The following is a 144179-nucleotide window of genomic DNA, read 5'->3' as shown; positions in this document are numbered from 1 at the left end:
CCCCTGCACAGCCCTGGAACTTGTCTGCAGAAATCCTTGGAGGTGCTGGCACCTGAGACCAGCCTCCCGCGTGCGACCCCACGGGAGCAGTCAGCTGCTGGTGGGGACCCCAGAGCCTCCTGAGAGCCAGCGGCACGTGCAAGGTACTGCTGAAACCACCCAGTCTCTAGCAAGCAGACTCTGCCTGCTCCAGCATTTTTCAGCATAGCCTACTGCTAACCTGAAGAAATGTCTGAGACCGTGGAGAGATCGCCATTCAGATAAGCGCCAGGACCGAAATACTCACAAATAGTTGTCGAAGGCTGAGCCCAAGCAGTTGGCAGGTATTTTCCAGGAGCCCTGGCAGTTGTCATTTCTCAGCACAGCCATACTTTCAGGTATCAGGCAATTCAGATTTAGGTGATAAACAAAAGATTTAAAATCTTAAAGATTACTGGTGGAAGCAGAGGAGCCAAGGCAGGTTTCTGAAGGAATTTACACACTCAAAGCTGAAGATGTGAAAATGCTACCTGTTTGGAACATGCAATTTTGGGGAAAATCCAGACTTAGTTGCCTTTCTTCTACCAAGTCAGTAAATGTTATTCTGGCTACTCTTTTAGAAATAAGATCACATCTTGTGCAAAAGGGACTGTACAAATTTAAATTAGCTACATGCCTCATTTGTATTATTTATTTGCATTATGCTGTGAAAAATGGATTATACATTGAGCTCTCACAGCCACAGAGTGGCTGCAGAGTTTAATGAGGGCACAACTGAGATGCTGGCTGCAAATGCCACCTGCTTTCTACAATGCGATGAGCTGAAAATTAAAAATAGATTATCTGAGCTGGTCTCGATTTTCGAATGATTAATAAAAGGCAGCTCCAACACTGCATTAGGAAAGTGGACTGATGAGTACCAAATACACTTTCCTGTCCAGATTAATGCCTATTAATAATGCCTGGGCAATAAAAATGCAAAATATGTTATAACTTAAATAATATTTACACACAGAAAAATTATTTCAGGCTTGCAGATAGACACATGGTGAGGTAGGCTGTGTATGTAGATGTTACGATAGTAGGGAAGAAATGGCACGAGCTCAGCAGAGGCCTCTCGCGCCCGGGGCTGGGGCCCAAGGGTGGACATCTCTGTGCAGGTCTCAGTGCGGCTGGTGGGTGAGGTGGGACCAGACCCCCGGCTGCAGCCCACGACGCAGCAACACGACTGACCCATGGGTCCCCTGAGGGGAGGAAACTCAGTGCTGAGAAACTAGCCTAGGAGAAGGAAGGAAGGAAAGAGAAGGAAGGAAATAAAAGGAAGGAGAGACAGAAGGAAGAGAGAAGAAAGGAAAGAAGGAAGGAAGGAGAGAAGGCAGGAAGGAAGGCAGGAAAAGGTTTGCATCCTGTCCCTGGGCATTTTTCATCCTCCTGTAGGTCATTTCAGCCACAAAGGTCAAACTAATTAGAAGAAAACAAGCTCTGATGTGAATCCCCAGCCTAAGACCGCAGCCTCATCCAGTGTTTGGTGATTCTTTTGCTGTGGAGTAATTTGTGTTTTCTTTTCTTTTTGTTCCTCTGTCTTGTTTTAGCTGTCATCAGGAGGGAAAACAAGCCCGTTCTGAGGATATTACTGAGATACTACCTTTAATGGGCCAGAATTCAAGTTCGTTTGTTTGTTTATATTAAGAGGAGCCTGATCTTGTTAGAAAGGCTAATGTATGCTGCAGATAAAATCCTAACTAAACCTCTTAACTCTTTGGCTACTTATCTACCGTGGTGTTGAATTTAATGTGTAATGTTTGAGGTGTGCTGCCAAGGATTCAGGTTGTAATCTCTGGAAGAGAGGAAGCCGATCTGTATCCTGTATGCAAATCGCTGAGGATGTTAATGGCCATCAGCAAATAATAAATAGTTCTCTGAATAATGCCAGGACTGTTTTTTTGTCTGTACCAAATTCATTCTTATAAAAGAGCTGTAACTAAATGTTACTGAGTTTTTTTTTTCCCCCCCATTTATATAGAAAGATTCATTTTACAGACTTTGATCCGATCAAATGCTTCCCCCCCCCCCCCTTTGTTTGCCCAGGTATCACAAGAATAAGATATTCTACCCTGGAATGTGTGTACACTGTAAGAAATACACACTCACATCTGCTATTAGTCTTTGTTCTGAACCTAGTATTTTTCCAAAAAAATGTTTCTGAATAGGAATTTTAGGCAGCAGCAATGTAAGTTACCCATATAGCACAGCTGAATTCCAGAAATAATGGCTACAAGGCCAGAGAGGCAGTCTGACAGTTTCTTGTCTCACAAAATTGTACCTCCGCACTAGCTGTGAGTGGGTAAATCACTGCCCATCACAAGCCTTTCTGAGTTTGTGTCTCTAATCTCTTGTGATAGAAAGGGTCACTGTCTCCATCTGTGGTCCATCAGATTTGAAGGTGCCTTATTGATACTACTGAAAAAAATACTCCTGTTCAGTTACATGAGGTCATCCTCCGGGATGTCTGGAATTGCCATTGAGCTGGAGACTATAGGCACCAGGAGTATCCATCTAAATGAGTAATATCTGCGCTCATTAAGCTGATGATGTTTACAGCAGATAATGCTTTCTGATAGAAAATAAATTTTGTCATGGGTTTGCTATATTTTGCTGTATTTTTCTATGCAATGTTGGCAAAAGTTTGGCTGTTTTACAGAATTACTAATGATTCACTGAAATACAGATTGGAAATGAGCTTTATGACAATAGATTAAGTGGCAGTGGTCTGATTTGTTTGTACACATTTCAGTAGCGCCTCAGTAGCCAAAGGATATGCTGAATTCCTGGGTGACTGTTTTGGTACAAACAGTAACATAAGATTTATTCCTGTTGTCATTTGTTAAGCCACACATATTTGGATAATAACTACCCAAACACAATTAGCACTGTAGATTACGTAGAGTAATACAGTTAAAGTAGTTTTGAGATAGTTCTACAGTAAGTCAGTGTCACTGAGAAGACTATGAGGAAAATGGAACAAATATAGTGAAACATCACTTCACTGTCAAGAGTTCAAATACAGTGAAACATGGAGTGGAAATACTACAAGTAATAGCAGTAAACGCAGACACGGTGCTGGAAACCAGGACACCTAACACCATTTCAGATCTGGGCCCACTAGGTAATGTCAGATGTCGGTGTAGTTTCGTGTGGTGGGGTCCATTACATTTTAGCAAAATAACTTCTGTGAGACCGAAAGCACTATTTAGCCTCAGTGCTGGCAGCCCAGCCGGCCCCGCTGAGGGAAGAGACCCCTTACCTCTGCAGCGGGCTTCCTTCTCCCCAGCAGCTTTCCACCAAGATGTATGGGCGATATGGACCCTGTAGAAACACGTGAACTCCCACCCTGCAAGCTTTTCAGTAGAGTTTCTTTCAAAATATTTATATTGGCTATTTCTTAATATAAAGTAGATTAGGAATTTACAGCTGTACTGGGGTAAATATGAGGGGCTTGGCAAAACTCCCTGGGATTACACCAGAAGTTTCTGCTGTTAAACAGCAAATGCCACGGGTGGCAATGTCCCATCAAAGAGCAATGCTGGACACCCCTGAGCACGTTTGCGTTGCGCGCTGAGAGAGCCTGCCAGGCACCCTCTGGACCACACTCACCAACTCGCCATCTCACAGGCCTGTAAGTCTGGCCTTATGTATGTCCCAAAACACCCTAAATCTGCACATCCCCACACGTTCGCGACCTGCCATCCTCCCTGGCTCAGGGTGTTTTCTGAAACATTATTTTCCTACTCATAAAAATGAATTCTTTTCCTAGCACTATAAGTTACAAGATTTGATGCCCAAGCACTCTGCAGTGCTCCCTGTTCTGTTTCATTGGTGTTTCAGAGGTCAGCAGTGCTCATCTGCAGCAAGTCCCAGTTACAAATCCTTACTTACCACCACTGCTACAGCAGAAACTATTTATTTCCCCGTACTGTTTCTAGACCAGAGAGTAATCACAGTATCTAAAATTACTACAACGAGGTAACAGCTTTAACTGACTTAAGCAGAGCAATCACAGCACATTGCTTTCATCATGTCTGTGTGTAGAGAAGGACACTGGTTTGTTCATGAACTCATGCTTCTGGGTTTTGCACTTTTTTTTCCCCCCACGTCACCAGCTGCAAAAGCATAACAAACTGTACCAGGAATAGCTGTTGACCACAGGATAAGCGTGGCATAGCACAAAGGGATCTCATGCACATCGAAGAGGCATGACCAGGTTATAAACCGAACTCAGGACGTGTTTGATTCCCAGAAGGATGTGCTCTGCAACTGGGTGCGAGGCTTCAGGGACAGCAGCCTCTGTGACCAGAGTTTGGGCCAGCCTGGTGTCATCGCTGCTGGTCGGGGAGAGCCAAAATCCCACCGGGGGTGGTAAGGGAGAGTCCAAGCTCGAAAGGCATTGCCCAGGAGAGCCTTCAGCAGAAATAACTTGTGCAATATTTAGACTGCTTTTCACACCTCTGAAGAAAACAGACCAGGTCTGGTTACATCAAGCCAATATTTTTTATGTGCACCAATACCTTGCTATAAAAATAGAAAACTAAAATGCACTTGGGAAGAACACAGAGCTTCAGTTTGCTTGATTTGACTTGTATTTTTAATTATGCCCTCTGTTCCCAGCATTATGATCTAAAAATGATCGAAATCCCGGGGTACCATGCAGGTATTTTATTTAATCATTAAACAATATCACAAAAAAATGTAACACTGGCTATTCTTTGCAGCCACATCATTCAGTGCAGGATGGCATTATTATAAGACATAAAATTGCACAATCATATGCTTACTGTTGTGATTTATAGCATGCAGAATCATTATATTTTATCTTTAAAAAAAAAGGAGAGAAGGGTTCATGAATGACCCTGTCCAAACAGATAATGCATAGCAGGAAACTAAGTGAAGGGTTTATTTTAGGTACAGTAATGAAGGAAAAAGAATAATTCCCATGATCAGCCAAATGATATCAAAGATGAATGCACGTAAGTTCTGGCCAGGTACCAAGTAAACCAGGCACAGGTGTGAAAATGGTATTCCAAAGGAATTAATGTAATGTTTTATTCTCCCTTATTTCAAGCATACCTTACCTCTTGCCTTTCAGTTTGCTTCTGTTTTATTTTTATTTTCGTTTTGTCTTTGTACTCTTTCCATGTCTCAGTGGACTGCTGAAAGTGAGCAGAGTCCCCTGAACACCTTGAGGAATTGGCATTATTTCAGTGAGTTACGCACATTTCTCGTGCATCCAGTCTGGGGACTTTGAGCTTACCGTAAGTGACATTCATTGCTTTACTCATGCAAAGCTTTACTGTTCTTAGACTCATGACTGATTTTACTGTATAAGACCAGAACCACTAGTTGAGAAGCTGTTAGGAAAGAATCCTGTTAAATGACAAACCACACAGCGACATGCTGCCTTCCAGTGTTTAATGAGATCTTCGTGTTCTTACCTTGCCAGCTGTGGGATGCTCTCGAAATCGAATGTCAGTCCTGAGGCTTAAAAACTTTCATGTTGGGTCAGTGCCAGACCTAAGTGAATCAGAAGTTAAAATATTTATTGAATTGTAGAATTAACAGTAGAAATATAAAAATGCTTCCCAAAAAAGTCTTTCCAGAGAGGGTATCACACTATAGTAACCAGAGGGAGATTGCTGCCAGAGCGTATTTGAGCAAAATGCAGAAAAAGCTATAGAGGAAAAATCAAAGCTTTTCTTCATGAAGTCGGTGGGTGATGACAAGCACAGCGGGTTTCGCTGGCTTTAGTTTAATGTGGTGTTCAGATCTGTGAGGTTTCAATCTTACTCCTGCTTTTCCACTGCCTTGTGTTCACGGGGTCACTTGCACCTGGGAGAAGCATCTTCTGGGTGGCTGCAGCGTAGTCCCAGACTCGGGTGGTTTGTCTCACTTCACCTGCTCCATCCGCAAGCGCATCGTGTGCTCAGCGCCTGCGCGGTCCCCTCAGTGCTTGGCCGAGGAGGGCGAGACGTGGGCGTGTGCTGGAGACCGTCACAGCCTCCCCGCGCCTGCCCGGTTCCCAAACCCTCCTCCGCCGCGGGGCGAAGAGCAGCCGAGGAGGAAATATGAAGGTGGCCAGAAGCAGCCGGTGACACTCACCTTTCCTTCACGTCTTTTCCCTGTGCTGGGAACAAAAGTCAGACTCCCGCAGGGCAGAGCTGGCCCGCGAGGTCCAACAGCGTTGGTGTTTCCTGCAGCGAGGACCACCCCTCCGGAGCGGGGCAGCCCAGCCCGGGGAGAGCGCGCGCCCCGGCGCCTCGCAGCCCTGTCTGCACGCAGCCAGGCTACAAGCGCCCCCGCTCGCGGCCCCCTCCCCGGTTTGGGCGCGGGCAATAAGGCAGCCAGCACCTCCCTGCGGCCTGATCTACCCTCCGACTGAGCAGAGACATTTTGAGGCTTTGGTCTCAAAACTGAAATGGCTGAAAGGATTTTATGAGGTTTGGAGGTCTCCATGTAACTTTTATCTGCAAAATGGGTACAAACTTCCCCGACTCCGGCAACAACATAGTTTCTCCCCGTTGGTACCTGGAAGTAGTTAACCTGGGCACTAGAGGCACTGCTGCTGCTTTGCGGGGCCCGCAGCTCGATGCGCTCAGTACCAGCTTGCTCCCTGATGCGAGCCAACGTTTTAACGCCAAACCCTGGGTTCTCCTTGCAATGCAGTAATCTAGCGAGAAAAGACCCGTTATTGAGCACCACAGGAGTACGGTAGTTTTCTCTCTCTATTCTCACACTCCGCGTCTCCAGGGCTGTCCTGGCTCTGGAGCAACAGTTGTTGAAGACTAGTCTAAAGCAGCTGCAAAGCCTCAGCCCGCACACAAGTTGCCAGTGCTCTTTCCCCGTCTATTTAATTGCAGGATGCATAGTTGTTCGGTGAGGAATTGGGATGTTAATCCAGCTACTTTTGCAGAAGAATGGATACAGTTTTCAGACAAACACTCTAGCATCCAAATGTTAGCAACCACCACATAACTGCTTCTCGCTTCCCTCCAACGGCAAAGGCAAATCCGGTGTTCCCTTAAAGCGAATGTTGCAGGGGAATGTGTCTCAGAAATACTACTTTAGTATTAATGCTTTAAAAGAAATGCTGGTGGTCTTTTTGTCATAGAAACAGTGTTTTAACAGTTGCCTCAAAACTGCACCCAGCATTAAGAAACACGCAGCCCAGCCGCAGAGGAAGGCTCTGCCGCCCAGGCTGGGCCTGGAAGAGGCTCTGGGAAGGGACACATGGCGCAGCTGCTGCCATCAAATTCAGTTGTGTTAGCGTAATGCCCCAAAAAACCCAAAGGAGGTCAAGACCCAGCAGGTGAGGCACCAAACGGAGGGGAAGGGTATATGGCAAGGCAGAAATCTGTGAGAGCTGGGAGATACATCCCTAGCCCTCAAATCTCAGTCCAGGAACTGAATTAGCCTCAACCTCTCACCTTTGCAAGCCAGCGTGAGGGAAGGATGGCATCCACGGCTCAGAAACCACCCCTCTGTCCTGGAGCCTGACAGTCCGGGTGAGACTGCATGCGTCTGATACTCGTACTTCATCCCTTGGCAAAAACTAGCACAAAGCTAGCTACTGAACGGGGAGAAAGGATGATGTGCTCGGTGACACCTTCTGGAACCTGAATAATACTTCCTTCTTTCTTTTTCCCCTTTTTTTTAGCTACCCTGTCATTATTGCTCCCTGCAGACTTGCTACAAAATGTTCGTTAACTTCAATGGTCAAGACTTGATTCTTAAAACAGATGCAGATATCTCTCTTATTTATGCAAGACCTTGAACAACATTAGCCAAATTCCCTCTTTCTGATACAACTCAGCTGACTTAGAGGGAGTTGCTCACACTTTATAGCGACATAAATGAGAGGAGGTTCAGGTTCAATGCTTCATTTTCCATCTGCACCAGAAGTTAACTAACACAGCTTTATTCCCTGATCCTGCTGAAAGAATTGGTGATGGTGGTACACGAACAAAGACGCCTTCACATGCACAGAGTTGTGTATGTTGTAGTTGTTAAACAAACATGCCCATGTTAACTTCAGCCTCATTAAAAATACAAAAAAAACATTCATCCTGGGATCTCGGACAGGCAATTGATACAAAAGGATGTGTTCCAAGTATTAAAAAAATCACAAAAACACTCCAAAACAAACAAGAAAAAAAAAACCACTGTAAATCCAGGGAAGCTAAATACCCAAAATTATAAATCTTAAAAAAGAAAATATGCTTTCTGTGTCCTGCCTAGTACATCTTGAACCGTGGATAAAAGGATTTAACATTCTTTTTGCTCTATCCACTTTTAATAGGAGGATCCAGGTGCAGATGTGGGCTTGCTTCCAGTGCCAAGCTGCCTGCTCTGTTTAATAAAGAGTTTAATGCAGTTTAATCCAAAGAAGCAAAGAGCCCTAAGATATCAACACTAGAGATTCAGAATCCTAATTAATTTTCTGTTGGTCACACTTGTCACAGAGATTCCCCTGCTTGTGCTTCTGCTAATACGGTTAAAAAAAAAAAATCCAATAAATTCTGTGTTTGCATTCAATCACAACTCCTAGGGAAATGATTAATATTTATATAAGAAAATAGAATATTACCACACCAGAATTATTCAGTTATCCCCCCCTTCCCCTTGCTTTGTCCCTGCCCACAAGATTGCTCTGTCATTAATGAAGGGATAAGCATAAGTGCCTGGAAATGCCTCTGACTGATTCTGCCTCATCGTATGTTGATATGACAAGTCAGGAAAGGCAAGTAGAAACAGCTACTCTTACCTCTGCCAGCAAACCTGCAGGGGAGCAGGACACGAGGGATGATGCCAGCCTGCACACCACGAGCCCTTCCTCCCTGGAGATGGGACTACTGGCCTGGGAGGATGAGCAGCTCCCCGAAGCGCCTGGGGCTGGACACGGTTTTGCAGCAAGCCGGCGCTCTCCGTGCGCTTCCTGGGGGAGTGCGAGAGGCATTGATAGAAAAGACATGGATTATTGCACGTGCGGCAGCAACTGCCCCACCAGCAGCACGCAAACAGGGCGCGTGCTGAGGCCAGGCAGGGGCTCCGGCGAGGAACCCAAAACCTCAAAAGGTAAGTGAGCTGAGAAGGTAGCAAGGGACTAACAGCATTAGTGGGACATTCGGTGGTGGCATGAAGAAATCCAGCAAGTCAGCAGCCGCGATGAGGATAAGCTAAAAGACACATTAACCACTGCAGCTGAGTGGAGGCATATCTTACTGTAGGAAAACGTTAACCATAAAAAAAAGACAGTCCTTCCTGGGAGGCTGTGGAAGAGGCCTTTCCAAAATGTCTGTAGTTTCTGCAATGTCTGTAAAGTACCGAACTGTCTGCAATTTCTGCAGGCCGTGTTCCTCGCAGATCAGAAAGTGCACAGCAGCTACCGGCATTTACACCTCCCACGAAGCCGTCCCTCAGGGATGGCGTGGGACTGGCGCTGGTGTATTTTGGATTAGTAAACCAGCCTAGGAAACACCAACAGCTCACTCCCTTAAGCAGTTAGCAGATTGCTTCAACTTTAAGATGGGCAACTGATGACAGGTATTTCTTTGCTAATATCCTGTTTGTGGGTGAGGTTGGGAAGAGAGGGCTTAATAAAAACGCAAAACCAAAACCAATAAACCAGTAGAGTCCAAGCCTGAACACCAGAGGCTGTTCCTGGTTCGTATCCCTGGTGTCTTTCCATCCCGTACTCTGCCCTCAGACCTTCCCACTCAGCATTGTCCCAGCCTCGTGCCACCAGCGCCAGCCCCTGGACCTACCTTACAGAGCTTCTGCTGGCAGCTGCCCCATGCATCGCCCCGCCGGCACGTCGGACTCCAGCCTTCGCCTTTGCAGCCAGCCCAGATTTGGAGTGGCAGCTCCCTCTGGCTGGGACCGCTGGCCGGGACCGCTGGTGGGAAGGGGCTGGTGCCTCCACTGCTGAGAAGGATGGAGACACCGGCTCATGTAACCGTTGGTGTGTCAGCACCTCTGACCTTGATGCTTATCCGTGCCGCTGGTGGTGTGCAGGCAGCACAGCGCTGGTGGGAGATCCATAACATGGGACACTTCCCACCTGAACTTGTTACTAGTTTGAACACTAACTAAATGGAGAGCAAATCTTAAAATTACAATGGACATCATGGTTGCGGTACAGCAAGAGATGGCTTCCAGGAGAAAGATCGCCTTGTGTTCGCGGCCTTTGGATTGACGGTTCAGGTACTTGGCCTACATTAATGTGCGTGTAATCCCTATCACCTCGTGTTTTCTCTAGGAAAACGGTAGAAAGCATGGAGGCTGATATTTGTTCCAAAATGCTGAGGATATGAGCACTTGTAGACTTGCTGTGGTTTTGAAAGTTAATTGTATTAAAAGCTTAATCAAAATCAACTGCAGGTGCTGTTGAGAAGAATTATAAGAGAAATGGCCCTATTTCAACAAGACTGAAGTGTATGTCTAATCTTAAATACACTATCAGCTCCGGTTTGAAGTAAGTATTTCATTGAATCAGCACCCAGGTATCTAAATGAGATTAATCTAGTCCCTAGGCCATGTTTAGAGCCCCATCATCATCACCTGTGTTACTGAGGTGTGCACAAAAGGGCGTGAGGACTAGATAATCAGAAAACTCCACATTCCTTCATCGTTCAGACTTGAAAAGCTTTCCCTAACTTTCTTCTTCAAATGGAGGAGTAACTTCTCAGGAGAAACATGGCTAATATAAAATGGCAAGTTAACAGTGCATAGCACACCCAGAGCAGCTTGCAGTTATAGCACCCATGCATAGTTATATGGACATTTTAAGAAGTCATTTGTTTCTAGGCACATATAGCACACACAGGTTGCCATTGCCTGCACGGTTAGTTCTGAATTAGGGTGAAATTCTGACTGAGAAGCACACTGAGGGCCACTCAGATCATGTATCGCAAATTCAATATACGCAATACAAGTGAACAAACTCTAGAATTTGTGGTCTGCAACTGTAATGTCCCTGTTGTGATATGAGGACAACCTACCAAGTTATTTTATTTCCTCCTGATTCAAAGGCCACATGGCATTTGCAGAAAGCCAGTTCAGTTTTTCTGAACGTAGTAAAATATCCTTCTGCAATGAAAGATAAGGTTTTTTTCTGCAAGAAAAATATTCGTCTGATAATTTGAACAAACTGAACCCTGCTGAAACCCTTCCATGAAACCCTTGATTAACACGTAATAGAAGTACAGCATGTTATACAAGCGATTGCTATTAAGCAGACTGGGAAAAATACTAAATGGCCACTGTCTGCCTGTTCCCTGAAAACAGTTTCATTGCATTGATTGGTCTCACCTGTATCATTTTCACTCCTATTTAAAGACACCTAAAACAAAATGAATTCCAGTGGGAACACACGCACTGATAAAATGCATCTGTTTCTAATCTGTGGAAATGGATTTTGTGATATTCTAGGCAATTTTCTGATAGTCTAGACCACGCACAATGTAAGAGTAAGAGATTTTATATAAGGGACTGTTTAGGAGCTGGAGGTAATAGGACTTTGAAGTCCCTCTCCCCACTGGCTGCAGACGTTTTTCCTCACATTGTTTTGGGCTCTTGGCAAGTTGATCTTCACTTGAAAATTTTCAGCTCCTGGATTTGCTGTCTTCTGCTCTCTACCCTCCCCAGGCAGCTGAACAGAGTTACTGCAGTGACTGAGGTGCGTCCTGACCTAAAAAATCTGGCAAGAAAACTGAGACTATTTAAAGCTGTTTTTAAAACAGGCCTTTTATAGCTACAGAGCTGGTCATATACAGAAAATTGTATTATGCTTCATGTTATTTAAAGGACGGCGGCATTATTCGCCAGCTAAGGTGGCAGTAGATTGTCACCTGGGAACTATGAGTCCTTTCGGAGTCATAGTCGGAGTTCATGTTGTCCTGGAAATCCCTCGGGGCCGATTCGCAGCGGTGCGGATGGGCCCATGTGCGGATGCGGTGCTAGGAGGGATTGCCGTGGGCTGGACACCCTTGTCCACCACAGCCGGCATTGCCGAAAAAAGGCCGGTGCCCAAGCGGGAGAGCCAGGCTCTTCCTAGACAGCGTTCTGCAGTACTTCTGCCACTGCACTCGCAGGAAGGGGTGCGTTGGGGGATGAAGAGGGTTGGCCTGGAGAGGGGAGCTTAGATAAGGTGATCGGCTATTGCACCCTTCGGAGCCCAGCTCGCCCCACCAGGGTGCCGGTGGGAGAGCCTGGGAGCTGCGTCGCTCCCGGGCTTGCTGTGCCGTGAGACCGTCCGCGGCTGGTTGTCCAAAACACACAGAGGAGCAGCACGCAAAACAAACAGAAAGCGTGCTGCCTCACAACAGACTTGTTTTAACCAAGCTACCCTTAGACACTGAGCTGCCTTCTTAGTGACTACTGGAAACGGTGGCCACGGGGATCGGCGCGAGCGGGACCTGGCCCGTCTAGACACGGCCACTGAAACCCGAACCTCCTCCGCGGCCGCGCGCCTCCCCCAGCCCTGCTCTGCCGCCACTGGGGCGGGAGCCCTGGCCGCTCTCCCTCCCGCGGCCGCCCCCCTCCTCACCGAAAAGTAGCACAGCTCCTCCGCAGCCAGTCCCGGAGCGGTCTCAGGAGCCAGTCGACATGCCAGACGCAGATGCCGCTCCTGGAAAAATGCCTCGGAGGCTGGCAGCCGTGCAGCACGCGAGGCCGCTGTCGTTCCTGGCACCTGCGGGCCGGAGGCGGTGGAGGAGCGCCGAGAGCTGAAGGAGCCGCCGGGCTCCTCGCTGCCCAGCGCCCAGCCCTCACCATCCTCCTCCGCCGGCCGCGGCTGGCTGGGTCGTTTCCTTGCAGACCTATGTAAACCAGGGTTAGTTTTAGTTATGTGCCATTTTATTAGCAGACATTTTAAGTGCCACTTAGCCCATGAACTTAAAAACATAAACGGAAGAGCTGAAGGTCTTATCCTGAATTTCCTCATGATCTTCTCTTACAATTCCCATATGACTGACACTTGACCTGTGCTCAGGTTACCTTGGACTATGTATTTCACCAAGATTATTCATTTTACTGATCAAAGGTGATCTGTGAGTTTAGAAGCCTCATCTCTGAGGAACACAGACTCTTTGGCTCTCTGGGAAACGCTGCCTCCTGCGTGTGCACCCCGCAACGTACCACGAGGGCCTGTGCTGGGATCACTGCACACCTCCGCAGCAAAAACCATCAAGGTCTGATCTTGTTCACACTAATATCTACAGGCCTTCGCCAGCACTTTCAGTGAGAGTGATTTTTTTTTTTTTTAATGTCTAAAATTTTACTCCTCCCCTCACACTTACTTTCACTCATTCACACTCATACACTAGGTAGCTCAGTCGATCCTCAACCACAAAATTTTCCACCAAGACATGTACAGGTTTGGTGCAGGGAGCTAAAGGAAAGGAGAGGGGCATAGAGGTATCCCTCCTGTGCTACAGAGCCCGTGTTAGCGCTTCCTGCCAGGAGCCACTTCAGGCTTATCAAAACGGGATGGAGCAGGTTCACAGCATCAGGCTGGTCCTCACGCGTTCGCCAGAGTCCTGCTGCTGCTCTCGACACGGTCTGACCTTGGGCAAGTAATTTATCTAGTCTATGCATCAGTTTTCCCTTCTACAGAAAGAGGAATTAATTTTACCTTGTCGGGGCATGCTGTGAAGCAGCAGAGTTTTAAGACCTAATAAAGAGAGCAAGGCGCAACGCGTCCCTGGGTCAGGTGGCGCTCCGAGGTGCACGCCCCAGGACCTCACCTCTACGGTACGTTTTACAAAGGAGGTCAGAAGGCCTTCAGACCAAAAAGACAAGTCCCAGTGAAAAATAAACCTGAGATTTGCTAGCATTCAAATCTAAAAATTTAAAATTCAAAAATTCAAAAAATTATTTTAAACAGAAACTCCAGGCAATTAGCTGAAACAGAACAGAACTGAAATAAAAAAAGCATTTATTACCAACTCTTCTCCTGCCCGCCAGGTTTTTGCAGGCTGGGCTCGGCTTCCAGTCGGCAGTTGCAGTTCACTCGGTGGCTTGCGGAGGTGCTGCAAGCTCTGCTCCGCGACGGCTCCTCGCTCCAGGAGCTCCCAGCCACAGCACCCGCCGGCCCCTCTGGGACACGCCGGCCCGACATGGCCCCCAGCCCTGCTCCAGCCCAGGCACATCCCGTGGGAACAATAACCCGGAAAAAACCAGCACAGAGATAAACCACTGTCGTCCGTCACCCCGAGCTAGGTTTCTCATTGCTGGGCAAGAGCAAATCAATTTGTGGCCGGCAGGAAAGGAAAAGGATAATATGACCCGAGGGGAAATCCAGAGAGACCTTCCTTTCCTCACCTGGGATGCTGGTTCGTGCTCGCATCTCCGTCACATGCACGAGCACCTGCTACGGCCCCCCGCCACAACTGAGAGGACAAAAACGGTCTCTAGGACGGCTAGCTAAACCCTACCCTCCTATTTGGTTTTCTGGATTTTTTTACAATAAAGGGCTCAAATGGCTAAATATTACAATCCTTTTCTCCCGCCTCCTTTTTTTTTAAACACTAATTCTCAAAAAGAGTTATTCAAAAGGGGTGGGAACTTCTCAATTTGGGCTGAGGGAGTGTGGTGTGTTGCCTTGCCGGGGAGGAAGGGCCCTTCACCGTGCAACAGCCCGCGGAGAGCACGGAGCAGCGAACGGGACCACACCGGTCCCCTGCCCGCGTCGATGCAGCGAAGGAGCCCGCATGGCCCGCCGATAACGGCCGTTGTGCCTGTGCACAGTCATAAATCCCTGCTGTTTTCTGTCCTTCTGGTCCTCTAACTCCTCCTGGCTCTCTGGGCAACCAAGTGGTAGCTCTGGGAAGTCTTGTCTTGAAACACTCATTTGCGGACGTTTCTTCAGTAGCATTCCTTGCCAGATATCATTGCTGTTAGTTGGGCCTTTAAGCTGCTTGATATTCTGGAAAAATTCACATTTTTCTACTCTTTTTCTCCTGCTTTTGAGCTGTTGTGTTTATTCGAGATGAAAGCCAGATGTTATATTAATAAGAGAATGGCCTTTCCTAAAGGGAAACATTCATCAGCACAGAAGCAGACGTTGTAGCTTTGCTGCAAATTACTTAAATTCCTCCTTTTTTCTTCTGAGCAGGAAATCCAAGACGATGTATTTCAGAGCAATAGTTTTGTGACTGCAGAATAAAAGCTATTTACCCTAATCCCTTTAAAAGCTGGTAGCAGGGATTTAAATGCACCGAAGTTTGAAAATGTTTATATTTGAAGGGGACTTGCAGGTATAAACCTAAAATATTTTGAAATAAGAAGTGTTTGGATACTTTACATAGTAAATACATTTTGAATATGACACAGATGATTATTACCAAACCAGCTGTATTCTTTCCATGCCGTGCAGCTATTGACTTTCCTACAGAGCATCTTCTCAAAACGCCAAGGCCTCGTAATATTTTATACTGATTTAAAGTATAACACTTTATACTGAAATTTAAGAAGTGTGCAAAACACCTCCTCGGTTATTTTGGGGGGTAAGTGCTGTGGTTACTGCTGTAGGTTGGGCATGCTGCGGTGGGTGACCCCCGAGCGAGCTGTCCCCGCGGAGCCGAGCTCCCCGGGGCTGTTGCTGGGGGTTCTTTCTCTATTAGGGCTTTTTTTTTTTTTTTTTTTTTAACTGAAATGCCATGTCTCTGTAACTAAAAAAAATATATTTTTACAGTAAAATCTTGGACAACTTGCCTTTGGTTACTCCTCTCACTTCTTTCTGTTTTTTCTTTCTTTTCACAGTGGCAGGAACCACACTGGTTGGAGGGGCAGCACAGGAGGAAAATGCAGAATGTTTTCTCAATATGAAAATCCAACTGTGAAATAGAAAACATTTTCAATGGAAAAATGACTTTGAAATTCACTTAAGCCCACCATCATTTCCGTGAGCCTGGAGGCGAGAACAGCTTCCCTGGCCGCCTCTCCGCTCACCGCCCCCGGTAGCACGCTGCTCATGCCTGTGGTCCGCACCCTTTCCAATGCCAAAGATGGGTTAGAAATTTAACTTTAGGAATGCGACTTTTTAAAATAAATACCAGAATGCCCAAGCTTCTTACACAGCCAAATGAACACTTTGAAAATATTCTTCCCATGTATAATGTATAACCGCAATATTTGAATGAGTAAGGTATACATGAGAGATTTCTAATATCATGTGTTCATAAAAACAATCATAATCACAATACCTCACTTAGGTTTTGGAAAACTTGTTAAAGGTCTCATACAATTATCTGTTTCCATAGAATTTTTATAACCTTATTATTAAATACTTCCATTATGCCATTGCTGGAATATTTTAAAAATTAATATAATCTGCTGTAACATAAAGAAGAATATTAGCATAACTACTTTGCAAAATACGTTCCAGCTGAATGAGCTAATTAGCTTTTAATAATGAGATCTAGCCAATGCATTTACAAAGCAAGCTACTGGAGCTTAATGATTTCAAAAGCTATCACATTTACAAGTTAATGTAGTGTAAATTATTCATGAGCATCTTATAAATAAGTGTAATAAGTTATTTCCTGGGCTAGTGTTGCCTAAAAATGAGATTCTTCTGAAAAGTGACTTTAGAAATAGAGCTTTGTGTGAGCCCATATTTACTGTCTTTGTAGCTATTTCCAGATGAAATTTTATAAGTATGGCAGTAGAAGATGATTCACCAGCCCAGATTTCCTTCAGCCCATGTCTCTGCTAAGCTCTGAAATATCTCCCCAGTTTCGGAGTAAGCAGAAGCTTCAGAGACCCTCAGTTTAACATTTCTCTTGATGGCAAATATTTAGGGCTACCAAAACCAAAGAAGCCTCCTCTCTACAAGCAGCAATATTATCTTTGGCCTAGCCGTGGTTTATGGAGACGTGCAAAACTGGAACAAGAGCCATCTATGAAAGTACATTGCTATCTCCTGCTGGGAGAAGCACTTGCCCTTCTTCCTCCCCACCATTCCTTCAGTAAGAAAATAGCTCAAAAGGAACTTCCCAAATATGAACCAAAAAAAAAATAGTGTTCAAGCACAAACTTTTGTTTTTATTTTATATACAGGACTCAAATCTACAAGTTCTAATTCTAGCTTAAGAGCAGCAAATAAGCACACAGCACAACTCAGACTGGAACGCTTGCAAGTTTAATTGCCTGCGTGAGCAACATCTTGGCACGCTTCCTGATTATTTGCTTGTTTTCTTACGGATGATATCCTAGCTATTTTCTCCATTTTGTTATTTCTGTTACCAATATGACATCTTAGAGCATTATAAAACACTAGCCTTTTCCTGTAGAACTACAGCCTTTCCGAAAAAGAAAAAGAAGAAACCCTTTCCCTTCAGGTGTCATTATTTAGGATTGTTTTGATTTCATTAGGTTTCCTGGGGTTTTGAGGCCACAGCAAGATCTCTTCAAGCCTCACAAGGAACTATGTGGTCCTCCTCAAATTTCTGATTAGAATAATTAGATACAAATGGTATTTTTTAAAAAATAGAGGAAACAGTTGATTTCACAATTGCTGGTTGAGATCCAGGGAGTACTATATTTTCTCTTGAAAAAGGAGCTTGGCAAGATTTATTTATATGATCAGGAACTAGGACGGGAGGGAGCTTATTTAATGAACCATGTTCCTCTTACTCACTTGTTACACAGAGAAGCTGTTCAGTATAAATTTGAATGAGCAGAGATTTGTTAAAGGCATTAATCTCAATCTGAAAAATTACAACTGCTTCATTATCCAAGTTCATTTGCACAATAATAAAAATCAAGCTTGAATAAGTGCATTTCCACCAAAACATCTGCCACTTACAGTAGAGATTTTCTCCTCAGAGGTCAACTCAGGAATGTGGAAGGAATCCTCAAGAGACACTAATTATTGCCACCAGCCTCTCCTGTGGCTGGTAGCAGTTTAAGGTGCATTTAAGTGTTGCTTTCTCAACCAGAAACATGCAGCAGCCTGTGACTATTATTTGGGTGATATGTGGACATATGTATCCACATGTGTGCGATTTGCATGCACCCATGCACATGCACACGCTACACACACACACACAATCATAGAACAGCCCAAAATCTTACCCCGTAGAGAGAGGAAATTTAAAAAAAAAAAAAAAAATCATCCCACTATTAATTAGGAAATGAACATTATGTTTCTAAAGGGGATCAAAAAGGCATATAAATCTGTGAGGTGAAGCCTACCACTTTTGTGTTTGCCCTTACCTCAAGGCTTCTCAGCCATGCAGTTAAAATTCAGTTTTGCAGCAAGAGCAAGAGGAAGCGGGAAGGTCAGCTAGGCTGCAGGAGGCTGAGAGGGATGCCAACCCTCAAGATGCATCTGTATGGCTGTTTTACAGGTATGAAGAGACAGGCAATGCATACTTCTGCCCAGAACCTTTATGGATATTTAGTGTTTCATGAACATTGTTTCCCTTACCAGCAGGGCTTCAAAGGGCACCTCCATCTGCTGATCAGTGACGCTCAGGTTCCAAAAACACACTAGTATGGTTCACTTACGGGTTTCATAAAAACAGTATTTCCACAAGCAATACCAAGGTCCTTGAGGAAGAAACAAGGAGCATTGTCAGTATTTGAGTCTACCTATCAAAGTAGCTTCCATAACCATCCCCAAGGCAAATGAAAAGAGAAAAAAGTGTTAGTCAATTATGCATATGACATATTTAATGCACAAAATGGTGGAGAAAACCATCTGCAGACTTTTGCAAACTGTCTTTTTTTTCCCCTCCTTTGATTAGTAATTTTTTAAACATTTTTAAACTATTAAGGTTCACCATGCAGTTCACTTATCAAGCTCTGTCTACGCAGTCAGTCTATGAGGTTTCAGTCACATGAAGAATGAATGGGGAATGTCAATGCAGGGTTGAGCTAATAGCTACCGTATGGTGCTTGACACAATACTTTGACATCGTGGGTCACCATGTTGCAGCCTGGAGGAAGCCCTGGTGCAGATAGCTGGAAGCAGCGCCAACATCAAGTAAATTATTATTTACAATTAACCATGTTATGTGCATAGCACACACAGAAGTTTCTCTTGCTCTTGTTTTTTTTTAAACCAGTCTTTGTCTTCCCGTGTCTTTGACTGCAAGCTCTTTGGAACAAGGATTTTTTTTTTTCAGCGTTTGTAAGAAACCAGACTCGCCCCAGTCCAGCATTTCCCCCCTGCGCTCACCAGAACAAGTGACGGCTTCCCAGGACCTGTTAACTTTCTTCTCCACTGGGGCTGCTTTGTTCTTCTCGAAGTGTCACCCACCTTAAAGGTCCCTCCTTCACTCCTTCAGATGAGGTTTTCTTCTGATCTTTGCTGACTCCTTTAGCGATGTTCTTGGTGGCCCTCCCTGCCCTGTCAGCACCTCTCCTCCCCCCGGGCTCCTGTCTTGCCGATCTCCTCTGCAGATACAAACTCGGCTCCCACCCTTCGTGCCGCTGCTGCTGACCTCCTCCTCCCCGGCCCTGAACTGTCGCATTTCCACCCAGATCCAAACCTGGGCCTCTCTGGTGTTTCCCCGAGGCGGCTGGCACCTGAGCCCAGGCGCCACAGGGCTCACGTCCCGCCGAGCCTTTCCCTCACCCGGTCCCCGGCTGCCCCTACGCTCGCTCCCTCCGCTCGGCCCCGTTCCCAATCCCAGCGGATGTGGCACCGGTTTCATCACCTGCTTTTCAATTCACAAAAATCGCCATGCTTTTTCCCAGTCAGCCCCTCCAGGATGATCTAACTTCGTAGAACAGATACTTTAAAACATCTTTTGGGGCAGAAAGCCACCAGGGGTGTGTGGGGGGCAATCCCATCACTGTATCTGAGCATCCCACACCGCCAGCAGCCTGGTGAGACTCATTTTTCCTGTGGCCAGAGAAAAGATCTTTCCTGCAAGAAGAAGGATGATGAAAAACAACTGCTGAAAAACAATTTAAGGACCATACAGAATAAGGAAAGGCACCAAATGGATATGTTTGAGTATAATTTCTGTAATGCGTCTGCTTAAAGATGTGTTGCTGCTGTGCATTTTCTTTATAATAAGTGCTACTTGCAAAACATTTTTTTCTCCTTGTCCTTCTTCCTAAAAGTCTTCAAGAGTTTGCTGTTTTTCTCAGTCTTATAATTATTTTTTTATCTCCAGCATTTGTAATACATTAAATCTCTCGTTAGTTGCTTATCCGCTAGGAATTGGAGATGATTATCACTTTGCTGCTTTGATATTTTACTTTGATATGATAATTTACTTGATATGATAATTTACTTGATATGATAATTTACTTGATATGATAATTACTGTCTAGAAATTATCAATAACAGTGTTAAGCAGCAGCCTGAACACCCTGGCTGTAATTTGATGAAAGGTTTGTGGTTCTCCTTGTCAGTCCCTTGAACATCGATCTTCCCATGTAGCGGGGGGACCTGCCTAACCCCTTGGATGAATTATGTGGTCATACAGGGTGAGAAGTGATATTTTATTCCAAAACATTCCTGCTCAGTCAGGGTGCACGAACAGTATCTGCAGCCTTTATGGGATGGGATGGTAGTACAGGGCTTGTTTATAGTCCCGAATGCCCACTTCATTTGGAATTTATTAAGCAGATAAATAGCACAAGGGGTAGTCAGAGCTTGTGTTTTATGCCCTGTTGTCATAATTCAGCTCTAACTCCTTTAAAACTATTTCCAGCAAGCTTTGCTAGTTGATAGTGTATATCTAAGGGAGGAAAAAAAAGAGTCTGTTTTCACTGGAACTTTTCTTTTTTTTCTCTTTTCTTTTAATACAAAGCTGAAGATGGACAGGCCTTCCTGCTAACAATAAGTATTAGCACCATAACTGCAAAGAGGAGTAATACAAGACTTTTTTGCTCACCCAGTCTTTACTTTGAGAATATGGCCACACTTATTTTTACAGGCAATGCCAGCAAAATTCAGCCATTCTTCTTCACAAATGCTCATGTTAACACACACTCCCTGCTTTTGGCGAATGCCACTGCCTTGCCCCCGCATCTCCTTTTGGGTTAGGAACAGGTGAAATGTATGTATGTCACCTCTGTTCACATGTGACACCTGCAAGCCCCGGACTTGTGGCCGAACCTCAGGGGAACCTGCTCTCCCACCGGCATGGAGTCAGACCCCAGCTAGCACCACAGCTACAGGGGGGCTCTATTTGCTGGGTTTGTGCAAGCCTGGACCCAAATGATTAAAATCCCTTATGAGCTGCACGTACAGTATGTCACTGTCACCAAATCCAACAGCAAATTCCTGTCGTTTTATAGCCCCAGACAGGCTGCCAGCGTGCACCTGACCTGGGCCGGGGCAACACCTCTGTGATCCTTCACCAACGTCTGCTAAGTATATTCAGAAGCATGATGCTCACAGATATTAAAATGAGAAGCAACCATAAAATCCTGCCTGTTTGTATTTGCAAGACTTCCTATTTGTGAAAGTTTCCAGTTTCCAGATTCTCCAGCTCACCAGCTGGTTGCTTGGTTGCATAGCAACTTTCCCGTCCGCCTCTGCTTGCCAGCATCCAAAGGCCACGTGTTGCGTACAACAATTAAACTATTTCTTGGTTTGGAAGGACCCGAATTCATGCAGGCTGACTGGCTCACTATTCCCCGCACTGTTATCTGAGCCCAGGCTCCTACCTGGACAAAGAGTGATATTCATAGTACAGAAATCACAGCTTTATAATTTGCCTTTTTTGTCCCCCTTTAGACGCAGTATGGGCCTTCCTGTCACTGGGCATTTCCTGCTTTGCAAGCAAAGATGAAAGAGGCGCCTGGGGCTGCTCTGCCACGCGTGCTGCCGGAGCGTTTGAACAGGGCGGTGGAAAACCGGCAAGACGCTAGGGGAGCAGCCTCAGGCAGCAGAAATAACCCCACACCTAGATCCTCAGGTTGAGATTTCGTGCGGAGAGCCCGTCTCGCCCCCTCCTTCCCCCTTCCCTCTCCCTGCAGCCTCGGCCCCAGCCCGGATGCTCTTCAAGAGAAGTAGCTGCGGCTGCGCACGTGCTGCAGCTTGCTTTGCCGCACGCTGGGCTTTCGGGGCAGTTGTCGGTGCGTGGTGCAACGCAGGCTGGCCCAGGCGCAGGGCCGTGGTCAGGCACGAAGCTCCCCTGGCCCACAGTGCCCCGTGCCGTGCCCCAGCAGCAGCTTGCGGCCCCACGGCAGCCCCTCTGCCAGCACCGGCTCCCGTGTGCGAAGGGCACCAAGGTGACGATCCACTACCAGCAGGCGCAAGCAGCCTGTGGGAGAAACCTGTCTCCGGTGGCACCTTCATGAGAAGATTGAAAGCTCTCCTGGTCCTCCCTGGTGAGATACGTAACCGCCCTTCAGCACTCCATCGAGACATAAGATCTGGCTGCAAGGACAACATCCCCCCAGATGTCCACCAGGAAGATAAAGGCAGCTCATTTTGTGCCACACGAAGCAGAGCGTCAGCGCCGGTCGCGGCCCTGCTCTGCACGGCCAGAGCGCAGCGCGCAGCAGCTGGACGGCTTCCCCGGCCGTGAAAACACCTTCCGGAGACCACGTCTCTGCTGCCGCCACCGTCGGGGCAGGGCTTTCTGGCCTGAGCCAAGATCTTAACAGCACATTTCATACAATTTGAGATGCCAGACCCCAAATGTTTCACCCCTTTGCTTGGCACTGCCGGGAGCTGGGAAATTAAATATTACTTCCAGAATTAAAACTCTCTAAACTCGCCATTTTTCCAGTTTGCACAGTACACAGTGTTTCCCAACAGCTATGCAGTGGTAACTGTTCAGGGAAAGCTGAATACTGGATTAATTTTTATTATTTACCCACCACCAAGAGTGCCTGCAAGGAGAAGCGATCTGTCTTTTGGGGAGAAGCGACACAAGTGAGGGCACAGGAGCCCCTGCCAAAGCCCAGTAGCGCTGACACTGCTTGTAGCGGTTGTGTTGAGTTTAGGACTAAGCCGGGTGTTTTTCAGCGCTTGCCCAAAGTACCGTGAGCCTTCAGGACTCCCCGCTGGCTCGTAGCAGGGTTGTGCGCTGGGAGGGCAGCAAACCCCAGTTTGAACCTATCGCGTGTTTCTCACAAGCACTAGACGGCATCGCTCAGTGGCTCCGATGATAGAGCCACGCAGACGTACCCCCCCGAGCATCCCGCCCGGCCCTCCGGCAGCCCTGCCCATTCTGGGCACCTGCTCCGTGGATTTGACACCGTGATGCTCTCATTTAATTGGCCTCACAATTAAAACTCGCCCTCGTATGATCTGCAGCCCATAATTTCCAGGGCACAAAGTCACCAGCCAAGAGCCCCCAGGGACGTGGTGCCCAGCGCCCCAGTGGCACCACGGGCACGGGGTGATTGCCGCCAGCACAGCCGCAGCAGTCTAGGGCCCAGCCCCCTTCCCGGGGCTGCTGGAGAGGAAAAAAGCTGCTTACCTTGCTGAAGATACATTGAAATCCCAGGTTTAAAACACCGGGGAACTTCGCAAGATGAGCCCAGTGCTGGAGCTGAAATGTGCAATGCAGAAAAGATGGGGGGCAAAAGCTCAAATCTTTCTTCCTAGTTTCTATTTAGCTACACTAATAAAATATGCATTTTTGGCGATTCTGTTTGCATTAGTTTCATCCTAATTTTGCTGCTTTCTGACATGGAAGAGGTGTTAGAAAACTCATAAAACCATATAAAACCTGAAGACCTGCTGCTTACAAACAGCCTGCTTATTATCTTCCTTCACTGATGAGGGAACAGAAAGAGCAAGGAGAGCACCAGAGAATTGAGTTGTCAGTTGTAATTACCTCTGCTTAGGTTGGAAAAAGTTGTAAGGAACTCTGTCAGATTTTTCCTGTGGAGTTAAAGAAAAGAAATAGCTTTATCTCTTTCATGTCAAATTATAAAACAAATGTAAGAACATTTAATAAAAATATTTTATGATAATGAGCTCAGATATATACTGCTCAGAAATACAGCGCATCAGGATTTTGGTATACATTTGGCAGTAGAGAAACGGAGATGAACGTTATTCACAGGCTGGGGGCAAACGCCTGGCAGGCGGCCAAATAACCGCCGGCAGCCCCCATTCCCCCTTCTGCCAGACATGGAGCTTATCTCCTCGGTAAATGCCCTAAACGCGCGCCGTGACACGACTGCAGGAGGGGACGGAAGCAGGCAAGGAGAGGAGCAAACGTCTCGGCTGCAGCCCCGCGTTTGGGTGCCTGCGTTTTGCACGGCCGCCGCCACCCCAGGCTGCCTTTCCTGCAGCTCCCGGTTCACTGGGCTTTCAGTGGGCTTGGAGAAAGACCAGCTGCAAAACCCTGCCAGGCAGTGCTGGTGAGGAGTAGGCTTTTTGCCCCACCAGAGAAAGCAAAGAAAAAGAAAAAAAAAAGGCAAATGCATGTGTGTTTTTTGCTTGCTCAGCAAGCTGGGTTAAAATAGGTACGAATACCCAGCTAAGGACTGGTGTGTGCATGGCAGGGATTATGTCCTTCCACATCTTGCTGGACAACTGTTCTTTCCTAATTTTAGCTGCAACCAGCCGCCCTGCAAGGGGAAAGGGCCATTCCCTGTCTGCACCCAAAAAAGGGGGGGTTCAAGCTGTTTATTGCGGGGTGGGTTGCTGCCCGGCAGGCGCTCCCTCAGCCCGGCTCCCACGCACGCTGCGGGGGCCATCACCCACCCACGGGGCAGCGCCTGTGCCGTCGCCAGCACCGCGGAGCGGTCCCACCATCTCCTGCTCTCCTGCTTTGAAGGGAATTACACTTCTTGGCATTTTGCTCATGCTGCGTTTTTTTTCTTTTCCATTCTGTGCTGCTACGAGCAATCAACATCTGCTTTCAGGTTTCTTCTTCAATTTAGCATGTAATTCAAGGCTCTATGTGTTGATGTTTAACTGCACTCGGGGCACTACACTTCATCTGGGGAGAGGGAGGGCTTCATCCTCTGTTCTTCTCTAGATTATATTATTTTCTATATCAGAAAAGGGAGAAGTTGCATGACTTAGACTAATGGTCTCTTTCCTCAGACATTCCCAAGGGTGGGTGGAAACCCAGAAGGACGATTGCTGTCTTTGCCTTTTCTGCCACTGTTTTTCCTCTCCCACCTTAAATATCACCAAAAATATCAAGGGGGAAAAAAAATACTCCCCACCTCAAGCTCCCCCACTTTATAAACATATTCTCAACCCTATAAAGATTAAATCAGGCAAAGAAATGGCATCGACAGCTCACTCTCCCAACCCTACAGCTGCAGCAGAGCTCCACGTGGAAAATTCCAGCTACGCCTGGACCTAGAACAACAAGGACCCAAAAATAGTAGTTGATTTGCAGTTACATTTCGAACTCTTCTTACATATCTGTCCAATAAATGTCTTGAAGGCAGGGAATATATTTGTACAGGACACCAGTAATCTGCAATGTATAGGTATGTGTGTGAAGATGGATGGATTCACCAATTAGCAAGTATTGACTTTAGAGAGAATTAGGCGCCTAAACATTGCTTAAAATCTGGCTGCAGCTGCAGGGCGCAGCAATATTGTGCTCAGAATATTTAGCAATGCAAAAAATGGCTGGCTGCTGCTCACCCAGGGCGCACAGGGGCGATTAAAGATTATCTCAAAAACAGTTTGTTTTATTAAAAAGCCAGTATGCTCCAAAAAATTCATTCCACCCACATTTCTTCCTAACTGTCAAATACCCAGAGCGCATAAGTAAACATACGGAGTGGGCAGGAAGCTGCCTGCATTTCTTGGGAGATTCATTTGGATGAAGCAGTTGTAAAATTCTTCAGTCATCTTTCCAATTAAAAAAAAACCAAAGGTAATTATTTCGTTAGGCACCCCGGGCTGCCTGCCCGAAGGGGCTCAGCTCCCGGCACCTCGCGCTGCCCTACTTGTGCGAAGAGGTGTCCCTGCGGGTGCCGTGCGCTGCTCGGGGCTTTGGGTGCCCTCGGAGGGCCGCTTGTGCGGGGCCAGGATATCGCAGGCGTGTTGGGAACTTGCTTTGGGTCCTCTGTTACGGTCCGTAAGCACTGGCATGACCTTGTCCGAGAGATGTGCTGTGGTTTCTGCTGGCTGGGTCGGCTGTGCCCAAGGCAGAGAGAGGCAGCGGGACATTAAAACTGAAGAAGCGCGGAGAGAATGCCAAAATTTGGATCCAGCGCTGGTGTAAAAACTCTACCGCGGAGTAACTTGTATTGGCCCAGCGTTTGCAGGTGACCGACTCCTCCGTGCACCCGCTCCATCTAAGGGAGAAGAGAGAAAAAGCAATGTGTTTTCTGAGAAAAGGCGGCAGCGAGCTCGGCGGGGGCCAGCTGCGCCCGTGCGCCCGGCTCAGCGCCCCGGGGAGGGCAACTTCATTCTCGCGCAAAGAAGCGCTGCAGGAGCAATATAATTCCTTTTTTTAACGTGAGTCCAGCACTGCTGGCACAGTTATGATGAATGGTTCCCTCCGGCAAAAGGATCGTAAAATGGGAATATGATAAACCTTCTCTCTGCTCGGAGCCGCACACTTGGTTTTCCTGCTCAGGCGTTTTTATGTATTTAAAACTCCACTCCAAAGTACATAAACTTGGGCCAAAGACTATGGGACTCAGTTTATTGATCTTAAACAGTATTTGTTTATGTGAAACATTCATAACAGCTCCTCCTGCATTATATGTGTGTTTATGTGCCAAATAAGAGAGAGGCATGAAAATAGTCCCAGAAAAGCCATGGAAAGGTGAGGAGCCCTCATGCCATTTCCCCATCATCTACTCTGAGGCACGACCCAGCCCTCCTCACCTCCTTTGGGTTATTTTTCCACCCCAAGTAGAGCTGTTGGGCCTTCCGGTTTCTACTGAACAGCATCGCTGCGCTCCAGGACCACCCGGGAAGAGCAAAGTTTGGCAGTGTTTTGCTGTCCGAGACCTATCATCTGGGGGGACATCAATATAAGATAAAGAACTTGGGCTTAAATAGATTTTTAAAAATAAAGTCAAAGAAATAGCAGGGTACTGAGGTAAAAGTCTCCAGCACAAAACCTCCCTTGGGTGTTTTGTGCTCTGCAGCCCCATCCCGCGGCAGCCCCCACGGCAGCATCCCCGAGGGGCGCCGAGCCCTCCCACCCCACCACGGACGGGCTCCGCATCCCACTGTCATGCAGCACCGTTTGTGTTTGCGTGGGAATATTTAGCAACGCAGTCCCCGTTTCTCAGGAAAAAAAGATTAAAAATCAGCCTGCAGACCAAGGAGGAATTTCTCCTCTGGTTCTCCCAGGGAGCCAGCACCGCTCCTGCCTGTGGGGCTCGAAATGAGGAATCGCTGCCCTCAGCGAAGCAGCGTGATGGAGGGAGAATAGGAGCCTTTTGGGGCAGGAATTGCACAGGCTTTTCTATCATGTTCTCTGCACCTGATAACCTAAAGTATGAATGACAGCAATGGTCTAAATATAGCCCAGTAACCCACATTGCAGAATCCCTTCCATGCTCTTCCGCCTAAAATATCTCCCATGTTTAAATAGTGTGAAGTTTCCTTGAGGGTGTCATTTAGTTGTTACATCTCATCTATAGTTTCTGCATCCTATGCAGGGGAATGCTGTGTATAATGCTATTCTGAATATTTTAAGACAAAAAACAAACTTCAAAAACAATTCCCCAAAGAGTTCACTAGTCTCTTGCTTTTGCAGAACGCATGAAGCAGTCCCAAAACAAATGATGACACTGAAGGCTGCTTAATATAAGACTGTGTTTAGGAGAGTGAAATGAAAGTGCTCTGATTTTTAAGAGCACTGAAGAATACTGAAAAAAAATTAAAGCCATTGAAAGCTGTGGGAGATCGCTTCTGAAAAATGAACTGCTTTATAGCCATTTGGATTATTACATTAATATTCAGCCTTAAAGTCTACATTTTGTCAGCCCATAAATAAATCATATATGTTCTAAATTCTCCCACGCAAGGGAGGGATATTCTATGTTAGAAACCGATGTGTGGCTTGAGTTGCTGATAAGGCACCCGATGTGGTAGGCGAGGGGAAACGGCCTCATGCCAAACCGCACAGCAGCCTCGGATAATAACACAGGACAAGCTGAAGCACGCGCTGTTTTCAAATACCTGTCCACCAAAACCTGCTGCTCTTTGATCAGCTGCAGGGATCCTCATGGGGTTGGATGGTTGCAACGTCTTTAACACCAATCGCCCAGCGCTTGCGCAAGGGATAGGACGTATTAATGATGCTACGGCTCTGTTTTGTGGTTCAGACAACGGAGAGCGGCTCTGATAGCACTGCTGCTCCCCACCACCGTGTTTCTGAAAGTGGGATCAGGTACTAAGGGCCAAACCCGGTGGCCTTGGCTCACAGCAGCAGGTCGTGTCCCTGCAGCCTCACTACCAGGTCCCACTGCAGCTTTTGTCCCGCGGGAGGGGACCAGCCTCTGACTCCAGCAGCCACCACAGCACTTGTAAGCAGCATGAATGCATTACGAGATGTTCGTTAGTGAAGTATTTATCATAGGAAAGCAGTGAAATAGCAGAGCTTCAGAAATGCTCTCCTTGCCAGGGCTTGAAAACAAAAATGACAAAACAGAGCTATTAATTAATAACAATGAAGTCCCCCAGAGAACAGAAACCCAGCCTTTCTCTCTGAAATCTTATTTGTTCCCTGTCCTATAAACTCAGATTTAAAGAGGAATGTTTTTACAGCAAACTTAAAGTGAATTGTGGTTTACATTTACGAGGCATAAAAATTAATAGACTTTTTTATGAGTTTTTTTTCCATGCTCCATCACAAGAATTTTTATATCATCTTATTGTGGGGTTGGAACCAATTAAGCACAGAGGGCGGCAGCGGAGCACTTACCACCGCCAGCTGAGGATGGGGAAGTGGGGGTCTTTCCGTGGATCTGATCCTGCCCCAGGCAGCTGGGTAAGGCTTTTCCTGGGCCAAGCGAAGTGTTACCTGCCCAGGGCTGACCACCACTGGAGTAGGCCCATACGCCAGTACAAGATGCCAGCCAGGGAAAGAGCTTTGCTTTGCCGGGCTGGGACCAGGCTTTGCCGGGCTTTGCTAAGCCCATTGCCATGAGTTTTGATGAACTGTGTTTATTGAAATTAGAAACTAAAGTATCAATTTTTAGGACAACATTTTAGTATTCCATTGCAATAAGTGTTAATCAGTTTTTTATGGACATTTATGAAATAACAGTGCCTTTTGATTATCTAATCTTCTGCAATGAGAAATGTAGTCATTGTAATTTGTCAGAGTTGGCTAAGACAGACAGGGAGAACTAAGCAAAGATTGAATACCACAGGAAAGATCTGCACATTAATAACTGCCTCAGCACTGTGCAGTTTAGTGCTAGTCCCAGCAAAAATCCAATCAAAGATGGCTTTACAGAGGTAATGTTAAAACACTGGGTATACATGTAAAACAAGATCACCAAGTATTTTAATGGTAACAGGCCACAACATCTCCCGACATTGCTTCCAAGGATGGGATTTATGAATTGGCCACATCTCTTCCTCTTGGAAGAGGAGCAAGGGGAAGATTTGCTCTGATGTGGTTGTTAACTCTGCTAGCTTGGAGAAGGGGGAATGGAAAGAGAACAGCAGACACCGCAGTAATTTTGCTTCCCTTTTTCAAAGGAAAATAGCCTTTTCTGGCATTTCACCTCTGATTGCCTGAGCAATAGTTTTAAAAGCTCATAATTTTTCTGCTATGATTTAAACATTGCCTCTGCTGCACAGAAACAGTAGAAGTGTCCCACTCATCAGTCCCTGTTCACAGAAGTATTTCTGGCCCTTTCAGTGTATTTACTTTCTCCCCAATCAGAATATAATTCTGTTTTCATCATTAATTATCTAGATCTGCTTTTGTTTTCCTTTTTCTGCATTGTGTCAAGTATCTTCAGTTTTCCATATTTTTGCTATCTCTCTGGCACGCTTTCTAATCCCAGGAGAGGTTTCACATTAACTGTTTTCTGCGTACGGCTATTGATACCCCTCCTACAAACTCTTATTTGAATTAATCGTTCTTCTGTATCCTCTTGTTAAGTGATAGAAATCAAATGCATATCAATTATCTCAAGCATAACTCTTTCAGTTTTAGCTCTGATTGTAAATAAGCCTTTTGACACCTCTACAGAAGCAGCCCCAGCGTGGGAAGCCTTTGGCCATGTGATTCTGGGGATCCAGAGCCCAAAGAGCAGAACTGAAGACACACAGGATGAGTGTTACTGCACGGCTGGGGCCACTGGAGAAAGAAGGCTCCAATCACCGCCCTGTTTTTTCCAGTGCACTGTAATGACCCGACAGGAGCAGCTTTTGCTGAGTTCAGTTCGTTAGCCCAGAGCAATCCCAGCTGCGGCACTGGGACTTGGCGTACGTAACACACTCTGCCGAGCAGACGTGATTCTTGACATCTCGGGAGACCCAAGTGCCAAATTTTCAGATGAAAATTGGGCACTTATAACCATTCAGAACATGGACCTCAGAAAACACCTCTTACCCGTGATGATCCTGACTCTCTTCTCACAGGGGCACAGATCTGGAGTAACTTCCACACAATCACGAGTTATTCCAAGACTAGAAAAAAATGAGACCATCTCTTACATTTTCTTAATTCTCCACATATGAATCAGATACAAGTGACATTGCATTGCCTTGGGCGTCACCTACTTACTTAGCTTTTTGCATTTGTGGTGGTTATCATTAAAAAGTCAGGATACATCAACCATGGCTATCCATGGCTATCTTGTTTTTCCCAGTGCTGGGAACAGGAGATATGCCATTTGCCCATCTTACATCTGCAGTGTTACAAAGCAAGCCCTTGTAGCTGACAGCTAATTGTTTGTCTGAAAGTTTATTATAAGAGTTTCTTCAATCATATTGATTCCATTATATTAACACAGTATTAGGGCAGCATTAATAGGTGCACGGCTTTGTCAGGCATTGTCTTCTTAACATGCAGAGCATAAAAGTAATTCAAATTTAGACTGAGGACTAAAGCTGCAACTAAAACTGTGAGCCTTAAAATCCACCAAGTCATGGCACTCAACTGTAAACAATGTCCCTCTGCATTACTTGAATTGCAGTTTCCCAACAACAAGTAACACAGTCTTGCAAATGTAATTTAAGTTCATGTTCTAAATGCACCTAGAATTGCACAAACACCGATTATCTGCAGAGATCAGAGACGAAATCTTACTTTTCACAGTCTCGATGTTTCGAAATTTACTGAGTAGATGAAAGAAGATGTTACAATCTTCTGCCCAGCTGTACTGCACGCACACAATACGGCACTTGCTTTTCTTCTTTCCTAGTTAAATGTTTAGCTTAATAGGTCATAAAACAAATGGCATCAAACAAAGAGAAGTTTATGTTGTTGGAAACTTCATTTTTGTGTTTTTTAATTTTGGGTACATTAAACTGCCTAAATGCCTATTAGAATTATATAAGGCAGTAAATGCCCTAAATTGCATATTGGGCACTTCATGGAAAAAAAAGAAAGCAATTGCAGCCATCCTCCCCACAATCACTCCTAGTTCAAAACACAAACTGAAGCACAAAAACCTCCCTTGAGAATTTTCACAAATGTCATAACAGAAATTGTACTATGCCAGTTGTGAAAACTATTTCTAGGTGCTAACATTTGGGTACCTATCCTCTATAGTTGCAGAAATTTCACAAATTCTCACATCACATTTTTTGATGAGCTCTAATTCATAATTTGACTGCTCTAATTCATAGTGCATTCAGTGAATTTATTTACCTATATTCTAACTTTGCAGATTTAAAACAGCAGCCACTTCATCACCTGCTTTCAGTTAGTGAGAAATACCCTGGAAACCCCTTAGTCGTCTCGACTTCTGGCATTGCCGCACTGCTGCGAGGCCCCGGGCAGCTCCCGGCTCAACAGGCAGGACGGGCGGGAGGGAGGCACGCGGGATCCTGCGACAGATCAGTGACAGAGTCAGATCCCTTATTTCCTTCTCAGCCGCAATGCTGGGGCGGGGCAGAGGAGAAGGAAGCAGGACTCTGCCCCTCCTTTTGTCGCTTATACCCAGTGTATCGCACCCAGCGCGCGCTGCTCTCTGACATGGGCTTGCGTGCAGACCCCCACGTCAGCCGCTCAAGAAACCCATACTGCATCTCAACCTGGCCAGCGCTGGGGCCAAGTCACACTTCTGAGGTCTCTGGTCAAACTGGTAAGTGCAATCCCAGCTCCTGGTCCTGGGGAGGCTGTCCAGGACCAGTGGAGGGCAGGGGGTCACCAAAGGTGTGTTGTCAGCTAACCCCTTTTTGAGTCTCCTGTCCAGGAGCTCAGCATGACTCCTTTGCTCCGAGACCTGCGACTCACCAAGGCGACGAACTCCACGGGAAGAACGATTCACAGCAGCAGTACTGGCGGGAGGCTCTTCCGTACCTTTGCGAGCGGTGCAGGCGTGGGCAGACTCCTTCCCCTGGAACAGGGAGCGGGGACAACGGCAGGAGGCACTGAGGCCCCCCCGGAGCAGGTACTGGAGGTGACGCCCCGTGCGGACACGTCGCTGCTGTGGCCCACGGGCCAGGAGAAGTGCCCCCCTGCCCTCACACGGCTCCTCAGACCTGCCCAACTGGGCCTCCCCGACCACGTACGTGTCCCGCCGCTACCAGGATCTACTCAGGGGCTGCAAAAGGTACAAAGTTTTTCGGTAACAGTGATCTTGGCAAGTGAGAAAGGCAGCTCCAGCATGCTTTCATACATACATATTTTGGACTCCCATCAAGAGTTATTAAGCAGCAATCACATGAGGCCAGCTCTAGAGCACATTTCTTAGCCATATGATATCAATTAAGTCCGAGTCTTCTGACCGCAAGGAATTGACATTACCTCATATACAAGCAGAATTAAATTCCTGCTCTCCCTCTCCCCATCTTTGAAGTCAGTAATGCCAAATTTCTCCCACATTCCAGGGGGAAGGTTGCAGTTATGCTGGATATGTGGATGCCTTTAATTTGGATTTAGTAGAGCCACATAGCAAATGCTTTGGCTAGAATATGCAACAGCAGTAAAAGATTCACTTGGCCATGCAATGCTGAATAACATATTTATTAGTCCACTGAACAAAATGTGGGCTAGTCAGTCTGCCCATCGAGTCCAAGGAAGGAAGATTCCCTGGCGAAACATTATGCTTCTTTTTAACCACTACATGAACTGAGGATTTTCTTCACTCACAAATTATGCACTGCCATCCGTTATTGGGGTGTACTGGAACTAGGAAAGCCTTCCTTTCTCAATGCATTGCAAAGCCTGACACTGCCAGTGCTTGGGCTGAGCCAGCCAGTCTGCCGCCGTCAGCATTACATGGCAATGCTGACCAGCGAGGGGGACCAGGGACCATAAATTGGATGTTGAACAGGCAGAATGTGTCTGCAATTTGTACTATAATAAATAAATTTAATATCACCTACTAGCTCCTACAGAGCTGTGAACTGAGTTGAAAATTTCAAACCGCTCCCACTGCGGAGTTGTTCATATCTCAAACTCAAACATTTGGCACTAACTGGAAATCCTAACGGAAAGACTAAGACTTGTATTGACAATACAATGTTATTTTAACAGATTTCTAAATCTCCCAGATAAATCCCATTTAGATTTCAGTACAAATCTGTGTGTTTGCATAAGAGGTATGGCCTAGAAATGCTTCTTTGATACCACACATCAACACATTTCCTTCGGTTACATATATGTTTGTCAAACCACAGCAACCCAGTCCTGCAAAATGGTGCAGGAATCTGAACACAGGATTTTGTAAACAGAAGAACTGCTTAACTGAATGCCATATTTCCTTTTGAAGACAATTTTATCTCCTCCTGGCTTATATTTATCAGTCTTGTCCATTTTAATGCCAGTAGTGTAATTTAAGTCTGAAACATGAAGTGGGAAATTACTTTTGTCAGGTAAGTTGGCAGAGTTTTTGTTAGTACAGTGTTATGCAAAATACATAGACTGTTCTGACATAATGCAAAACCAGGAATAATTGCTAAATCAGCTGAAACTAATATATTCCAGATTAACAGTTCTCTTGCCAATTAATGAAAAAAAATGTCTATTATCAATTGCAATGGATGAACATATTTTGTTCATAGCTGTATCAAACATACTAACATTTTTATGAGGAAGAAGACTATTGCCTGATGTAAAACTTTCCAGCTCAAAACCACGCTCTGTATTGAAGACTTTTTAAAAAAAAAAAAAAGAAATAAATATTTGTTGGAATTATGTAGATGCTGCTTTACAGCTCAGTTACAGTATTTTATATTTCCATTGCTGTGTTCTGTTTCCATGAGTCAGGATGATTTATTGCTAAATATTACACCATCATGGAGTTCATATGAAATTTTGGACTGATTCACCACGCCATAGACAAAACTTATCAATACATCACATATTAATTATTTTGATCAATTGAGAGCAGAACTCAAGTAATGTATCTGGGATTAGTACTAGAAATGTTCCCATATTTGTTGTTGTTCAAAGGGTTTTCTTTCACAATCACAAAGAAAAGAACTATTGGTAAATCCTACAGATTAGAGGTTTATGGATGAAGGGATTTTTTTTTCCACTTCAGGTCTGTTTCAAGGGATGATGTGATATTTATGGCTTTGATAAGGTTTCATGCAATTGGATGAAAGCCAAAAATAAGACATTCACAGTTAAAAGGATCCAACTGTAAAGCGAAGCACCAGAGACAGGAATAATCAAGGGTCTGACTGTTCTTAACTTCTCTTGTAAGACCTTTCTCTTTAAAATGTCTTTTCCACCATAATCCATATGATAATGCTCACCTGCGCCTTCTCCACAGCATAGTCTTTGATGCAGGTCACGCCACCCTTAGATCTGGGCTCCCCCAAAGGCTCCATGGTTTCAGCTGCAGTCTTCAGTGCTTCGAAAGCTGCCCCCACCAAGGGAACACGGACAGGAAGGATGAAAGCATGGAGTCTCTCTGATGTCCTACTGTCATATAGACTTTAAGGAGAGATGTTCCCAGAGAAGAGGTGGTGTTCAAATAACCCTGAAGTCAAGTGCTACTCCCCAGAGGTGCCCAAGGAAACAGTGAAAAGTGCAGTCCTGCTACCGTGCGTGGCCAAACATGGAGCGCAAATGGTCTCTTGCCCAAGCTCTGGTAATCAAAATGGAAAGCACAGACTGCTTGAGGCACGAGTATAGTGTACGAGACGAGCAAGCAGCATGTGATAGAAAATGTGCTCTTTTAAGGTTGGCTTATTTGGCAGAGAGGTCAATTTAAGGGGTGAGGAAAAAGGTGGAACGGCGAGGGCACTGCAGCAGCAGAGCAAGGCTGCTGACCACCACAGTCCAGTAAGAAAACTGAAAAAGTCCCATAATCCCGGCTGCAGAAAGCTCAAATGAGAAAACTGTGGTGGAGTCAACAGGTTGAGCAATGGTATTAACATAAAGAGGACTTCGGCTAAGACATGTACATCATCCCCAGCTCAATTCATCGTTCAGTTCCAGTTTCAGGGTTTCCTGCCCCTGACATACACCCTCTTTTCCAGCCAAGTCTACTTTTATATTACTTTTTTGGCTGACATTCAATTGTCTCAACCATCGATCTGGTGTCTCTTTCCCAGCTGCACCTTGGCTCTCTCGTTGCACGCCCGCCTTTGGCTGCTGCAAGCAATGGCAGGGCTTACGGAGGCAGCGGGAGCCCTCGTACATGGCCCCCTGGCATGTCTGGAGTGCTCTAAATACCATGCACTAGCCAAAGCGGTGTGTGTAATCAATGGCCTTGCCACTCACAGGCAAAATAAAGCTGAATTAATGTTGTCCAAATAGCCTTAACTTTGCCATTTCTGAACTTTGGAGTGCTTGACTTTCTAATGTAATTTCTTTTCCATGTAAAAGAATTTGAAGACTAGGAAAAGAATACGAATACTTGTCAGTAATGGAAGGATTTTAGAAAGAATCTCCCTCCAGGAGTAATAACACTAATACAACTGAGCTTGAGTGACAGAAGGACTCCATTACCAGCGAAACAAATTCATTTCTCAGATGTATGTACTCCTATTGAGTCAGGATGTACATGGAAGCAATAAGGATATTCCCAAAGGGATTACAGAGGATGATGCACTGGATTCCTCTCCTCCAGACCCATGCATTGGGACTAGGAGACACTTCTTGCTTTTGTTGGCAGTTTTAAAACAAGCTTCTATCCTGCCTAAAGAAAGAGAGAAGGTGAAAATACTGAAACAGCAGCATCCCAAGGACAGTAGTGCAAGGCCTGAGGTCCCTCACCCTCCTCTGGCCTGAGAAGCTGCTAACGGACCACCAGTCTTGCAACTGTTCTGGCTAATTTAAAACATTTCCGCTGGTGCAGGTCTAGGAGTTTCGCTAGCACCAAGGCAAGGCTCCTGCCTGGAACGGAGCCACCAATCTATGAGAAATATCAGGAGTTTTATGGCAGCTGGTCCAAAGACCATGCCAGGAAAGATTTAGCTGTGGAACAGGAGCAAGTTTTCTCTATCTCACTAGGTCATGGTTTTTCGGTGCCCAATATCTGAGAGTTGCACTGGCTTGATGTTCAGCCCTATTTCTGAAAGGCAAATTGAGGTATTCCCAGGGAAAATGCATTACTTAGTCCCAGCAGCTGAGGGAGCTGGACTTTAAAAAAATGGATTTCTCTATATTAAAAACATATCGCTCTCAGTTCTGGAGGTTATTACAGCCATCCCAAAGCTACACATGCAGAATTCAGACTCCTGCTTTCACTGGCATTTCCAAAAATCACTTGCACTCAGTTGTGCACTCGTGTTGTATGGCATGTAAATAACCACAGGCTGTGTTAGAGCAAGGTTTGAACAGTAGCAGTGTGCTGTGCACATTTGTGGCTTTGCAACTTAAAATTCAGCTCTCCCAAACTCAAGCCAACAACAGCTTTAGGCCTTTCTATGCTCGTTCTGTAAATACGCTCGTACACCTGCACTCTTACACAGATACAGCATACGCTTAGATACATGTAAGCTTTCATTAGGTTCTATGTGGTCCGGCATTATTGCGCCTACACATCATCATAGCTAGCTCAACCAAGAGTGACCACTGACAAAAACAGTCCAGATGTACAAAGAATGGAGGAAAAAAATGAAGCTGAACATACTTTGATGCTATTAAGGAAATAACAGGGTTGCCTTACATAAAGCCTCACTCAGACTGAGTAATTTGTCCCTATTACAGAGAGCACAGAGCAGAACCTGGAGACCTATAGGCAAGAAATAGAAATCAGTAGTGATATGCTGAGTTTTTTCCCTTAAAAGATGCTGGCTTTCCAGTTTGGGGCAGAAACAAGCACAAGGGCACATATTCAGTCGCAAAAATGAGGCTAGAACAGGAATAAATGGGGTGATATGTACCCATTCTCACTGTATCAGAGCAAAGAGCCTGTGGGAGTCAACAGATTGAAAACATCTTTAAAGATTTACTACTGATAAAAAAAAGTTGCACAGCATGTGCTTAACCTATTAACTCATGGCCGTATTCTATCATTGAATTCAATACCTTAATAGGGTTCACATACAGACTAGGTATTTCTATGGAAAATGAGAACATCAGATGGTCCTGGATGAGGTAGGTACATTTAAAAAGATGTAAAGACTCACATTTCAGGGCACGCACATGAGCCGGGAGAGGCAGGTCCTCATGGGCAGGTTAGAGCATCACAGGGACGAGGCTCTGAATCCGTGAGCACCCACCGCTGCCCCGGACCCAGTGACCAACAAAGGGGCCTAACCACAGGGCTGCCCGGTACCATAATTCCTGCATTACTACAGGGATTCAGGTTACATTTTATTGTGTCTTCCTACATGTATATCTGAGAGAAAATAGTATTTGCCATGCTTAAAGTGCACACAAGAATTTTTGGCTGCTTACTCACGTAAACATAAAATTGCCCAATTTGCCACGGGTTTTGCCGTGGGCACTACCCTACCAGTGCCCGGCGTCCACAAGCTGGTTCAGGGTTGTCCTCACCGGGTGCTCGGGACTACGTTGACAGGGAGGCAAAGCCCCTGGCCTTAGCTCTGCCATTAGCCAATGCACAATTTAGCAAATCGCTACCGCTGTCTCGGCATTTTCTGAAGGCGTCAGTCTGCAGCCCATTACCATTGCTATCACATTATCGCTGGGAGCCGGCCAGCGGTGCAGGGTGGCCTTTGGTGGGTCAGACGCTGCCCCGACACTGAGTTCCCCCACGCTGGGAAGCACCAAACAGCTTCAGGTGGGAGGGAGGAGAAGCAATATCTATTTTTTGACATTAAAGAAAAAAAAATCAACTGATGTTGCCAAGGAAAAATATTGGATGTTGTAGTTTGCAAGATAGCAATTATATTTTAAAAGTTTGCATGAAGTTTGCCCTTAGCCCTATGGGTCCTAATTCAATGCCAACCTACAGTCAATACTTTACATAAAAACCCACAGTGCAAAATTTACTCAATACATCTATTTCTAACGAGTACTTTTCTATAAAATGTGGAGCAAATAAGCACGTATATTTTTAGGAGCATTTTAAATGTTTCACTATAAAATTTTATTGTGTATTAAACTTAATTACCTAAATTAAATTCTCAGCTCTTGTACCTGTGCATACTGCTTTATTTTTGCTTCACTAATGCCAGATGGTGCAGCTATTTATTTTTATTTTGAAATTTTGACTGAGTTTATTCAATTATTTTTTATCGGTGGTGAATTAACAATAGAACCTGCTTCAGCTTTGGTATTACTGACAGAGACTGCACAGGCTCTGTGCTGCCAGTCGCGGCTGGCAACATGCACTGGGATGCTTTTTGATGAGAGGCTACAGTAATCATAACAAATAGGACTGAAAAGTACTGTCTGCTAGGACCAAATGTTGAATCAAAAGCACATTTCCATTTTGGAGCCAAATCTTTCTTGAAGCCAGGTTTTCAGAGATGAAAACATTACATCACCTTGAGCGGAAAAAGAAAGGATACAGTAAGAAGTTTTAAGGCAAATAAGCCTTAAGTTTGCCAAATATATTACTCTTGACTATTATTATTAATTTTATCTACGCATTTATGGAACTCCCTTGCATTTGTATATCAAGCATATTAAACCCCCAGCTCCCCATGAGTCTTGACTGTTGCAATAGGAAACTACAGAGAAATAAGAAACAGGATTTCTCTGAGTGGTTTAAAAGTATGTCTTTTTTTATCATTCTTATTCTTTAGATCTGAAAATTGAGTTTCTTATTTATCTAAACATTGTAATAGCAATGTGTTTTCTAGTCAGCCTAATGAGCAGCTCTGTTAGCCATACAAATATAACTCAGTGCCAGGATTTGCCCCTTTCAGAGAAAATTCTATTTATTCTTTATAGGAGGAAGCAGCTGAAAAATCCAGGCATGAAATCATATTACCCAGCTATGCTTTTTTTTTTTTTTTTTTTTTTTTTTTTTTTTTTTTGTTATATTTATGGTCTCTTTGGTAAAATCAAAAGAATGCACTTCTGTGTAATGGGGCATAGTTTGAATGGCACAGTAACCATCATACCATAAAATGTGGAGTTGGGCTGCCTGATTACAAAAGCATGTCCTCCCTCGAATCTTTGCACAATGCAGCTGTTTAAATCACTGAAAGTTTAAAACTGGAGCCACTCGAGAACTAAAATTGCATGTGATGGCAAAATGGTAGAAAATATTAAGCCTGGGCTGCCAATTTCAGAGCGATTTCTAGAAGTCTGGGAGCTTACTGATAAAATTATGGGATGTAGAACATGCAGTATTCATTAAACTCATTCTCTCTTGCTTGCATCATAAGATTTTATATCTTGGCACTTCACCATGGGACTCCTTGAGTTTAGAAATAGGTACCAGCAAACAAGAGAGCGGACTAATGAGGTTTTGAGGTATGGAGCCTATTACCTCTGCTGGCTTCCTCCGCGGACACGCTGCCTGCTACTCTGTGTTCATTTAGTACCGGAGTGTACAAATGGGACAAAATCTTACATCACGCACTGCAAGTTCCCAGAGTTTTATTCTTATGAGAAATCACACAGGCCTTTTTATTTGCTTATTTGTCCTCCTCCACAGAAAGCACCCAGATCACGTAAGCCTTCAAAGATGTCCAAGATGATAGATGTTATGGCATTAACTCAATAAAAACAGTTTTTAATAGGATGCTTTTGATTCTTCCCTGACCTATCTATACCTAAATGTTTTTCCCAAGGTAATTCCCAGCTTCCCAAAAGAGGGCTAAGGCAAGACTCCTCCACCCAGATATTATACACTGAAAACACAAAGAGTATGCCCAGCTGACGCCTCCGGGAGAGCTGAAACAACCACACGCCTGCCCACACTGTGCCGCTCTGAGCAGCCGTGGTGAACCCGTGGGATTTGGGGCCGTGCACGAAGCAGGGCAGCAGCCCAGCACGGGGCCTGGGGCTGCACGCAAAGCCGGAGCCACTGGCCCTGGAGGAGCCTGGCTGAAGCAGCACGGAGCCCACCAAACCCAAAATAAAAAACCAAAATACTTCTATGAATTAAAGATGAAAAAAGAAAAAAATGAATGGGACTTATGTAAAAAAGAAAAAAGAAACAAAGACTGGAGCTTATATGGCCCTCTCGCCCTCTTAAATCTTCCAAGGCAACTCTGAAAAATTGTTCAGTAATACACCACATTTTAACAGAAATAGGTAAGAAAAATGCGGTGGTTATCACTGCAGAGCTAACGTCTGGCCATGATCTGCTCAGGGTGAGATCCTGGAAACCAGTTCTGCTTCCCGGGCCGGAGGGGCCACAGCGCTGCTGCGGGCGGCCCGGGGCGCTCAGAACCGCCCCCGTCGGGTCACCTGGCCTCACACGAGCTTCTGGCACCATTTAATTTTGTAATACGAGGTTTCAGTCCGGCATGGGGCCTTCGCAGCCCTTGCGTGTCAGGCTGACTTTCCGTCCCCATGAGCAGGTCCCCTGCGGTCGCGCTGCTTTGACCCACGCGGGTTCCAGCCCGCAGCCACCCAGCGATCAGGCCCCTGTTTGAACCTTCAAGCTGTGGTGATAAACACACACACGCACTGCGGCTTGGTATAAATTGCCTCGGATTAATGACTTAGAAGATTGTCAACAGTGAGTGAAACAAATGTTGTAATGTTCCGTCTCTAAGGTTTTACAATGGCGGTTTCAGTGCCAAAACCGGACAAAGCCTGTCAGATACGATTAGGTAATCTCAAAGCCATTTCCCCCACCGAAGGAGCGTCTTCGCTCGTCGGAGCGGCCCTGCTCCTCTCGGACACAGGGAAACATCGGCGCGGAGGGAGCAGCGCCTTTGCGGGGGTACTCGGCACCTGGCGCGAGTCACTACCGCATTTCGCTAGGACAGGATTTTTAAAGCAATCAGTTAACTCCAGTGAGGCTGCAGCGGCATTCGCCGGTGCAGAATTTGTCCCTCATCACTCTTCAAAGCAACGCACAGAGTTTGCATGGGACAGGTAGTTTAAGAAAGGAGTACCAGGCACCATTACAAGTCTGCTTCTTCTGTTTTTCCAGCATTATTTAACCCTCTTCCCTGTTGCCAGTAGCATTTCAGTAAATTCAGTCGCCTGTGATAACAGTGTGCCATTCGTAACTTTGCACAAGGATGAGGAACTTGGCTTGCAAGGTAGCCACCTTTCTGTACAACCTCAAAACTATTTAAATCGGAAACGCCAACATAGAGCTGAACATTATAGGCAAACAAGAGTACCACACTTCTGCCTCCTTAGCTGTTAAATAGTCTTTCGAGTTACAAAACTTTTTTCCGCAGTTACAGCTAGCTAGCTATTGTTTCCCTCATTTTTATTAAATCTGAGTGCATGTCAGCTCAGCCTGTTTTGATTGCCACCTGGACAAAAGTTACTAACATCTTGCGTAGTCTGACAACACTTAATCTACAGGATAAGAGTTAGTGTTCTGTTTTACTTAATTAACTTCACTGGACTGATCAAACTTATTTTTCTCTCTGGCTAAGATGCACTCAGCCGCTTGTCTAAAGCAAATTATCTCATAGCCTAGTTATGCTGCTGACACAGGGTCATGAAAAATGTGCCAGCAAAACAGAATCCCCAGCGCTCCAGCAGACAACAATGAACCTCATATTTCACTATAACTTGGCAATTAAGTCAGAAGAAATACCCAGGGAGAGGAGACATTCTCTAGGCTTTCAAGCAGAATAAACCACTGCTGATGAATTAGTTGAGACCCACTGCAGCGCTCAGGCAAAATACAGGCAATTGGAAAACTCTTCGTCCTTAACCTTTCTAATAGCATAAATGAGGATTTCTACAAGGCAGCATGGTAAAAGCAATAACATGCTGCTCAAGCGTATGCTGGTTTTGGAAAGCTTGGCACAATCCAGCACCACTTCACCCTCCAGACATATGAACTGTTGTCAGCCTTCACGGACCATCACAGCGTTGCAAGGTGAGGAGAGAGGCGCTGCTCAGCCAAATCACACGAGAAAAACTCAGAGGACCAGACCTGGCAGGCTTCCTCCAGCTGCTCCAACGCACCACAGCTTCCCAAACCCCTCTCTGGGCCACTTAAACTTCATCTCACCATCAACCCTCAGGCAGCCACCTCGCTTGGGTCCTGTTGCTGCCTGGCCCCAAAACCAGGGGGAAGGGAGGATCCCACAACCCCTTGTGCCCCGCAGAGGCCACGGGAGCCTGCACCAGCCTTGGCGGAAGAGCAGCGCGATGCCCCCCGTGGCCTTGTGGCGCCTTGGGCAGGGGTAGCCTTTGACGGGGCGGTCCCATTAGACCTGGCGGCAGCTGGTGCAGGCATCTCCTTGTGGGCCAGACCGCTGCGGGTCCACCCACCCCTACCTCCAGGCACTTCTCGGTCTTGGTACCTTGCCAGCTCGGTTTGGTTCAGACCTGTTACTAGTGATTGCTTTAACGACTTTGTGAGATGACCACTAAATACCTCTGCAACACAGCATCCCAGCCAGCCTGGACCATGAGGAGAGAGGACCCGCCAGCGAAGCACCGCCGGATGCTGCTGGCATTCAATCCTTGAATGACAAGGATTTTTACTACTTTTCACCCCCTGAAATGATCAGGCATGGGACTGGAACAACACTTTGTCAAAAGGAGAGTAGACCAACCTGCTACAGATGGAGGCAGCAGGGAACGTTAAAGCCATCTCCAGCCCAGGACATCGCCGAACCACTGCTCACCCAACCTGTAGGAGCACAGCAGGCAACCAGCAACGCCGCTGCTGTCCCATTTCCATGCCCCTTCCAAAGCATCCTCTGCTGGGCATGTCCCAGCAACGTGCGTGTGAGCTGGCCCTTGGTCTGAGCCCATACGGCCATCTGAACTCGAGACTTACAGCCACCTGGAGCAGTGCGGACTCGAATCCCCCACGGCCAAATACCTGCAATGGGTCAAGTAATAACAGCTGGGCAATTACGAACTGGTCGTTCCTATGTAAACAGAAAAAAGAAGGGTGGAAGAAGATTGTGGCCTTTTACACTGTGCTCTTAATAGTCTCGTACTTCATCATTTAAATACTCCCAGAACACGGTAGGAAGAGCTGTATTTTTCTGACAGGTCACACAAGTGTGAGCAGCACGTGCTACCAGCAGAAGACCCTGTGCTGGCTCGGTGACTGAGCCACGACGGCGACCCTCTGTGGGGACACCGGACCACATGGCAGGAGCGGGGCACCGCACCACACCTCTGTCTGGTGACGGCAGACTCGGTTCCAGGAGAGCGGGGACCTTTGCTGCTGAGCTGCAAAGACTACGAGGAACAGTGCAGGCAGACACACGGCCTTTTTCTGGTGTGCGCAGAGCTGACTCCAGGAAAGGCCAAGGGAAAGCTGGGAATCTGGGAGAGGACCAGGCCCCAACGTCGTGAGCTCCGTGTCTAGGGGAGGCTGTTGAGCACAGTGCGTTAGTCAAGGGCGCTGTCATGATGTATCGCAGTTTCAGATTTCACCTGTTTCTACATTCGGATGGGCCTGACATCTTTTATGGATATAAAAATATCCCACAGTTGACTAGGTCATCATTTAACCTCGTTTTTCCTTTCTAGAGGAGTTTCCTTTGAAGCTTCTCCACGTATTTTATTACTCTCTGGGGTTCTGCAGTATCTGCTGTTACTTGACACCACCAGATTTGGAATCCATCAAGGAAGAGACTGAACCAAGGAGCAGGGAAACAGCAGTAAGCGCTCAGAGTAAGGGCCACAAGGATTCAACCTGACTGTGTAAGCAAATTACAACCTCGATTAATTATATCCTCAGTAATTATGTCTAAAACCATTTCTCCTACCTCTAAAAGAGAGGTAAACTGATTTAAGATAGCAGTAACTCTCATTTTTCACATACATGTGACCCATACCAACCTTGAAAAATTACTTGTTTTCCAGGAATGAGACGCGTAAGGCTAGGCCAATCCAGTGGCGTCCGTAGTTCTCAGAAAAATTATACTGCTCACAGAAGAAAAAAAAATCTAATCCACATTTTGCATTATTCATAGGATTATAATGTTTCTCCTCTTTTTGACAGTAGTATGATTTACAGGAAAATAACAGAGAATGTACTGCTCAACTCAAATCAAAACATAATAGGTAACTTTTTTCCAGTAATATTTTCCTACGGCACTGATGGAGGAAACAGGGAAAGAAAAGACTTGCTCTTGTCTGCCTAGTCATATTCCCCCTGCCCTGCTGAAGGCATCCTTGGATTTTGTATCACACGACATTCACAATACCTAAAAGGCGCTTCTTTGCCATGAGAGCTGGGCTTCTTCTAGCGGCAGGTCTTCAGCAGCGTTCTCATTTGGCCAGTGTAAGCGCACAGCAAGGCGCTGCATTAACATATGAGCATTTTTCTCCTGAGGAGAAAACATTAGCAGCTCTTTTTTGCAGGTGCCTTCTGCCACAGACATAAAAAAAAAAAAAAAAGAAATCAAAATGAATCAACCCCCTGCCCCCAACTTTCTGGGAATAATTGGAAATCAGGTCTTTTGCCCACATGACCTACTGCTGAAGAAAGGTGCTGTGGCAGGCTTGGGCTTCGTCCGCTAGCACAGCCTTCTCGCACATCTTCTCGCAGGCTGCCAGGATCTGCTCACTGGGTAGGGATTGCTGCTCCAGATATTCTTAACGGCTTTCACAGCTGCACGATAGAAATCTCCTTTCTCCTTCCCACTTTTCCAGAAAAGCACACGTGACAATCCACGTCCCTCTGGCTGGGACATGCAGTTCGACGCCCCTTTTTCTTGCAGTGGGATAACTCAGACGGGGAACTATTTGAAATCAACCGAACGATGGAAAAGTGGAAGGGGCGGAGGTGAGGGCAGGATTCAGGGCAGCCCCGGGCCGTCGGAGCGACCTGCCGAGCAGCCCACCCCACTGGCATGTGGGATCATGCCGCTCTCCAGCCACCGCGGCAGCCATCTTCCCCACACAGAAGCCATTGCCACCAAGGCACCACCGCACGAGACCGTCACCCAGCAGGTTCTCTCGGCCCAGCGAAGGCCTGCCTCCCGTTGAGTGGTGCCGGGTGTCTCTGCTGAAGCGGTCACAGAAAGCTCTCCAGCGGCTCATCCTCATGCCCCAGCCTTCAGCGGACACTTCGGCTTGGGGAAGCCCTTCAGAGGAGACCGCACCACCTCGAGGTCCACGCGGCCATTTGTGCTGGCTTAGCAGCCTGGCCCTGGCTAGCAAGCCTGGGCAGACCCTCCGTTCCCGCGCGGATGTTGGCCTGCCGGCAGGGTCCCCTGTGCCCACCTGCCCCTCCGTGCAGCCCCACGAGCTCCCAGCTCAGGTCCTGCTTGCACCCTGGCCAGCCTGCACGTCACGTCCTTGCTCCAGGACATCTCAAGACCCTTTTCAGAGAAGGCACCACAAAAGACAGGATAAGATGTCTCTAAACAAACAACTCTTCTCAATAAACCATCATCAATGCTCGCAGCCCTGGCATGGGAGGTGCCTGGCTCACGCAAACCCGCAAGCCCACAGCAAGCCAGCGCAACTGCCGGCTCACACCATGGGAGATCTGATGGGGAAGCACCGGGTACCCACATGGCGCCATTCCCCGGCTGGCCCCAGCCCCGTGCACCCACCTCCCCCAGCCCTGGCACCGCTGCCGGCTTCTTCCCAGCTGGCAGAAGGGAAATGAGGGAAGTGGAGAAGCGGGGGAAGCCCGGCTACTTCAGGGGGGTCAGGAAGAGTTTCAAAATGCAAGGAAAGTTGCAGCCACTGATCTCTAGTTGTATGATGAAAGGAAGGAAATCTGTTAGTTAACTTTATCAAAGGAGGAACCTTTAAAAAACACCATATGTCTGTTAAAAATTACATTAGGAAAAAAGTATAAAAAATGTGCTGTTTTCATAAAAGGATATATTCTCTTACTATAAACTCTTGGCAGACTTACCACTAGTCAACAGGATAACAACCATACATTTAAGCTATCACCTCCCAATTACACACAAATTAACAAAGCAAGAAATCTTGGTTCAGAGCTCCCCCTGCCATTAAAGTCAATAGGGAAAAATGAGCACAATCATATATCATTCCTACAGCAGCTAATTGGGCATGGAACTGGCAGACTCCAGTGGCAAATGGCAAATAATGCATATTGTATACGAAATGTTGCATGTATATGAGAAGTTAATTTGCTTCCCACTAAAGGGAAAGGGCTTTTTTTTTAAAAAAATCCAGCCATTTATCTGAATACTAACACCTCTCCCATTACATGCACCCATCATGGGGAAAATACTTACTAAGAAGCATTAAATTTCAAAGTGGGCCAATTTAAAAGTGTATGTGTGTGTGTGCATGCATGTGTACATATATATATGCATACAGATACTTGTGTACACATGAGAATCTTATAATTTAAATAAAATTCACTCTGAATAAGCTGATATTGAAGTCTCAAAACTTGCAAGAATAACATATATATATAAAATATTCTGAAAGACAAACATCGAGTTGTCTCCACATCAAGGCTTCTCAGTCACTTACCATTTATTGATATGTTTTGAGAATGTTAAATATAGTCCTATGGCAATGCACAATTGCTTTTTCACATAAAAATGAAGACAGCCACTACTAGAAAATTAGGGAGGGGAACCAGCTGCAGAGGGTTTTTTGTTTGTTTTTTTTTAAGCATTAAAATGTTCTTCGCAGCCTTGGAGTTTAAAAGAGGAAAAAAATGACTCTCTGCTTTTCTCCTTCCCTACGAACGAAAAACCCAGACGCTACCGAGCTGACCTTTACAATTCCTGAGCAACAATCACCTACTTGAGCACCACAGAAAACTTGGTATTGAAGTACGGAAGAAGACAGCTAGACCTCAGACCCACAAAACTCAGCAAGCTTACTCTGCATATGATAACACTTACTTCCTTTTCCCTTAGTGTAGTTTAAAAAAGGAAAAAAAAACAAAAATTGCTGTGATAAAACATTGGTCCTGTTGCACATTAATGTTGGGGCCTAATGGCCTAAACACTCCCTACTTTTTTCCAGTCCTAACAGCGCACTTAGATATCTGACTTCTCTCCTGTCTCCCCTACAAGCACAACGGGGACAGGAGCCCCCCAGGCGCTCTCCTGGCTGACACGGGAGGAACCCGTCGACCCACACGGGGACGTGGCGAGCTCCAAAACAGTGCTCTTTGTAGCTGAAAGGCAAAGAAAAAAAGCTTTAGCCAATTGGAAGTGATTTCTGGTACAATTTTATGACCTTCTTTTCCAACAGATTAATTCAAGGAAAAGTTAACTCGCTGTTTCAAGCATGATGTTTCTTTCCTGAGAACAAGAATTTTCTCCTTTATATTGTTTTTATCATTGAAAATTCTCACGTAACGCACTGCCGCCGAAGGCAGAGGAATACCGCCGGGGCCGCAACGCCAAGCGCCGCAGGATGTGCCTGCGTGAGACCCCCGGCTCCCGCGGGCTGGTGCGACGCCCGCGGAGGCAGCGCACAGGAATGCCGTTTCCAATGGACGCAGGCAACTTGCAACCAGGCAAGCCCCGTGTTTCCCAAAGCATCGGTTCCTCCAAACCCTGCCCATGAAGTACAACGGCCCCAAACCACAGTCAAGTGCAGCAACCCCACGGTTCCCCGCTCACTGAGCACACGGCAACGCTCCTGGAGCCTTCCTCCCCTGACAGCAAGCCTCAACGCGGAAAATAATTTAAATTCAAGAGGGCTTCCTGAAATCACATTCCCGGGCTGTTCCTGTCCTGCGTGCCACCACGCAGCCCCTCCTTCCAGACTGAGGAGAACAACCCCGTGGGCACAGGGGTTGCACGAGCAGGCACCACTGGTCGCAGAAGGGACGAGGAAGAGGAGCAAGACATGACGTCAGGGCGCAGCGTGGAAAGCCACATCTGAATAGTTCTTTGCATTTCCACCCATGGCTTCTGTGTATCGTTCCCACTGCCCTGCTGGAAACGAAGCCAGCACCGTTTGCATAAATGTACAGTGTCCTTAAACAAGGTATTTGGGATGTGACCCACGCCTGCAGGTAACTTAGGGAGACAGGATGCATTCAGCAGATCCCAACATTTTGGGAGGAAATACCATGCTGAAAATAAAACGGTTATGACATTTCTGTCCAGTCCGGCTCCGTCTGGGTTTGTCTGCTGGAAGGGGCAGGCTGTGTCAGCCGCAGGGATCACATCGCCCCAGGCAGGACCACGGCCCTGACTTTCAAGGATCGGGCTCAAGAAACGGAAATCCCCAACCCGAATCAGCAGACTTCACCCCCTCCTCCCGCAGGCGCAGCCCAGCACGCGCCCACAGCGACCAGCCTGCGCGGGGAAAGGCACCCGCAGTCTCACCTCTCCCCCGGCTCGGGCTGCCGTCGGCCAAGGCTGGGGCTCACCGTCAACGCTCCCCTCGTCACGAGGAGCAGCTCGCCGAGGGGATGAAATACAGGATTTCAGACACTCACTCAGAGCAATTTCGGTGGCAGAACATCCAAACAAGTAAAGAAAGTAAAACATGATTATAGCTCTGCAAGAAAGAAAATCATTTGTTCAAAGTTGGAAGAAATTTTCAGAATTTTGCCTCTGGTTAGAAAGACAGATACTTGCATAACGGGATTCAGATCTTTATTTTAAGCAACATATAGCCTATACATGACCTCCAACTTCCAAACGGGCATTAGGGGGAGAAGAAAATTTCACCTTTACAGCTGTATTTGAAACCACTGGATCACCAAGAGATTCAGAGAGAAACAAATCTGGGAATATGCTGAGCTTAGTGTTTTATTCCCCATCCCACCATCTAATGCCAGACCTGAACCATTTGTGATTTATATAACCAAGGCAAGGTACTGTTCCAGTTCAGCAGGGCTCATTTAAACTCATCGCTCAGAGGAGGGAAAATAAATAAATCTCTGGCACCTCCCACAAAGCAGAAATTATAAATTGTGTCCACACACAGAAAAGTTTTTTAAAAAAATCTCTTAGCAATATCTCGCCTCAAATATTTAATAGAAAATCATTTAAAATTATTAAAAGTAATTCTCATGGAGACTGATGTAATACTAAATGGAAATAAATTTACATTTTCATTCCGCTAAGCCAACGGAACAGAGAACTCGCACACATTAACAAAACCACATAGGGATGCATTGGAAAGACAGCCTAAAACTCCCAAGCTTTAACTCAAACTTATTTTTTATTAAAGTATGAATGCATTTATGCTGAAGAATAGTTTACATACATTGTAAAGCAACAAGCATATTTTCAAGAGGTGTGGGCCCTCCTCAATATGTCTCCATGCTTATTCTACATGCTTTAACATTGGACTCACACATACACTCTCACACAAACATATATACCCACAAAACACAGACACAGAGCTATCTGCTTCAATTAGCTTTCTTTTAAGGCTTCTGTAAGGTGCCCTAGTGCCCCTAACATTACCATGATTAAGAACAAAATTGTATAAAGGAGCAGCATTACTTGCAAACTATTGATCTGCTCTTGGCCTTAAAAAATATCAAGTGAAACAAGTCTTATTTGAGTTTTATTAAACATCCGCATTTATGAAAGGCAGGACTCTCTGTATCTGCGAACAAGGGAAGGTACGGGGATCTTAACACGAGCTTCTCCACCAGAGCAAACTGTCAAACCTGACCCCAAAGGAGCACTTTTTTCCCAATCTTTACAGCAGTGCAGCTCCGGCACCCCGTGCCCGGGCCGAGGGGCCGGCGACGCGGGGCACTGCGGCGCTGAGGCTGCCACGCTCACACCGCTTCAAACCTGAGGTCGATGAGAAATCACAGTTCAAATACTGACAGAGCCGAGTGTCTGAACAACATCGCTCAGTTCTTACCAGCGGGCCCACTTCCTACGGAGCACAGCGGGGATGGAAAACGCACACGAAACGGTGCTGGTCCCCGGCCATCGCGAGTTTTTTCTCCCACCCCTTTTTGGTATCCTGCAGTACATAGCCTGAAACTGCAGCTACTGGCGCTGGGTGAAAGACGTGGCTGCAGGTATATTAAGGAAATAGGTACAATGAATAAAATAAAGGATAGCATATGATATAATGTGTAAATACAAGCATCTTTTTTTAGTTTTTTTTAATCTGTGAAATGTGAATTAACTGCAGAATGCCAGGCCATTAGTCTAAAAGGCTGCGTATGGCTGTTTTAGCCTACATAGGGTCAGAGGATTTTGCAATACATCGTGGAGAAAGGTTCTCCTGGACTCATTAGGGCTTTCCTGTCCTACGTGCTCTTCTGTATCAGCACCAGCCCCTAGCTATGAATGCCAGAGCAGCAACTAATAAAATTGCCTGACTGCTTTTATAAGACAAACAGGAATGAATCTACTTCATAGTATGCACCTGAACTACAGAGACGAGAAAAGGTCAGTGATGAGTGGGTGAGAGAGACTGGGGGAAAAAAAAGAAGCTTTTTTCTCACGTTTACAGCAGCAGCAGATTTCAAGGTAATGTAATTACTTTAATGATGCATATCTTTAGGTACTGAATTGCTCTTTTGATTTAGAAAGCTGGTCAGCCAAGTGTTTGGCAGTCTTTTCATTCCCCAATTTCAACTGTTGCGTATTCATCTATCAGCTCTCATTCCCTTGGCCATTTCCGCCTTTGCTGAACCGCGAACGCGTTCAGTCAGCCATCGTCAGGCTCGAATTCATGAGACACTTCCTCTGATGAACTATTCCTGTGGATCCGGCCGTCGCTTTTCATGCTGTGAAAAGTCTTCTTAAAGGCCTCCATCATGGCATGGGCCAGCTTCTTGGCCTCCAGCTTGCTCTCGCACTCTACCGCGTGGCAGTCCATCTGGTAGGACAAGTCATCGTTGATCTCCCTGTACACCCAAGCAAAGATGTTTGGGCTGACGTTGTGGTCAGCAGTGCAGTAGGCTATACGTGCGACCTGAAAGGTATCCATGTGGACCGTCGCCTCGCCTTTGAGGTCCAGGTGGTGCAGCCAGACTTGGAAAGGGCGAATTTCCAGCAGGGCGTTCGCCGGGTAAACATCCTCCCTGGCGAGCGTGTGCTTCTTCCATAGTTCGATGACTGGCTTCTCTGTGCAGCCTGACAAAAATTGCATCCCTGTTGTGGAAACCTTACCCAAATATGTCACCTGCAAAGAAGAGTAGAAAGAGGTGAACTACAGACAGTAGACACTGGTGATGCTTTTTGCCGTCTTGGGGGACTTTGTCCTTTACCTGGAAAATAAAAGCAACCTCCCTCCCAGGCTTCCCTGTTTCCCCATCACCTTCAGAAAAGCAGTTTTCAAACCGGTTTCCAGGTATTTATGTCTTCAAGCAGTGACAAACCCAGATGTTAAAAACGTTCGGTCTCTCTGAATTTCCCAGGATTTTACTCTCTTCAGCCCATCTGGAGATCCCACCTTTAAAGCCCACGACTGCCCCGCTGAGCGCGTGTGAGCAAGTCTAAGTGCCAATGCACTGATGAGTGCCAGCGGACCAGCCCCCAGGTGACTGCGCTGCTAACCACCACTTTTAATTTTCTACTATATCCTAATGGTTTATTTATATCATATTTCAAACGTTAACATTAGGGAGACTGAGACGTTCTCCATTTGACAATGTAAGGCTGCAGGGGGTCAGAAATGCATGATCACAGCAGAGAATTTTAAGCTATTTAAATGTGTTTTCCAAAATGATCCTGTTTTTCCACCACGTCTACTATTTCTGCTGAAGTATTAAGCCAGGAATAACTCAGAAATGTTCAAAACTCTCTCTTCCCTTCTGAGCTGCAGGATTGAGACATTTCTTAAATTGATTTAAGAAAATATCCTGTTAAAAAAATCTAGTATTAAATCCAGCTTAGTTTAACCACATCATCTCTTTGCTTTTATGTCTAGCTCTGTTGAGCAAATATCCTGTCAGCCAATCTGTACAGGAAAGCAATGAGTCTTGACTGCCATTGCCATATTTTGTTCACCAAAAATCAAATTCACTGAATAGCCCATATCGAAACGCCATATGAACCCTGTGGAGAAACATTCCCCTATGGTCACACGGCTTCTACAAAGACATCCTTCCTCTGCAGCTGAATGGAAGATTAGTTTACCTGGGAAAAGAAAGATTTTCTCTAAAAAAGACAGATCAACAACTAAGTAAATACAATTATGCAGATGATTCTATTTATCACTGTTGTCAGAACGCCACATTTAAGAGTAAATATATGAAAACAAAATTACTTCTAATTTGTCTCTTGCAGCAGTAACTGTGTGACACCGAATCCTAGGTCTCCTGCTCAGTCTCTCATTTTTACCAAGGCTTTGGAAAAAAGTAATTACATTTGCTTTTCAAAATAATTTCTTCAAAATGAAGTATTGAATACACGGTATCAGTTATTTTTATCTTTGATATGCATTAAAAACGTAAAGAAAAATATGAGATTTCCAGATGTTTAAACACTTCAGAAATCTTATCCACGAAGAATACACGATTTTCATTCCACACAAACAAAATATTCACCAGAAAAATATTTTGCTGCAAACTTCATAGGTTTTGTTAAACTCGGAGACACTTCATAGGTTTTGTTAAACTCGGAGACCTAAATTAAGCCATAATTAGGAATAAGCTTACAAAACATTATTTGGAGGTCCATGTGGCTTAACATGCCAGCCAAGAAAGCAATTTCATCGCGCCGACATTGCCAAATGGAAAGTCTTATTCTTTGCCTATAAATATTCACGCTTTGCACTGGGAATATTTTAAACCTTATACAGTTTTATATTCTTTCAGTAGTGTGAACCACAACAGCTAGAGCAGTTAGCAGCGCAAGACCTACCAGCATGCTGTTTTGTTTTATTTTATTTTATTAGCGACGAGAGCCGAAGTTCCCCGAAGTCCTGTAGAGCAACGCAAGGGGAAGCCGCAGCGCTCCTGACGGGACCTGAGCGCGCACGAGCGGCACGTGAAGGAGCAGGCAGCACCGGGCCTGGCTCGTCCGCAAGAGGAAAAAGCTTGCTGCGCGGGAGCTCCCCAGCTCCGCGGTGCGCGGAGGGGCGAGGGCGGAAAGCCCGGCGTGTCCCCGACGGCGCGTCACGCCTTGCCGAGCCGCGGCGGCACAGCCCACTCGAGAGGCGGCAGCACGGGTCCTTGCAGGCCGGCGGCACAGCCGAGCTCGATGCGGCCGTCCCCCCGGGGCCCAGCTTCTCCACGCGGACAACTACAGAGCGACGCGCCCGGCAGCTCTGGCAGCAGAGGCCCCGAGCCGGGTGTCGCACGGGAGTACAGATCAGTGTGATGTTCTCGCTGCTCCTTCCCCGCTGCTGACAGCAAATCCCTGTCTGCTGCTCTAACTCCCTACATGGGCTGCCTACATGTGGGGGGAAAAGGTATTCCTACAACTAAAGTTATTAAATGAAGCAGAGTGATGAATTACTCCAAAAAGCAGAAAGTGGCTGAGACAAAAATAACTAATACAAAGGATAGGATGATGGCTTGTTTACCAAAGCGGGATTAAATGGTCTGACTTACTGTCCCAATTGTGTCACAGTCTAACCGTGTGGAAATCTTGGGAAAGTCACTTCCCTGAGCAGCACTTTGGATCTCCGTTCAATACATTCATTTTCCTGAGGATACATTCATAAATATTTGTAAGGTGCTCAGACATTTCCCTGAGTCAACAGGAGACAGAATATATAAGGAAAACGTCTGTTTGAGAGTCTCTTCTGTACTGTGTGTGTCATATAGAAACATCAACATCTACTAAAGTTAATTTTTTTAACAGACAATCAGATATTTCCTACTTGAGATACAAGCATTTCAGAAGAGCAGCACTACCCAACCCTTAGCTAAGACGGCCATCTAACACGTCATTGCTTGGCGCTCTCCTGCAAGGTACAGGACGGGGATGCAGAGGGCTGGCAAGACTTCGTGAGTATCCGACACAAAAAAGCTGTCATTCCTTTCAGAACAAAGATTTCTTCATGATTAAGTATTATCTACGTGTTACACACCATACATTAATCCATCCAGAACGGGCTAATTTCGCAACCTAGTTAGCAACATGAATAATGGCAGGTACTTCACCAGTGTAAACTAAAAATGGCCAAAGGTGGATTTACCGGGTGGTTTTCCCTGGGGCGTCAGTCACAAGGTGAGCCCACACGTAACACGGCCAGCACTTTGGCCCCTACTCCCATGAAGTCCAACTCACACCCACTCTTAAAGGAAGTATTTTACTTAAATGCACAGAAATCACTGACCGCACACACCATTAGAGGAAAGCTACTGAAGTACAACCATTTTGCTTCCCAACTTCAAGTTCGCCAACCAAAGATGAAAAACCAAACTATTTCCTCCTTTGCCATCCTCCCCCGGCACGCCACTGCCACCGAACGTACATACGACACAAAATACAGCTGTGGTTTCAGCACTTCGGTGCTTGTGAAAACTTAAACCTTTAGCAAAAGCCAAGATGCTCTGAAAAGTTCCTTATTTTGCCCTAGAGACTTGCTAACACCGATGTCGGTATCTGACTAACGTGCCCTCGAGGGGAAACATGGTGCCTGTTGCCCTTTCCAAACCTAGCTGCAGCTTGTTGACATATGAAGATGCTTCGTGTCAAAGTACATGAAGATTAATCAATGTCATCTGTCATGTCCAGACCCAGACATACAAAAGCACTCTGCCATTTTAAACCACTTCTGTCCAGTAGAGTACACGGAAAATACATGTTTTAATAACTACGCTTGATAGCTTACACACTTTGAAAAGGCCAGTGTAGCAGCTGCCATGGGAATTCTCTTTTTTAGCACAGCCCAATTTGTCAGATGTAATAGGGGAGATTTATTTTCTGTACTCCAAATTCTTTTCTTCATAATTGACTTCACGTTGTTTGCTTTCAGCTCATTATAAGGCGCAGAAGAGCTCAGCTCCTGCAAGCATCCAGCACAAAACCCCAATGACGCAGCCACGCCGTGAGCACCCACAGCCCCAACTCCCCTCCGGAGGGGGACGGACCCCCAGGCAGCACCGCTCCGACTCGGGAGCCTCCATGCAGCACGCATCAGCTGGGTGGTACAACTTCTGCTCCCCATTCCCATCCCCACAGGTTATCACTGCTCAGGGAAACCAGACCCAAGCTGTAAAGAGGCGCAATTATTGCATGACCCCAGGGCAGATGCTCTCCTGGCACACCAACACGTACGCGCACAGGACTCTGCGCTCGCTCACTGCTCAGGAACATGATCAAAGGATCACGTGGAAAACAAACAGCTTAGTTATTTTATTAATATGTTTCCTTCTTCCACAACAGATACCAGAGGTCGTTGTCAAGAAAATCAACCAATAAACAGGGTTAATGAAGAAAAAGAAGACAATTAAAACCAACAGAGCACTAAACCTGAGCCATCAACAGCTTGCCCTGCACATTCACAGCCACCAACGTCTGGGCCCTGATGTAAACTTTCAGATATACTCTTTTCTGAAACAGCACAACCACAGAACGTGATGACGACAAAACCAAGCACTTTATGGCTGGTCCCAGAGAGCCATTATGGTACCGCGGCTTGCCCTGTAAGCTGGGAAAGGAAGCTGAAAGCCATCCGAGATGCTAAAACTACCTTAGAGGAACTTTAATGTCAAGCAGAATCTTCGTAATGGGAGATATTGTCTATTTTGTCAAGCTGTGTTTTTATTCTTTAGGTCTCAAATCTTGTCTAGTTGCAACTGATGTTTGATCTGAAACAGTGAGATACTGCACACTCAGAGGTGAGGCAACCAGGGGCAACAAGACATCTTAAAAGGTCCATCTCATAGCAAATTTCTTTCAATGCTCCACTTTGCATCCTTGATGTATTTCAATATTCAAGCCTTACAAATTGCAATTGTGTAAGGAGAGTTCCCAGCTTCCTCTGCTCCCCACAGACAACATAATTACCTGCTCCTCTCATAGTTTGCACCATTTTCTCTGCCCCTCAATACTTGCTGTTGGCTGTGGTTTTTACAAGCTGATAAAAGATACAGCTTTTACTTTCTAAAATGTAGACACTGTCTCTTCAAACATATTCAATCCTCTCACATTGCATCCAATGGATAAGAACTTACATTTCACTTTTACCTTAAATAGTTAGAAGACAAAAAAGCAAGAAGGAAAACTTCAGCAAGCATTAGAGGTCAGACATCAGGACACTTCAAGTACAGACACTGACGTAAAGAAAATAAGTGGGACTGGGAGGGATGGGTAGAAATGTCTGTTTGGTGACAGCATAAATTATAGTGGCTCCCTCTCACCTGAAGAAAATTAAAAACAAAAAACAAAAAAAACCCAGTTCCTGCATAGGAACGTCAACTACTGGCAAGGCTGCCAGGCTAAAGCTAACTTTCCACAGCTCACCACCAGCCAAAGGAAACCAGCTGCCGATTCTCCGTCGCGCCAGGGCCTTTTACAAAGCCGCTCCAATGTTTCATGTGTGAATCCCAGGGCTCTGCTCTCCGAGACGGGTTACAAACCCCGTTTCCGCCCCTCTCGTCGGCCCCAGGCCCGGTCTGGTGTGCAAGGCGCTGCTGGTTCCCGCAGCGGCAGCTGGACCCCCCTCACCCACATCGAGAGTCCTCCGAGCACCGTCTGCCAGCCACCAGGCTCTCCGGTGCCTTCCTTGTGCTGCTTAATGTATATGTGCTTGGTGCTAACAAAACCTTCAGCCACTCGCATTCTCAATACAGGACAAAAAAAACACCCAGGAGAGGTAACTTTACATTTTGTATTGTATTGCAGCTGCCCAACAGCAAAGACTGACCAGTTCCCTCGTAATAGCTACCTAAAGCGCTTTGAGATGTGGTAAGTGCCACAGAACAGCCCAAGCACATGGAGATAGCAGAAACAAAACCATTTTTGCTCACAGAGGTAGGGGAAGCTCCTACGGCTGTGTTCACCCTTCTGCATAAGAGAGAAGAACTGCACGCAAACGCGGTGCTCTGCACCAGCTCTTATGGTGGAAAACGCTTTCCTTGAAGTTCTCCTCTAATATTTTTACTTTGTTGTTTGTTTGTTCAAACCTATCAATCATTCTTTTCTCTCTCCCTTTTTTTTTTTTTTTTTTTTTTTTAAATCCTTTCCTCTGGCTTTTTCTGGAAAGGAGCAAGTGGGAGGGGGAGAGGCAGAGAAAGGAAAAAGGAAGAACCCCATAAAAGCTTCATCTTTAAGCAGCAGACACTTTCTGTCAATGGGAGTATTTTTAACAATTTCAGCAAAAATGTTTATTGTCTTTAAGTGTTGTTTTTGCTCAACAGAAAATGTGCATTCAAAAATGCCTCTTATGAATTACTGTCTATCTTGCAACACAAAGTACTGCAAAGACAGGATAATCTGACCCTATCTTTCAGTCTGGGCAAACTCATCCCAGTATTCCCTCACCAAGAAAGCAGCACGTGTTTGGGAACAGGTATGGAGAGGCAGATGTCAAATCTGAGTCTATAAGGAAAAGAAATGTTATCTTTCCCCCCCCAACCCCCCAAAATCGCTATATAGAAAATTTTCAGGTGCAGAATCACTTCAGCCAACGTGGAGTCCAATCTGCAATGTTTTATCGCGACCTGCGCCAACACTTCTGCTGCAGCCATAACACACAGCATTTCTTTTTGGAGATGTATGCAGGTCTCCCCCTTCCAGTCAAGCGTGGCAAAGCAACTCCAGTGCAATAAGCAACCAGTCTTGAAGCATTTGGGCAAAACTAGACTATCAGGTACAAAACCAGCCTACAAGTAGCCTCCCCAAATCCTCCCCTGCACATGCGATGGCCCAAAGGAGCCAAGTTCGGTACTCCCGGCCCCAGGAGAGGTGTTGAAGACGGCAGCTGCAACCCTGCAGCCTGCTTGCTTCAGCACTGCCATCGTGTGCGGGAAAGCCCTCGCTACCGAGGGTTTAGCTCTCGGTTTCCCAACTTCACCTGCGCACCGCAGCGACCTCCTGTGCGGTCCCCTCAACACGTTCTTTTGCCAAAGCTCCTACATGGTAATCCGGCAAAAAAAATCACAGGTATTTCTTGTTATGAATTGCACCACAACACAGACAGGCATACAGATACTATTTTGGTTACCAATGAAAAAAAATCACTTAAAACATCTTTAATTAACACACAGCCCTTGGCACGGATGGAGCACTCCACGCCACAGCGGGTGCCCCTCTCCCTGCAGCACGGCCGGCGGCCCGGCTCTCCTCACTCCCAGGTACGGTAACCCTGCCGGCGGCTGGCAGCATCAAGATTTAGGGCTGAAAAGTGATTTTTGGCTCTGGAGGAAAAACAAAAATATCCCAGACATTCCATTGGATCACTAAGCAAATATTGTGAACTGCTTTCAAGCAACATTTGCTCAGGATCCAACAAACTAACTCAGTTAATAAAAAAGAAACAAGGCCGTACAGTTTCCCTCTGGCTGTCGCTGCCTCCACAGCCACGCTGCAGGCCGGCTAGCCACGGCCCTCGCGGCGCAAACACGGGCTCCTCCGGGAGCTGCCGGGCTCCTCCGCACAAAGAAATACTCAGTAAATGCAGTTATGTGGCTTGTAGAAATATGCAAAGAGCTGTTTTACTTTGGAGAAGAAATTCAGAGTGAGAACAGACTGACCTGGCCAACTGCTTAATGGAAAATACCCATCAACTCTGATAGCTGCCCTCTGACGTAGGGAGCAGCATCGCTGCTGAACGCCTGATGCATCCCGAGGAACCACAGCGCAGCTCCGGGAAGAGCGTTTCCAGCACCTGTCCGCCACTTCAGTCACAAGTCCACATCACTCTGACCTCTTCCGTAGGAACAAAGCTGAACCTAAGTCTTAAAATAATTCTAAAATTCCCCCCAAACCCAACAAAAATAAACAAACCCAGCAAGAAACACATTCAGATCTTGACATCTTCAGGACTCCTTCGCAGAACTGGCTGCTCTGCCGCAGCTGCTGCTCCACGCGCGCTCCAGCCCCCCCCGGCCTGCGAGCTCTCCGCAGGTGCCGCTGCTTTTCCATGTGCTGCTCAGATGTGGCAGTGCACCAGGTCCCCTCTTGTCTAAGTCCCAGAAGGGTTCAACACACAAGCAAGGGGTAAAGCGATAGCACTGGGTAGTCACTCTGGACATAACTCAATCCTCTGACCGAATTCCTTTAAATGATGCAAAAGGTCTGGTTATTTTTAACCCGTCATTATTCTTTCAGGTTTTAATAGCCTCTGTGCTTTCAGGTAGCTCCAGCTGCTGAAGGAGAAGGAAGAGCTGTGGCACCGTGGAAAAGGCCTTTTCCTGAAAAATCCTCAGCCCCAGTAGCAAGAAAAAATTACCTGCCCTGAGACGGGAGAGCCATACGCCAACCTCCGCAACACCGCTGAGGTGGGGGAGAAGAGGAATGTCGACATTTGGCAAGTTTAGTATTCAGTAAATAAATGCACTGGAAAAGGAAAGATTTACCTTTGACAGCTTAATCTGTAGACTCTGACAAAATAAAAGCAAACAAGAAAAATCCCACTGGCTCCACAACGCAAATAGCCAGTACGGGATAAATAAAGCAGCACGCAGAGCTCCCCGCTGGAAACGCAGTCCTGAGAAATGCAACCGTCTGAGCTCTTCACCTTTTATCACATCAGACTGCTGCTCAGCAAGTCTCATTGCAAACGACCCCGGATATTAAACCGCAGTCCTCAGTTAGACCTAAGAGCATCTTACTTGCATCCAGCGACCAGGAGTCGCTGCCCAGTTGGCAAAATGGTTAAGCCCAAGCACGACCTCAACAAGAGCCAGCCCTGTGTCATCCTCCGCATTGTTTTCTACAACGTCCCAGCAATGACACAAGGACAAGCTTTTGCATTTAATTTTCCACTGGACAGGAAACTCTTTTTGTGGTTTGGCTTGTGGGGATGAGTCTGAAACGAAATCAAGCGGAACTGGCAAATTGGAGTTACTTGCACTTGGAGACACTTGGGTCTCGACTGGAGTGGAAGATTTCCTCAGCACTACATAAAACTCAGTAATCAATTCTAACACAGACTTTAAAATGTTGTAGTGGACAACATAACTGAATGAAGAAAACATAGATCATACATGACCTCAGTAGGGCTGCTGGACACCCTACTGTACAAACTGATGGTTGCTTTTATTCCTAAATACTTTCCTTATCTTGTTAATTGCTGCATTTCATTTTGTTAATCTTCCTACTTTGTCTCCTTTCATTGCCTCATATAACTTCTTTTTTTAATGCCAAGTTACTACTGAGATGAGATTCATGCTTGCATATACCAGTTCATTTCCCGCTGTCCTTTGGGAGTCTTCCCAGGGCAAGCAGAGGAGATGTGGAGGCAGCCAGGGGAGTGAGGAGAAAACCAACTGTGCTTCAGCTGTGAGCTGCAATTCCTTGGAGTTTTCTTCAGACAAAATCTTTCCAAAACCTATCCTTAGGCATCTCAACAAGTCCATTTTGACAATGTCCCTCTGCCAGGAGAAAGAGGTGTACCTTTGCATGATCATGATCCCCCCCCCACAACAAACATCTATCTTCACATTTATGTTCTAATTACACACAAGATTTTCTCCTATACGTTTTTATGACATTTACCTGGGGTAGAAACCAAGCAGGGAAATGTGAGTAAGCAACTTAGCATGTTTCAGAAAGCTTTTTGCTCATAAGTTGCTCACAGCTGTTGTCTCATAACGAACGAGTGAAGGAGCACGCGGCTGGAGGGGGAAACCGGCTGTTTGCTTTTACTTTGCTCCTCTTCCTTTCCAATCTACTGAAAGCTCCTCTTGGCACCAGTCCTACAAAAACTTATGCAATTGAACTTAATGGAGCATGCATAAAGCTGAGTACAAGAATGGCTGCATAGTTTGGGCCACTGTTTCTGCTGAGTTACAAGCATTTTACACAGCATTTTACATATTCTCCAACACTTTGGACACTGAAATACTACCAGAAAACCATGCAGAACGCAAGTTTTTCAGGATCTTTTATTGTTCAAACATCTGTCCTAAAGATTCCCTTCTCTGAGCATTCTCCACTAAAGCCTTGCATTTCCTCTAGTTCTTCCTTTTAAAATAAGATGCCAAGTAATAAAAAGGAACAAAGCCTGTGCTATTAAGATTTTCAGTTCTGGATACCAAATACCTTAATGGCACTTGCTACATGGTGCAACTTGACAATGCCTGAAATTAAGAACAAAAGGGAAGGAATCTGCTTCAGCGCCAACGGAAGACAACTGCAAAATTTCTCAGCACTTCAATAGAAGCAGCATCAGCCCTACACTGCAGTCAGAATAGAAGGGGAAAAAAAGGAAACTAAAGCATTTCAGTTCTTCTCCCCCCGAGTGCCATAAGACCAGTCAAATTCAAAAAAAAAAAAAAAAAAAAGAAGAAACAAACCACAAAGACAGCAGAAACTCCCAGGAACGGCAGGACTTACTACTTTCGCTATTCTCCACACACAGCAAATGAAATGCATTCCCTGAAGAGAGACCACAAAAATACCGCCCCTGATAAAAACGTAACTCTACCTGGGTCTGCAAAGACTCCTATTAAAGTACTCAGTCATTAGTTTTACATCTTCTTCATGCATCACCATGTGAAATGAGCTCCATGACTTAGCAAAACCCTTTGAGATTTCTACAGCTGTCACAATTTACAGCGTCTCCAGGAAAAGTCTTATTCCGAGGCTGCAGAGGGAGAAATACTGTACCTACTCTGGGCTGAAGCTTTTTTGCTGCAGCAATGAAAAACAGACTTTGCATATTTCAACTTAATAAAAAGCACTAAATGCATTATTAAAAAGAAAATACAGTTAAACAATTCTTTTTATTGCTAAGACAGTCCTTAGATAAATACGCCTAATTTATCATTTGTGTTTGCTTTATCAGATTCTGGATGAGGGCCACAGCGACACAGGCTCTGCACAGGCAGAGCAAATACAACATCATTGCCTTTAAGGTTTATGACACCGTATTACCGTTTAACTGAAGATTTCCCACTCAACAATGCAACAGTATGTTAGCAGACTAAACAAAAGACTAAAAAAAAAAAAAAGAAAGCATGTCCCACAGAGCACCAGGCTAGAAGATGATGATGCCACAGAGATACTGACTCATTTCAAAAGCCGTGGCTCACAGAGTCTCCAGAGCCCTATCTTCACCATGGATTTGGCACTGGCCCGTGTCTTCGGTATTGCCCAACTCTGGCAGCTTGGCTCGGATGGGTAACATCTTTCCCGGGGTGCAGAGGGAGCCCCGCGCAGATGCCCTGTGCGCTGGGTATTTGCAGGAGGCACCCGAGCCCCGCGGCGGCGGGTCCCCCGCCCGTACTCTGCGTTCTGTTATATTCCGTATTCGTCTACTTGATGTCAGACAAACTGGTACAACTTTTAGGCACATAAGGGGAAAAACAAAACTATTTATGGTGGAAATAAATAAAGGTTTCACTGGGTTTTTTTGACATTCATTGTCTTCATGTAACAATGAACACCTGCAGGTAAAAATACAATAATCAATGACATTCTATAAAGGACCCAATCTCACAGCTCTCAGGAACCAAAACATCCATCTGGATTAAAAAATAATAATAATAAATTTTTAAAATCGCTCTAATTTATATTTGCAAGGAATCTCTGTATCTATAAGAATAACAAGAAAGGAAGGATATAAAGACACAGTGGTAAAACACAACAGAGTGATGGCTGAACCTGTGGAGCGCCACAGTCCTCCATCCTCTATATCCCATGTGGCTTTGATGGAAATTCGGGTAAAAGTGAAACAGCAGCAACACCACTCATTCCTATTTTCCACCCTCCTCTTCGCAGCCTGGCCACCACGGGGACTCAGGAGAAAGCCTCGGGGCAGCGAGCCCACCAGGTGCGTGGCCACCATGCTGGAGACGTGTCTCCTCTGGCCAGAGCCCGGCTGCTTGGGGGCAGCAGGGTCAGTCCTGCACTGGGCACTGCTGACCTCCCTCGAGTCTCTCTGCACAGCAACCACAGAACACAGCTTTCTAAAGCAGAGGATGCTGCAGGTTGCATAAGACACTCTCTAAGCAAAACACACACACCCCTATGGGGACAGGCCATTCAGCAGCACAGTAAGGTCCTAAACACCCCAAAGTTAGTAATATATTGCTAGCTATGAATGCAATATATATCTGGCAAAAATCTCAGAAGTCTGATGATGGAGTGTTATATATATATAGTTACTTGAATGCTTTCCATCAACAAGGTGTTTTGCAACTCCCTAATAAAGAGCTTCATTATCTCAGTGTATCACCAACTTACACTCGCCGTTCCCCGTATAGCTATTAGAAGTACTTAACAGAACAAGCAGAGCTTTTCAAGAGTTTGCTGTCCCACACCATGTCACAGCGGTGGTCCAGCCAGCACGTTACACTTTCTCCAGCACTTTCCAGTATCAAAGGCGCAGGGGAAGAACAAAGAAGCAGAGCCCGCACTGACACCGCTCCAAGTCAAGGGCCGAGACTGGACAAAACAACTCATGGCAGAAGGTTTTTGTCTTCCCCAAACTGTAGGAACCCAAATTTTCAAGGCATTTTGGGAAGGCCCAGGTTTTCAGAGCTCCGTTTGCTTTGGGATACTGACAGAGAGACTTTCCAAAGAGCACAGACCGCAGCGTGTCTTGCCTTACAAGAAAAGCTGACCACTATTTCAGTACCTAGAAACACAGACAGAAATTTGGCAAGAGAGATTGGTGTTTGTATTAAAAAATGAGGAATTACTTGACTTTTGAAATCCTCTAGCTTTCCCCAGCCAAGCTTAAGTGAGCAAAGTCAAAACACTGTCGCTCTTCGGGGGGTCCGATTTCATCCTGCTAGGAGACACCGCTGTGCTTTCAGGCACAAGGTTACAGCTTGGGCTAAGCCTCTCCTAACAAGCTGTGTTTCTTACCAAAGCTATTCTTATTTCGGTTAAATTCTTTTAAATAGAAAATAACATATATTTTACTTTTAGTTATGTACAAGCTTACATTGAGATAGCACAATAGAGAGAAAAAAGTGTTTTGGTTAACATAGGATTTACTTTAGATTTCCTTCTTGCTAAACACGTAGCTATTTGCAGTACAAGCACACTACACTGTCCGTCCCCTGTCACCCGTCCCCAGCCTGGCACGCCTCTCCTCGGCTGCCTCCCCATCAAAACAAGCCGGTAGCTCTTGAGGGGCAGAAACCAGGTTGAAGATTCTTTAATTACAGCACAAAGCCATAAAACGGCATTAAAGTTCAAGGCACGTATGCAAAAACCAGATCTGAACAGGACAACCTATCTATCCCTGTGAGGGAATTTTGCTTACAAGAAAACATCTTGCTTCTACCAGAAAGCTACCAAAAAAGAGAAAAAAACAGCGTCTCTTACTCCAGGCAGGGGTAGCCAGCACAAGACAGCTGCTCTGGAGGATTTTGTTTACACTTTCAGGAGAAAAAGCTGAGCTACAATTTAGTCCCTACCTAAAAAAACAACAACTATGGCAGACAGTACAGAAAGGTCATTCTGATTTGTCTTCATGTTTTGTCACTAGCAAGCTAAGAGTTTTATTTTAATTTAAAAACTGTAGATATTAAACAACTGTATCTCCCTCCTCACAAAAGAGCCAAAGAAAGATTATAAAAATCCCCACATTTCGACTGTAGCCATCGCAAGCAGGACGCCGTCCGTCCCATGGCACCGTACCGCCTGCAAGCTCAAACAGTAAGTGCTAGTGAACTGGAACGTATTCCTTCTGGGTATGAACTCACTAATGCCCAGAAATTGCATTAATACATCATCTCGTAATGCCTGTCGGAGCCTTAGGTGTCTAATATCCAAAATCGTTCGGCAGTGCATATAAACAACTTTCTATATGCATATATAAAGTGACACTGTGCTATTCTAACAGGCTATGATATACACATACACACGACAAAATAATTCCTTTGAATTATTTATAACATCTTTCTTCTCAAATAAGCAGTTAACAAGCTATATCATTAAAATATAAACAGCAGCTGCTTAAATGTCCCAGCGTAACCCAGCTCCAGAGTCAAGGACAGGAGGTGATGAATAGCACTATCAAGCGAAACTGCAAGGGAAATTTATGAGGGAGCAGCGTGATTAACCAAATGGAAATCTGGCTACCTTAGCCATGCCAAGAGCCACCCTTGCAAAAAGGGACATGAAGTTTCCAAATGATCACAGTGCTCAGGGCTTTCTTTATACATCTCCTTCACAATAAGGCGTCTTTATAAGCACTGTTCTGCTAAAGCCATGCCAGCACACTGCCTTTACATCTGTTTAGAGATGGCCACATTTCTTAGGGAATCACGACTGCCACTGGCTGCTAGAGATGCACCCAAGGTGCAGGGTCCCAATCTCACATCAGCACAGTACCGCAAGAGCCACAAGCAATGAACCCCACACTGCACGTTTATTCTGCTCATTGGCTCTCGTGCTTGCCGCTAATGCCGCTGAGCGGTGACAGTCACGAGTGGAGGGACGCTCCGAGGAGCCAGAGCAGCTCCAGCACCAGCCTCTCCCCAGCGCTCGGGCTGGGGATACCTACCAATCATCCACATGCTAATGGGGGATGAAGTCAGCCAAACATTATGCCTCAATCCTGACAGAACTGGAGGGAGCTGTTTGGGAACCAGCATCTACCACAGGTCCATGAATGCCTACTACAACTTCCACTCACTTTGCAGAGTAGGTCCCGGCTATCTGAGCATCCAAGAATTAGCACACGTGAAAACAAGTCTTCAAATACAAAGGAGAGGCGTTCATGAAGCACAAGTAACCTCACTGCTTTCTTGCATTTATTTTTTTTCCTCCTTGCCATTACTTCTGCTTGCTTCCTTCCATTCGACCTGTGAAAGCATTGCTGGCAATGGGCAAATGCCACAGCATCCCTGTCCATCACAGGCTGGGTGATGCAAACAGATGTGAGCTGCATCTGCTCAGGACACATGTAGGCCATAGAGCATGAAAGCTAAGAAAACCACAGCAAGTGGCAACTTAATATAGGGAAGACGGGAAGTGTGTGAAACAGCGAAAGAGGGCATGGCATGACCTTGGGGAAGCCCTTGCTGGATATGCAGCCAGAGTTCCTAGGATGGAGAGCAAACCAGAGCATGCCCTATGCAAGGTAGTGTGTGGGTGTCCCTGGATGATCCATAAGGACCAATACTCTCAAACTCCTTATAGCAACTCCAATGGAGATAATTTGGTCATAAAGAAATGATTAGATTGAATGGTGAATGGTTTACCCAGACACTTTTAATTTAAGATACTGGGAAGAAATTGTAGAAGGTGAACAAAAGAAATTCCGTGGAGTGGTCCAAAGAAAGTGCACCTCGTGGGTGGGTCGCACCATAGAGTATACCAGCCAGAAAAGGCTAATAAAAACAGAGAAGCTGTGAGATCCCAGCTGAACTGCCACCTGCACTCTCCTGGAGGTGGTCCAAGAATACCACGGCGCAGTACCACACATAAAATGAAATCTACCCTACTTTATCAAGGCTGCTGCACTTTGGAAAAATACATAACTACCATGATTAGATTTAGGAATCAAAAACTTGAGAGAAAGCAAAAATCACGTTGGCTACTACTTACAGATTGGGTTTGGACCTGTGTTACAAACTGTCTGGAAGAGATCAGGCAACAAAACATTTCTCTTTGATGTACAACAAACCTTTGCAGAGTCTAAGGAAAGCGGTCTTTTCCTTCAATGCTCCAGGCAAGGGAGACATAATGTCCTTCCCACTTTACAACAGAGTCTTTTATACAACATGGTGTCAGTTTTAACCAAGATTTTGCATTTGAAGTAGTTAAATCAAGGATGCAATGACAAGAACAGGTTTCATCTCGCCTGTTCTTCTTCCTGATTCCAATGAGCTAAGCTGCCACCTTCAGGCCCTTCTTTTTTTGAAATGAAAATGAAATACACACACACACGCGCGCGCACACACACACACATGCATGCGCGCACACACACACGCAAAAAGAATAGAAAAATCTAACTAAGGGTCTCCTGTAAGCGTGGAAGAGGAGACGAAGGCTCTGGGTTTTGTTACCTGTTCCAATCATCATCTCAGTCCTGGAAATATTCTGTAGAAAGCTACAGAAGACAAACATGAATCCTTCCATGTAGATGGATAAAGCCACACACAGCAGATTTCATAACACTTAAAGACGAGCTTGACTTAGGTAAGTGTACGATCTCTCTCTGATCACTACATAACCTGTAAGGGAAGACAATCTCTCCTAATCCAGGTTTCTTTTATTTCATATGCTGTTCTCAGCAGATGATGAAAAACCCTAATCACACTTGAAGGACGTTATTTCATGCCTAGCACTTCCACATAACCAAACATCTCCTATGCTGAAGACCCACTGAACTCTGGGTTAAATGGAGCTATTACTGTCCTCTTTTCCAAGAAACGATTAGCTTGAAATTACTAAGAAACCACTTTTTTTTTTTTTAATTAAAAAGATAGTCTGAAGTCCAGCTCCTGATAACAAAGCAACAGACATCATGAACTTACCAAGGCCATTGCAAAAATGACCTTGGGCTTTCCAATCCTCAGTGTCAGGCCTATGTGAATTTAATCTGCATTCTGGCAGTAGATAGCACACCAGCGCTTTTCAGAGTCTCTGCTCCCCTCATACTGACTACATGCAGAAGCTGCAACAGCAGAAAGAAACACGTGATTTTGACATCCTGGATCAAAAAGAGGCTTAAAAGCTAGTCAGGATACCCAGCCCAGGTAAAAACAGAGGGCAGAGCTTGCGGGCCCTGGTAGCACACACAAGGCAACTCCTGCCAGCTAAAGCCACCGAGGGAAAACACACAGTCCTCACCTCAGCAACAGCATTGTAATACTCTTCCAAAAAGTTTATTAGATCTAGGATAGGGTCTTGTTTGATCTGTCAAAACCAAGATAAACTAGCCAGTAAAACAACTGGAAGCAACTGCAAAGCCCTGGCTCTTGTTCATGGCATGAATACCAAGTTGTCAGACAAACGTCTCTCTGAAGTATTTCATATTGCCCCTAAGCTATTTCTAGCCATCTCCAAAGATGAAGGTTGTTTTGGCTTTGACCTGTTCTGCACTGGGTCACCAGTGTTTGTGAAGTGGAGGAAACAAATACGATTTTAACCTCTGGCACTGAGCACGGAAAGCAAGCAGAAACGGGGCAGCCAGCACAGCCCATTGCACACTGGTGTCTGCTATTTGAAGCAATCCCACAGTTTTAACGAGGAAGCCTGTCTGATCTCTACTCCTGCAGCCTCCTCCTCAGCCGCACGGTCCATACCCAGTCACAGTGAAGGACCTGGACTGTATGCGGATCTGGAAAGCTCACAGAGACCTGACAAAAAACAACAAAAAAAGGTTTTATAAACTGTGTTTTCAACATGGAAAACTGGGTTTAGTACACAGAGCTAGACGCCTGGCACACAGGGTTTATGCATAGTGCAGCAGTATATCAATGTCACATAAGGAAACATGGGTCTACTACAACATCGCACTCACGTAAGAGATGAGTGTGAGGCCACAGTGCCATATAGTGGAGGACCATGAGCCAAGATAAATCCTTCACTTGCCCCTAGTGTGGTTGAGGCCCAGTTGCAACAGCTGTGTTGCCCTAAAACTGAAACGGAAAAGGGATCAAAAGCCCATTCTGCTGGCTTATAAAGTCTTCTGGCAGGATCAGACCTATTAGGAAAACTCCTGGTCACGCAGAGATGATACGCTTTTGCTTGGGTGAGTCAGATTAGTGAGTCAATGGCAGAAAGTTATTGTGCAAGGCGTGTGTGATCTCTGTGAGCTGACAGAGGAGGAGACCGAAGGGAAAAGGACACTGCACATTAAAGCAGAGTGTTTTCAACACAGCCTGGAAATCCCAAGAGATAGACTAAGAGCTTGCTTTCGTCATGGCGCTAGCACAGGCATAGCATGAGCATCGCTCCCTTCCCAGCTCCCAAGTGCATCTCTGAAACGTTCCCAGCTGGAGCAGGCTGGTCCGCGGGGAGGACAGGAGTGCAGGGGGGACACAGCGGCTGGCTCACCAGTGCCACCACCTCCCAGCAGCTTTCTCCTGCCCGACTCTGGGAGGTCCCCATCCCTGCTGCAGCACTAAATGGAGAGCTCCTGGGGTCCGAGCACACCTAGGCTAGGCCCTGGGAGTCACATTTTTCCTTTCTTAAAAAAAAAAAAAAAAAAAAATCCAGAGTGAGTGAGCAAGGTATTTAACAGCACAGCATCTTACGACTTACATATGGGTAAGTGTATGCTTCGGTAGTGTAACTCTCAGGCATTACCGAAGGAAACTCCTATGATAAAGAAGTGCAGGAGGCTACCAGGTTACATGAGCAGAGCGCTAAAGGTTCCCAAATGTTTGGCTTTACTTCTTAAACGCCTCTTTCAACACCTAAATCATCACTGGAAATCAGGCTCAAACAGAAACCTGAAAGAGAAATTGGTCATATATTTTCCCATGACAGTTCATTGCTACTTAGGAGGAAAATATAAAGTGTTCTCTTCATTTGTTAAGATAAAAATGAAGAATGACTTCCCATTCTAAGCCTTTTAAAGGATAAGCTATTTCTGTTACACTGCTATGAAACCTGTTTATAGTTCTACTACCGTGAAAAAGAAACATCATACTTCCAAAATGATTGCAATTATCAGTCATTAAGGGTGCAGCTCATACTGCAGTACAAATCGCTTATAAAAATATTACAACTTCAACTGATGTTTAATTTTATCTCAATTAAGCAATACACTAGAAAGTAATGGCCTTCTTTGCAACTCGAATACAAACTGAAAAGCATATAACAGATTTTCTTCTTGAAGCGTTTGCGTGCTAACCTCCAGAGTACTTAATGTCACAAGAAGACAGCCCGCACGTGTACCCATATACGGTACACAGCCTTTTGTAGGATAAAGTTCTGTAATCTGAAAAGAATCAAAGATTTCTGAAAACATCAAGTCAACAGAAAATACAATTAGCATTTGCCGTTACAAGCTGTAAAGAAGTATTTTAAACCTCTGAAATTCCAGTCCTGGTCTAATATGACCTCCCATCACAGGAAGCTGACATTTAAAAGACTGTTTGGAGAAGGCTGGATGACATCTGTGCCCAGTGCAAGTCTGTAGCCACCCAGATGTCAGTGGAGCTACATTCATTCACCCCAGCCAGAGCCGGGTGATTACCACCAGGCACGATGCAAAATAAGGAACAGGCTTGCAATAGATGTGACCAACTTTTCCCCTCTTTTTCTAAACCAGGCATTAAACTTAACAATGCTCTGTGACAGACAGACTCCAGAGGGAATCATAATTCTTTCTTAGCTGCAGATATCCCATCTTCATTAGGAAACAGAGCTCTATCCAGTGCATTTATACAGAAATATTGCCAAAGTTCCTCTTGCAACAGCTGCCTTCACAGTTACATATGTAAAATAGGAGGCTGGAGCTACCCATTAATCTCACAAAAGAGAATTTGATTGATGTCACATAGTTTGAATAGTAATTATACTATAAGCTAGAAACGGTTCACTGTAATAAAAATGGTTATAAACAATTCTAGATCCACAGAGTATGATGGATGATTTGTTATGACACTGAATAATGTTTTAAATATTGCATTGCCTAAATTCCAGCACGCAGGAATGTATAAATTTAGAGTAACTCAAATTTGATTTACACAAGAGGTTTGCTTGACTGATAATATCTTAATTTAAAAATACAGGTACAGCCAGTTGCTCAAAAACGGCTTTGCCAACAAGGTCAATTAAATGTGATGTTTTATTTGAATTTTGCTTGATTAGAAAACAAACCTTGGGCAAGCTACTGGGGTTTTGGTCCTGTAAGCACAACACAGTCTCTGTCAAAATGAATCTTGGAAGCAATACTAAGGCTGGATGAAAAAAACAGCACTGCCCAAACAGCAATAGGTTATATCCAGCAATGCATAAAATTGCTGGAACATCTGCCTCCAACAGCACCGCTCTCGATAACGGCACCTTCTGGGAAACAAACATTGTAGCAAATCAGCCAAAGTCCATTTTCGAGCAATGTTTCTACTCTTAAATCCACCTTTGGCGACGAGTTTTCTGGTGTTCCTTTTTTTTTTTTTTTTAATTTTTTCCTCCTACTATTTTTCTGGAGTGAAAATGATGGAAAGATGTTGGTTTATTTTTGTTGCTGCTTGACAGCTAATCAAATTTGATATTTATATTGTACCAGGATAATGAAATGTCAAACTGGATATTATAATACATTTCTGAAGATAGTAATTTAACCTTCAGCGATTCAATTTGATTTCGTGCCGTCTATATGCTTCCTCATAATTGCATTTTAGATCCCAGCAACCTGCTGACAGAAATACACCCTTCCTCTGTCAGAGCGCTGTGTCTGGAGTGCCACTTGCTGGCCACAGATAAACTCTCCTGGTGCAGGAGTACCTACCACCTACCTAAACCCAGGTGCATGGACACACGACCCACCAAAGGAGTCTCTCAGAGCCTACGGTTTGGGACAAAATGGAAATAATCGTTCTGCAGTTGCTCATATGACAGCCTCACACCATGTAAAAATATTTTGCTTCCTTACACAAACGTTGGCCATGGGGCTCTGGGGACACTCACATGCCACTGGGGTGGCACGGCGGTCCCACAGCCGGGTTGTCATGCACATCGTCCGTGTGAGCCGAGCATTGAGACGGGCTGTAACCCACCTTCACTGGCGGGTAGCTTTGGATCTGGAAACACTGAGGGGCTTGCATTTATTTATTTATTTTTAATCCAAACATCCAGTTCCTTCGCATCAGCCAATGTGGATATTTTCAATGGTGAAGGAATCTGAAACTCAGACCAGGACATGCAAAGAGCAGCTCGCAAAGCAAGGAGCATCTCAGCACGGCACTACTCGTACGCTGCCGTCGTGGGAAGACAGTTATGTATTTGCAATGCCTCGTGACTCCAAGCCGGAGCTGAACTCGTTTTGCTCCACTCTGGCCTTTCTCAGGAGCCCCCGGCGCTGTCAGGAAACCTCTGCTTCCCCTTGCTCGGCCTCCAGCTGGCCGCCGAGCCGCCACTGAGCGTTTCGCGCTTCCAGGGAGCTCCTCTCCACCGCCGCAGCCCCGCAGCGGCGCCCAGGCTCAGCTCTGCACCACGGGAGACGGCGGGAGGCAGCAGCTGGAAACGGTGTGTGATATGAAAGAGGAGGCAGAACAGCGGTAAAGGAGAAGGTGGAGAAACCTGGCTTATGCATGGTGCATGTCTTCAATCCTTAACAAAATAGGCAGAATTTCAAGTCAAGCTGCAAAAATTTGAGAACTTTCTTACAATCATCTGATTGAGTTGCACTGTCCCTTTCCCTCCGAGTAGCATGACATACGGGAACGGAGAGCAGGAGAGAATACCTTGGGTGAAGAATCTGACTACAGAAAGGGGATTACATTACGTCTCGCAATGCCAAACTTACATTATTATTCAGATTTTTATTATGAACTTTCCAAATTGTTGGCCAGCCTCCCAGGACACTTTTAACCTCTTGTTTTCTCTTGAGGGTAACTCGAGGTAACTCGCTGATGGTGACATTTAGTAAATGTAATCAGAGTGCACTTTTATGATAAATATTATCTGAATAAATCCCAATTACATCAAATTAGCTGAACATCCAGCCTTCTTCCATAACCCACCCACACCAGTTTAAAGAGATGAAACGATCCAACAGATCATAACGTGATATCAGACCATAAACAACCGTCAAGTACAATGCAAGGCAGGAAGAGACGATCAGTTCTTAATTCAACAAGACGTTAACTCATCCTACGTCAGTCCGTGCCACTTGGCTAGACTCCTGCCCTGACATGACTAATATACATGGGCACGAATCTCAAAGAACAAGAAATTGTCCGTAAAGCCCGAAACTGCTGCATGGGAGAAGGGCAGCCACGTGGGAAAACCTTGGGGGCTCCGGGCGTACCAGCAGTCATGCCCGTGTCATTCGCTTCAGCTGCAGCCTGGCATGCTTGACATATTTATAGCAATACAAGGTAAGGTCACTATCACGGTGCCAGCACAAATGTATCTTAAAGGAAAAAAAAAAAAGAGGGAGAGAGGGAGAAAGGAACAAGGTAAAGTTATCAGACGAACGAAACCTGGATTTTGCAAGAAACCTGTGACCTCGCTGTTGCCTGCAAGTCCCTTGCGTGAGGGTCCATGAGCAGCAGCTGGGCAGTGCAAGGGCTCTTCGTAGGGCTGTTTGCATACCTGCAAGGGTTAGTAATACCCCTCCCCAACGCAGGCGTTAGCGAAGCCCCGCGTGCGGGATGGGAAAGATGCCAGCACCCGAAGCGGTGGCAGCACAGAGCTCCCCACTCGTCGCAGTTCTCAGCCTGCATTTGCAACGTGCTCAAGCATGGGAAGCTACCACAGGCTCCTTGTGTAACAGGAAACATACTTCTGTGAATGATTACAAACAGAAAGCTCTTGGAAGAGCTGACTTTCCAACAGGACCCCCTAAATATTTACACTGTGCTGGCTGACGGGTAAGGAGGAGCCGTGTTGGGTGCTCGGCCCCAGCCCCAGCGCGGCCGAGCACCGCCACGACAGCCAGCCAACGCAGCTGCCACGCAGCCTCTCCTCCTCCCCTCCAAGACGCGGTTAGGGGTGCGAACTGGGAGGGAATGAACTAGGGATGCTTAACTCATTGCCCCTGCTCCGAAGTTTTTCCCAATTGTGGAACTGCAAACGGCTCTTTCGCCAGCTCGTTTTTCAGCTTTCAACGGAGGGAGAGAAACAGACATTCACCAAAAATAAACAAAAATCCTGAAAATTCACAATAGGTGGCTCCTGCTCCCAGGCAGCTCTAGTTTATAATCTTTCTTCTTTATTGCTATTTAATGACTCATATCATGCTACTCTTTCCCCATCTCTAATGCCTGCTACTGAAATCTCCTCTAGAGAGATACCGGATGCCTGAGGGAAAGTCAGGCTGAAAGATGACTACGAAAAGAAAAAAGAAAAAAAACCCCACAGGAGTCATCATTTTTTCAGGCTGCACAGAAACAGATAAAACTGCCATTACCAAGATCAGCTCCTATCGTACAGGACATGAGGAGATGCACAGATCTCTTCACACGGCACGATAGGATGAAACTTCCTCCATCAGATCTATATCGCTATACATCAACAAAGTATATAAATATGTATATGCACACGTACACACGCCACACACCTACATGAAAACTTCTTTGAATTTGGCTGAATCACCTTGGATTCACAGCCTGAAATGTGACAGCTGAAATGAGCTTGCTCTGAGACTTGGCAGCTGGAAAATCCAACCAACTGCCAAAGCAAAGGTGCGTCTCCTCAAACCAGATGTTCCCGCAGCATAAAGACCCATCAGGTATTAAATAATTTCACGTGCGGTGAGCCATTAAAGTCTCACGAGCCGGTCCTTTCCCTGCTTCCTCCTCACAGGTTGTTCAATTCACCTTAGCCAAATACGAGCCGAATTGCCGTACGACGGCAATGTCACGGCCAGCCCTTCATGCCTGTAGGAACACGCAGCAGCCCTAAGCGCTCTGTTAGGGGCAGTTTCACACCAAAGCAGTCGGTGCAGTTGCCTCCTGCTCCCAAACTCTAAGTAGAAAAGGCACCGACTGGGCACCTCCGCCTCCCCCACAGGCCCGAGCTCCTGCCAGCCACCCGCCCTGATGGCACGGGCAAGCAAGGATGCTTCACACCGCGCACAACGCAGGAAAAACCGCAGATCTGTTCCACGGAAGTCAATGAAACGAGAGCATTCAGACGGTAACATTGTTATGACTCGGTAAAACACACGTAACAGCTAACCGGCAATGGGAACGCTTCTCAAAATGAGCCTGGTCCGGGCTCATGAGGATGCCTGTGCCTGCGGGCCGTCACCCGCGCCTTCGCGGGCCTCACGGGCGGCTGCAGGGAGCTCAGCGCGGGGCGAGCCCCCAGCGCCCCTCCTCTAGCCCCTTCCCGCGCCTGGCATCTGCAAGCACGGCTCGCTTTGCCCATAGCTGCCCGACGTCCTGCCGCGCTCCCCGTGGCCGCGGGGAGCCAGGTGGGGCTGCAGGGTGGCCACGGGCGGCCGCCGACACGCCGCGCGCCCCAGCTCCATTGGCGGCGGCAATCAGGCGACTTGGAAGCTTTTCCCTGCTGGATTTCGTCTCCCGCATCTCCGTCGTTAGCTTTTCATCTCCGCAAGCAGCGGGATCTCACTCGGCAGCTCTGGGATGCGGTGGGAAACGCAGGCACCGCTGGTAGTAACACTCCTCGGACGGGCAGCCCCGGCCCAGCGTTGAACAGCGGTTTGCCAGTTTTCTAATGTCATTAAAAACCAGGCAAAGCACTTGTGTTTGCCACGACTTTGGTGTGAAATGCATTTAAATGAAGTAGTTTAGGCTAAGCTTGGGGCAAAATTAAAAAACCCCACCTGGGACACAACCACTTAAGAAGGCAAATTCAATTAGCTTTGCAGAAATCACTACAGTGATCCACACAAAAAAACTCTTAACTTTCCGTAAGAATGGCTAAATTACAAAGACAACAGTGAAACACTACAGTCAAAACACGTAATCATGGAAGAATTCAGGATTTTTCCTTGTGACTGTTACTACCCAGGCCCTCGCCGGGGCTGTGCATGGGATTCCTACTGCCTGCAGCAGGGGCCTTTTGCATGGAGGATCCACGAACTAGGAGCATCCTTTAATCAATATCAATCCATTATTTTACAGATTGTTTAAATATCAAATTATTAATTTGATACAAATTAATTGGGGGGGGAGGGGGAAACAAACATACTCAGAGTAGACTTGGTGATAGAAAATGGAAAGGGTTCCGTAAAATTGTTTTAATCCCACTGAGAAAGGTTTTTAAAAACTAAATATATATATATGAATATATAAATATATATATATACACACATATATATATATTCCCCAACAATCTTCAAAACTAAATATATACACTAAAGTGTGACAATTAGAAAGGGAACCTAAAATTGTTGCCAAAAGAGGAACTAGTTTTCTTAGAAAAAGAAATGCAAAATAATGAGTAAGTATCAAAAATAAATTAGATTTTAAAACTTCTTCCAGGATTCAGCTCATCTGGTAGATATCCCTTTTCTAGTATCCTCTTTTTCCTGAATCTGGCAGAGGGGAGGATAACCCACCCTCGTCCTAACCCGGTGAGCAAGAAAGCCAGCTGGCCACACACCCTAATATCTTCTCCGGTATCAGAGACCACATTCCTCCTCATTTTGTAACGTAACAGGAAAACAGTGAACTGCTCTATCCTTGGTGTGCACGGCGGGACGCCGGCGCGCAGGGTGCACCACCCCGACCCTGGAGCAGGCTGGAGGAGAAGGCGCCGTGCTGCTTTTCACAAAGGCATTTGCGCTGGTCCAGCAACGGCAGTTTTGAATCTGCAGATGTTTTCTGATACTTCTGAAAGAGAATGTTTGTGTGTTCATTAAATACGAACTACTGTAAATATTTTGCTTAGGAAATATTTCTTAAATAAGACAAAATTACAGTCAAACTAACAAGTGTTTATTCATCCGGTTACTCCAAAAGCATCTAGCTTCCCAGCACTGTGGGGGGAACCTGTTCCCCAACTGTGATCCAGGGCCATGCTCGAGCCACATGTTAAAAGAAAAAGAAAAAAAAGACAGAGACAGACAGACCGACCTCTCTAAATCTGATTAAATCTGGTTACAAGTAATTAACATGATCCGAACGGCAAGTTGAAGAACGCAGGGAACTGGCAGTGCCTGAAACCTGTGTGTCCCAGGAGCCAGGATATAGGAGTGGAAATAGAAACAACCCAACATTTGCAGAACACCCTGAAAGATATTCTGCAGGCTTGCATGGACTCAGTATTTCTTAGCAGCCCATGCAGCCTGCAGACACCACCTGCTCCATGTACGTGATGGCCATTTATCTTGCAAAATAAACCCCCTGCAAGAGAGCCTGGGGGAACAGGCCCGCGGATGGGCACCCGTGCCCGGCCGCACAGCACAGTCAGTCACGTCTGCTGCTGGCCCGCGGTCTGTTTGCAGCACCGAACGTGCCCTCAGCTGTCAAACCTTGGACTCCTGCCTATCCTTGGAAATACACGGGAATAACATTGAGAAAGTAAGCACATACGCAACACAGACCCGGCTGTAAAAATAGCTGGTCAAAGTCACAAGTTTTTTTAAAAAATACAGACTCACTATAAAAACAAATGTGTTTTATTTTCAACACAGTTAATTCAGGGCAAGATAAAGCAAATCAGAAAGAAATCATGGAAAGTTCAGCATCTAGAAATAGCAGTGTAATTCTGTGCCAGAGTCTGGTTCAGTTTCTGCCCTGGAAGGACTCCAGGTTTACCCCAGCCTGCCAGACTGCAGTTTGCCCCCATATACGTGAAATCCGTCTCTGAGTCAGTGCAAACCCCCCCACAAGAAGCTGAAGAACTCAAAGAATCTTTGTACAGCAAGAGAGGCGCCAAGAGCGGCCCAAGGATCCCGGGCAAAAATACTTGGCTGGGTGCGAGGATTCACGGGTGCAAGAAGCGCCTCCGAAACAATTACAGGTCACAAAACGCCAGATCGTAGAAGTGCTGAAATTGTCTCTCTGGCCAAAGTGAGGTGGGAAATGAGTGCAGTGCTTGCAACTGCTGCTGTACCCCACTCTGGTCCATCAGAAACCTGCATGCTGGACTCCTGCTCCTCGTCACCCAAACCTGGAGAAGGTCCAAGAGAGAGCCATACCCTGACGGCCACAACCTGCCTGTTTGCTTTTGGCTTCTGACAGACCGATAGGCCAACGACGGGCTTGCTGGAAAGCCAAACTGCATGCCGAGCACGGAGAGCTCCTCCTCAAGGCTGCTGCCACCGCGCGGCATGGGGAGCGCCTCCGGCGCACCAAAGCCATCCCACAGAGCCAGCTATCCCACAGAGCCAGCTACATTTCAATCAGCATTTTCTGCCCAGACAGTATTTTTCACCAAATGCTTTTTTCCATAAGAGACTGTTCTGCAAAAGCTACCAAAAATTAAGTGCTTTAAAACTAAGTTTTTCCTGGTTTGCAGGTCCCGAAGCAGCAAAACCCTGCGAGGGCACTTGTGCACACTTGCTCCCACTGTCTTCCCACCCTGAAACCTAAGAAAGGCAGAGAGACAAGCTCCAACAGAGAGGGGCAGGCAAAATCTTAGCTGGACTAACAGATGTTTTAATCAAACAGGCAGTTTGTAAGAGTGTGGGGAGCAACGAAAACACAACAGGCATGTCACAGACACAAAGGGCATATTTTGCTCTAATTCAGCCCAGCTCCAAACTCTTCAGGCCTCACCCAATCCCAATCCCAATCCCACTCCCACGGGAGACAGCTGAGCGGCAGACAGCGAAGCAACACGACCGGTACGAGTGCCCTTGCTGACCACCTCTTGCTATTCTGGTGATGAAAGCTGTCTATAAATCAGCACGCCCAGATGACAGCAAATCAAGAAGCATTGCACAAGAGAAAAGCAAAGGACATTTTCTTGAATAAGACAGATCTGGGCAATAACAGCAAGAACAAAAGAAGGCTGTGTATAAGCTCTCTAGGTTAACAGAGTTCTCTGCAAACTCCTCCCTGCTACAATTCATATTTCTTGAAGACAGGAACACAAAATTATCCTGAAGGAAAAAACTACCCGCAAATGATGAAGCGCTATCCGCAGTCACGTAGCTGCACAGCCCTTCCTCTCCCGGTGAGCATCCTCTGACTCCTCACCTCTTGTTTTGCACAGTCTAACGCTCATGCACAACAGGTTCATATTTAGATGGAAAACATTTCTTTTTTTGGCACTTTCATTTAGATTGCTACTATATCATCCTACGTGTTTTACAGCTTCCCTTTTCCCTTGCCTCTTCAGGTCATCCTCATCTTGGCTCCTCGCTGCGCTGCATGCAGCTAAAGGAGAGGATAGTTTGGAGGACGAGGAGGAGAGGGGTCTGGTTTGGGCTCCAGCTCCCCCTCCCAGAGCAAACAGGCCGAAGGCAGTTTGGGGTCCTGCTGCAATACAAGCTGCACAGCTGATGCTGCAGGAGCTAGAGGAACACAAACTCTTTCCAGATCAACTTGGCAAAGCTCAGCAGCAACATCTAACATCATCAAAATCCCCAAATCTTTCCACATAATTGGTGCAGACACCTACCTTTGCCATCTGGGGTCTCACATTAAGAAATGTATTATTGTCAGACTGGCTAGGAGCAAAAAGGTGTTTTTACCTGGGTGATATTCTTCAAAACTCCTATATCTACTCCTGCCACAACATAATTCAAAAACATGCATCATATTGTCTGCAAAACAGAATGCCTAACACTGCAACGCCCTTATCTTCAGAGAAAACGGTCACTGAAGTCCACACCTCACACCCACGAAGGACCTACTCCACTGGTCCGACTCGCACCGATTGCCCACGACTGGGTTACTGAGCCCTGCACCGGAGGAAGGGCTGTGCCTGCACGCAGCTATATCCTCGGGCACGTGCTGCCCAAGGACAGGGCAGACCACCACCACCGCCACCAAGTCATCTGCAGCCCTTTCAAAAGCAGACACCAAGTGGGCTCCAGAAAACCACGCTCCCTGCCAGCGATGCTGGATGTACGAGCTCGGGGCCCGCGGTGCTGAGCGCGGGAAAAGCGCCCCGCCGTGTCCGCCGGCCGGCAGCTCGAGCCCGCCTGCGGAGACGGCCGGAGCCGAGGAACGCGTTTAAACATCCTGCTCGTTCTTGGCCAGCGCAGCGTTATTTCTGTCATCCGTATGGAATTATTGCCTCTTTCACATTTGAAGCTTGGTACATTTTATTTCAAGACGACTTTACAAGTCTTCCTATGTGCTATTCATTTCAACAGCACTCTAACATTGCACAACAGTCATATGATCCAGCGTGTGTGTTTTATGAGACAGACATGACACACGAAAATTAAAAACAGGTTCCTCATCTGGAATAGAGGAACTGCAGGGGAAAAGAGGAAAAACAATGAGCGCGCGCCCAGAGAGCAGGGTGGAGGAAAAAAGGGAAGGAAAAAACAGGATGAGACATCAGAGCCATTTCATCCTGCTCCGAGTGAAAACAGCTTTCATCAGTATGAAAGACAACTCATTTGCATAAGTCGACTGCAGAATACAATTGAGCTACGCTGCCGCATTTCAGGGCTGGCACTGGAAAGAAGGACAGCCATGCATATGGTCCAGGCATTTATTAATAATTTATGACATTCCCGTCTATGAACAAAACTTTTAAACTGCCCTTGTGCTACAAAAACAAACAAACAAAAAAGAATTGTCTGTAGATATTACATACCAAGAGAAATAAAGAAAATCAGGTTTTAATGCACAGGATTTGGCGTTCACTCTGAAACCCGTGTTTTAGGCACTCAGTGGGAAGCCGGAGGTATTTCCTGTGCTTGGCTATATCCCCCCAAACGTGCAGCTTGCCGTGGGCCGCTGGAGCCCACGGAGAGCACGCAGGTGCTTGGGGTACCTCAGCCCCGATCCGCGCACGCCTGGTGCTCGGACCGGCCTCCGCGCTGGACCACGCGGAAGACAGCTGGCAGGTGCCGCCGTCCCGGCCTGCGTAACCTCGGCCACGCGCGTCGCCACGCAGGCACCACCCGCTAGGCCGGCGGAGGAGGACGCCGCCAGCCAGGGAACGGCCACGGCAGACGCGTCCGCGAGCTTTTGCCGAGGCCACAGCTGGGAAATCATTTCGACTTTGTCTGGCCTTGTGGCACTGGCAGAGACAAAAACACTCGGTCTTTCAACCAAGCGTACTTCTTTGGTTGAAGGGTTATACAATTAAGTACTTTTATAAAATTAGGTAATGCAGCAGGTGTTATATTTACAGCTATCTGAGCAGGAACAGAAAGACCTGTGGTAATCGAATCTCATGCTCAAAGGATAAGAGGATCCCTAAGACGATCTGTGGCCGAGATCAGGCACGGACTCGTTCACCCCACACCCCTGGAAACCCTGCGCCATCGGCAGGTGCAGGCCATGCATTTCCATGTACTTCTCAGTGTCTCCCTCTTCGAGGCACCCGCTGTCGGAGGTCAAACGCAGAACGAGCAGACGATCCAGATCCGCTGGTGTTACCTCCGCTTCGCCTACACAGGGTAACACACACAACTGCATCTCAACACAGAGAGACCCTGGGGAGTCAAGCCTGGGCTAGCCAAAATGTACTTCTCCAGGCATCTCATACATGCCACAGGAACCCCCAAACCCCAAATCGTTACTCCAAACACGCGAGCAATCCTCTCCTTTGCTGCCTCTTCCGTCAGTCCTGTCCCTGGGGACCATCGGCAACCGTCCCCGGGCGAGCGGGCATTGCCCTGCACGCACACACGCTGTTTCGCAAACGAGCCCACCTCCGCGAGGCTTTTCAAAAGATAACATTTTAAATGGATACCATCACATCCACGTGTATTTTATAACAGCCCACCTTTAAAAAATATGTTTAAACATAGATGCTGATTTTATGGAGAACCGAATACCAAGAAGTATAAAAACAGGTAACAAAAAGAAGAAAAAGATTTCCTTACAGAGAGGACAAAAAGCCTTCAGAGACAAACTCTCAGGAGTCATTTTTATACCTTTCGTTCTTTCACGACTCAGGATGTGCAATACAAAGAGCAAAGGGCCTTGTCTCCCCAGCTGTGGCCGCAAGCATTTCTGCCAGTAAATGACTACTTCTGGGCCCGTTAGGCCTCTTTGCATATGCAAATAGCAAAAACCAAACTGCCTGGCCATGTGCACACAGTTTCAAAATAAAATTCCATAAATCCCAATGCCACACATGAAAAATCCTAATCCACTGTAAATCAAAAGTAAAAAAAGTGCTGGCAGCCACTTAGCGTGCTTATCTCAGAGGAAAGAGGAAGAAAAATGGAAGGTGATGCTCCCTTCAACACAAGCACCAAGAGAAACATCTAACCACTGTGAATTTTCAAATGGTCTTTTCCTGCTTTGAACCTTTCGTTAATAGCTTTAATGAACAACTTATCTTTATTTCTTCTAGTATCTGTGCATCTACAAAATGCCAAATTCAACATCTGCTTGTCAAGGCTACACTATGTAATGCATAGAAAAGGAAAGATAACAAAGAGGAGTTGTAAAATGCAATAGTACCCTTCAGCCAAGGCTGGCTACCACCAATATCAAAGGGAGGTTCATCGTGAACTTCAAACAGAAAGCAAAATTGTATCTAAAACCATAGTTTTAGATTAAAAAAACAGCTTCCAGCCAATAAGACAGCTTGGGAACTGACTATATGAACAGGAAATTATATATAAATAAATCTTAACAGAATCTACATTCATTGATACTCAAGATCAACACAAAACTGCTTGCTTCATACTCTCCACTCCTTCTAGCACAGAATATCACAGCAAGACGCTGCCTGTCTCTTCCCATCTCAGGAGAGCAATCAATCTCTGTTCAATCTAAAGAAAATGACTGAGGAAAAAAAAAAGCAGTAACTGATTTTCTTAATGGCACTCTGCAAAGAAGAACAAAAGGACCCCAAGATAGTATTATTTCTGTGGGCTTCAAAAGCAAACAGGAAGATGGTCCTTTTAATGTTCATAATTTGTTTTGTTAAAAAAAAATGGAAAATGGCTTTTTTGAACCAGTCCTGTGGAGAATTTGTTAAAGGATTGTTCATAAATGTGAAAGTACTATCTTCTGCCAATGCTACTTGTGCAAGACAAATTCATATTGCTCACAGTCCTGTAAAACTGCCTTGATCTGCTTCGAGGCAGGCACTGACTTTAGTTCTCCTGAAGGTTGCCAAAAGGATCACAGGATAACCAGCAAATGATCTTGCATGCACACAGCCCCTTACGTGTACGTCTTTCCCCCAGGGAATAAACACAACTTGATGAAATTCTTCACTTAAATTTATGCAAAGGTCAATACACCAGTGTATTTCTAAAATGTCCACCTGCTGTGTTCAAGTCTAAAGTTTTGGGAGACAGCAAGACTGTCACGGATGGAACTAAGATTCTAGTTTTCCATAATACATTTTGTGCTCCTTAAATCCATAGGATATTTTAGCCAAAGGCAAAATTCTAGATCCCTTGATGCTGAAGTAAGCCAGGTGAATCAATTTTGATCCATAGGAACTTTGATAAAATTAAGTAATTTCATTTCTCACCGTGACTGAGTCATGGCACCAAAGCCAGAGCATACTGCTATATATTCAGCACAACTGCTCTCCTAGCGTGTCTAGATATCTCTGCAAAATAGTTCAGAGATAACAGTACTGTAAGGCCAGAGTCTGTGTCCTCAAGGCAAAATCTGAAATTTAAACTGAAGCTTCCTGTCCTTATCGAGAAGTCGCCAGAAGAAAGGACTTGTAAGGCCACACTTTCAACGACGGGAAATCTGAAGTTCCCCTTGTACCCGTCTGTGCCTTGAAACCTGCCACGTGGGCCAACTGGACACAGTTGGGCGCTATTAGTATCTCACAAGGGAATGAGGACAACAACGGCCAAAGCAGAAGAATACAACACTGGGTTAAGTTAGTGACAACATACATATTATTTGCAAGAAATGCAGTGGTCTTTTTTTGGTTTCATTTGCTGCAAAAAAGCCCTAAATTTTAGACTTGGGAATAGCAGCCTGAGCCATAAATTTTTTCAGATACTGAATAAGTATCTTGAATATCTAGCGACATATACGTTGGATATGTCGAACTGCTCCAGACATGAAAAGCCTACGACTTGCTTTGTGCTATAGAGCAGTGGTTGCAATCATTTACGTGATCTGGACATTCAGCAGAAGAAATACAATACAGATTTGAATTGCTAAAAAACAATATGTCTCCTATATTACAAAATATGTAATATTTTATATGTAACACTCCTCCCATCTCAGAGGAACTTAAAACAATGCTTTATATGACAGTGGCGTGATATAAGAGTAATTCCACAAGTTCAGAGTAGTTGCTGTGGAGTTACATTGCTATAAAATGAACAGGGAATTTGCTCATGAATACACAGCACTCTGTTGAAAACATCTTTTCATATCCATACAAGCAGGCAGCACTTTCGCTCTTTCACCACCACCTGACCCATATACCCTAATACATTTCATGTTATTCACCACATCAGCTTTGAAGGTATTAATTGGAAAGGTAGCCCTGAGATGTGAACCAACACACCAGCTTAAATCAGACCGGAGGGTTAAATCACTAGGCCTCTCTAGCTCATTCACAATGATAATCCTCATTTATACCATCAGTCCTACCACCTGCCAGCTGGAAATAAAGAAATATTGTTCATATCTTGAGGCTACAGTCAAGCATGACTGCAGGACGATTTGTCTGCATACTGTCTGACTGCAATAGGAATATAAGATACCAGAGAATTAGGCAGGTTTTTCCAGGAATTCCCTGCCCCCTGTATAACAGCTTTCCAAAATAAAATGAAATAAAATGAAATAAAATGAAATAAAATGAAATAAAATGAAATAAAATGAAATAAAATGAAATAAAATGAAATAAAATGAAATAAAATGAAATAAAATGAAATAAAATGAAATAAAATGGTAAAAGTCCTCTTTATCATATTGGACTCTTTCTAAGAAAAGGCACTATGCTTTCAGGATGACATCTCTGGCACCTCACTCCCTCCCTACGCGTTGCATGTGTGATGGAGATCCCAGCTCTCTTCTGAGCACCATAATGCCATAAAGCAAGGCACAGAGCTCTCATCCAGGGATCACATCATGCTAGTGAGTAACTACCAAGTTAGCCACATATTTATGTTTTAATTGCACTTTCTTGGCCCTTAAAGACTACATGGAAAAAAGAACGCAGCCCTTTGTAAGTGGCCGCAAACTTCAGAGCAAGCAAGGAAGGGCATTTGCTCAATTCACAGGCAGGGCTGAATTTGGCATGCCGGTATTTTTGCACTGTCATGCTCTTAGAAGAAGAAAGCATTTATTTAAAAAAAAAAAAAAAAAGTTTCCTGTGTTTTTCTTGAGAAGCAGGGGAGGCTTCCTTTTATGTACTGGGAAATGTCATTCTTTGTCTATGCAATTATCCAAGCACATCAACAATACACTTAGAGTAGAAAAATCAATTAATGTACAAAATACTTACTCCTTTGTAGTTGTCCTTCATGTAACATACAAACTTTAGCTCTATCCCATACGCTGTTAAAAGGCATTGTTCCGTGAAGGATGCCCTAAAATGCACCACATAATCACTGCCGTAATTTTTTTTGCAGGATTTTGTTCTGTTTTCTGAGTGACAGCAGCGATGCTTCGCAAAGACAAACAGGACAGGATGGGACTGAACTGCCTTTGATCCACTGCGCAACTATGGATTAGTCACTTAACCTCCCTGATCTCCAGCCTGGCCACGTGTAAAATGGTGCAACTGTGCACAGGATTGCCGTGAGGATTAATTAACTGACACTAAAACACTGTGAGACCTGCTCAGTAAAAATTATTTCTCTAAAAGTGCATATGCATAAAGTGCTAATTGATGCCAGCTGGCCTTTCACCTCAGGCAGCAGTAACAGCTCCTTACCCCACACATTTCCCTCAGTGGGCACACACCGCATATTTTTTTTTATTTCTGATTCCTGAGTTTTGCCCTAGAACATACAAACCATTTAATTTTCAAGAATACTGCAATTAGGAGAATGATCCAGTAAGATATTTCAAAGATCATCCAGATTGAGCTGCTGTAAGCAAAAAACATTAACATTGTAACACCCACACTGAGAAATTACCCCTATCTGCAATTTCTGCTCTAGATTTAGGGCCTTCCCTCTTAAAAGTTTTGCAGCGTCCTGTCTCCTATGTGAGCCTGACGACCCAGTTGCAATAGCCCTTGACACGAAGCAGAAAGCTGCTGCTGTTCCGGGACTGGCCTGGTATGACACAGTATCACTAAATTAAAAGAAAACAACCGATATATGTATATATACATATGTATGTATGTAGTTATTTTTCTTTCGATTTTCTCTCTCTGCTGCAAACCACTGTGTCTCCAGGAGTGCCTCCCTCAGCTGCAGAGACTTGGAGCTGCTCCACCTGCTCATGTTTGCTGATAGAAGCCAGAGGAATTTTCACTTCATCTGTTTAACAGATGCTCAGGCTCTTTTCTCAAGGCATGTCATACAAAAATGTCTCCAAAATAATTAGCAGGATTTCAGTCGGCTTGACTACGATGGCTGCACGTAAGGTACAGATCAGACAGCTCTTAAGAAATGGCAACTCTGGAATAAGCGTCTGGGACTTCAACAACACTCACGTAAATCTTCCTGCATGACACATTTATAGTTTTCCATGTAGTCGAAAGGGCCAAAGGGTTGGTATGCAGAAAGCAGCTACAGTGTGAGAAGCATCACGCACTGCTATAATCTCTTGCACTCATCTTGACATAAAGGTAACTGATAACGGAGAACAAACACGGCACCTAATCCAAAGATGGGAAAAAGCCCTACGCAGCTATATCTGTAATCACAGTCTCTGCATCTGCCACTCCAAAATATGATTCACCATTTTACCGAGAAGCAAACTGGAATACAAATAGTATTATGAAATGTGTTGCAAAGTGGTGCTTTACTATTTAATTGAAGGACGCACCCCCCGTGGTTGTTTGGCTCACAGCACAAGAGTGAAGCAGGGCTCTCCATCTTCAAAAGCTGACCCTGCTTTGGTGCTCTTTACCCATCCTTGGCATGGCAACCACCGGTCTTGCCAGGCTGAATTTAATGACAGAAGACGACTCAATTGTAAAATGAGGCCTCACTGACAAATTTGAAGAGACAGCAAGAGTGCCCCACAATTGTTCACAAGGCTCATGCTACAAAGTCCAGGGGCTAAATTACTTAAACGTCTCTCCTCCAGTTTCACAATAGACTTTCACAATATGAGTCCTCTAGTTTCACAATGGAGGACTCCTAAGCTGAAATTCCTTCGTCTGAAATGATGATAGGAATTTAATTCCCATTTCATTATCTCTCGATGAAAAATTTTTAAATGGCCATGCGTTACTGATTTCTCATTTCAGAAAAATGCAGCGTTGCTGTAGGTCTTCTTTTGAAAAGGCCAATATGGTGAATCTAAGAAGTGAAGAGTGTTCTGGTTTCTCCCACCCAACCCCCCCAAAAAACTGTTTTGTTTCATTTTTGGGTGGTAGGAAGGCTTTTTTCTTTTTTTTTTACTGCTGACTTATTTCAGTTATCAAGAACCCAGAATTTGCAGAGAAGCCGAGAAAAAGATACTTGAGTAAACTTTTAGGAGTTATTTGCATTAAATTCCCCTGCAGTAGACTGAATGCACTTCATTTTAAATTTAATTTACTTTGGAAGAGCATTCAAAGAAGAGTTTAGCATCGTTTAGCTAATATGCTTTTAATTTGTGAGCTTGTTGAATTCAAACTACCTTTTCCTAAGCGCATCAGGTGCTGCTCAAGCACAGAACAAACAGAACAGATGATCCCTGCACGCAAGCATGCGTGACCTAGGACGAGAGCCACCAGTGACATGGACAACCACAGGAGAGCACAAGGAGCAGTGAGGAGCACTAAAGAGCTTTTTCTTGCAAGTCTGGGAATTACTGTTTAATAGCAATGGAGATACAGCCAGAACCTGGGAAGCAGGAAAGCACAAAATACGGGGCCAGATCCGTGACTGGCTGTTGATTTCTGCTGATCTCCCCACACGTGGGACCACCACTCCATTCACTGTGCTCTGCTCCAGACCCGTCCCAGGTGGCCTTGGCGACTCCACCAGCTGCCAGGGGTTATTGGGGAGGTGTCACCACCAATGCGAAGGCTAATGCGAACTGACCGATGACCCCACACCAAGCAACCACCTCCCCTCACCGCAGAGAGGGGTCAAGCCCTTGCTCCCCTTTTCTCACCTCTTCTGGGGGGCAACAGCGGGAAGAAAATTATAAAAGCTACGCTGGGTGTTATGAAGGGTGCTGGGAATTATCTATGGCCGCTGAACGAGTCAGTTGTGTGTCTGTACACGTACAAGGATGGAGACACCAGCACAAGCCCCCTTCGCTGGCAGGCCACCCTGCGAGCCCTCGGAGGGCGTCGGGGACACTCGCCCTTTCTTGTGCCACGACCCAAACCCTTGGACCTCCTGGGCATCCCAGGCACGCGCTGTAAGAGCGACACCAAATTCGGAGTCTTCCCACAGCCCCGGTAGCTCACAGAAATGGTGCAAAGTGCCTTCCCGCACAGATCTCCATAGGGCAGCAGCAGTCACAACGGTCCTGCCACCTCGCAGTACAGAAACAGCCCCAAGCAGCCTGTTTTTCTCCACGGTACCCTAAGGAGACTGGTGTAGCAAGGATGGGGCGCTTGTCTGACACACCCTGCACCCCGCCGCGGCACCGAGCCACCTCACAGCAGTAACTGCTCACACCACCTGCCATGTCAGGGACGTTCGGACCCCGAGCGGCGCACGCAGGACCCTAAGGGCTTTCCTACGACAGGCCCTGGCTGCTTCCTCTCGCGGTCGGCGTCAGCTTTACCTGTCTCTGACACTGGTTTCCGCTGGGGCCTTGCGGCCAGATTTCCAGAGCACAGAGATGAGTGTGGGTCTTCCCATGTGCCCTGCCGCGGAGCCGACCCGCACCGGGAGCCTGAAAGCGCCTCCCGGGCCACGCTGCAGGAATAGCCCTGGGCTTCGGGACAACCACCACCCTGGAGACACGCTATCTGCATAAAAATGCTAATATTAGAGGAAAAATATACACAGATCAGGAGATTCTTTCAGAATAAAAACCTCAGAGAGAGCAGTCTGTCACTACATCTCCGATAATTAGCCATAGAGTTTATCCTCAGTACTTCTAAGGATGGACTGTAAACTATGCCACACCTTTAAATTATATACTTTTTTATATATATATTTACGTATGTATGTACATATACTCTATATAAAATATAGCCCTACTTGGGAATGCAGAGAGTAACAATTTGTTTGGTCTTGTATGAAGACCTTCAAATGCAACTTGAGGCAAGCCTCTGCGGGGAAAACCACACCTCTCTTCAAAGCACCATCAAGCTGCTTCATGTAATGAAAAGCATTTCAAGAATTAGTTAATATTTTTAACACTTCAGTCTCGTAACAAATGACAAACAGCACTGGTTCACGCGTGCTGTACTCGAGTGCTCTGATTTCACTGACAGATTGCTCTCAGTAATTAGCAACTCCAAGCAATGCATCAAGCTAAAAGCCCAAATTCTAAGATGAGAGAGCTTAACACGGCAGTCCCGAAGTCCAAGCAAGTACATGGATTTATACCATGGTGAACATAACCCAAGGACTGCATCCATCTAGCAGTGACTCTCACAGGGATTCCTGCCAAAGCGGTTACAAATAGCTGAGAAATGTGATATATATATTGCGTTGTTTGTAAGAATGTGTCGGATATATCAGCACAGAGAAATTACTCCTAGCCTTTAGATAATTTAAGTCAAAACCCCCCCAGCTTCCATAAAGATTAGAACCAGTTTGTTTTCTGTCTGTCTTGTCCCAGCAGATACTCAGAATCACAAGTATTATCTAACCTTATTTCAGTTTGTCTTTTCCTTATCACCACTCCCAACCGGGTACTCAGCTACACCATCTTTAAACACAGCTTTCTATGACCTTAGAGATATATTTTTGACTTTAAGCTTGTTTTTTTTCTCTCCAGTTCTCTCTCCTCTTCTGAAAAATAAGTAAAAAAAAATAGTGAAGAAAAACAAGTCCCTTCTTTTTCTAAGGATAAAAAAATCCCACCAAATGCTCATTGACCAGTACTTCTCAGTAAACAGTTCACTGAATCTGCCATAGAAATGATGCAAACTATCACCTTACCGACTGCAATTTATACTACAAGGTAGCAGGCATTTTCAACTTACTAATTCTTCTTCCAAAATTTGCTCAGTTAACTTAAACTAGTTTCCTTCTACTTGATATGTTTGTATATGGATACCGATTAAACGTGCGATCATCCATGTTCTGAGTTCATTATTAGTTATGCCACCTAAATCTTGAAAGCACTTTAATCAAAGACCACATCACTGTGGCCTTACAGGTGAAAAAAATGAAGATAATGAACTAAGCCCATCTTCCAAACAATTAATTCATCGGTTTCCTCCCAACATGTCCTGCTCTGGCAACCCGAAAGCAACCCTGATACCTAACACACAAATTAACATCCACTCCTGGAAAGGGGAAACCCTACCCGTGCTGCGTTTAAAACAGTATTTAATTCTGTCAGGCACTACCAATTCATCCTTACAGTTTTTCTTTCACTTTCACTGATAAAAACTTAATAAACTTAATTCCAAATTTACATTGCTATGAAATTTAGTAAATGATTTCCATGACTATATGTATCTTGCTGTAAAATCACTAAAAGTGAGTACCAGAGATTCTTGAATTAAAAGCACAAGAAAAGTTCTTGCCCAGGGAATACTTACTGATTTCCAAGCCAGGCAGTAAACTTAAAGAAAGGAGACAGAAGAGTTTTGTGGGGCAGGGGGGAATCATACCTCCGCTGCACTTGTTATTCCGGTAGAGGCCACAAATGCTCAGAGAAGAAAGCTCACTGAAATGCCATGAGCCTGAAGCCAGATATTCACGATGGATTACAATAAAGGTGGTTTCTCAGCTCTATATAACATACACAAAGACTTAAAATTGCCCAGAAGTATGCCCTGAAGAGAGGTTTTTTAATGAACATTTCATTAAATATGCAAAAAATAAAATTCTCTTTTGAGAAATAAAATATTGATATCGGTAGTAGTTTCAGACACTGACACCCATCCCCAAGAACGGAAAAAATTCCTTCCTCTCCCCAGCTAACATATTTGTATCATCACCCAATACTGCAGACCACATTTCAGCAGTACACAGAGAACGGGGCTCCTCTTGGGACCAACAGACCCCGGGGTGGCACCCACGGGACATTTGTTTCTCCAACGACATAAGCAGCCTTTTTTGATCTCAGCGCTCATCCATGTTGCCCCAGCCCACATTCCCACTAGGAGCACGGTCCGCGGGACCTCATCATGGCAGGAGAACCCCATTTCAGCCTCCCTTGTCACCGGCCTCCTCGGCCTCGAAGGGCGGCTGTGAGCAGAGGGGCTCAGCCCCGAATCGGCACCGGTGCTTCTGCGCGCAGCACGGCCGAGAGCGGCAACCGCGCACCGCCGCCAAGTGATGCTCGTGGGGCTCCAGCCACCCCACGCAGCGGGCGTCGAGCCCCACGTTCCGGTTCTGCACTATCCTAACGGAAACCAGACAATTTCCATGGCCTCGCGCCGGGACGGAGGCGCCTCCCAAGGACGTGCTGGAACCAAACAACCAGCAGTGACTGCAGCATCTGCTCTGTGTAACCACAGCAATAAATCTCAACCTCATTCTAATTTGTATACGTCAAAAGCTATTAGGTCTTAGATATTTGAACCTTAATTATTATGGAACCAATTAGCTCCTATGACCAGGAGGCCTTGCATGAGCAGCTCTGATGAGCACAGTATTTTCTACAGCATACAAAATAAATATGCTAACAAATCCACAGATCTCTAGGACTTTACAGTCACCACCACACTTTATACTAGTACCTTTGCTTTCTGCCAGATTGCACAAAGTAGGACTTTACCCTTTATGTGCATGAACTGTACCATACTACATGTTCATGTAATTAAAGATTATTCCCTCAGGAATTTTGGAAATTTAGAATTTTCAGTTCAGAAATTATATGCTTTCCTACAAGACTATAACATATGTATGCTCTGTTATTTCCTCAGTGCTAGATTACCCATCCTAATTTCAAATTTGACATTTCATTAACTAAACAATATTAAGTGTTCACAATTTCCCATGAGCTCAACAAGGTCTGGTTACGTTCAGCAGTTTCACAGATACGGACACATACCACTCTTAATTTAATGTTCCCTTTCCTGCAAGGCCGACACTTTAGGAATTTTCTCAGCGATCCAATAACACGAACATGAGCAGAGGCACTTTCTTATTGCACACACACACACGCACCCCCACCCCCACCACCCAGTGTCTTTTACCGGCACTTCCAAGTTGTCCTGACGTACACACACAGACCTGTATTAACAGAATCACATTAACACGCGTAACTGGTCCTCACTTGCCATTGCACCTTGGCTCTAATTATACTTCCACATAATTCAGTGGTTTTGCCAAGCCTGTGCTAACAAAATTTCAGTATTTCCTGTTACAGACAGATTCAAGTGTTTGTAAATATTTTTAAATATTTTTATTGAGACCACTATCCCAGTATGCTATCTCCTACGCAGCTGGCCATAACCGCACAGCAAGCGCAAGTGCGCTGAGCACGGGGGTTTCTAGAACTGGCATAAAACACACTCGGTTTCAATGTAATGGAGCTTTACGCATCGAAGGCATTTCATTAGCATACATTGCTTTTTATTATGTTTCGTCAATGTATTACTGCTTAATAGAACTGTGTTTTAATTTTCAACATCTTCTTTAGTTTTTCTATAGTCTATTTAATCTGCCATACAGTGCCCACCTACAGCACCCTGAGCTCCGACCTCCGCAAACCAGGCTGCCGACAGAGATCCGCCTGGGTGAGATATACCCTGTAAATACAAGTAACACACATTAACGAGCTGCAGAGCATCCCCACAGGGCACAGCGCCTGGCCTCCTCGTCAACCCAAGTTCTCCGATTGCTTTCCCCACGCCAGAAGCAGGGCTGAAACTCGAGCATGGCCAGTGCTTACTCTCGGCCGAGTTGCACACAGGCCATGGCCTGTGTTAGGTACCTGCTCTCTTCTTTAGGAGCCCCACGCAGAGCTTCGGCCACGAGAAGATGCCCTGGCGCAAGTCGGTTGTGCAGGCAACACCAGGCGTGCACCCGGGCAAGGAGCGAGGGGTCTGTACTGCTGGGGGCTGTGACTTTCTATTTTCTTGCTTTTTTAAAGTTTTGCATAGGGGATATTTTCTGCAACCTACCGCCCAGGACGATGGGCTCAGGCATGCACATCTGAGCAAAGCCTGGCTTACCTGAGCAAACATGCTCTGACCACGGTGGGGGACATTTCTGCTCTATTTCTTCACGCAGGACAAGGCGATGCTGCTGGGAGCAGCTCCCTGCACCCTTGGGTGCGGGCCCCAGCCCTTGTTTCCAGAGGGGTGGAGGTGTCCCAGGCACGCTCACGCGCAGGGCTCGCCAGGGAGCTGCCCACTGCACCGGAGCCCGGGACGCGGGGACCCTTCCTACCCGGCCGGGAGAGCAGGTGGGTGCAGTCCTCCCGGCCTCCCAGGGGCAAGCCCTACTCCTTCCTACTCCTTACTAAAAAGAAAGGGGGTTAAATCAGAAACAAGATGCTGCCTGTGAAAGACAAGACCGCTTTTAGGCATAAAAACTTCCCAAATAGCAAGATGCCCTTTACTTGAACTGCTGCTTAAAAATGTCACCGATGCAAATGCTAAGGGGAAAAAAAAAAACACCAGCAACATATCTGACAGGACATAACTTCTCGTGCTCTCAGAATACATTAGTCTTACAACACCACTTTACCAAATAAAATTATGCCAAAATACATCCAACACAGCACAACAGAATACTGCAGAAGGTCCTATTTAAAGCAGGCTCAGTTTAAGATTTATTCAATTGCTTTAGCTAATTTATATCCTCTGCCCGAGACTCCTGGACTTCAGGAAATGAAGCATTATGTCACTTTAACAACATTCTTCACTTGCATCTACTCTTCATATTTCTGTTAGCTCCTCTGCACGCAGCTAAAGCATAAATCCTCCCTGACGTAAATGGGCTTTCCACGCATGAAGTAAATAAAATCATATGCAAGAGAGATGCTCGCTGGAGCTCTGCTCCTCACCCGCCAGACGCCGCGCAGGACGCGCTGCGTGAAGGTGGCTGCTGCCCTGCGTGGCCACGCTTGAGCGGATCCTGTCCCGCTCACAACGGAGCCGAGAGCAAAGCCTTCCTCAGCTTCCCCGGGGCAGGACAGGACCTCACCACACGGTCATGTTTGAGAAGCACTGAGCGTACACAGCCCTCCATTTTCTACATTGGGACAGGGCTTAGCCAAATCCTTTAAAGCGCTCTGGGATAAAACCACTTGTAAGGCTTCAGCAAGAGCTCTACTCTTCCCTAACTTTGGTATGAAGCACTCTGCTTCATATAACACTATATGAAAAGAAAGTAAACAAAATACTTGGTCTTCATGTAGCATATTTGTTAGGATATTAGCTTATTTGGTGCACTTCACTTTTTGAAAACACATCATTAAAGCCTACATATCTCTTGCCACTAAGCACTGCCTCTAAATACACTGAGACTATTAAGATCTGTCCCAAGCAAAATTCACATGCTCCCTTTTGGCTCATTTGGTAAGAGGAGAAAGAAGCAGAAAAACAAAATAGGCTACTAAAATAACGCTCTCACTTCACAGTAAAAATATGTAATGCTTAAGCATAATAACAGAAGGCCTTTAAAAAAGCAAGAAGAAAATAAGCTCTGTGCTTCACATTCAGATTAAACATGGTGGAAAATAACCAGCTGGGGAGTGATGTTACTGCTTTGTTTCACTTGCTTCATTTGTTGTTTTTTTTTTATTATTAAATTAATGGTCACCTTAAAGTTACAAGCTTACAAAATGGTAATACAGACCATCCAGCTAGCTGGACTTCTATTTACCGCTGGATAACATTGCACTCCAGGGAATCGTTCTTGACCACGTTATCGCTGCAAAGAGAACATTTTTATTAAGCTTTATTAGGATAAAGTGGGTGCTTTTAAGAATACGTGCAGCTTCTAACCTGCTGTGGTCTGGGTAGCTGAATCAGCAATAAACGTTTAAGAGGTGTAGGATACTTAAACTACTTGCAGAAGTTTAAGTAAAACAGTAGACCATTAAGCACCAGAGATATCAAAAAAGCAAAGGCGTGTTCAGAAATGTCCTAATACATGATTTCACACTGACCAGAATCCGTAATGTCCATAATATCCAGAAAACCTGCAGGTTCCTTTCCTCCGTGCTAAGCTCCACAGTGGAGGAGCCACTTCTGCCGACTGGGAAGGAGCCCGGGAGGCTCCAGCCGTAGTGGCCACGTCCCGCCGACCAAGCGACCGGATTTGACAGGTACAACGCGAGCGATGACCAGGTCCCTCAGCTGCTCCACAGCCCTCGGGCTGCTCCACCGGCGCTGGCCATCGCTGCCCCTGAGGACTTCCCTTCACCCCGTGACAGCTCCAAACGAGCCCCTTCCCAAACAAGAAATTGCCAAGTGCCCTGTTTGCCCCTGCGGCACCTGGATTTCCCCACATTTTCAGCCGTTTTGAGCCAACAGTGCAGTACAAAGAGAACAGAGCACCCTGGTCTCTGGGTATCGAAATGAGAGACAACATCGTGTTTGTATTAGATTTGACATATTCAGTGTCAAAACGTACAAAACCCAACCTGTAGCACAGCATTTTGCAAGCATGTGGTAAGAGACAGCCCTGCTCCAAGGTCTTTGCAATCAAAATTAACAAGGCAGAAACACAGGAATAGGCAGTAATATCTGAGCAGATGTTATTCCTAAATGACTCTCTTGCACAAAAGGTCAGAAGCAGGTCTAGCAGGGCAATTTTAAGACAGTATTTTATTTATTTAATCAATATCCCAATGAGAAACATCTTTTTTCTGTGGAATATAATCAGATCACTATCAATATTGCTCACTATTAATCTTATAAATTTATTATAACTGTTTGCCTTGTAGACTAAATTCCAGTCTCTGCTACGCTGGTGTAAATCCCATCGCACCAAGGACCCTGAGACAGTTTCACATGCGCAAAGATTTATCAGCAGGGTCTGCAGTTGATGGCATGGCATACATTGACTCTAATGGTGAAAACCCCTTCTGGAGAAATTTTTTTTAAAAAAAAGGAAAGGGAAAACTCTCCCCAGTGGCATCCTCCAGCATGCACATCCCCCAGGCTCCTCTCCAGGACCGCAATGTGCCCCCCATAACACTTTTCCCGTATTAACACTATAGTTTTTTCCATTAGGACCTGCTCAGACACCCCACGGGTAGCTGCTGCTCACGCTACACTCGCGGCACTGTTGGCACGGATCCCCGCGCGCGGCCACGCAGGGCAGTGCCGCACGCTGCTCGCTGGTCAGGCTTTACGAGCACGAACTATCGGGTCCCCTAACGTAACCCAACAGCCACAAGCAAGGGGTCGGAAAAGGGGGTGACGGAGGGGCTATCACCTCCCGGAGAGCCCGCCGCAGCACCGCTGGCGGGGTGCGAGGCACAAAGTGGGCACACAGTGGCTCAGGACCGGCACGGCACGGGCCCGGCCCCAGCGCTGACCCCGGATGCCACCCGGGGCCCGGCACACGACAGCTGCCGACGCTGCAGCCGCACCGGGGAGCCTGGCTGTGGGCCTGTCACCTTCTGCGGTGCGGACGCAGAAAACCCACCCACGGTAACGACTGCCACGTGGCAAACAGTGCAGTCATCGTCCTTTTACCCTGTGAGCGAAGCAATCCTTTGAGCTATTCTGAAAGACAAGCTCCATTTATTTATATTAATTCTTGGCTATTTTTTAAATCTGCATCAGTATGTGCATGATTTGATTTTAAAATGCCAGTACCGCTCTAATGCCATGTATGCAAGCCATTAAAGATGACTTTTCTCAGCTTTAAACTAAGATATGTTATTGCACAAATCCCAATATCATACCTTCGACAAAGGCTGAATTAATAATCTTATCAACTGAATACAGTAAGAGAGGCAAACAACGAGCATCATGCCTGCAAACACCATGTCACAAAAATATATTTTGCCATTTAATAAAAGCATATTCTTAAAAATAGAATTATTTGCACTGCTAATGTAATCGTGGTCTCCCATGTTGATGAGCATAGCTTATGCAGCGGTGGGCACTGGAAGAGTAAGATCATCGCACCCAGGTGGATAACAACGTCTGAAGGAAAGCAGTCGCGAGCCGAGTTACTGACTCTTCAGCACTGACTTCACTTTGAAGAGCCTTGTAATTTAATAAAAATGTTAAACCTATGACACCACTTCCAAAGTTGCAGGCAACGTTTTTAACCTCTGTCCTTTTGCATTACAGCAACAGCGCCTGGAAACACAGCAGCAGCAGAGAGAGAGTCATTTAGTTAGTTCCCTTCACGCCGCCACCGTAGCTTCAAGGGACAGAAATCAGGAAACATTAGAGTCAGTTTAAGCTGATTAGGACATTAGTGAAGAAGAAAATACTCAAAACTTAAACAAATCTGTTAAAAGGCCCAGAGAAAGCAGACATTTCTGGGTAGACAGCAGCCTCTTTTCTGGAGATGTTCCAGACTCTCAGTTTCCATCTGGCTGTACTTAGTGCCGCGATAAGGGAAGTTTCCAGCTGGAACACAAGAGTGCACCGTGTTTGATGTGAAAGAGCCACAAGTAAGATAACCACTGTCAAATCCAAATCCTTTGGCTCCAAACAAGGAAAGACACATTTCTATATACGCACATCTACATGGCACTCATGCCAGCATACACAAACATGCTCCATTTAAATAAGGGCAAATTAGGAACCTGTGATTGAAAGCATGGTCCATCTGGGATGGAGGAAAGACTCATTCTTACTGCCAGCGTCGGGACCACCCGGGTGCCCGCGACAACCGCTCTGCCTGGCAAACCCGGGCAAATACCACCTCTTCCCTCCTGCTGGGCAAAATCACGCCAAAGAGTCCAGAGGGTGGGAAAAAGGCAATGGCGCAGCCAGCCTGAGCACGCAAGGGTGGATGGACCGGGGCAGGAGGAACCAGTCCCAAGCCTCCTGCTGCAAGTAAAAATTATATTTCCGGAAACACAATGACAATGAAGTTACATCAGTTCTGGAACTGGGCAGGGAAGAGAGAAATTTGTTCAATTATTTAATTTTCCAGGCTTTGCAGGGGTTCCCTCCAGACTTCTTCAAGCAAAACATTTCTCTGCTGTTCCTAAAAACATCACATCAAATTATAAAATGAGACTGATCTCAGCTAAAGAGTTTGTTGCTTCAGGATTCAACAGCAAAAACCAAATGGAAAAGAGAAGCTGGTCTTGTGACAAAAGGACAAGGAAAAGAGCAATCTCCCAAGCAAGCCAATGCCCAGACCTCTGAGCAGCAAAGCAATTGCATATGTCAAGTCCCCATAACATGATGGTGCCAGCTGAGGCTTATGTTAAAACAGTGCAATAAAATGAGATGTCTGGGGCTGTGTCAGAGGAACGATGCTATCTCATTAATGGGATTACATATAAAAATTGGAGGGATTTCAGTGAAGAGGAATAAAACGATTAAGGATCAAAAGAGTATGACTCATGAAAGAAAGTAAAAACTGAATACTGTGCTCTTGCTTAAAAGCCAATGTCTCCTGAGTTAACGTCGGACACCGCAGCATTTTCCCCACTTACAACCTGGAATAACTGTGATAGATCAGACTGCACAGAGAGAAAACTCTTATTATAAAATATTGGCTTTGTGGTGGCAACACATAGAATCACTCAGCGAGAAACTAATAATTGGAGGGGAGAGAGGCAAGGAGGGCTAATTACCTAAAAACAGGTGGAGGGTGTAAGCCCACTATGAGAGAAATACATTCAGTCAGGAAAGAAAAAATGAAAAAAATAGATTGTGAATACAGAGACTGGGTAAAATCGGAGTGTCCTAGTCACAACCACTATGTTACTTTGCAGGGGGGGAAAAAAAAACCACCAAGATCTCTAAATATAGTGCAAGACTCCCTGCACTGAGGGGTTCAACACCGCTCTGCGATCCATCTTTTCCAGCTGAAGAAAGGCAGGTTGGATAAAAACGCTCATTTAAATTCCATACACACACACTGACTTCAGACAGCGTTATTACGTCTGAACTCCCTCACACTAGGGGTGGAAGGCAGATACTTTGTGAACCGTATTTATGATAGCAAATATTCCCTAAAAATTCATTACTTGTCAACATAGAGGACAAAAGACATCATCGCAGAAGAGCAGATGCTACACATTAATGCACTAAGCGCAGCAGGGTCACTGAGCGGCAGGGCTCAACACCGAGCACCGTGCTCCTCTCTTGGCTGCTGCGGCAGGTAGAACTCAAACAAAAAACAACACTTCCCAGGGAGAAACTTTGCCAGTGAAGTGCAGGGACCTGGAGGTGCCAAGGCAAAGCTTCATAACGTGCGCACAACGCGCGTCACGTACACACTAGGCCAGCAAAAGTAGGGGGGAAAAAAAGAGAAAAACATGCAATTTCTTCCAACCCCATCTCAGTCACATCAGACCCTCTCTCTAGCAGTAAAACCGCTCAAGAAGTGCCCACGAGCCTGTCAGCGCAGCACAGGCCGGCCTGCAAGGCAGCTGCGCACAAAACGGCGGTGGCTCCGTGAGGTCGGGCTCCCTCCCGGGCAACACAGCTCTGCCGACACGCGCACCCGGAGAGGATCTGTTTGCTTTTCTTATAAAGTTTCTTCCCACAGAAGAGCACACTCGAAGCACTTAAGCTGTTAAACTTTAAAGACATAAAGCTTGTTCGGAAGCTGTGCTTTGATGTACCTGGGCAAATTACTGCTGCTGCTCAACTAATTCCAGGCCTAACTGCCGCCGCCTTTTTCTTAAACAACCAACCTCAGATCTTAGGCTGCAATCCTGTTTCTGCAGGATTGTGTCTCGCTTAGCGTGGCTTCCTAAATACAAGCAGCAGCATTTGGCCATTCAGCTCCCATCTCAGCACTGGCACTCACAAAAAGCATTGGCGGTGTTTACCACTGGTGACATTAACTGCAAGCAGCTAAAAATCCTCTGAAATTTGCATTGCACCACACACCAGAACCTGTGGCACTGAAGCCCAGAATTTAATCTCGAAACCCCAATGACTTTTTTGATTTGCAAACCTTATAGTAAGGCTAGTAGCCAATGGGGTTTCCAGAACAACAGTGATGACTAATTTGGGCTCTTTAGATCCCCTTACACACACAGGACACCTCCGCAGCGGTCTGGTCCCTTAAGCTTTTACTCCCGAGTACCTTGCATCCAGCGTGTGCCCGGGTCTTCATGAGCGGAGTTGTGGTGCACAGCTCAATAGCTTCTGGTTCGTGGAAGATCACAGTCGGGAGAGGCTCTTTCCGAAGAGTTAGGACATTCAACTTTGTTTTTAACATGGTCTGAAAGTGCTAAACAGAGAAAGAAAAGCCATTAGCTTGTGTTCAGGGCGGGGCAGGAGGAAAGAAAAGAAAAGGAAATTAGTAACTGCATCTGTTCAAATGCATCTTATTTGCTATTCAGTGCCTTGGAAATTTCTGGGTAGAAAGGTAAGACTTTTATAACTTAAGAAAGTGAATATCCATTATTACTATTAGCAATAAGGAGACTGTTTTTCATTAAACTAGATAGGCACACACAAAATGACATGATTCAGGCACTTTAGAGCAGGGAAAAAAAAAAAAAAAAAAAAAGCTTTTCCTACTCGCCTAGTGTTTAGCATTAGGATTCATGTGCATCCCCAAGAAGCTCTAAATTCAATCTCCATTCACTCCAAATCCCAGGCACATTATAAAAGCTGTTCACAGGCCCACTTCCTCTGTTAATAACAACATGGGGGGAAGAGCGGGGAAAAAACAAAGCACTTTTCCTTCTTTCAGCAGAGACCATTTTAAAGAACTACAGTTTCATCCATTCTTGTTTTTCTTTTCTCTGTAAACAAATCTTATCCCACTGGCTGTGGCAGAATTTGCCCTTCCCACCAAGCTAACTGCCTCATCACTTTGCCTTTAGCCTCCTCCTCTTCCTTTGCAAGCAACAGTTCCTCTGGTCCCCAGCGTAGATGCCGCTACCAGTATATAACTGACAGATGCCATTAAAAACTTGCCACTCACTATAACAAACAAAGAAAAGGAATTCCCCAGGCTTGGACAAAAAATTTTAGAAGGTAGAGTGAGCAATGATGTTGTTGATGAAAAGTTTTTCAACGCTTGTTTGAGCAAAGAAAGCCAACCCTTGAAAACTTTCCAAATCACTTTTGTGGAATTGGTCGAGTCAGAAATGTTCCAACATTTAGATGTTTCTTTGAACTGACCTTGATTTTAGAAACTGAATGTTTTCACTTGTTACTACATATCTAAGGGGTAAAAACATGCAGTTATGAAGCAAATTAATGTAGTACTCCCAACAAGCAGTACACTGCAGCTCCTTCTGAAAAAATAAACATCTATTATAGTTTTGCAACTCAACTCTTACAAATCAGCAGCTACGAGACGTACGTGAGATGACTCCAGACTACTTTTATCAAAACCAAACCTTACGCTCTGGCTTTTGATGGGAGATTCTTAACTCGTTTTGCAGCCACCCCTTCCCCAGCCTCGCCTTCACCCCCGCGAGGCAGGGGACACCGCGGGGTCCGGTCTGCTGGGAGGACACCGCGGGGTCCGGTCTGCCGGAAAGCCACGCTAAGCGATTTCCCAGAACCATACACGAAGGCCGTATGGGAGCTAGAAATTCAACTCAGGTCCTTGCTTTTCAGTCCTGCACTTTAGGTGAGCAGAGTGCCTATTAAACATTTTATTTATACACAGGGGATGAATCCAACTACTTGGATTTTATGAGGTTTTCATATGGGTTTTTAATGGATTTGAGTTTTCTGTTGAAAATGCATGAGAATTTCTTGGCACTAAACTTCCTATTTAATTTCATAAATATGTTATCATTAGCTAACTGAAAGCCTGTTAATACAATACACTCTTCTGAAGCAATTTAATCCTTAGCTCATCAGTGTTTATTTCTAATGGTTGTTATGATACTGGATCTACAGCATCTTAAACACTCTCCTAAGTATATTCAAGGCATAAACACTAACAGTCTGTGAAAATAATAGTTGCTTTCCTAGCTCACGCATGAAGTTATGGCCTGTTGTAATACTACTTGGGGGCCCCCATGCCGTTCATGCAAGCGCTCAGGTCTCCAAGCCTGTGAAGAGACCTACCCACGTTATTTTTCATCTGGCTCTAGCTCATATTACATGTTAGCCCATTTGCTCTCCCAAACACATCTCCAGCAAAAGAGCAATCTGTTTAAGATGATTATACACTAAGGAATACTCTTTGGCACACGTTCCTGAAGATAACCGAGCTCCATGAGCCAGGATTACTGAACACACTGAGAAAATCTATTTCTTTTCACCTTTCAGTCCTGATTAAGAGCCTTTTGTTTGAATGTCCTAGGCTTCGGCAGTGAAGTTGCTTGCAAAGGGTAAACAGCAGCTTAACACCCTGGGCAAGCGTCAAGCGAGCTCCAAGTCTGAGCTCCTGGGTTTGAAGGAGGGCGGCTGATGGTCAACGGCAGAGCTGGGCTCGCACATATTGCTAAGCAATAGTTATCTGCTAAAACTGCACCTCTCTGTAATAGCTTGAATGGCTTTCACGTAGAAGCTATAGTCCTGCCAACTTGCTGCAGTGAAGAGATTTTGTTTCTTCAGAGGAAACCTGCAGCACAGGGAACATGTCAGAGACCGGGAACGTCACCGGCAGTCATGGGTCCCGGCAATCCCCCGCCAGCACGGCCGCTTGGCAAGCCTAGGCAAGGGCTGTCCCAGAGGCCGACTGCTCCCCTGGGTACCCGGGGTATGGAAGAGAAATGCGGAGGTAGAAAACTTCCTAGGATTTATTTTTAACCTGCAGTAGTACCATTTTGCTGGCAGGCCTGTTCGGATCAAAGCAGAGTTTGTAGCTGGGGAATATCAAATTGAAGGAGATCCCAGCCCAGCATTTAACCTCTCCCTGCCTGCGCGCTGAAGCAGCTCCACGTGTCGAGGTGAGCAATTCACGGTGCTTCCACCAAATATTCGATGCGTGAAAAAATCCTCCTAGCCCCTCTGAGCAGTGAGCTCAGACCTCCAACACTGTCATCTCCTCCACTGTACCTCCACCAGCCTCAGCGGACTAGTGACGAAGCTGAAGAGAACGCGGCTTGACCAAAATGAGGAAAGCTATGAACATGATCCACATTCTTCATGTTTTAGCAACCACATATACAGACTTGCACAAGGAGAAGGCTGCGCTCTGCCTTACAAAGGCAATTCAACACTTGTATAAGCAGCCAAAAACCCCACAGCACGATTGGCAGCAGACAGACAACCAGCGGCCAGAGCAGCGCAGGACGGATGGGGGTGGACGCAGAAATGCCCCTCCTGAGCAAAGGGGTGCTCCTGCTCCGGCCCGCGGTGCGCGGCTGCCGCACAGAGCCGCGCTACCTGTGGACAAGTCTTACGGTGGTTGCCGTAAGAAAATCAAGGCTCTGCCAACAGATACCACGCAGTGAGACCCCAAATAAGTTATTTAAACACATGCCTAACTTTCACCATGTGAGCAGTTCCAGTAAAGCACACGTGGGTAGTCAATGGGATTATTCATGTGCTTAAAGCCAAGAACAGGATAAAGTGCTTCGCTGAATCCGTTCCTTGGTTTCCACTCCAAACTGGCATCTCCTGCGGAAACTGTTGGCAAATGCTGACCTATAACAGTAGCCAATGTATTTTTTAAGAAAAGACATTAGCTTTCCAGTGCTGTGAACCCAGAATATTTCTTTAAAGTGCTTTAAGTTCACGAAGTTCTTGAAAAGCATGACTTTGGCAATTCAGTGAATAAAGCTCAGGGAACATTATACCATTCACATTTTATGTGCCAGAACCACTGAGTTCACTTGGTAGCTCTTACAGTGAAAATCATCAAAAGAAGAGATTCTTAACTGGCATGATACAACAGCAGCTCAAAATGACACCTTTCATCGTCCCTCCATTTAGACGGTGCTACTGATATATACGCTCTATCTTTGCAAGAAATGCAAGGAGCAACAAAACAGTAACAAACTGGCAGCAAGTTTTAAAATTACTTAAGCAAACAAAATAGCTTAATTACCAAAGAAAGAATCAGAGCTGCAATTAGCATTGTATTTTCATATTAGCAGAAACTCATTCAGTGTAAAATTTAAGTAAAGCCACTAATAACATGGAAAACTATCTCAATACAAAATGACTGTTTTGATCAAGGATTCAAGTTCCATCGTTTTCTCTTGCTTTCAGTTCACCAGTCCCAATGGCATCCTCTCCCCCCATAGAAGAAAACTGAAGAGCGGCTGGCTGGGTAGCCCAAACCCTTAGCAGGCCAAAGCTGCCACCACAGAGGTGCAGCGTACACTTGCTTCCCGGGAACCTTCCAAGCGTTCCCCATTTCAGAGAAAACCCAGCCACCACCAGCCCTTTCAGCGACAGGTTAACTGAATGTAAGAATCAAAAATTTCTGAGTTTTCTGAATTGCTTTCAACACAGCACAACACAGTGCTACAAACACCAAAATGGTAGGGTATTAACTTGCGTAGAAGAGCCATCTTAAAGCTCAAAGCCTCTGAAAGATGGATTTGCTGCAACGAGAAGCGACCCGCAGTGCAGCTCATCCTCCTGCAGCACCTACAAAGGAATTCCCATGTGAAATCCACCTTGGTGTGCGAGTAGAAGATTACAGTCACTGAAGAAAAGTCAAAAATAACCTCTAATTTACTACTGCAGTGCGAGCACTTCTTCTGCCTGTGAAATTCAGCCAGCTCGGGCAGGAGAGCCCAGCTGTGTGCCTGCAGCATCGCACGGCAGTACGCAGCAGCCCGAGACAGCAACGACACAACCGAGCCCAACAAACCTCCAGAGAACTTCAGGAAGCCCAAAGGGCCCCTTTTCCCCTACTCCCCGTGCAACCCTACTTCCAAAATATCCTGCTGGTACATAAAAAACCTCCACTGTACTACTCATGGTCCGAGGAGATGAAACCACCACAGTCCCGTAGCCAAACGCTTGCGCTTCACCGTCACCGCTGGCATGAGCAGAGCTAGCAGGCGAGGACCACCTCAGCCCAAGCCTCCAGCGCTGCTGCAAGGAAAGAAAAATCCTGATACTGTTCAGAAGAAAACTTATCCCTTCCAAGGCTTTCTGTTTATTTAAAGCAAATGCTATGCAGTACAGATAAATGTCACATCTGATCCACTTCTTGTTAAACAAATATTGCTAATACATTTTAAATACTTCTTTCTCCTCCCCCAGAGTAAACTTCACTGCGCAGTATTTATTTATCCTTTACTAGCGGTTCATATAAACATTGTACTGAACACTACAATAAAACCCTCTGCGAAGGGGATGGAAGCACTTATCAAAGTCGGAAATCATTCCACCAGCATTTATGCTCTGTAACACAAAACTGACTGGCGTGCACGAGTCCAAGATCATGTCATGATCCTTCATACTCGAGCAAATCTGGCCTGGGTAATCTTTTTGAAACCAATCTAATTCCAGAAATCTGGTTATTAAAAGTGCACCTCATCTAGCATGTTAAAAAGAGATATGTTCTGCTAGCCTATCAATTCAAATTCCTTCAATCTCTTGCAGCTAACACACAATATTTAAATAAAAAAAGCAGCTGATGATGTCTGAATTTGTCTCTCCATCGCAAAGAAGCAGCGGGCACGACGATGGGGCGGACTCGGCTGCCCCGCACTGCTGCAGATTTTGGGAGCATGGGAGTGCTGCGGCCTGCCTGTGGCCTGATGCTGCTACTTAACCGGCGTGCCTGACCCCAGGACCTTTGGGCACAAGCCCTAGGAGATGTCACGCCACAAAAAGTGACCCACCACAGCCCTCTCAAACGCCCAATGCCATCCCGCAAGCAGCAGGAATGAACATGACCATTTCCCTCCCTCCAACCACCTCCCCGGCAGCGCGGAGAAGGGATGGGCAGAGCGGCCACCAGAGCAAGCGAGGTGCAAGGCTGGAGAAAGGAAAGAGCTGGGAGAGGTGGTACGTGACTTACTGCACTTAACGCTTCCCGGTGCCAGGCAGGGAGTCATCTCCTGTCGTTGATGGACATGACAAGGAAGTCAAGGATAAAGCTCTAGTGGAGAAACCTATAATACAAGAAAGCACTGAGAGGCGAAGGAAAGAGAAGCAAAGGACGGGAGATGGAAGAGCAGGAAGAAGACACAGAAATCTTTTCAAGACAGCAAGACCAGATGCACCACGTGGGACAGGAGAAGCTGAAATCGTCAGGAGGAAACAGAAATGCCAAATGTGCTTGCAGCAGAGATGCCCATTGGATCTGTGCACACAGGCTCCAAGAGCTTTCCATCCTGCTGCAGCACCCGTTTCCAGGGGGAGATGCTGCTTCTTGTCGTGGCAAGAACATCTCAAAACCAAAAACAAACACCATTATCAAGATTTCATAAATAAAACTTACACTGCTTATCAATACCCGGATCACACAGCTGCCTGTGTGACGACGCTCACATTGCCTTGTTTTCTTACAGGTTTAAAGAATTTCTGTTTCCTCACAGTTTAATTCATGTGAAACGTTTTGTTCTCAGAGCCTGTGTACTTGGAGTTTGCTCTGGCCGGGATTCCGCGCTCGGCTGCCAAGCTCATGCGATTCCAAGCAGCAGGATCGCTGCCCAAGCAAAACACGGCCCCAGATACAGACACCCTCCAAACTGCGGGGAACTTCAGAGCCAGAGGAGAACTTCATGACTGACCCTCTAACACATCTCCACGCTCAGCCAAACTAAACCCCCAGACCTAAGCCAAACTCAACGTGCAGGATATTCAGAGATGAAATCTCCAGTTTAGCTGTAATTGCTCAGAAACTGTAGTCCCGCTACAGAGATCAACATCAGAGTAGGAAGGAGTCAATATTTAGAGAACACTAATAACAATAATCACGAAAACAAAAAAAATAAAACATCCTTAAAACGTCAGCTGGTAGGAGGTAAAAGAATCACAGCGCTATAATAAACAGCTTTTTGATCTGTTTCTCCATTAAAGTACCAAAATTCCCAGTCCATTTTTTCAGTGGAAATTAGGCCTATGGATAGGAAATAGGCATGTAAATATATATCTGTTTGGATATGGGCTTTCACAGTTCATTACTTTACTGATGACTGTTACACATATCTTAAAATGGGTTGCGGTTTCCAGCGCCCAGTGTTCACAGCATATATTTTATAACTAGAACAACATTTTATTTTATTTTTTTACCATCAGTAGAAATAAAGCTGAACTTTCATTGATTAGTATCACAGAAGTGACAGCCGTACAGCCGGCTGTATCAGCCAAGCTGTTCTCATACATAAGTGCTTCCCAAACCTTTAGCCCCAGGTATCACTTTTAACCCTCACATTTTTGTTTCTTTTGTGTTCATATAATGCTGTTTAACCCTCTAGGACCGACAGTTTTGTTGTACTGCTTACGCCGGTTGCAGCTACGCTCAGCACGGCAGAGCACAACTTAGCCACCATTGAACAAGTTTCACCCAAGTGCCACCGCAGCCCCACTAACAGATAGCTGTGTTGCATATTTTATTAAATGTAATCATTGTTAATAACACTGACACTTGCAATAACAGCTCTGTTTTTTAATTCCTTCCCATCCCTGATGATGGTGGTCTTTAAACTATGTTTAGAAGTCAGCAAACAAAATCAGCCTGGAAAGCAGAGCCCCACTACGCAGCACTAAATGAAATTAAAGTCATCTCCTCTGTCTGCTGCGCATCTTCTCATCACCAAAGCTGCGGGCATCCCAAAGAGCACTGTCTCTCTGTGTGCAAGTCCAGACTTTTAAACTAGGTTACAATTCCAAAAGTACCAGCGTGCCAAAATTTCTCTGTGCAAGCTCGGGTATTTATCAGCCCAAGCATTTTTCTGGCCAAATGTCAGCCAGAACACAGTCATGAGAGAAGAGGAAAGGTAAAAACAGGGGAAAAGAAGAGTGGAAAAAATTAAGAAATAGGAGCTGACAAGAAAAGAGAGAGCAAAATAGGACATGCAGTGGCATAGATATGTCAAGCTCATTCACTTTTACTTTCAGCTGACCTCTTCTCTGCTTTCCAGCATATTTTTCCCCTAACTCAAGTTTCCAGACGGTGCATTACTTGGTGTAGTTGGCCCAGCGCTGGGATAATGCAGTCCTGCAGCACGGACAAGGCTGGTGCTTTTTCAATTTGCTCTTGGAGGCTTTCCAATAATTTCTGTGTCAGAGGATGCTTTAACAAGTCCTTTCTCTGCACTCTGAGGCTCGCGGAGCAAGCCCAGCTCGTACAATACCTGCCAGCCAGCCACTGCATTCCCAAACACCCTTTCAAAAACAGCGTTTCAGTCATTCTCTCATTCTTCCCTTTCTTTTTCTGCAATAAATCAATAACTTGCTAAGCAGTTACGCAGTGCAGTGACCTGGCCTTGCCTCCCGAAGCTGTGTTCTCTGAGCCGGGGATACGGACTGAGCGATGGAGGTGTCTGCTGCAAGCAGGGCACTTGCCCTGGTTAGCTGCTAGAGCTTACGCTGTGCCTAACGCTATGCAGAAACAAACGGTGCGAGCCCTTGCCAAAAATACTTATGTGCTTGCTTAAATATAAACCAAATGAACTTTCTAGATAAGACTGTTGAATTCTTATATTTACAGCTACAAGAGATAATGATAATCTATTCCTTCCTCTAAAGCTGTCCATTTTATCGCTGACCCCGGTCAGGCCTTTGATGCCAATTTACGGCACTGCATAAATGCTCTCAGCATTTAATCCCGGCGTTCCCAAGGGTCTTGGAGAAGGGATCCTCCTCCTGCCCCGGATTAGGCCATCTCCATAAGACAGACCTGCTCCTTCAGCAGTCGCCCTCCTTTCTGGAAAGCCTCCATCGGGGCATGCCGCACCCCCAAAAGCCCCCCACCTTCTCCTTCCCCAAGGAGAGGCGATGCGGCTCCAGGCCCTGCTCCCCACTGCCCCTCGGCATCCCCCAGGACCCACACCATCGGTGATGCACAGTGCAGGTAAAACTTGGGTCCCACGGCAGTAGGGCTGTATAAGGGGGATTTCCCACCGCGTCTTCCCGGCTCTCCCAAGCCATGGACGAGAGCAGCGCTCAGGACAGCCTGCAGCAGGAGCAAGGGAGCCTGCAGAAAGCCATCGAAACCACCCTTCTGCAATGTGTCTAGTTAGTTCAGTGAGGCTTTAGGGTTGGATAACTGACAGGATTTGCACCAAGAAACCTGTAAAATAAAAAATAAAATAAAAACCAAAAAACAATTCATTTACATTCCCATTTCTCCTGTGACTTCATTACTCAGTAAGTTGAGCAAAGTCAGATGCAAAATTATTCTGCTTTTTTTTCCAGCACAGAATGATTTAAGTAGCTGAGACGGGTCCTCCTCTTTACTCGTGCTAACCTACTGCAGGCGCAGAACAGCCCTCTTGTACCCAAGTGCTGCAGAAAAAGCTTAAATCTGCACAGCCCTTTCAAGGTTCTTCCAAAGTAATTAATGTTTTCTAACGTCTCCACTTTTTCTGAGTTTCAGAGGACAAGTCCTCAGCACTTGATGCGAAGGGAGATAAGCTCACAAGCGCTCACAAGTGAGGCACCCAAACCCGGAGATATTCAGAAATTCCAGCTGCTCTGTAAAACCTCAGTTGCTCCTTCGCTTGTCAGCAAAGTTTGAATGTTTTTTGCAGAAGCCTAACTAATCCCTCTGCTCAGTATTAAGATTCAAAACACTAGTCATTTTATTTATAGGTATATCGATGCATCTAACTCCGGATTCCTCCAGAAAAGAAGTAAAACATGCACCGTGACATTCACCCAAAGGCCCTCGTCCCCTCGGGGACAGTTAATACACCATCTGCAAGTACACGCGGGACCAATTAACAAGAGCTAACCCCTCTCGCGGGCGCCGCAGCGGCACTCGGGAGGAATCCATAAGTGATTAAGCAAACGCAAGTACTTCCATTCTGGAAACACGTGTTCTGCCCTCACTGATTCCCCGTCTTTACGGATCCCACACACCATGAAAGCCTATCCCTGCTTCCACAAAAATCCATGGCAAAGCAAACATTAAGCTCAGCAGGAGCAGAACCAGGCCCTGTCTTCACTACCGCTATCCATGTGCTACTACACGCACTGCTACCACCAGTTTTTACAATAGTAGTTCAACTTTGCTGTTTTGGTCTTGTAAGTTGACATAGCCAGAGCGATGAATGGCATTGAATAATGCACTTTTAAACTGTTTAATTTAAACCTTTAAAAAAGCTCAAAACTATCCAAATGTTCCAAAAACAGCATAATTTTAAGACTTCAGGTCTCGTAGGATCATCGTTCTGCCTTTTAGGTCGTGACGGTTACTTCCTGTTTTTATGATAATTGTACCGACAGACTCTCACTTCTGTCCAACCTGCTCCAAATTTCATTTGACGCAGGGGTGACTGGCAAGCTTTCCAAGCAGAAAACACGTGCAGAATATGCAATCCCGCACAGCAGCAGAGAAGCGGAAAAGGAAGATCCTTATTCCCCATACGTCCTCAGCTTTCTTTTTTTCCCCATTGACCGATGATCACCTTAAACGCAATCCAGTCTCAGCCGCAAATAATTTTGTGCCGAGAAAAGCTAGTCAACTTTGAGTCTGTGGGTTTTGGTTCAACTCTGAGCAAAGAAGTTGCAGGAAAAACAGGAATGTGAGTGAGTCGAGTTCATTTTCTTTTTTAAAGGTTTCTTGGTGCAAATCCTGTCAATATGTACAAACAAAACTGCAACATTTTTCAGGCTTAAGAGAAATGAAATAGTATAGAACATAAACATCCAGGGAAAACAGTCCAGGCTTTTAAAGCTCTGAGCTTCCCTAGATACATATCTAATGTATACCCCATAACAGAACATGATGGGAGTATTCTGAATACCCATAATGTTTATGGTCTCCAGTTTACCTATACTGGCAGGTAGTTACAGATGTGAAAAAACAACAAAATTAAAATAAATGAACTGCCTGCCCAACATTTCCCCACTGTCGTCTTCCCTTGCCCCATTCAATTTAACTTATAAGCTTTACTGATGTAGTTATTCCAGCATCCCTCAAAGTGCATAAAGCTGTAATTCTACAGGAGACATTAACAAGGTGGCTTTTATCAAACTTGATGCATCTGAAATCTAAATTATTTACCCTGAAAGAGAAGGGAGTGAAAGAATTTAGGAGCCTCTGATAAAATATTAAAGTATTGAATCTTGTGAATACCGATTAGTCATTGCTTTGGAAAAAAATGGTTCAAGACAAATATTTTTTTAATGAAAAAAGACATGTATTTGGCTGAAAAAACAAACTGTGATGCAAAATGTTTGAACAGCTTTACAAATTCAGTTCTCTGTAATTACACCAAGTTTGCTAAAAATTCCACTTTTACAACCACCACTACCACAAATAAATAATTGCCAAAATAAACCCAGTAGATTGCCATGCAAAAATGTGTTTTCTGTAGATTAGTCTTAGGATAATGCTTTTTATAGCATGTCTCTCTGCTCAGATTCGCAGCTTTTTTTCTTTGCGCTCTGATCACTAAGCACAAAGGCTATCAATCTTATAATTCACCTTCTTTTGTATACTTGAAACACTTCATGCCGTAGCCTTACCGACGGCTTCCAAATTCTGCCTATCTAAGTTATTTGCATAGGTGTAGCCTATATAATTGAGGCACAGTCCTTTCCAAAATCTCTGGGCCAAAATGATAAGTGATGTAAATGAGAGTAACTTGGCCTAAAAGGAAAGAGAGATTAATTCTAAGCGTTAATTGACATGGCAGTAACCAGCTAGCCTGCAGATCGGAGGCAGATGGGTGCACACACGCACAGATTGAGTATGGATCTCCAGTGCTGCTTTTGCCCCAGTTCTGCAATGGGGAAGGAAGCCGTAGAGGACTTTTCCAGGGAATCTGCCAAGGTTCCTGGACTCTTCTCCAAATATTACCAGGAAATATTACTATTTAGTTCATTGTGTTTAATGCAGTTTCTCACTTTTGGAAAGGCAAAATGATTAAGAAAGTAATCAAAATAAACACTGACCTATTAGCTCGTATCATCAAGGCCAACTACTCTGATGGAGCACTGTCCATCGAAAGGGAACCTCGACGGAGAATCTCTCTGCTTTAAGCTGTAAGGCATATTGAGAATAAAGCAAAGGCTACAGAGGACCTTAGGGCTCATCACCACCCACCTCTGTTAGATTTTTCATTACAGCTGCTGCAATTCTCAAGCCTGCCCACGGCTAAGCTTTCTTTGCCTACATGCTTTCCAAGCACATTCAGCACAAAATGTGCCACATGGGTATGGAATAAGGTTTTGCCTTAGGTCTAGACTTGGGAAGTCAGAGCAGAACACTCAAAATGGACATTTTTCTACCTGAGGGTTGATTCAGAAGTAGATGCCAGTGGTCAATTTTCCTGCTTTCTGAGGGTGGCCATTATTTAAAGGAAAGTCTGTAAAAATGTTTGTATTGTGGGTAAGTTTTTCAGAGTCCTACATGGTAAAACATTTTTGTTCCAAAATACAGGAAAAATAATCAGTTCAGTCCAGAAGCAAAGCTTGAAACAGATAACCTCAGAAGTGGAAAGCCTGAGCAAACTGTTAACAGAAGTTAGAGATTTTGAGAAGGAACTTTAGCTCCACATCAATCACCCACTGCCACATCCCCTCAAATATAGAGACCTTTAATCCAACTACATTATTTTCAGTCTCTAGATACCTCTAGGAGTGCAAGGTAACCTTCTTCAATATTTATTCAATTTCAGATCCCAGGTTCTCTACCCGGACAGATTTTCAGATGACCTTGGAAAAGCTTCTGAAATTACATCAGCGAAGATTTGCATGCACAACAATTTGCACAAGCCAAACCTACAGTTTTACAAGACGATCGGATAGATAAACATCTGCCCACTCAATTCTGAGCAGCTGAGGAGAGTAAAAGACCTTTGATCATTCAACAAAGCCTGTTCCCTCTTGGGTGCAATCCAGCAACCACCATAATCGAAATGTTCCAACTTTTGTTTTTTCACGTCTTTAACTGCGGGTGGGTATCATGTGCATCTCAGTGTCATCCATACTACAACAAGCACAACACCAAAAAACAGAAGTTGTAGAGCTAAAACCTCTCCCTGCAGAAACAGGAACATAAACGTAATGACATTCGCTGTTGTTCAAGAGCAGGAAAGCGTATGCAGTTACCCACAAAAGACGACAATGTTTTTTGACTTCGACACAGTGAAAAAAACGAGTAACAAGTGGATCTGCTTGGGTTTTACAAGGAATGAATTTGTAGAAATAAAGGTCAGAAATTATTTAAAAGCCACGGTATCGCATGCAGTGCTCCATTGCTGGCATAAAGACGAGGGGGGAACCAGCTTCTCCAACACATTAAACAGTGCTGTAGTTATAATCTATTTCCCCTGCAGCATCTCTAGAAAGTGATTCGTTCAACTCCTGCCCTACAACATGAGCATTTCCCCTTTCATGTTTCATCTCCACTACACTTAGAAATTAACAGACTCGTGCAATTGTCGCTGATGTTCCCAAACCGACAGAGTAAAGCTGATCCCGAAGCAGAGCTGAGATTGCCTTTTATGCTTATGCACAAGACAAATCACAAACGCGCTTCACCATTAAGCTGCCAATATTTAAAAGCGTTTAATGGCGTACGACGTGCCTGAACGGGGAAAAAGCACGAGCGTCTGTACAGAGAACAAATGGGTCCATCAGCTTCACTGCCATTTCCCTCCGTGCTTCCCTTCCTGAACGTGCATTTCTGTACTGGAGAATGGAGTAAAATGCAGCTTGGGGGTTATTTATTTGCTGAATTAGCACCTCAGACCACACAACGCTGAGGAAGAAACAGGGAACAACTCTGAAAACTGCGTAAGCAATGAATGCACCATTGAAGAAATAACTCCTACCCTCGGCACCCCAGCGCCCTGGCCTGCACGAAAGGCTCCCGGGGGTTGCTGCCCTGTAGCAGGTTAGATATAACAAGCCTGATCACCCACCACGGCTGCTTCACCATCATCAAGGGTCACGGGGGGCTCCCTTTGCATTTCTGTAGGTCGTTACGCGTGTATATGGGACAGGGGGACAAGCCACACTAGGCTCCTTTTTCCCCAGCCCATTCGATTTGGAAGAGCTTCTTCCCCAATTCAACACACAAAGTACCCTGGCTTCAACCTCTTTTCTGTTGGGCACGTGATCAAATCGAATTTGGCAGAAATCTAATTCTTCCACAGAAACTGCATCTCAATAAACTGCATCTTACTTCTCTCTCCTATCCATGTTCAGGGGGAGAGGGTACTACATGGCTTCCCAAGCCATTCCCGCATGAACATTACTTTCCATCCGGACACATTTCAACTCTCAAAACCACATTCGCTATGAAAAAAAAGCACAGCAAAGAGGCTAAGTTGTCTTCCCATATTATATTCACTCAATAATCATAGGCAAATTCTCAGAGAAGTCCTCCAGGCACGTTTTTAATGTTAAAGCAACTCTTGCTCCTTTTTAACCATTCGCTGATGCAGAGCCAATAGCCCCGCTCATTAAAAATTACAAGACACGGTTTCAAGAACTGCCATAACTTACGGGGCAGAGAGCCGAGGCAGGCTCCACGCAGCGCCGCAGCTGCGCGGCACCGACCGTCTCCGACGCTCCTGCGTTCGGTGCTGAAACTCCCGGTTTGGGGCTCAGCCGCCCACGGGGTGCCAAGGCGCCCGGCGAGGCTCCCTGCCACAGCAGCGAGCGACGCTTCTGGAACCTGCAGCCTCCCGGGAAGCTTGGGTAGATAGAGAAAACACATGAATCCCACCCAAGTGACAACTGCCTCTCAGCGTTAAGTGCTTACACTCATTTTACCAGCTATAAAACTCATGGGAGAGAAGACGGCAGGAGAGGCAGCTTTGTGATTACACTATTTACCTTGCATGTGGGCAAAGAACATTCAAACAGCCAGTTTTGTTAAAAATACGGATCTGAGTCCAAAACACTGGGAGAGCTCAGACCGTTGGGGCAGAGGGATGGTGTTTCGCTTTATGCTGCTGGGTATCGGTTGCTGGTCAGCCGGTTCAAGGAGACATTGACCTGACATCCCAGCTAAACTAGCCACCGTGTCAAAGCGAGACGCTGTCGATCCAGAGTGCGCTCCTGATCTATACTGACTCTGCAAACATCGTACTGCTCCGTCCAATGCTGCATGTTCCTTCCTCGGAGAGAACCTCACTGCTAAAATAAAACCTACTAGAAGGAGATTAACTGCCCTTAAAAAATACTTAACAACCTCTTTGCATGTTATCGAGTGGCCTGTACATACACCAGATGAGTACTGTAGAAGATGATAATACGTTAAATAAACACTTCTGTTTAAAATCCATAAGCCTACTTAGGACGAATTTGAGACATACAAATATCTACAGCTTACTCAGTTCAAGAATCCTTCGCTTTCAAAGTGTCCATTCAGCAGCCCTGCCAGACACTGTTTCACAATACTACAGGCTCACTTATTCATAAACAAATCATTAACATTCTTGACATAAATCCATAGTGTACAACAAATCCCAGCTATGATAATGTTTTACTACATTTGCTGTGCCCATCATGAATGGGAGTTCTGTTCTCACAAAAAAAAATCCTCGACAAATAAAAGGCAAATTATTCTCTGCGAGAAAACTGCCAGTATGAAATGCTTACGCACAAATTACAAACTAATTATCAAGTTCATATAGTAATAAACCTTGTTTTCAGTTAGTGAAATCAGTTGGCACAATTTATGCAAGAAATTTTCTTGCAAGGACTCTCAATAACTAATGAACACTGATAGTTGCACACAGCATCACAGACTTTCTTAATTTTCTCAGCTACAAGGGAAACCTTTTAGACATATCTGTTTCTCCAAGCCAGAGCAGCAAACTCATTTGAAAAGATTTCTCTAAATCCCATCAGCATTCACTCCTTTGCACAGATTCACGGTTCTGTATCAGAGGTTTTCAGCCAAGCCCTACAATGATTAAGGCTGATTTTTACACACACCAAGCTTAAATCAGATCAATTAAAACAAACGGAACATTAATTAACATGTCAAGGACAGGTTATGTGTTCTTGCTGAATCTACTCCGCACCGGTGGCGGCACCCAGCAGCAGTTTGAACCCGGTTTTCCCATAAAAGGCTCACCGGGTAAAGCCTTTCTGCACGGGGAAGCGTCACCCGCGGCTGCTCGGGGACGAGCGAGGTTACGGACCCCAGGGGCCCCCGCAACGGACCCCGTCCGGCTACACGGCATCCAGCCACCAGCCCTCCACCAGCAACGCTGGGGAAATCAGAGATTTAAATCCTTATCATTTCCCTTAATCCGCTCCCCTTGCTTCCAGAGGCCCCGCGCTGGCCATGTTCAAAGCACTAAAAGAGAAAGAGTAGAAGATAGCTAAACTTTCTGCTGATGCTCTTGGCAGATCAGGAGCAGGCTCGAAGGCAACTGCATTTCTCAGAGGGCTGATAAACACAACACAGTGTTTTCTATGCTGGCTGCCAGCTCGACGCAATAAATGAAAGATGTTTTCAATTCGGGAAAAGATGCATGTGCACTGAAACATTTAATATTTAGCAAAAACCAAATGCTGCTATCGTCGGCCTCAGTCCCGCAAGAAGTTAGGCCCTCACCTAACGCTCGGGGAAGCGGCCTGCTGGCATCCGTGACCGCTCACAGCACGTAAGAATAAGCACGTGGCTAAAACTTTGCAGAAATGAGACCTTTGTTGTTTCTATAAAAGTGCGCATGTATTTATAATTAAGTTAAAGCATTTATTAGGGGCATGCCCTCTCTTTTTATTATCTCGATTGACACAGCTTTTCCCTTTACAGCTTTTTCAAGTGCCAGTTATGTGAGAACTTAACTGCAGCACATACGCTGCAGCATACGGCTACATACGGCACGCGTAAGCTGCAGTCTTCAGGCCTGGACTGAGCGACGTCCTGTAACTCCAGGACAGCAGATTTACAAGATGTATTTGTGGGTTCTGCTATGCACCCAGCCATCGAAAATATTTCAAGGCCACCTCCGCCAAAGGACGCGGCTACCAAAGGATCGCTGGAAGCGTCTCGCAGGTCCTGCCCTCGCCCCGGAGCGCCCAGCTTTCTAACGTATGTGAGTACGGAAACCGGGCAGGGCTGGAAGACTCCAAGGGATGGTGATAATTTTAGGAATCATCCTGTTTCTCCCAGCCAAGTGCCCAAAGCCCCAAGCTGCCCCGTGTAAAACTGAAGGGGTAAAACCAGAATACGCCGCTGCTGCACCCGCGGGCCGCCCTTTGCTGACTGCTGCACCTGCGCCCCCGCGCACGGGCGCTCTCGGGGCACGAGGAGCCTCAGAGGGGACAAGTCCCACCGCGAGAGCAGGACGCCCACGGCCAGAGGCGTCCCGGAGCGGCCCTGTCCCATCCCTGCCCGACCACGTGCGGCAGTTTGTCCTGCGCCCGGCACGGACAGCGGGACTCGGCTGCGAAACATACACTGGTGGTGGTATTAAAAACCACCCTTCTAAACTGCGCAAACAGCTACGCATCTCCTGGTACTCTTAACACATGCTTTCTCACCTGGTTTAAGGTTTAGCAAGTTTGCTAGCTATGTTTAGCAAAACACCTTGCTCTGAGCTATCATTTGAGTTTCTTACGCGTGGGAACCAACGTGTCGCACGGGACCCGCACGCAGAGCTATAACAGAGCCCCGACCTCATCTACAGAGCTTTATTTCCACTGATGCCATGTTTTGTCCACTGAGCTATTTCCTTCTCCAAAAACCAAAGTCAGGCCCAGGAGCCAGCAGCAAAGAAGTCTGTATTTTAACAGTGACTTCAAACAGCAGCAAAGTCAAACCTGCATCTTTGGATTTCTCCTTTGCAAAATCTTGGCATCGGTGTTACCAAAAGAAAAGAAAAGATCAAATGGGTTGGCTCAGATGGACTGTTATTGCTACACCTATGTTTATTAACACTAGGTATATAGAGGAAAAATTAGGAAGTGCTAGAAAAATTTATAGTGATGTTAACCACGATGGCATACTAAAAGTATGTACCAAAACTTCCCTCAGCCAGGAAACATTTCTAAGCTGTTTCCTTTACAGCTAGTCACTTGGTAGGAAATGCTTTTTAGACAGAAAAACATTTTCTTTTCCAGAAGACGCCATAAAATCCCCACACAGAGCACAGTGTGCATCTTGATGAGAATTAATTGCTTGTTTCCTGCAGGAGTCTGACATACAGCTAATCCCCACACGTTGTCCAGATGACTTATTTTCTCCAGTGAGTGAAGAAGAGCCTAGCTTCCCGGTCAACAGAGCAGTTTGATTTAAAAAAGAAAAGGCAGAGCACTGGCAATACGTATCTGCACACTGTAAAAAGCTGAAGAGCAACGTTAGAAGATGCAGGAAGATATACTTTGTGCATCTTCCAGTTTTTTCTATGCAAAGATATTACAGAATAAAATGTTACCAAGTATAACGAAATTGAAGTGTTCTAATATATGAAAATAATGTCATAAGCCCAGAGCTATTACTTCCTAACAGCTGTGGGCTATAGCTTATCATTATCATCTAGAAGTGAAGGATGGCTGTAACAGTCAATTCCATTTCTCCCCAGTGACTAAATTACTTATTAATGTAAAAGGCTGCCATTTCCCAGGTAAGATGATGAGATCCTGGAGGTTCTGGTCATCCAAATCCCATATTTGTATACGCACCGTCACCAATTAAAAAAACAAAAGGAAGCAGTTTTTGACATGGTGATTTTTAGACTGAGTACTAATGATCGATTTAGCATTAAAACATATCTATTGATATACACTAGAAATAAATGTTTACAGTAGTAACCAGATAAATGTTTACAGTAGTAACCACAAGTTTTGGAAATGACATATTAAACAAAACACCCACACCAGGAACTGAAACCGGCTGAAATCCTCCCGCCGGCATTGCAGCTCATCGGGTCCCCAGGTGAGGACTGAGCCATTGCAAGTCCCGTAATGCAGCCCAGAGCCGCAGGCAGCACCCGGGGGCCAGCGGCCAGAGGAAGGGGCAAATGGCCACAAGGGACACAGGAATTGCATCCCCTCTGTCTGACCTGCCCCAGTGACCCCATGCCATGTCCAAAGCAGAAGGACATACCCCTCCAGCAACTAGTATTAGCGAGGCATGGAGAAAAGCACCAGATATTCGTAAATACAATCTTTATATTGACCCACCAACTTGGAAAATACATGCCGTAAAATTAAGACAGGCTAGATAAGGTAAAAATTCAACATTCCCTGGGATTTCAGTGAAACCATGTTAGAGAAGTAGTATTGCATGAAGCTAGTTGGTTCCAATGTTACTGAGAACTGGCCAGACTCCACATGCTTTCTTTTGCTTTATGTTACTTACAATTTGTTTGCAAAATAGATTCATTAGCTACAAAAAAAAAATAAATAAATAAATAAATAAAAATTCTTTCAATTTCTGGGTGTGCAGAGCAGAATGGTATTAAATATTTTCTAAAGCAAGCCTTGAATCTGTACAAAGGACCTGGAAAACACATGTGGAATAATCAACACTGACAGGAAATCACAGTACACTGTTTACAATGCAAACTCACGCTGTTGCAACACGGCTCCCGGATTAGACCTGTCAAGGTAGGTAAGCAAATGAAGGCAGTGAATAACACAGAAGTCTCAATATCTCCTTTCGGGTAGTAGCCAGTCTCTAAGCTCTCTTCCAAACCCTTGTTCAAAGGCTGGAGCTGTACGAACAACTGCATATACCAGAATTTTAAAAAGAACAAGATTACAGCCCAAATTGCTATGACTGTGCGTTGTCAGGCCAATTCCCAGTTCTGCTGGAGACCTCCGGGGACTTTGGTGTCTCTGCACCCAGGTCCCCCTTACCGCACAGATGCGCGCAGCAAGGATTAGAAGGGGCAACAACTACGATAGTAACTGAGGATTGAGAACTACCTAGGCAAAGCAAGTGATACCTCCCTGAAGCAGAAGTCTTGCACCCAGTCTCCACCTGGGTAACCAGCTGCAAAGCGTAAGGGATCCCGTGCACACTGTCGCCGTAGCACTGACACCACACTGACCTCTTTGCAGGAGACAAACTAGTTACACAAGGGAGGTGATGATATGCTTAAGAGTCATCCTCCACACCCACAGGGGGATGTACGGGCTCGCTGTGCTGCGTCAGGTTGCTCCTGTTGCAATACAGTCCTGCGTCTGCCCAGAGCATCCGGGCAGCCCATCCCTCTGGTCGGACACAAGCTGCCCCTGCCAAGTCAGCCTTTATCTGCTCCTTTAGCTGGAGAGCCCTAATAAAATAATTCATATCTTCAATAAAACTTTCCTGTTGCCTGTTGACACCTACTAACTGGGATGCTACAATGATTAATATTTCTGGAAGCTGTATTTCACAATAGTCATCACTCTGTGCTCAATGGCAATGATTAACAGTGACTAACTCGCTCGTCTGGCTCTTCAAACTCAAAACATCACTTCACCATCCATATGGAAAGTGCACCAAGTCACGCTGGCGCCATCAGGACCAGGCCAGTTTTAAAGCAGGTGTTTCAGTCTGGTTTTATTCAGGTGTATATCGAGTTGTAAAACTTAGTCAGGAGACCAGATTTTAAAACCTCCCAGAAAAGCTATTAAAAAATACTCACTGGATAGATGTGGGGGTAAATAGGGAGGAACATGAGACCACTCTCCTATGGCCCACGTATGGATTTGGGAGTGAGATGATTTTAGGAACAACGTTCTTTTCCCCAGCATGAGGTGGATCGTTCTGCAAATGTAGTTCTGTAACCAAAGGCTGCTGGGCAAGAAACACTTTTCTTTTCCCCAAGAAACACTGAAAAAATAAAAAGTGGGCGGGAATTTTTAATCCATCTGCTCCTTCAAAAGGCTTAAGAGAGAATCTTCTCTTCCAGGAGAGAACAGAAAAGATACCAGAAGTGTACTGTATTCACGAACGAGGAATACAGTTTGAACTGCAACCTGAAAATACCTTTTAAAGACACATGTCAGTCTCGGAGGTCTTTGGCAAACCACGTCCAGCGCCATGAAGGAGCCTCTGACGCCACAGCCCCTCCACGCACTCCTCCTCCTGGACCACCACCTCGCGCGGCCGGACGCGGCCCCGGGCAGATCCTCACTGCCTCTCGCCCGCGCAGCGAGCACGCCGCAGAAAGCCTTAATAGTGCTGCCATGAATATTTTGCAAGTGGTTCCCCCCCATGAAACGAGAGGGCTCCAAGCTCACACTAGACCCACGTCTCACCAGAGCCCCAAGCTGGCAGGGCCTCAAAGGACCAAATCCTGCCCACAGCTATGCAGGCTGACATCCTACTGCTTTTTGCAAGATTAGAGGCTCTCAAATACATGTGTTTCTTCTCAGAGTAAAAGAAATCCAAAGTAGCTCCACTGACATTAGCAATGGCATTTAGATTTATATCAATATTATCAAGATCTGAATTTGGACCAAAAAAGAGCTGCATATAGATAGACAGGGGCAAAGTTTATCCTCAAGTGAACAAAATGACATCTCTGTAGACATTAATGGCTTCTGAAATTCTCTAACTTGATACAGCATTAGCGATTTAAATGCCAAACCACATTCACTTCGTTTTTCTTGGAAAGCTTCACATACACGTAAGAAAACCCTCAAATCATACCAGCAACTAAAGGTCAGGCTGCTACTTTCAGAAGCAGCAGAGTAAACTTCAGAACAAACAAGTTAGGGACATTCCCCTGGTTAATGCTGCCCACTGCACGTGCCTGTTTTTCTAATACACTATAAGCTGCCAAGAATCACTTCTGACGTAAAGAAGTAAAAATCCTAAATTGAAAAGACCACATAAATGCCCTCAGAAAATCATTTAAAATATTTATGTGTTTCTCATAACCAAGGTAACCTGAGGTGTTTCAATGCAAGGTTTTCCCAAACGGGGCTCTTGGGCTGGGACTGCTCTCCAGAGCCCTTGCAAACCTCTCTGTCCCCGACCGCTGATCCGGTCCTCTCACCGGAGGGGACGCCTAGCTTCCCCACAACAGAGCCTTTCGCATTAGTCCAAAATCTGCTGAGATTCTGCCTTTCTGATAAGTGTCTCCAGATGCCTTCACCTACAGAGAGCTTTGTGTCCTCCTCAACTCGACCCCCTGCTCCGTTCTGCTGGATCCCTGTCCGCAGGCTCAGAAAACCAGCGTGAGCTTGCCCTACCATGGGGCTGAGATCCCCGCACCAGAGTGCTGGGATATCTCTGTCCAGGCACAGATCTTGCTGTAACTCCTTTCAGCTGTCACTTGCAACTTGCAGTCTCTTCAAACACCGCTCTCATGAGGGGAGATTAGCTTCCACCAGTTCTGCAGCCTGAAACTCGTCAGCATTTTGAACATACGAAAGATGTGGAAGAGTGACTTCAGAAAAGGAACAATTAAACAGTGACTAATTAAGACTTCAGTGAATATTTTTCAGTGTCCTGAAGCGCCAGGGCTTTTCATCACCCCAATTACGACAGGCGGTTGTCTCATTCGGTTAGTGACTAATCCAAGGCTCACTGTGATCAATGCAAAGGCTGCTGCTTCACTTCTGCAGACCTTACAGCAAGCCCAGGATTTCTTATCCAGCTACTCCCTATGGCCAGGCAGGGTCAGCCTCGTACTCCTCCCGCTGCCCACCGGCCATCTACAAGGAAACGTTCCCAATTCCATCCATCATAGCAATTGAGGAAAACTAAAACCCAAGTCCCTTGTGCTTGGATAACTACTTGGAAGAGTGTGTCCCGTCACCAACCCAGAACCTGTGGAATAGCGCAGGTGATGCGCAGGGAGCTGCGTGCGACCTCAAAGCTACAAGAAAGGCAAGGACTGCACACCGGAACGCTCTCGTCTGCAGTACAAGGCAACAGCGGGACCTATCGTAGCTCCTGTGACCTTTCCAAACATGCAACATTTCCACCTATATCAACTCTGTATTTTGAGGTAGAATTTTAAAATATTGCCCTTTGAAAATGTTATACATTCTAGCACCAAGCTTTGGGATTTAATGAAAAAGCCCTCTAAACATAAGATCAAAACAAAGCAGTCACTCACATGAATATGCTTCTCACTGTTCCTTACAAACCACCGAAAATTACACTGCCATCTCAAATGGCAAGATAAAAGTTAATGGATTCAAAGGCATATCCCTATGCACTGAGAAAAGACTGCACTCCTAAATCTGTGTTTTTGAGTGATTTAGCATACATTTATCAAAGTGAACTGTCCAATTTTGTATAAAATAATATCCTTTCTGCAGAGCTCTGCCCTAATGTTCCAGCAGGAAGCAGGCAACAGAGAGAGGACTCCACTTCCCCCATAATCCAAACTACATTATACCTCAAATCAATTCATCAGTGGCTGTCAGCAGGTTTAGATGATGTGCCCCAGTGGTCATACTCACCTGGAGTCACTTAACATGAGCGCTCCCTCTCTGCAGAGAGGAGTCAGGCACTACACTGACGCTGCGGCAAAGACTGCCCAGGACCTTCCTTCAGAGAGGTCAATTTAGTTCTTCAAAGAAAACATCAGGAACAAATTAAAAGTGCAGTGTAACTATATTTGACTCACTGAGCGGTGGAAGCAGTGCAGCTCCCCTGGTGATCCAAAAAGAAGAGCACCAGATGCTGGACCTCCAAACCCACCTATATTGGACCTTTCCGTAGGGTCAACAGCTGCAAGCAAGGCTCTGATTTTACAATGAGCTTTGCACCCCCGGAAGCCCAGCTTTGGGGGGTTTTTTTGGAACTGGGGGGCTTTATGAAGCAAGTAGTTTGGTGGTATTCTTTGCTTCAGAATAGATTTTTAAATAAGTTACTCATTTCACGTGTGATCTCGCTTTTTCTTTTTCCTCTTCTTCTCATCTCCAGGTGCTTTACTCCAGCAATTTTCCCAGAGCGCATTTAGTTTTGGAGGGATTAAGCACTTTCCTTTCTAGCTCTGCGTTCACTGTGTTCCTCAGGTCCTTCCTATGCACCCACCCAACGCTGACAAACAGCAAACGCACGCTTCTTGGTGACTGCAGAGAGGAGCCCACACCAGCCACGAATAAATGCACTTCTCTGCAGAAAGTAAACATGCTGCAAGGAAACTCTACCAGCATTAAAGGCGAAACCAAAGGTACCATCTAGAAGAGAGAGTGGACGCAAAGAAAGACTGAAATGCTGACCAGTCCTGGACTTTGAGCAGTTTTCTTAGTGGTTTTCATGCAAAATCTTGAGAGAGACAGGGTCACAAAAACACCTCCGCTTTTCCTAGACACAGCCCAGCCAGCAAACATGGGGCGGCTCAGGGCCAGGGCCCTCCTCCTGGCCAAGCATCAAAGCCCCAGGTCTCGCCCTCGGCTGGACCCCAGCCCAGGCCAGGTGCTACCCCAGCAGTCACTGCCCGGCGTGCTCCTCACGGCCTGCCTCAAAAATCGACCAGCCAGCACTGTTCAACAACATCGCACATCGCCCTCGCAGTTCATTTCAGCAGGAGGCACCAGAGCTGTCTTCATTACCAACCAGGACTTCCTCAGGCAAGCAGCACGCAGCTCCACAGCCCCTTCAGCCATGCTATCGAGAGGACTGGCCTTACCTTTCCAAAACGCCCTTCCCTCCGCTTCTAGCCCAAACAGCAGCGCACAGCTGCGGGAACCAAAGCCTGCACAGATCGGTACTGTGCAGACGCCTCCTTCAAAGCACTGAGCTTTGAAACGCAAGCTTCCACGTTCCTTGATTCAAATCTATAGATAATCAGGCATGTCACACAGAAAATTCCTGTGGAGCAAAAAAAAAAAAAACAAAACAAAAAGAAACACCACATTGGTTTAATAAAAGAAAAATGAATGGATTTAATATCATTCAGCAATGCTGGAACCAGCAACACAAAGTGATGTGGACACTCTGGAGTAAGAAAGCAAGCCATGTGTCACAGAAATACCTCACTTCATCCTCTACATGCAAATGCTCCTAGTCTGGGCTCACCTCTGCCTTAAAACAGCTACATATGAGAAATCTGTTAAATTGCCTGTTTCTGTGACTGGAAGTAATACTTCCTATTTCCCCTTACAAATGATCCCATGCAACACTTTACTCAGCTCATGAGACGTTTCGAAATCCCTAGCTGCAAAGCAGCAAACAGCCAAAGCCCCTTCTCCCGCCTGTGCTTTGTACTGGCTTTCTCCTGCTGATCTGATCCCGCAGTTGACAATTTTCTGAAAGATTAAAGAAATCCTCTGCCGTCCTCAGCAGACTCGCGGTCCAGCGAGCCAGCGCGAAGGCGCTCGCTGGGCCCTGGCAGCCAGGCAGCTCTGTGAGCGGCAGCCTGGGGTTTGCATAATTGCCAAAATGTACTTTTCTGGTCAAAAACTGGAAAGCATAATAAATTCCAGATGGAAAAGCTAAAGATGGGTAAAAGGTTCTGTTAAATAGTCTCAAATCAGGGAAAGAAAGATTAAAACCCTGTTTTGGAAAAGTTTGAAATATTTTTTCTAATGATTTTGCTGTTTCTTTTTCTACTCTCCAGCTCCAAGCTGGGGCCAGAAGAACCAGCACACCATGGCACAACTCTTCCCAGGGTATTTCTGTTCCCAGCAGAAGGAAATGCTAGAAATCTGAGGACAAGACTTCTTAACATAACACTGGAAACCAAGTTCAGCATATTAATTTGGATTGGACAATTTTTTATAAATAACTAACAGAATTTTGACCAGAAGGAACTTGGGGGGCAGTGAGGAGAGAGAGAAAACTACCATTTTCAGCCTCAGGTCAGTATCATCATCATCATCCTCACCTTAAAAAGCACATGTTAATCCTGACAGCAGGAAAGCTTGTCTCCAGCTACAAGAGAGCTGCACAGAAACTCAGGTGAGCTATGCAAATCCTCCCCTTGCAGAAGCAAAGAAAAGCCAGAAACTCGCAGCCTCAGAGGATCTGTCTGATGTTGCCACTGCCACCACAGGAGTCCCATGCCCTTGGTCTCCTCCAGACCCCAAACTCCTCTCCCCTGGCCCCAAACAGAGGCTCTGAATATCTGAGAAGTTAGTCCAGAGTCATTCTGAAAATTTAACACGAAACATATGGAACATCTATCCGCTTAAATCCAGCGGTCGGCAACCCAGGGGAATGGGGAGAAGAAAATAGCCACAAATCTGAACTTCGGGACATTGGATTAACTTTCTATCTGTTCTCAGTGTTCTTGGCAATTCCCATCCCGTGTGTCTGGAGAAAACGTTTTCACATGAGGAGACATTTGAAAATCGTCTGACGTGACACAGACCCTACACTGAGAAGGGGAACACTCCACTGCTCCAGTGCTACTGCACTGAGATCCCAAAATAAAAAGCACTATGCTCATAATGTGGCTTGGTCACTACAACTTACATCAATAACTCAGGGCAAAACTGTATTTGTTAACATTGCCTTGAAAGTACAACCAGCTGCTAACTCGGGAGAGGGGAGTGTAATAGCCAAAAAAAGCTAATCCAACCCATTCCAGATCTCCTGCTCCCTCAAATTAAGCACAACTGGATGGAGGGAGATCTGTGGGGCAACAGAGACGAACAGCAAGGAACAGTTCAGAATATCAACATTTTTTTAATTTCCGGATCTGAATTGGAATTATTACCAACGATAACTGACTCATCAGAAAAGTAGTTACTATTTAAATATCCCCAATGAAAACATGTATTGAGGATCTTCTGAGACCACCATTTCAGAAGCCATCACTGAATGTAAGAAGATTAGCTTAACCATCCCGAGTCTCCACATAATTTTGCTGAAGTGCCATCATTAAGATAAAGTGGTGGCAAAATACTAGAAATATGCAACGTTTTGAGGGGGAGATTTTGCGCATCGAGCTTGTTAACCAGTATTTTCAATATTTCAGCAGGAAAAAAAAGTCACAAAAAGCCATATCAGGTCTTCTCGCTACACTGTGAACAAGGCCACCTACAATCTGGTCAAAGAGGTCCGATGCATTTATTCAGAAAGGGCCCAGGAGACTAACGCTACTGTCACCTGTAACCTTTTCCAGCTATTATTTGAAGTGCAAATAAGTTGAATTATTTTACATTAAAGCACTGTAAGAAAAAAAAGCAAATATTAAACACTGCTTAAAGGGACTTTTCGGTTACACATTTACACGCTTCTGGGCCAGACTCTCCTCTTGCTTCCATAGAGAGACAAATCGCAAGCGAAGCCACTAATGCCCTGATGCGAGTGAGGGGACAGCAGTGCGATGCCACCACGGTCTGGCAGACTCCACAGCATCACCCAGGTTAAGGGCCGTCTCTTGCAAAAACTGTCATTCTTGGAAGGAAATGGCAATGCTCTGGACATACTAATGACTGCCCTACTGTTTGTCATCAGGGAACAGGAAAAAAAAAAAAAACAAGCAGTTAAAATTCTGAACAATTTAGGCCGAATTCCTTAGGCTTTGACTGCCTTCCATCAGGAAAATCACTGGATTTTTACTCTTCTTGGTCATCAAACAGGCTGTCAGCTTCATAAACAGAAACTAGTAGTATACTATAAACGAACCCTTAAGACCATTTCCCAGGGGGCTTTCCACAAAGCAGGCACCGATTTTGATTTTCTTTCAGTCACAGAATGCTTCCCCACATTAGCATTTTTCCAGAGCCGTTCATTTTCTACAAAGAATAAATAATGAAAAAAAAAAAAAAAAGGAACTGCCCAAACTAAGTGGTGCCAGATGAGCTTTTTCAAATTCACAGTGCTTTGTTTTAAAGATTTCTGACAGCTGTAAAGTCAGAGTAGCAAACTAGTCTAAAAACTTTGATGCCCTAACAGATATCCTGAAGCTACACAATGCCAAAACACCACGCTGTAAGACTTCCTGGATGTGGACATTCACATGATTCAAGCTGAAATTTCAAGTACATTTCACTTTTTCCTTCTAATATAACATTTAATAAAACCAAGGTTCAGTAGTAGCAGTATCAGACTGACTATACATGTCCTGCAGCACCTTCTGTCTAGACGGCTGTTTGTACGTTTTACACTTAGAATCGGGGGGGGGGGGCTTTTTTCCTAGAAGGGATTTTTCTGTATGCTTTAAAAAAATTGGAAAATATTGTTTCAGCTGACTGCATACTGCATTTTCTGCACAGAGAAACGCATCACATGCGTCTGACCACCGGACGTACAACAGCAAGAAGAGAAGTTGATTCTGAGAGCATCAATAGCACCCAAAACCGCCCGCCACGCCGATACAGTGTCATAAAAGCAGTGACAGCAACATACACTCTGTACCAGTGATTACCTTGATGCCATCACATACACTTAACTCTGCACAGACTAGGATTTCTTTACTAAAGATTCTCAATTATCTTGCTAAGGAAAAGGTGTTCTCTGTGTACACTAGAAAGTAGTGGGTTCGTGTAATCTGTATGTATCTGTCAGCTGTCTGTGATCCCCAAATCTAAAAATTTCACTAGATCCAAAATGCACAGTTACAGGGTACAAAAACCACACACAAACAACGGATCCATTTATCAAGCTTGCGAGGGCAGTATTCACAGATACGCCAGAGAGCAAGCGGCAAGACCCCCAACACTGCTCCTTTCACTTACTTCACTCGGATCAATAGCTGCGTTGTGTTTTTATTGCTTTATCTTAATGATGTGGAGCTAAATTACATCAGTGACTCAAAGGCGATGGCAGAGCTTCCTTCCACACACACACGCCTATTTCCCACAAATTTGTCAGGGTAGCACAAATTATGTGATGGCAAAATTAAGCCTCCAGGTTCCAGCAGTGGGACTAGCTCCAGTAAACATGGACCTCGAGCTGGCTGCCTTACGCTGCGCACTGTCTTTCATCACGTCTAGTTTACCTGAGCTCTCCCCAACAATATTTCACGGCATATTCGAAAACACATGGAACCATTTTTTATGAAAGAAATTCTGACAGTGTGAGAATACACCTCAGCCATCTGCTATTAAAACCCTGCCCAGGAATGGCCCAAAACCATGTGCTTTTGGTAACAGTATAAAGTTTCCAGATGAGCAGACGGAGAATCCCGGAGGTCCTACCATGAAGCACTTGGCCATTTGCATTCATTGATTCAGACACTTCATGGAACAACGTTCAGAGCAGGGAACAGCGGCCTGGTCTGAGCATGATGATGGAAATCAAACAAGCGCTTGCCAAACACAAGGCATCTGCACTCAAAACGACTTCTTGTCCAAGAAGCCAAGGATATGAGATGGAAATAGGCCCTGCTATATGACACGAGCTTGTGTTACCTGACTGCCGCTTGATTTGAACCCACCGGTATTAATCCATACAAAATAAAAGCGGGAGCTGTATCCCAAAGGCCGCGGCAGCGTGGCCTGGTGCAGGCGCCCAGCGTCACAGCGCTGCCTCCTCTCTCCTGCTCCCCTCCAGGAGGAAACGCGTTTGGACACCACAATTCCTCTGCCCGCACATGTTGAAGAGAAATAGGAAAACTTATAAACAGGGCTTACAAACCGTGTGAACTCGGAAACTATGCACCCACTGGATTTATCATCCAGAAACAATGTCTGGCATCAGGCTCCCAGGAAAATCTAGGTTTCAAAGCAAGTACCAGTCATCTCATAGCTGGGCAAATAAACTTGCACTAAGACCTTGATTGTTTTCCAAAGCCACTCCAGAGCTCTTCACGGGAGCGACAACACCACCAGCTGTCTCCGAAAGCCCAGCTGCACCACCGGGAGTTTCTAACCCTTGCCTCCCGCACCCGGCACGCGGGGCACACTTGCAAATAACTTTAAAGAAAGATTTCAGCACATTCTCAGCGCTGTTTCCGCCTGAATCATCAATACGTTCTGCCACAAATCCTGCTATAAAAAGCATCACCGAGAAGCTGTGGCAAGCCAACGCGTTGGCGTCCTGGCGCTCTCCATAGGAAGAACAACTCTTAAATATATTAAACACCTCCAGGTAACTGCTCCAGCAGAAGGGATGAGGTCCTTTCATGTTCCATACTTCACTGACATTTTCTTGAACACAAGTCAGGAACGCTCCCATAGAAATTAGAGAGGAAAAGTGTGTTTTCAAGAGAGACGCAAAGATCATTTCTTTTACAGTAAGCATGAATAATATACCTCTATCGCCTGCAAAATCACAATCTTCTTGCACACTGCACCAGAGACGCAGCTGAACCCCATCGCGTATCCCTCACCGCTCCGCCTGCGCAGCTTCTTGTGTCACCAACAGAACCGCCCCGCTGACTTCGGCAAAAACACACATAACTGACATGTCGCCACAGGTGAAAATGGCAAAAGGGGAGAGGAAAGGAAAAGAAAAAGCTGTCTTCACTGTGTTATATTTTCAGGAAAATTCCAGAAACCTGGATGTTTAAGTTTCTCTATCTTATTCTAATCCATTGAATTCAATTCAACTTATCTTCCAGCACCAAACATATGAGACAACTTCTTCCTTAAACAAGAGGACAACAGGAAAAGCTTCAACCGGAGAGAAGCGGAGAGCAGAGCGGCAAAGCAGACCATGACCAGGGCTTCCTACAGCCACACCAGACCTAACGCCACACGGGACGGGGCGTTTCACAGCACCGGCACTTTCCGCCCGGAGCAGCCACAACGGCAGGGGCCTGTCCTGCCCCTGCCCCGGGGGCACGGAGGGCTCCAGAGGGGCTCACCACCATTTTTGTAACCAAACTGGCAATGGGGCTTCATTGCTTTATTTCTCTTGCGTAGACATCAGCTCTGCTACTGCGCTCGCTATTGGACATCTGCTGCAATCGCTGTACGCATCTGGTCAAAGCCAAAAATCTCAGCGCAGACTGTGAAACTTGACAGCACTAAACACATGTGGAGCAAAAGCAGCTCCTGCAGCAACTGCTGCAGACCCGGGCCACGCTATGGAGCCTACGGAGGCTGACGAAGGAAACCCACACGCGAGAGGCGACTGTGGCACCCTCTGGCAGCGCCGAGACAAACGCCCGCCCGCCGCAACGCTCGCTCCCACTCCAGTCACACACACGTGGCTCCCCCCAACACCGAGGGCAGGGCTGACCCATAAAAGCAGTCAACCACTTCCAAAGTCCACTCATACTTCTTCTAACTGCACCAGGCCAAAAGAAATACTCACTGAAGGACAAAAATATTTTCATTGCCATTTTACTCATTACTTCATGCTGCACTTCACCATAGTTGGAAATCAGTGTGAGATGCGTCTGGGTCAGAATTACACCACATACAATTCACACGTGAAAACACAGGAGAGAAAACTGTACCGGCTCCGTACTTTCTGCACTAATAAACCAGCTTAAAGGAGGACCTAGTGAAGATGAGACTGGACGGACCATTGCATTCTTCCCCTAATACTCTAGGGTAGCAACTTGGCACAACAGGAATCATGGAAGTCATAAGTGGAGACCCCAAGAAGTCATCTACTGGATGCAACACCATTCCCCACACGGGTCTGTCTGCACTGTCCCCAAATCCTGCTGGCAGTGGAGACTCCACAAGCTCCCGTTGCCTTCCCAGCTTCTTCAAAGCCTCCCCTGCAACCACCTCACACCTGGTAAGCAGACTCCCAAAAGCCCATAGTCGTCCCTAGTGCACTCTGGAAACGCAGCCCCCACGGCAGCCCCCGTGGCAGTGGTGGCCCATCCACCCCTCCAGCACACATGGCTGCTCCCAGAGGTGTTTCCACAGCAGCTGAAAACTCTCCTTCCTCCACTGCCACAGGCAGGGAGGGAAGGGGAAGCCGTCTCACATGGGAGGAGATGGGGAAACGAAGTCAAAGCACCTGCGAAGAGGGACAGATGGGGAGAAGGTGGGTTGGCAGTTGGGGGAAACCTGCACCTGGGGCCGGGCCAGGGCTGAGGAGCACGACCGGATGGAGGTGGGGGCAGGGATGGAGGTGCTATGACAGCTGAAATGGCACTGAGGGGAAAAGGGGAAAAAAACAGAGACAAGGCGTTCAGAGGAAGGAGGTCAGACCTGGAAATGCTGGGGCCCACAGGAACGAGTCTGAGGTCAGATGAGGAACTGCTGCGAGGAGGCTGAGGCGGGACAATGAGAGGTGGGGTGGTGGGCAAGGAAGAAACAGACCTCGGGCAAGGACAAGGTGGACGGGACAGAGCAGGGGTGCCAGGCAGGTGAAGCACGCAAGCAGACACCTTAGCGAGGCATCCTTCCTCCTTGGTGGTGCTCACTGCGTTCATTCTTTCCACTTTATGCTACATTGTTATTTAGTCTCTTCTAAGAATTATTTGGGGCTTATTGTGGCTTTTCCAAGGCTTTCTCCTTGTCCCCATTGTAGTTGCTGGGAGATGTCAAACGCATCATTCATTCTACAACTTCAGATCCTTCTGGCTTGTTTTTTCCAGAGTGCCTGCAGCTCTTTATGGGCTTCGCCTACAGCTCCTGTTGGCATGAACTGCAGTTACGGATGCTCGGCATTTTTGCCAATGGATGTCTAGAGTCTCAGCTAGGCAGCCAACAATACATTGCACAAAATCAGTGGCCACCGCTGAGCAGTTTGGTTTACGTGGCTTGCCCTCAGCAACAGGTAGGAACCATGACTCCCTTCACCACAGGCCTCTGCTGCTCTGCAAGAGGCAAACTAGAGGCCCACCGAGATGGTCACCTCCTCCAGAGCATGGCCTTTCCCGTGCACTCGCTAAGGTAAGACTCCCAAGATACATGGGATGCAATAATGTCATTAAGGACTGCAACATAATGCATATGCATGAGTTAAGGTTACACTTGCAACCTTACTCCGCCGAACACAAGCACTTGGGTTTTTTTTAACCTTGCTTGCTCTTGTAGGCAACATCACATACTCACGATATTCATATCTTCTTATTTTTTAAACACGTCCTAATTCCAGGAAGTGGGCACACAGCCAAGCCATACAATCCAGACTGTCACCCCACCGTTGCCTCAGCTTTCCCCTTCTCTTTCCCTTGCCTCAGCTTCTCCTTTGCACCCAGCCACTGCACGCAGTGTCACATCAGGTCCTTCTCCTGCAGTCACCCCGTGCTGATGGTGTGCCCCCCACGCAGGCACCATCCCTGCGGGGCACAGCACAAAAGGCTCCCAGGCACCTCAAAATGGGCCCGGGCGCATAAAGCCCTTAGCGCAGATCCCTCGTTGCTTTAGTACAGGGTGCTTTCTGTCTAACGCGGGAAAACACATGAATCGCAACATGCTCACGTAATTTTCACCCTAGAATCCATAAACTCTGAATCTGGCACATCATTCCTACCCACCAGGATCACATTCCTTGTTCTAGTGAAAAGTATGTCATTTTAAGAAAACAAATTATTCTTGTTGCTGGCTGGTGTGGAATAAAGCTCTGAGATCGGCTCAAACTTGGCTTTGGTCTCAACTCAAATTGAGCCTTTGAATTTTCTGCTCAATTGGTATCAAAGCAAACTCTCAATCTTGACTGCAAAAGCAATAAAAGCCTTTATTGGCATCAGCTAGTAAAAACCAACGATTCTTTTAAAAAGTCTCCAGTTCTTTCTCATTAGACATTTGCTCTGGAAACTGCATGAAGTCAACACAGCGCAACTACAAAGTGAGTTTTATTTCATCCCACTTTCTGCCCGTCTCCACTTTCGGCACGATTCGCTCACGCAGGAGCAGCCGCGGCCGCAGCCCGTCCGCCAAGCCGGGGCGCCGGGATGCCCCGAGCCGGGGCGCCCCCGCGCTCCCACCCGGCCCGGCCCGGCCCGGCCCCCACGGCGGCGGGGCGCGGCGCCCGCGCTGCGGGTCCGCAGGCGCCGTGGGGACCCCGACCGGGCGGCCCGGGGCGGGCGAGCCGCTCTACCGGCCCCGGGACCGGCCCCGGCCCCCCGCGCCGCTGCTCCCGCCGGGGGCTCGGGCCGCGCTGCGGAGCGGGGCCGCTAACGCGAGGGCGCGATTTGGGCGCTTCCCAGCGGCTCCGCGACTCCCGCCCCTCCCGCGCCGCGCGGGGCCCCGGCGCTGCCCGCGGCCGCAAACTCCCAAGTGCAGCCAACTCGCGGCGCGGCCCCCCGCGCCCGCGGAGCCCCCGCGCCCCGCGCCTACCTGCAGCCTCTCCGTGGCCGGCTGCCACATGGTGCCGGCGGGCGGCGGCGGCAGCGGCGGGGTCGGCGCTGCCGAGCGGGCGCAGAGCGCGGCTCTCTGCGGGCGCCCGCCCCGCCCCGCCCCGCCCCGCCCCCGCGCGCCCGCCCCGCCCCGCGGGACCCGCGCGCCTCCCCGCGCCCGGGCGGCACCCTGCTCCGCCGCAGCGCGCGCTGCACCCGCCGCGTGGCGCCCCCCGGCGCGGCACCCCCGTGGCATGGCACATCCGCGGGCATGGCATCCCCACGGCGTGGCACCCCCATGGCATGGCACCTCCATGGACATGGCATCCCCACGGCGTGGCACCCCCATGGCATGGCACAGCCCCACAGTGTGGCATCCCCACGGCATGGCACAGCCCCATGGCATGACAGATTCCCCACAGCGTGACACATCCCCACGGCGTGACACATCCCCACAGCATGGCACAGCCCTGCAGCGTGGCATCACGTGCGGTGCGTGAGTGGAGCAGGCGGCCCCCAGGGGCACCACCGTTCCTGGGCAGAGCTGCTGTTTCCCCTTGCGGCCCCACGGTGTGGGGTAGCACCTCACGGTGCTGGGAACTTTTTCTTCCTCTTCCCAGGGTTACTTAAACCACTGCAGCGCGTGTGAGACACTGCCCGGCCCACAGGGCCCATGTGGTCACCCTGCCCTGGCCATGGCCAGCCGGGGACGGGTGTCAAGCAGGGGGGGCCGCTGGGGTCAGAGCCCTCCCTGTCCCCGCGGGTGGCATGGCACCGGCGGGGCTGTCACGCATGGGGCTGGAGCTGGGGAGCTCGCCGCGCCCACCGTGGGCCCTGGGTCAGCCTCTCACGCGCCCAGGACCGCGGGGCCTGGAGCAACCGGCAGTGTCGCTTGCCCTCGATGGCCGGACATGGCCGTGTCACGCGCGGCCGAGCGCGGGCCTAGCCTCCTCCTCCTGCGGGCAAGAAAGTGCGGTGGGAAAGAGTTTTACTTCCCCCCGCAAAGCAGACCCGAGCTTTCAGTTATTCTGCTCAGCAACATGACTCATAGGAGACGCAGAACCAGGCCGAAGAAGCCGGGAGCAGCGGATTAAGGTCTGTCGCTTGCAGCTGATAGATTTGTCTCCAAACACTGACTTCAAAACCCCGTCGTCCGCCATGCCGCAGCGGCCCTACCCATCCCGCGGAGCGCGCCGGCGGCTCTCCCGGGCGGATGGGCCAGCGCCAACAGGCCGGGGGCAGGAGCTCCCTGCGCCGCTGGTCTGAGGGACCCTCCCCAAACGCCCGGGTCTCCGACGCCCTTCCACCACCCCCCGTGGGCCTCTTCGGGGCCACGGCCAGGTGACCAGCGTTCATTTTCTTCTCAAAACCTATCACCGGTTCGGCCCTCCTCAGCGGTGGGCTAATTAAAGCAAATCAAGGCTTGCGGCTTTGTTTATCGACACGTCGAAATGGGGGTCAATTAGAGTAAACCGAACCAATCGTCATTACTTTAGTCTCCAAACAGTGTTTGGAAAAAGGCTCACCGCAGGCCCCGGAGGGGGTGCATGAGGGAGGGCGGCGCTCGGGGGCGGCGGGGCCGGCCGGACGCGGCCCCGGCACCGGAAACCTGCCGCGGAGCGTGGGCAAGGCGCTTCGTGTCGTAAGCTTAATGAAATGAGGTCATTCGTACCTAGGCTTGCTGATGTTTTCATCCAAGCGCAATTTTTTTATTGGGTATCTGAGCTGTTCCACATTAGGTAAATCATACTCCCAGCCAGTGAGAAATCCTTTGCTTTTACTTAAATAAATAGCATGAATTCATATTTCCAGGATGTACCGTGTTCCAGAATGTACTTGTAAGAAGATATAGGCATTTTTCTATTAATTTTCCTTTTACTGTGCCAACTTCTGGAGTTTCTTTTCTTGTAAATGAGTTACTATTAAGATAATTCTTTCCAAAGACTGCAACATATTACATAGGTTAGTCACACCTCTCGGTCTCCTTCCACTCTGCGGTCACAGGACAGGAACACTGAAGTCGAGGCACTTCGGTCATTTCCAGGAGGAGTATTTGATGCAGTAGGACCAATTTCACTTTTATTAACAAAGTAAATTTGAAGTGTTTCCAATGACTTCAGGGTATTTATCTCTTTTAAAAGCTCTTAATTATTTAGTTTGTCTTCCTTTTGGATCATCTCATACCCTAACATTATATGTTTATAGTAACATCTTTTCAGAATGGCTCCTCTACATTTAAAAGCAAAGTAAACCTGCTTTTTTTAATGTAGACATTGCCTTTTTAATTAATTAAAATTGTCTAATCACCAGATCCCAATGAATTACTGAACTTCACAAGCTCCATTTAGCTTACAGGCATTATTATGTCTCACTGAAAAATATTGCTGGAAGAGTCATTCTGTTATTTAAATACTTCTTCCCCAAATATTGTGCAGACTTCGCAAGTTCTGCTTCCAAGATCCTTATTTTGATTATGCAAGTTTACAAAGTGTACGCATGAGTCATTAAACACTTTTTTTGTTAAGAATCCCATTTACCTTAGCTTTGCTTTTGCAGGGTTAGAGTTGCCTCATTAGCTAATTTAATGTTCTATAAAGTAGTTTAATTAATAACACTCTTCCAAAATCTAGATATGCTTGTTACTTGTAAAGGGGTCACCCCAAGCAAATGCAGTATCTGTGCATAAAGGAAGGACACCAGATACGTATCAATTTTCTGATACCTTTCTGAAATAATTTTGTCCCTATGCAACCCAAAATGCAGTATACCAAAGAATTCAAAATGTTTTCTTTTAGAATATTACTATATTTTAACATGCAAGTTAACAATGGGGGACGTGCGCCATTTAGTAGGTACAGTCGCATGTAAAGATCTGGCTGTATATCCCATGGCTGTGAACGGCCTGAAGCACGGTTGCTATCACAGCAGCAATTCAACAGCTGAAATGTTTCATTCAAATACCAGCAAAATGCACACTGCTTTATCTCCAAAGGTTCTTCGTTTCCTGTCAGTGTTGTGTTTTGGTAAATTGAAAAAGAAATTTATTTAGCTACTTGCTCACTCTATAATCCCAGCAGAGCTGTGCCATCTATTTTTAGGTAGTTGTATTTATACTGATTATTTGGATGCCTTGGGATGATTCTGCAGATTTGAGAGTACAGGTCCGCCAAAGCTAGTTACGTGGAGCCCGCTGCTGCTAGCATGCATCTGGCTCATTATCCTCTTTACCGGTATTTTAAAATGGAATTGGGAGCTGCTATAAACCTGAAGCAATGCGGTGTTAATGATTTGTGAAATTGATACAGCAGTAAGTATCCCAGGGCACAGGGATAATTCAGACTCTGGTGCAGCATGTTTTCCAACCCAGATGAGCTGGGCTTGCAGGATATAATGAAATCCTGATTGCCAACTGGTTTGTGAAGTTCTTGCTAGTGTTACCATAATAACCAGGTATCCTTAATGACCTGTTTTGATGCCAAAAGTGGTTACATTTATGTTTATCTCGTCAGCGGTGACTATCCTGCTGCTTTCATCAAGTGCCAGAATAGCTACTTCTACCAAAAATAACTTGGAAGATGATTTCAAAGGTGTCTGGATTTATAAATGAATAAAATTAAATAAGTAGATTTAATGAACAAGTAGTGACCACACTTACATGATATCCCTTTTCCTTCTCATCTCTTGGTCTCATCTTCAGAAAGGAAGGTATCTGGTCTCACTTCTCCTTTGCGCTGGCACCGCACTGGTCCTGCTCACAACAACAGCAGTAAAATTAAGAATAACAGAAATTACGGTAGGTCAACAAGGGCGGTGTGGAGTACACCAGAGAGGATCTGCGGGGATTTAAAAGGCTCCAGCAGTGCTGTGCAGAACAAATATGCGATAATAAAGGGCTCAGCACATGTCATTCCCAGTGGCCCCATCACTCGGGCTGGGCAGGTCCCCTGTTGCTGGCCGAAGCGCTGGGGAGCGAGAGCACGGCAGGGCTTTGGCCTCCGGTGAAATGCCGCATCGACCTTCCAGAGCTGCCAACACACCCAAACTACAGCAATAATATTTCAGGTTTTATTTCTCCTTTTTTTTTCCAGGCAGCACGAGGAAGGTAGGGACACGTCGGAGGGTTCTGGCCAGTGCCAGGTGGGACTGGCCAGGGTCCAGCCACCACCATCGCGCCATATCCCTCAGCCTCGCATGTCCCCCCATGACAATGACATTTCACAGTCACGTTCTAGGGGCAAAGTTTGCTTTTACACACTTGAAGAAGCTCAAGTCCAGTTCTTAAAATGCCAATTAATCTTGTGAGCAGCGGAAAATGCCAGAGACAAAATCTTTGGGTCAACACCTGCCAAATGCTGACATCTTCGTCCTCTCCTACGACCAGAAGAATTTGCAGTATGACCTGTTGAGACTCCTTTCAGCTCCGTGCATCCATGATTTTAGTGTCTTTTTTTGTAGATTACCTCTGATAACTACTAAATACTTATCTGTCTATGTGATATCCCCCCAGAAACATGTACAGAGACCGCAATCATCCCACATCAGCTTTATGCTAAAGATTAATTTTTACAGCTCCTGCCCATGATGCTACTATTAGTTGCACAGATGAGACTCTATGCACTTAATTTGAATTTCTCCTGATTTTTAGTAAGATAAGCAAGAGGAGAATCATGTGTATATACTTAAATTGTTTCTAGAGAGAACACTAAAATCAATGGTATTACAAGAAAGAATAAAGAATCATAGGTGATGAACACACATTTGGGCCATTTTATACTCACTAGGCATTCCCTTAGACTAAGAAAATTTGCCAAGAAAAGAGGCTCTTGACCTCCTATGATCAAAATTGCTGTTTGCAGAGCATCATTTCAGCAAGAAAGGGGTTTGGCAATCCGTCCTCTAGATTTCACAATATGTCCAACTACTCTAATTTATCTGTGAAAATAGGAAGTTTACTAGGAGGCACACTTCCCATCGGTGTAAAAGGAAGGGGAGACTTATGCAGCAGCCGTGCAGATGTTCACCCTTCCCTCACTGGAGCGGGGGGGACGCGAAAAGCCACTGTCAGACCAGCTCAAAGGCCGCTGGACACGTTCACACACAGAAAGCTTCTTTCATAGCTAAAACCAGGTAATTTCAGCATTACGCTGCTGAGATGTTCAGGGCAGAGGGTGCGATAGGAGGCGGAACGATAATAACGCCATTTGGTAAGCGCAGCCTCACTGTCCTCCGCCACAGCAAGCGGTGCCAATAAAAACACCACTAACGTCCGACTATGTCGAAGTGCACAAAGGAGCAGAAAACCAAAAACGCTGTAGGATGACGCCGCCGTAACGCCTGCCCTGCACTGATTTCAGACTATTAAAGGGTACAAGGCAGGAAACAGGCCGAGTCCAAAGACGAAGCTGTGCTCCAAGGCCCCCAAGGCCTGGTTAAGGTGCGGACGTCGGGTACGTCGCAGAGGCCGTACCCACAGGTTCACAAACCACCCAGAGCAGCTTCAGGAGGGCCCCGTTGTGGAGGGTAATTTAGCAGGACCCAAGTCCTCCCGAAGCTCGTGGGAACCAGCGTGAAGGCAGAGTCACCCCCAACCCCAAAGGTACAAGGCTGAGGACATCAACATTTCACACAAGGTTTTACCAAGTTTTTAAAGGTGGATTCCATAAATGTGTAAAATATCTTCAGTCCTAGAAGAAGCAAAAATGCATAACTGAAAATTTGCTAGTCTCAAAGGTACTTAATTAAGTTTATGCTTATATTTCAGCATGAACAGCCCCCCAATATTAGTAACACAGCTACGCTCAAGTGCTTCGCTGAATGAGCGAATTCGCGGCGCCTCATGGGGCCTTATTTCAAGCTAAAAGCAAGAGGTGGGTGACACAGACCGGCGCGTGGCAGGCAGCTGGATTCAACGAATCCGTTGCACAAAATGCCAGTGTCATGTGGCCAAAGCATGTTTTGTTGAAGTAATACAACTAAGTGTAATATAGTTTACTCATCCATTATGAGAAGCTGGATTCGCATTTTTCTTTTTTAAAAAAGTATTTAAAATCCGCTTTTTAAGGAATTTTAGGAGTTGTGTGCTTTCCTCTTTGGCGCCTAACAAAAAGGAATACCGGAGTACATCCTCATGCAAGGCAAAGCGATTTGCCAGCTATCGCAGCAGAATATTGCGCAGAAAATTGCACTCATAAATCACCCCTGACATTGAAGTCTGAGGAAGAAAGATGTAAATCAGAAGCAACACATAAAGGAGAAAGAGAGAGACAATGAATTCTCGGAAACCTCCAGGCTGAGCTGCTTCTGAATGAAGAGTCCATTTAACTGTTAATTTGAAGTCTGATATTTCTGTGTTTGTGATTTCTGCCCTTCTTGAAAGGCATTGCCAGATGGAAAGAGAGAATATTTTTATGCAAAATCAGGGCTTCTTGAGAAACAATTGAAAAAACATGAGTAGCGTCAACCCTACTCCAGCATATGGCCATAGTTTTGTAGGGAGCTTTTTTTTTCCCCGGTGGACAGGAGTGGCCTAATATGTAGCAAAATAGGAAAATGTTAATCAATTTATACAGAAATTTTGTACTGGATTTCATAAAATTTTAAAATGTCATCAAAGCATCACTGTATTTACCATTCAATAATCTATTTCAAGTGAAACCTTTCAAAATTCAGCAACATCTATCTCTAAGTAAATCACAGCTGTGAGACATTTTGATTTAAACCTAACATGTCTTAAATCTTGCATGTATTAAAATATAATAACTGTTCAAAGCTATCAGGAATTAAGGCATCTCCATGGAATCATCAAACATTTTGTCTGTGGAAACGAAGCAGCGGTGGTGGAAGATGGAGGCAAACTGATAACTCCACACCTAATTCAATTCTCCAGAAATCTCCTCCGGGCTTTATCCTTATCTTGTGCAGGGTAACGTAGGGAACGGGGAAAGGGGGAAAGCAGCATGCTGAATACTGGAGATAAAGATATCTGTCCATCTCCTTTGTATGTAAGACAACTTCAGTTTCAAATTCATGGCAAGATGAAAGTGGAAGGCAGTAAAAGGCATATGTGAAAATAGATTGCTCCTTATTTACATGAGGTTTTGCCAGTTTTGTTTTGACAGATCAGTTCTATGACATGCAATTACCAAAGGGAAAACAACTGATACATATGTTCAAAGCAAAATCATAGGAGGTATTGGTGTCACGTACAGACCACAAAAAAGTATTACGGATACCACGTCTTACATGTAAAATCCTTGAAAGAAATTATTCTGCATCATGATGGTCATGCCTACTTGCCTTCTTCGCGTGACAGGTGCAATACAGCGAGCCAAACAACTACGAGCTGCTCTGTAGAACAGATACAAACACCATATAATAAGGCCTACGGACAAGCAAGCGGGTTTCATCACACTGATAGCAATTTCAGATCCCTGTAGCCTATGCATATGTTGCACTGTCTGCTTGCGGAACAGCCGTTCCCCACGGGATGCGGCTCCCCCTCCCAGGGGCGTGCAGAAAACCCACTTTACCATGGGAAAGGACCTGTCCGCTTTCTCCTCAGAAAGTCACTTTTCACAACACACGTGTGACTTCTGAATGGTTTTGAAGGCCATCCACTCCTCTCTTCGTTGCGAGTCTGCATCTCCCCATGCCGCGCCAGCAGAGCACGCGGGTAGAGATGAAAGCATGGAGAGGCTTCTGCAGCTGCTGGGCAGCAATCCTCCTGGACCACGAGCAGCAGCCCAAAACTGTACCTGAAAAATAAACATAGAGCGGACTGAGACACACGGCAAAACCAGTCCTCTATGAAGCGATCAGGTCTGTGGCAGATAGGAAAAGCAGTGTTCCCGGGCATGCCATACGCGCCTGTCGGTGCTGTGCTGGAGGATGGAGCAGGCAGACAGCAGCCCCAGCAATAGCTGGAGCAGCCAAGGCAAGTAAAAGAGAAGGACCAACCTGTTTTCTCTCTACTGGCCAACCCGTCCCTCCTTCCTGGACAGAAGAACAAGAATGCCAGCCTAGTGCCACCCTTCGCGCTCCCAGGCACACCTGTGACAGAAATGAGACAGCCTGGGCCGAGTGGCATCCAAAGGAAATGCTCAAACACAATCCTATGTGCAAGAGCATGGCCTGGCGTCGTACGGCAGCGATCACCTCGCGCCTTCTCCTACCTACTCAGCTACGTTACACCCGGGGGCAATACAGCTTCACACTTCACTTTAAATGCCTCTTTTGAAGGGTCTAGTTGAACTTGGTCTTGGCCTTGAACTTGATCTAGTTACCTGAGAGAAGAAAATACAGTCCCCCTCCTTGCTTTTCACAAAATACCAAGGAAAGAAGCCAGTTGCATCATTTCCTAATGTCTTAAATTAGGATATTAAACTGGAATTGAATGCTTGAAATGAAAGAAGGCTTTACTAAAACAAACCAAGATGATTAAGTGAAAGTTTCTATCAGTATAATGTGGTCAAGTCTGCTTTTACATTTACATAAATAAATCTGAGGGCTGGATAAAATCATGCAATTACAAGACCTACCATCAACTCTACATTTTGTTTTTGATATGCCTATATTTGTCTTATCCCTCAAAACAGTATCACATACTCTCTCAGCTAGGGCTGTTGGTAGATAAAATCTTCACATCCCTGTTCCAACTCTCCTTGGGGATTGCTATGGATCAGGTTTGCCCTGTTGTAATTTCAAAGAAATTAACAGCAAAAGCTTAATACTCTTTATCTCCCTGTATCCTGCAAGCAGCTGAGTTGGAATATACAAAAAAGGAGGTTGTTGTGGACTTTCCTTCTTTTGTAGCCACTGCAGTGAGGTCAGGGTATTCTAGGCAGTCACTGATGAGGCTTTACACTTGATACATGTGTTCCAGCCAAAGCTTCCTATATCTGTGAAGAAAACAGATATGGGTGGATATTTATTTTCCTTGATCCTTCTGTGGTTTGTGTTTTATGCTAAAAAATGGAAAAATATCAGAACTTGAACTTATCATATGTGCTCTCTCTAGCTCAACACTGTAGAAAATAAGCTGACTTTTAGGAGAATGAAGAAACTATCTACTTGAACCATTATTTTTCCAACAGGAGCCAAGGCCAACCTCATGGAAGGTGGCTGGAGTAAATGGAGCTTCATCATGCACGAAATTGGTCTCTTGGCCCTAATATTCATTACCAAACTATTTTCTTGAAGCTGAAAGGTGGTCAGACTCACAGATGAAATGGAGTAAGAGCTGAGATTCTGCATCTTCATTTCATAGGCTCAAGTGCATAAGACATAATTTCCAGAAAGATATTGCAAGTAAATACATTATTTTATTTCAATTCTTTCAATACAAGAACGTATGCTAAGTCATCAGATGGGACCCTTATTTTTAAATAGCCTTTCTGATGGTATGTTAACAAATTGCTGGTTGCCCAAAGGCAGATAGTCTAAGCAAAGAGCATAAAATAGTGGGCAGCGAAGGTCTGTGATAAGTGTTTCAGCATTCCATGAGATGTTGATCATATCCTTCACGCTGGCCGATATTTTCTTTGTTAGAAATTTATAGAAATTCATAAATTTCACATGTACTAAAATACAGTTTATCTAGCTAGCTAAATAGGAAGTTTGGGGAAAATTTGTTTCAGAATCATGGTCGTATAAAAAGCCTTTCATGAAAAGATCTCAGAACAGTTTAAAGACATTCATTAGCT

The 144179-nt window shown here is 45.9% G+C and overlaps 1 protein-coding gene and 1 long non-coding RNA gene across 2 annotated transcripts; both read right to left on the bottom strand.

Annotated features, from left to right (window-relative positions):
- Positions 1 to 25597: 25597 nt before the first annotated feature.
- On the bottom strand, positions 25598 to 30895 carry LOC135329220 (uncharacterized). The gene is made up of 3 exons (XR_010390589.1): positions 30471 to 30895; positions 26771 to 26903; positions 25598 to 26232 (listed from the first exon to the last, which is right to left on the bottom strand). It is a non-coding gene; the product is annotated as an uncharacterized LOC135329220 (long non-coding RNA).
- An 18172-nt stretch (positions 30896 to 49067) lies between these two features.
- On the bottom strand, positions 49068 to 134615 carry PID1 (phosphotyrosine interaction domain containing 1). Its single transcript, XM_064516878.1, has 3 exons — positions 134480 to 134615; positions 100557 to 100703; positions 49068 to 51593 (listed from the first exon to the last, which is right to left on the bottom strand). Exons 1-3 carry the CDS (start codon positions 134507 to 134509, stop codon positions 51117 to 51119), a joined length of 654 nt encoding a protein of 217 aa, XP_064372948.1. The 5' UTR covers positions 134510 to 134615; the 3' UTR covers positions 49068 to 51116.
- Positions 134616 to 144179: the final 9564 nt, after the last annotated feature.

The sequence above is a fragment of the Dromaius novaehollandiae genome, chromosome 9 (assembly GCF_036370855.1).
Source record: "Dromaius novaehollandiae isolate bDroNov1 chromosome 9, bDroNov1.hap1, whole genome shotgun sequence".
Taxonomy (NCBI): domain Eukaryota; kingdom Metazoa; phylum Chordata; class Aves; order Casuariiformes; family Dromaiidae; genus Dromaius; species Dromaius novaehollandiae.
This window is presented reverse-complemented; position numbering and strand designations above follow the sequence as displayed.

Bases quoted from the DNA above. Each gene is read 5' to 3' on its own strand.
- PID1 (XM_064516878.1), bottom strand. From the start codon at position 134,509: ATGTGGCAGCCGGCCACGGAGAGGCTGCAG. The intron at 100,704-134,479 runs GTAGGCGCGGGG...TTCTCTGTTTAG, and splicing joins CGGCCACGGAGAGGCTGCAG to CACTTTCAGACCATGTTAAA. The intron at 51,594-100,556 runs GTACTCGGGAGT...TCTTCTTTGCAG, and splicing joins GGGCACACGCTGGATGCAAG to GTGACATATTTGGGTAAGGT.